The sequence below is a fragment of the Suricata suricatta genome, chromosome 17, assembly GCF_006229205.1.
Source record: "Suricata suricatta isolate VVHF042 chromosome 17, meerkat_22Aug2017_6uvM2_HiC, whole genome shotgun sequence".
Lineage (NCBI taxonomy): Eukaryota > Metazoa > Chordata > Mammalia > Carnivora > Herpestidae > Suricata > Suricata suricatta.
Genome location: NC_043716.1, coordinates 44,480,157 through 44,621,985, shown reverse-complemented (window position 1 = coordinate 44,621,985; position 141,829 = coordinate 44,480,157). Strand labels below are relative to the sequence as shown.

Genomic DNA, 141,829 nt, shown 5'->3' with positions numbered 1-141,829 from the left:
AAGTGTTAAGTGTGTGAGTGAGCTTGCTTATATGGAGACCACTTCTTTTTTTAATCTCTAGGATTTTTCAAGTGTTACGTAAATGGTAGTGATTTGATTTAGACCCCATCACTTACAGAACTCAGAGACATTTTTTTAACTTGTTAATTGTGTTTCACTACATTTTCTAAAAACATACTTAGTCTGTTTAATCCACAATATCAGACTCTACTTAAATACCCTTCCTAGTGGAAGAGTGACACGAATTGAGACTGGAACTACATCTCTTAAGTCCTAGACTCGTGGTTTTCTTTCCCCAAGATGAGTAACAAGTTACCCTTCATACCTTGAAAAAGTAAAGGATTTAATAAGTTTAAGGTGATAGTACTGTTTATGATGTGGCTTTTAAAACACCGCTGTGCACTTGAAACCACTGAGTGGTGTGGAGCCCCTCCCAGGGGCAGGCCTGCCCGGGGTTCCACCTGTACCAAATGCCCTGCGGTCTCTGACCGCTCATACTTTTATTGTGGTATATTTTTAAGTTTACACAGAAAAGATGATGAAATGGGATAATTTCTTTACTAAATAATACCAGTGACAAAACATCCCCTTGTCCAAAAGTGAGAGTAAATTTAGTGCCTTGTCGTGTATCAGAATAAACCAGTATAAATCTGCCCATGACAGGAATGGACCAGGATAGTATAGATCACACAGATGTTTTGAAACAAAACCGTATTCTCTTCGTTTTATATTTATCCTGGATTAGAAACTTATTTAGTAACTAAAAGTAACAGAGCTCTAGGCCACAGCATCTAACGAGCAGTTTGTACTTCCGAAGAACACTTTTATCCTTTCTGATACGGAAATATCCTAAAATTACCCCAAATTGAGTGAAAAGTGACTTCAATTTAACAAAACAGGAGTTTTCATTTGCTTTTTGGGGCACGATAGATTTTTCCAGTGTCATTCTATATAACTAGTTAGTGCTTTGTTCTTTTAATTAAAAAATTCCTTGCTAAAATGATTAATTAGTAGCATATCTTAGTAAAAATATTCATTAACAAAAAATTTCCTCCGTCCCATCTTGCTTTCTAGGGAGTGGTTATATCTGTTGTCACATGAAATGTTGAATCCTTACTATGGCCTCTTCCAGTATTCAAGAGATGATATCTATACATTGCAGATCAATCCTGATTCTGCGGTCAATCCGGTAAGATTGGTGGTGTGAATTAACCTGTAACATGCAGTGCTTTTGGTTTTGAAATGTCAGTGTAGTTTAGGATGAAGGATTCCTGTGCTGGTCACAACAGCAAGTTCTCTTGGAGAAGATTTTCTCAAGTAACTGATGGGGGAGATGTGCAGTAGTCTGTGCTCCAGCATGTTTGCTGCACCGGCGTGCCTATAGTCCTAACTGGAAGCCACGTCGTTGTCCGCAAGGAGGGACTAGAGATTGTGACACGATGCAGAATGACAGCAATGGTTTAAGAGGATATGTTCTGGAATTAGAAAGCTGTAAGATCATATCCTGGTCCTATACCAGCTTGGTGATTAAGCCTCAATTTTATCATTGCTAATAATAATAAACATAGCTTGAAGCTGAGAGAACCGTTGTGACAATTAAATGGGACCTCGCACATTAGGTATTTAGCACAGCGCTGTACATTGTTAACCCTTTTATGTATTATTAAGCACTCAACAAAAGTTAGTGCTCTTACTGTTTTTATGTTATGTCTGTTACCTTTTCATAGAACAGCATATTATATAGCCACTAAAACGGTACATCGGGACAATAGTTAATGACATAAAGATAAGTGAAAAGGTTATGCAACAGTATGATACAATTTTGCTAAATATGTGGGTGTACAAACATTGAAAAGCTTTATACTATAATATTGATGGTGGTTATTTCTGGATATTAGATTATGGGTGATTTTTTTCTTGCTTGTCAATGTTTTCTAAATGTTTTCTTTTAAAAAGAAACAAGAGCTATTTTTAAAATACGAGAGAGGTTTAAAGAGGAGCTTAAGGGGCCCCTGGGTGGCCTATTTGGTTAAACATCTGACCCTTGATTTCAGCTCAGGTTGTGATCTCACAGTCATGAGATTAAAGCCGTGTCAGGCTCCGTGGTGGGAGTGGAGGCTGCTTAAGATTCTTTCCCTCCCTCTCCTCTGCCCCTCCCCTGCTCCTGCGTGTGCGCGCGCTCTCTCTCTTGCTGTCTGTCAGAAAAATTTTAAAGAGCTTAAAGATTATGGAGGAGTAAAAAGAGTTTAAAATGCAAGTATCCAACTAACAGTTTCTCATGATAGACAAATACATCCAAACATGGTGGAATTGTTAGATTCATTGCAGGGAACCCTTTATAACATTGGAAAGATACCAAGTGACGATTGCCCAGGGCCCATGCCGTGGCTGTTAGAGCTGTGTTTGTGGCGTGTTCATCACGTGCTAGTCCAGTGCCAGGAGCGCTTTCCTCTCATTTTATTCCATATAGAGACCTGTTTGAGATGCTGTTCTTTTTTGTTTTTAATGTTTGTTTATTTTGAGAGAGAGAGAGAAAACATGATCAGGGGAGGGTCAGAGAAAGAGAGAGATTGAGAGAGAATCTCAAGCAGGCTCCATGCTGTGAATGCAGAGCCTGCCACGGGGCTTGATCTCATAAACTAATGAGATCATGACCTGAGTCAAAACCAAGACTTGGATGCTTAACCAACTGAGCCATCCAGGTACCCTGAGATACTGTTTTGATACTCATTTTTCCAGATGTGGAAAATGAGCCCTGTAGGGATTAAGGAATTTGCCCAAATATGCATAGGTAGTAGCTTGGCAGAATTAGGACTCTGTGCTCTTAAATCTGTGATGTTTTGAAGTTCAGTTTCTGCTTAGTTCAAGGAGATAGGGAGGGTTAGGATTGAAAGCTTTTTTTTTTCCACAGCAGAGCCAGGATTGTAAAGGGCTCAGTAGGTGAGAGGAGAGGAAGAGGACAGATCTGTGAGTTGTTTCGTGAAGCTATAATGGGGGTCTAATTTGCACTTCATTTCTAAAGATAATAAAGATAAGTTCTACAAAGTGACTACTCTCTGGGAGAAGCATTGTCCCTGGTGTAATATTTTAGCAATGGAGAGACTCTTGAACGTGCACTATAGAAACTCTCCCTGAGGATTATTAGCCTTTGATATGATAGCCTACTCAGTATTAATAAATTGTAGACTGTAGAAATTGTTACTTATAGAAAAGATGAATGTTGCTTATTTAATTTTTATTAAAAATTTCCTGCTTAGTGTCTAACTTGAGTATTTATATGTAAACTCTTCTCAATTTCAGGAACATTTATCATATTTCCACTTTGTTGGACGAATAATGGGAATGGCTGTGTTTCATGGACATTATATTGATGGTGGCTTCACGTTGCCTTTTTATAAACAGCTGCTTGGGAAGCCCATTACTTTGGATGACATGGAATTAGTTGATCCAGATCTTCACAACAGCTTGGTGTGGATACTGTATGTATTGAGTCTTGTATCTGTTCATTGTAGTCAGACTGTGTGCCTTAAAAAGAGATACATGTTTCAAAAGTGATGTACTTTAAAAAAAAATTTTTTTTATGTTTATTTTAGAGAGAGAGAGAGCACATGCGCATGCACTCCTGCAAGTTGGGGAGGGGCAGAGAGAGAGGGAGACGCAGAATCCAAATCAGGCTTCAGCCTCTTAGCTGTCAGCACAGAGCCCAATGTGGGCCTCGAAACATAAGCTGTGAGATCATGACCTGAGCCAAAGTCAGATGCTTAATCTACTGAGCCACCCAGGCGCCCCATCAAAATGGATGTACTTTAAAACCATTTTTAAAATGATGCACAGAAAACATTGAGAGAGATTATTGGAGTGTTAGGACCACATAAGACTGTCTTTCTTTCTGTTGCTTTCCTGTATATTTCAAATTCCTAAAAGTTAGTGTTACTACTTTAAAAGGGGGAAAAAAGTATATTTTTAAAATTACCATATATAATGACTTCCTAGACATGACACAAATTCTGCTCCAGTCCCACACATGTGAGAACAGTAAGTTCCTGCTGAAGTCGTGATTGTTGAAGCCATACTTTAAAAGGGGAATCTGTAAAAACCAATTCTATTGTCAGAATATTTATTATGAGTACACACTGGCCAAACTTATTTTTACCAAATACATGAGTAGCTTTCTATTGGGATATTCAGGCATTTGGTTGCTCGGGGGTACCCGGATTCTTACCTAAAAGCTAAACATAGCTGAAGTTTCCCCTGTAGAGCCCAGCTGTGGCCAGGGCTCTTGGCCCTCACTCCGGAAGTGAAATGTTTCCTGTGTTGATGAAGGTTAAAACTCTTTCGCTCTTCTGCACAAGAACTGGGAGCTATGGTAACATAAGTACTAGCAAAAGCATAAGTCATGTTACAAAACTGCCTTGATTTATGTCTTACCAATTCAGAGATCTGTAGGATCTGTATTTTAGATTTTCTAGTTAAATATCTTTTCTATTTTTCCTTTCTAGTGAGAATGATATTACAGGTGTTTTGGACCATACCTTTTGTGTTGAACATAATGCATATGGTGAAATTATTCAGCATGAACTTAAACCAAATGGCAAGAGTATCCCTGTTACTGAAGAAAATAAAAAAGAATATGTCAGGTAAACACTTCTATGTCTTCACGCCTGAGAATTGTTTTAATGCTCGTGAATGGCCATACTGAGAAACACTGAAGGATTTAGGTAGTGTTACTTACTGCTCCAAAATAGGCCTCTGCAGAATTTAGTGGCTTAAAAACAACCACCATTTCTTTTTTCTCACAGTTCCGTGGGTCAGTAATAAGGATAGAGAACAGCAGGGCCGGCCTTCTGCTGCTCCCTGTGGCATCAGCTTGGGCTCCCATCAAGATGGCCTCTTTATTCGCATATCTAATGCCTCCGCTAGGATGGCTCAGATGGCTGGGGACTGGCTGAAATGGCGACTGGGCCACCATCTGGGGTCTAGTTCTCACTATGTAGGCTGGACCTCCCTGGTCATCCCCAAGTGGTACCTGAGGACCCCTCCCTCTTTTTAAAAAGTTTATTTTTTTAAGAGTGAGAGTGTGAGCAGGGAAGGGGCAATGAGAGAGAATCCCAAGCAGGCTCCATGCTCAGTATGGACCCCGATGTAAGGCTCTATCTCATGACCATGAGATCATGACCTGAGTCGAAATCAAGAGTCAGATGCTCAACTGACCGAGCCACCCAAGTTCACCTACCTGGGGCTTTTTAGTTGTCCCCGTGGTGTCTCTCTTCCCAGCAAGGTAGCCAGACTTCTTACGGGGCTGCTGGTTTCCAGAGCACAAGAGCAGAAGTTGTCAGATCTCTTTAAGGCCTAAACCTAGAACTGGCCAGATCACCTCTGCTGTGTTCTTTCTGTTAAAGCTGGTTTCGAACCAGTGCAGGCTGGTGTGGAAGCGGGGCTGTGCCGAGGCAGGAACGCCAGGGGGCGCAGTGCCTGCAGCTGGTTGTCCTCCAGCTGCCTCGGCCGGCCAACAGCTCTGCTGTGCCGGGACAGTAGCATTCGTCCTGTTTAGAAGTAAGTGTTTTGTGAGTTTAAGGCATAAGTATGAGAAAATAGCCCTCAAATTTTAAATAATCACCTGATGTTTGAGGAATTTAGAAGTATTGGGTTAGATCATTTGGCCTATGGTAACTAAAGTTCTAAACATAAAACCATGGTAATCAAATATGGGAGTTTGTACTTTATTTCACCATATGTACACAGAAATGTCTCTAAGTCTCATTGGCTTAAATTTTCCTGGTTGACACATGAGGCCCAACAGTCTGCTGGAGCAGCTTTTTGGGAAAGCACTTTGATAACAGCTACTAAAATGAAAATACATCCTTTTTAGTGTAGTGGTGAGTACCCCCACCTGTCACAATGAAACTGCGTCCGCCTTCCCACCAGCAGTCCTGTTTTTAGGTATCTAGTCTGTGGAAACACATTAAAGAAATATAAATAAGGATGTTCAATTAAATATTATTTGTGAAAACAGCTGAAAACTGATGAAATGTTTTTAGAGGAGAGTGATTAAATACATTCAACAGAATATTATATGGATATTTAGAAGAAAGAGACTATGGGGCACCTGGGTGGTTCAGTCAATTAAAGTGTCCAACTCTTGATTTCAGCTCAGGTATGGTCTCGTGGTTCATGAGTTTGAGCAGGGCATTTGGCTCAGTGCTGACAGCACGGAGCCTGCTTGGGTTTCCATCTCCCTCTCTCTCTGCCCCTCTCCCACGTGCTCTCATGTCACTCTCTCAAAATAAAAAATAAATAATAAATAGACTGTAGAAGATGTCAGATTTAAAAAGCAAGTTTTAGGGGCACCTGGCTGGCTCATTTGGAAGAGCAGGTGATTCTTGATCTCAGGGTCGTGAATTCAAGCCCCACAGTGGGTGTAGAGATTCCTGAAAACAGCAGCAGCAACAACAACAAAAAACCCACAACTTTTTTTTAAAGCAAGTTTTATAAGAATTTCATGAGAAAAAAGTCTGTGTGGTTATAATTATTTGGAAGGTGTGCAGGAAGATTTCATACCAGGTCAGACGTCTGCTGTGGGAAAGGTGGACGCAGAGAGGGAGGAGCAGGTAATAGGTGGGCTTCCGGTGTTGACCATGTCTCCACATTCCATGTGCCTTTTTTTCCTTACAAAGAAAATAAGCATGCATTACGTTTCTAATTTGGAAAAGAATGGATGGGAATTTCGTGAATTTCAGTGATGTGTCACTTGAGGGTCCTAGACCCCATTTGCCCAGACTCAGTCATGCTTTCAGCACACTGTCCTACACAGATACAGCTCTGAGAGAAAAAGAAGTTACAGAGAGAAACTTTTCATGGATGTATGTATGGATGGATGTTTTATGGACGTTCCTCTTAAACAGACAAAAAGGAGGTCTGCCAAAGGATCTGATGCGAAGCAACTTACTAGAGAATTGTTTCTCCAAGTTAAGAGGAGATGTTGACGTATTTGGCAGGTGGATGAATAGTTCTGAGATTTTCAGATGGAGAAGTTTTCCCGGTAGACAGATTTTTTTTTTAAGGCAATTGAATTGTAAGTCCTAGTAAAAAATACAACTGAAGCTACACATTAGATATAGTTTGGTATACTTTTAAATTTTTATTTATTGTACTTATTTTTTTATGTACTTCTTACATCTTCCAGTTTTTATAAAGCCACCAGGGAACAGAATATTTAATCAGAAAGTGCACACTATTGGCCTTTATTCTCATTTTGGATATGGGAAGTCTCTTTACCTCCTCTTCCCTATCCATCACCCCCCAAAATAGAAGCAAAACACCCGATACCCTCAGATGACTTTTTCAAGTGAAACTAGAAAAATTACCAGTTTTGCTTGCATGAGCTGGTTTTTCTGGTTGGTGGCATGCATGCTAGAATTCAGAAAGAGGTTTCATTCAGATTTGAACTCCAGACCCATTGAATCTCTAGCTGCCTTGCCGCCCCCCCGCCCGTTCTGCAGGGTTGCTTTGTTAGTGGAAGGTCTCCACCTTTTAACGGACGGTCTCACAGCTCGGGCTCCAGCACCCTTGGGACTCTGAGATAACGTTAGACTCTGGACGAAACTCTTAACACTAGGCGCTTGTGATGTGCAGCGTTGCTAATGTAGAGGTTCGTGATCATTACCAAACCTGAATATATTGGATCCCTTGAAACCCTTGCCCAATGTTTACAGGCTCTATGTGAACTGGAGATTTTTACGAGGCATTGAGGCGCAGTTCCTGGCTCTGCAGAAAGGATTTAATGAAGTAATTCCGCAGCATCTGCTGAAGACGTTTGATGAGAAGGAGTTAGAGGTCAGTGTACTAATGTCATGACATCGTTTAGTACACCAAGGAAAGGCTGGGGGTTTTCTGTTAACTTAGAGGAAAGGCCTATTGCTGGTGCTTTTGAAGCTCCATGGTGCGCTGCTGTGAGAACTGGTCTCACGGGGAGGTCTTCCGAGCTTTGGAACTGCTGCAAGGAGGCCAGCCCTCTTCTCCTGTGCGCATTTTAACTCATCTGTCCGGGTTGTCCTTTCTTATTTTCAACTGATTTCATGTCTTAGGTGTGCATTCTTCTAATGTTGTTTTCTTTTCCCTAATTAAGTGGCTGTTGATTTAACTAAATAAAACTTCATTACTTTGTCTCTACCATATTGCAATTTATTTGAATCAGAAGTCAAGTCTCAATTGGATTTACACCAACTTTTGCAAGAAAACATTTGATAGTTGAGCCCATAGAGCCAGTAATGAAAACACTGAGGATAAACTGCATTTAAACATCTTTTCTCTCCTTGGAAATAGCCATTACTAACAGTAGCAGTAATAAACAGTTAACTGTTTTGCTTTTGTTTTGTTTTCTTTAAAGCTGGTCCTTAATGCACCTTTGGCCTGGTTTTATAAGTAAGACCTTTAACCAAATACATCTGAGTTTCCCCTGAACTACTTTGAGAAAACAGGTTTTATTCTTCCAGGGGTTGATTTCAGTTAGTGGCTAGGCATAGCATAAATATTTGAAGTCTACAAATAAATGTAAAACATGATTTTCTTCATTAGCTTCAGTGTCCTTTCTAAACTAAATCTGTTAACAGACCTGTTAGCAAATCTCAAAAGATTGGCTGACTCCATGTCATCCCATTCCTTTCGTGATTCAGCTATTCATTTGTGAAATGGCCGGAAGGAAGTGGTCAGGAAGAGGAAGAAAGCATAGCAAGAATGGTAGCACAGTTGAAATACAGTGTATTTTTATCTGTTCGTACAACGAATGAGGAATTTGGCCTTAATAATTACCACTTCTCTGAAGAAAAGAATTTAGGAGATATTTTTTGTGTTATAAATACTTCTGTAATCCTATTTGGATCACCATCTCCCTATTTAGTGTGGCTGTGATTCAGTAATCCTTCTAGAACCCTGTGAAAGCTTTGGTGAAGATTTTATTCAGTAGACTTAGGGTTTATTACATACTTTCTACTGCTAATGAAATTAATTTTTTTTTATTAAACGAGTGTGTGTATGTATATGTTTATATATGTACATGTGTGTTACATGGGGTTAGTAGAACTAATTATAAAATACAGGATTTGCAGGTCACATTATGCTTTACATTATACATTATCATCATTCACTTTTCTAAGTACCTTATGGAGGTGAGTTAGTCTTGGGCCCTAAGGAGGGGTGAGTATCGATAGGATCAGAGGGATTTGGACACGGCTCATCTCCGCTGACGCTGCGTCCTGGTGTCGAGCAGAGCTCTCTGTCCATGTATTTCGTACTTTGATACAACTTGATTATCGGAACTGCTAATTCAACACGCACGTCTTGAGTTCCTGAGCAGTGTGGCTCTTTCACAGGGTGTAGTGGGCGGCTGTGACTGCAGCCCGTCAGCAGAGGAGACTGCTGGCCAACGGAGGCGAACTGAATTGCCCAAGTCCCAAAGCGAATATATGTTACAAACCAGAGTAATGCGATGCAGGTATTAAGGAAGGCACATATAAACTGTATTTACTCTCTGAGTCTAGTTTCTATCCATTAAACAGAATTTAGAATTGTACTTTGGGAATTCAGAACTTTCATCTCGTCGTGTTGAAGAGAGAGGTGGTTCTGAGACCCTGGGGAGGGACCTGCAGTAAGCAGTGGCCATGGAGCTTTGTGCAGCCAGGTCCCTCATGTCGCCCCACACTCAGAATCCGAATCTCTGAGCATGGAGCCTGATGGTGTGTATGTTTTGAAAAGCTTTCTAGAGGATTATGGTGTGTGCCTGTAATGCCCAAGTGGCAGTATCCTCAACGGCCAGAGACCACCAGGGAGACCGAGGCACGCATGCAAAGGCAAAGGGCTTTATTGCAGGCTTATAAGCTCAGGCTCGCAAACTTCACCAGTGCAGTGGATCCGTGCTGAGAGCCCCGAACAAGGGCTGAGTAGGGTTTATATGGGGTTTGGGAAGGGGGAGTTACAGGAAATTGTAACATAGGTACAGTGATCCAATCATAATGGTACAACAGTATTGGCAGCAATTTTAACCATACACATTGTTCAGAGCGTTCGTTACTTTTGGCAGGACCCAATCACAATATTTAGAGTAGTTTTGAAATTAACCAATTATAGAGCGAGCCCAGGGTCTTGTTTGGCAACTAACGGGTTAACTTTAACATTAGATAACAGGGTCCTATCTAAAGTTCCTATCTGCAGGCCTCACCTTAAGGAATGTGGGGAGAGGTAGCTGGCCTTTCCTGATTGGATACCGCGAAGTGGTCTCTTCTGCTCTAGACAATGTGTAACTGCCTGATAGTTTTGGGGAAACTGAAACTTAGGCCTTCTAGTTCAGAGGGGAAACTTAAAGCCTGTCCTGGTATCTGTTTGGTTCAGACTAGTGTTCTTACACGCCCTTGATGATTAAGACCCCCACACGAGAGCCAGCACTACAAATCGAAAGTTCTCGTTTGAGGAATTTTTGGCTTGACTTGGATTTCCGTTGGCTCATTATTTGTGCAATATTTTAACAGCTCATTATTTGTGGACTTGGAAAGATAGATGTTAATGACTGGAAGGTAAACACCCGGTTAAAACACTGCACACCAGACAGCAACGTTGTCAAGTGGTTCTGGAAAGCCGTGGAGTTTTTTGATGAAGAGCGAAGAGCGCGGTTACTTCAGTTTGTGACAGGATCGTCTCGAGTGCCTCTGCAGGGCTTCAAGGCCTTACAAGGTAGAGGAGCCGGAAGGGCCGGGCTGGGGCGCCCGGGCTGGGGGAGGGCGGCGCTGTTTGGTTTCCATAGTTTACGAGCCACACGGGCTTATAAACAGGTGCTCTTCATTCTGTTTTGGATCGGTAACTCTCAGGTCTTGATGCCTTCTCCTGCTTGGTTCCCTCCCAGGAGCCTCTTCTGCCGAGTGCCACATGCTAGAGACCGGGTGTGGTGATGCTGGCCTTTTCTTTTCTGGTCACCTTGCTCTTAACTCAAATCTCACCTCCCTGTAAGCCCCTCCGTGTCCACCTTCATACCTCAACCCTGCAAAACCTGCACCCACTCGGGATGCCTCTACCTTCTACTTTTTTGTTCTTTGAATAGAAAAGGGTAGCATGAATTGTGGAAGCTATTTGTTTGGCCAGAGCACTTTCATTATTGCCTGGCATCGGACCATTTATTTAAAAACCTAGTCCATCTGTAAGAATTGTTTTCCGTGGAATAGTGGTTCCAATGGGGGGGTGGGGGGAGCGTTGGTGATACTGCTTGCTCATGACGGCGGAGCTTCACGCGGGGGCGGCCGCGTCCTGCGCCTCTGAAGCTGCTGGCGGTGACTGAGTGCACACAAAGCAAGACTGGTACACGGTTCAGGAGTGCTGGCCACAGCACGCCTGTCAGAAGCCCGTGGGGCAAGTGCACTTGGAGTTGTGCTCACGGTCCCTGTTCGGAGAGCTCCATTAGCAGACAGCCCGATGTGTAAAGTGGGTCTGTATTTCTGCATGCCCTCTTATGGGGCATCTTACGTTAACTGAGATTTATTCCACAGGCTGCTCATCTTTTGTTCTCGGCCAAGTTTGAGGCATGAAACCCGAGTTTGTTGTTAGGTGATCATATATATACAATGTGTGTGTGTGTGTATATATATATTTGATCTTGGATTTGTCCATTTACTTTTCTTCTCATACTTTCGGCACATTGATTTTTTTTTTATAGAAGATAAATGTTGGCAAAGGATTTCCAGCCTGGATTTTTTTCTCAAACTGAAATGCTAGCATATTAAGGAATCCAGTGTTCTCCAAGGTCATTTCCAGCTTTCAAAACCCAGGTTCTTTTCTGCCGCCCTTGGCAGCTTGTGCAGAGTCACCAGTATCCCCTCCCTAGGCCCCGTGGGTTATGTGCCAGTTTCATTCCGAGATCTCGGAGGCCAGCGCAGGTGCCGGCGGTGGTGTGACTCACGTGTGCTTGTTTGCAGGCGCCGCGGGCCCCCGGCTCTTCACCATACACCAGATCGACGCCTGCACCAACAACCTGCCAAAGGCCCACACGTGGTAAGCTGTTTTGAAGCTGTCCTGTCATTCCATGTGTGTGCGTGTTAGTTTTAAACCAATTTGAGTGTTTCATTTACTGTTCTCATTACTAAAAGAACCTCTAGAAAGAATGATAAGCAGCTTTTAAGTAGTTTAAGATTATTCCGAAACTGGTAGGAAAACCTACTTTAGAAAAATATAGCCTTTTCTTGTAATTTTCTGTGTGTCATAAAGAGCGACGTGACTGTATTAGTACACGCTCGTGAGGCCAGTTTGCGGACTTTGAATAAACCGCGTCCGATCTGATCTGCTTATTTCCAGCTTCAATCGAATAGACATTCCGCCCTACGAAAGCTATGAAAAGTTATACGAAAAGCTGCTAACGGCCATTGAAGAGACATGTGGGTTTGCTGTGGAATGAGCTTCACGGATTTGCCCCGGACTCTATGTACACCCCGACTGACAGCCTCCTTTCAGCAAAGTTGCCGGAACGCTGAAATACAGGAAATACCCGACCACCACCACCCCCAGAAAACTTGAGGACACTGAGGGGAGGACAGGTCTGAAATTCCTTTTCAAGGAAGAAAAAAAGGTCTTTATGCTTTGCCATGAGGCCACACTCAGCTGCTATTTAAAATTAGTATCTTGAACCTAAAGAATGCTGACTTTTCCTCCATTTCCAGAGTTAGGCAGTATTCTACACTTACAGACTACTACTATTTTTATAAAAAGGTAAAATCTATTCAGAGTGCTCCACAGATTTCAAGTCTCTCAAATATCAGGACAACTCCAGCAGTCGGTACACGTCACATTTCATTTGGATCAAACACATGATTTTGAACAGTTCCTGTACTCGCTCTTTGTAAAAAGAAATAAAATTATTTTGAATGATTCTACCTTTGTAAACAATTGGCTAAAGGAATCATTATCTTAAAAAAAAGCCATTTACACGTTTAATTACATTTTTCTATAGCAAAGCATTATATTTTAAAAGCATTATATGTTTCAACCTAGCCTAAGTGAGTCTTTTGTATATTTTTCAAGCACGAATTTCCTGGAACACAGCTACAGGATTTGGGTTGTCAGACGCCTAATGCAACCGTTTAGTCTAAACCTAGTAGCTTCTTTGTCAGAGTAAGATGCATTCAGGGGCTCCTTGTTTTTAAGAAACTTTTAAAAAAATCCTAATTTTTTATCTTGAATCAATATGATCAGGTATTTTGGATTTACTTTTTATCTTCAATGGAAATACTGCGTTTTTATAGCTCCTCAGATTTTGTGGATGGGATGGGATTTTCATTCTTTTGCTAGGTCAGCGTATCTCTAATATAGATGCTGTTTCTGTAAACCAAAGTCTCCAATGACAAGTGCACCTAATTTATATTTCAATTATGGTCTGAGTTTCTATCAAGTAAACCATCCAGAATCTTCGTTTAGCTGCTCATGTTTTAATCAGCTAAAATTATGAAAAAGGAAAAATTTTATTTAGCAAGTGTAGAAAATCCTGTTTTTACCTAATAAAGTGGGTGCGGGATGGGGCAGGGGGTAGGATTACTGAAGAAATAGTGATTCTAAATCTATGGTGTAAGTTACTTTAGAACCGAAGAGTTGATTTTGGAGGTGAGGGGATCTCAGTTCCCTGGGTGTTGATCAGCATCTGATTTTGAAATATCCAGATTCAGCTGTCAAGGTGTGTGGCATGTTGCATGATCTAGAGGGCAGCCAAAATTCTGGAGTGAGAGGATTGAGAAAATCTGAAGTCATGGATGAATTTTTAAATTCAGTTCTCAGAAATCTGCACTATATATGTGTATTTTTTTCTTACATTGATGCGAATCAAGGGCAAATGTTAATGAGATAGCCTGTTTAAATGTTGCAGCTTAATTATCAAGGGAATAGGTCCTTTGCGTTCTTTCATTTGATGGATTGGTTTTCAGTCTGTGTCCAAGAGCCAAGGGGTTCCTTCGAGGCGCCTCGGAAGTCGTGGTTTACGGGAGAGAGAGGAGGGACCGACTGGGCGAGGAAGGCCTAGAGGGTATTTTAGCCGGAGCCTCGAACTCCCCACCCCTCCCCCCTTCCCCCAGAGCAGCTCCCAGTTGGTCTCTTTCGTGTATTGTAATTCCAAGTAAGTCCTCGGGGTGGGAGGCTGGTAGGGGATAAAGGAAGTGGAAATTTTGCTGGTTTTTTTTTTTTTTTTTTTTTTTTTTTTTTTTTTTTAACGCTGAGACCTACTTGTGTTGTTTCGAAGTATCTGAATTCATTTCATTCAGCCAGATTGGATTGCAACGCGGGTAGTCATGGTCACGACTGTGCGGTGGGCACATGCTTGTGCTGACCTTTTCCTTCCCAGACACTTTGTGTTTTCCTGCTGCATTCTTAGCAGTACCTGAGACCATCTTGAAATGTACAGAAAAGGTTTCTGAGCTGTTTGATGATCAGTTTTCAGCTTTCACAATAGTACCTTACCGGTTGCAGGCCCCTCTCTTTCCTGTTAAAGCACTAGTGCAGTGTAATTGTGCCTACTCTTACAATCTTCCTGAAAGTAAGTACGTGGTGAACACTTAGAGAAATCTTAAGTGATGGAAGCATTAATAAATGCTACTATCATAATGTACAATAAAGCAGGCTAATACCATCGCTTTTGAGTGCCTTTTTAACTTTATAATAATGACTCAATAGAGCTTTAAATGAATTCTACCCTAACAATCTGTAGTATCACCAACATAATTTATCAAGACACGGCTTAGATTTCATTTTCAAAATTATGTTACCTGATTTCTTCCCAATAGGTGCTAAGCAAACCAAACCCCCAGTGTGTCATCGAATCTTGGACTTGCACCTCGTGTTTAATGTGAATATTTATTTCCACATCTCCCTCTTAGCTGGGTTTTTTCCTGATCTCTTCCTCTAGTTGTGCTATTTCCGATACACGAGGTCACCTTTCCAAACCCTGCCTTTCCATCATGAACGCTTAGTTATGAACTTGTGAGCGCTCATGTGCAGTGCCGAGGTGAGTTTTGTTTCAGAGGGTCTTATTTCTTGATGTAAAGAGTTTTTAAATAGTGCTGTGTATAGTGTACATTTTGTTTTGCACATAGTTTGTTGCCCTGATTGGGTTTTATTTTTATCATCTTTTTTTTTTTTAATACAGTTCAGAGCACAAATTTCCTTTCATTTTAAATACAAGGTGATTTGCTTTCTTTTACAACACTAAGTCCGCTTTGACATTGAACTGGTTGCGCCATTGGGAGGTGGGATCGTTCGGTCACAGTTTGGTCGCCAGCTGCAGCACACGGCCGACAGGTGCCGTTCGTGGTAATGCACGTTCTTAGGCGAGGGTGACGATTGTACCAAGGGCTGAGTTGTTTCGTTTCTAGATGTAATTCGTTCACTTAATGTAATATTCTTCCTTCTCTCAGACTGACTTTAAAAACAAAGTTTTATCGTTTTCATTGTATTTGTATTTATTACAGAGTGTTTAGCTTTGATATTCTTTGTATTTTCACTCAGTTGTTACATGAGCTTTATCAATAACATCTGTATAAATGGTTTTTAAAAATTAACTATGTACGTGCCCACGCCGAAGTTGAGCAATAAAATGAATGCTGTTTGCACTGTCACAGCATCAAAGTTTTTAAGAATACAGAGTTTATAACGAATTGGTTTGGAAAAAACTTGGATTGGCTTTATAAAGAGTGACAGCATATGAGGCGTCAAGTGAGACGCGTAAGAAGACTCACGGCCTGCCTCAGTTGTTGCCCGTGTCACACTGCGGAGCCCGGGAGAGCGGGACGCCCGTGTCGCCAGGGGGAGCGGGGCAGGGGCTGGTCTCCTGCCACGGGCACATCGATGGGCTGGCGGTAGCCTTTGGGAGGCTGCTCTGGGCTCTGGGGGGGGGGGGGGGTATTCCAGGCCGGGGACAGTGCCTGTCAGGGCTCCTGCGGGGCCTCGTTTGCTACCGTGGCGTCGAGCAGTAAAATCCTCAAAATGAAAAGGAGAAACCAAGACTTTAAAGGATCATGGTTCACAGCTCTGTAAATGATAGTGGATGAAAGTCCAGCTAAATATATGGGTGGAAAAGGGAACAGATACGACGTTTTTTTATCCAGTTGTGTTGCCTGTGTGAGTCTTCACAGCGCCGGCCACACGGAGGGGAAGGTGGAGGAAATGCAGCGTGAGTGACAGTGGTTTATTACAGTTCGGAGAATGGCATGGTGTCCGTTTTTTAAAACGGTTTGAAATTTCTTTTTGCTTTGTCTCACAGTGCCATGTTTACTGGTTATTATCTAAAATTTGTAGTGTTCGTATAGTAAGGATTTTAGTATTTTTGTAATCTATAAATTACCCAGGAGTTTGATTTGGTATGTGTTGCATTTTCCTGCCGTGGGGCGACCTGGAAAGTTTGTCTCTTCATTATAATGAAGGTTACCTTCGGTACCCACCGCATTTGTTTGTATTTCATTTCCCACATGCTTAGTGAGGATACAAACAACAGAACAGGAGCCTTGTAACAGGATAGAGGTCATTCTACAGAAAAAGGCTACGTTCCTGTATTAACACTCTTGGCAAACTAGACAAGCCAGATTTTAAAATTATATTTTATTAGGAGGTGTTTGCACTGACTTACTGTTCATTCAGCAAACACCTACTGTGCTCCTGCTACGGGTCCGCCTGTGCTAGCTGCCAGGGAGACGGCCTCTTCCGTGTGTTTGTGTTCATGATACAGTTCGCGGTGTTTCCAAGGTAATGTGCTCACCTGTTGCCGATTAGCAGACTTTTGTGGTATTTGGGCTACGGTTTATCTGGGTTCACATTAGTCTATAAACCCCTTGGGGTGGGTGAGGGACCCTCCAGGGTATTTCTCCTGCGCCTCCCCGGCCCCCAAGCGTTCACGAAGTGTTCTGACTTTCTGCACAGGAGCCGGGAGTGAAGATGGAGACGCACATCAGACTCCACCTTTCAGACCACTCACTTCTCCCAGAGATGCTGCTGGCGAGGCAGGTGGAGGACCCAGACCAGAAAGGCAAAGTTATTTTTTTTTAATCGAGGTATAACGGACCTATAATGTTAAGGTTCGGTCGTACGGCTTTCTGATTTGGTATGTGTATAGATTGCAGAATGATTACCACAATAATGTCTAGTAGAACGTGTCACCAGGTATATTACAAATGTTTTTTGTGCTGAGAACTTTTAAGATCTAGTAGCAACTTTCCGATATGCAGTACAGTATTAACTATAGTCAGTGCTGTTATAGTCAATGCTGTACCTTAATCCTTGTGGCTTATTAGAAATAGTTCTCAGTGTTTATTTTTGAGAGAGGGACAGAGCATGAGTGTGGAGGGGCAGAGAGCGAGGGAGACACAGAATCCAACAGGCTCCAGGCTCTGAGCTGTCCGCACAGAGCCTGAGGAAGGGCTTGAACCTGTGAACCACAAGACCATGACCTGAGTTCAAGTTGGATGCTGAACCAGTTTGAGCCATTCCGGTGCCCCAGCTTAATTCATTTTATAACTGGAAATCTGTACTTTCTGATTCCTTTTACCCACTTTGCTCCCACCTCTGGCAACCACCGACCGTTTTTCTGGTTCTTTGAGCTCCATTTTGTTGGTTTTTAGGTTCCATGTATGTGATAACGGTGTTTGTATTTCTCTAACCTATTTCACTTAGCATAACACCCTTAAGGTCCATCATGTTGCAAATGGTAAGATTTCCTTCTTTTTTCTTTTAATGACTGAATAATACTCCATTGTATATAAATAGTGTGTTTTCTTATGGACACTTACGTTTCCGTGGTTTGGCTGTCGTTAACGCTGCAGTGCACATGGGGTGCGTGTGTATTTTCCAGTAAGTGCTTTCATTTTCTCCAGGTAAATGCCTAGAAGGATAATTGCTGGGTTATACAGCAATTCTATTTTTTAATTTTAGGGGCAACTTCCATATTGTTTTCCATGGTGACTGCGCCATCTCACATCGCCACCAGCGGTGCACCAGGGTTCCCTCTTATCCACATCCTCACCAACACTTCTTGTGATCACAGTCATCCTAACAGGTGTGAGGTGGTTTTGACTTTCATTTCCCTGATGAGTGATGTTGAGCACCTTTCCATGTACCTGTTGGCCCTTTGTGTGTTGTCTTTCGCAAAATGTCTATTCAGTTCCTCTGGCCATTTTTTAATTGGATTGTTTTTTGCTACGGAGTTGTATGAATGTGTATATTTTGGATATTAACCCCTTACCAGAGTGTCTCATTTGCAAATACTTTCTCCTCCAGTCAATAGGTGGCCTTTTTGTTGGTTTGTTGTTCAGAGCTTTTTAGTTTGATACAGTCCCACTTGTTGATTTTTGCTTTTGGTGTCAGATCCAAAAAAATCATCAAGACTAATAATGTCAAGGAGCTTACCACCTATGTTTTCCTCTAGGATTTTTATGGTTCCAGGTCTTACGTTCAGGTCTCTAATCCATTTGGTGTTAATTTTTGTATAAGTGAGTCACGGTCATTGTTTGCATGCAGCTGTCCAGTTTGCCAACACCATTTGTTGAAGAGACTGACCTTTCCCCACTGTATATTCTTGGCTCACTTGTCGTAAATTAATTGAACACAGATGTGTGGGTTTCTTCCTGGACTCTTCATTCTGTTCCATTGATCTGTGTGTGTGTGTTTATGCCAACACCATACTGTTTTGATTATTAACAGCTTTGTAATATAGTTTGAAATCAGGGAGCATGGGGTTTCCAGGTTTGTTCTTCAGGGAGCAAAGTTTTAAAGGCAGTCTGAGTTTCATGTTTTTTAAAGACCTGAAGAAATTGGTCATATCAATCAGATTAGCTGGGTAAGGGTTTGAATGGCTGAAAATGCCAGTTAAAACATACTTTCTGCAGGTCTGGATTTGTGATTTTAACAGGTCTCTCGTTAAGTTGCAGCTCTAGCTCCAATTTTGGGTTCTTCTAGTAATTTATGTCACTTCTCTGTCTGCTGGGCCCTTCTCATTCTCCCATTCTCCCCCTAACCATTTTTTATTGTGGTCCCTTTTCCCATGGCAAATATGTTACCCCTTTACCCTGAGCCCCCTCAGAACTAACGTTCTCTTCTCTTGGCTTATCTCAACACTGGTTCTTCCTTTTCCTCCCCATGTTTTTAAGAGGAGGCAGCTGTTCTCCCGTGCCCCACCATGCAGTAACACGTATGCGTACACGAAGCAAAAAAGCCAAGGTTTAAGTCATATACAATTAAGAATCTTTAAAAAAAAAAAAAAAAAAGCTTCATTGCCCCGCCCTCTGGCCCCGCCTTGCATTCCTCCCCAAGACCTGGCCAGCTCTCTGATGTTTACTTCCACATTTCTGAATGACCTGGTAATAATTACTCATTAATTTTAGACAGTCTGGTTCGTTTCCTTTTATGGTAGTTAAGGATTTGTAAAATTAAAAAAATTTTTTTTTAATGTTTTATTTGTTTTTGAGAGAGAGAGAGCGAGCGTGAGCAGGGGAGGGTCAGAGAGAGAGGGAAACACAGAATCCGAAACAGGCTCCAGGCTCTGAGCTGTCAGCACAGAGCCCGACGTGGGGCTCAAACCCATGAACTGTAGATCATGACCTGAGCCGAAGTTGGATGCTTAACTGACTGAGCCACCCAGGCGCTCCAAGGATTTATAAATTCTTATACCAATCCCCCTCTTTCCCTCGCTAATATATTATATCACAGTTCTAAGTAAATTTTCAAATGCATGCCTGACCAGGAGCCTTTCCTGCATTTTTCTGGGCAAATCTGCTTCATGTACAATTCCCTCTCCACAGGCACTGGGATGGAAACATCTACTCGCTGAGTTACCACTTCATTTGCTTTCTGTTGTTTGCAAATCAGTTGGCATGTTTGAATCTGTCTCCTCTCGTATTCTTTGACATTTGCTTAGCAGTCCTATCCTCTTCCTGATAAATTCCCTCACCCATTTTTTTGGGTTATTCTGTTTATTTCTTAGCTTGGTAAAGAGCTGGCAGAACTAGCAACTTGAGTCCTCCTAAAACATTTAATATTTAAAAATAAAAGTATCATTATACGTATTTTAACAAATTCTAATAGTATTAAAGCATATTAAGCACTGGGGTGCCTGGGTGGCTCAGTCGGTTGAGCGTCCGACTTTTGCTCCGATCACGATCTCACGGTTTGTGGGTTCGAGCCCCGCGTCGGGCTCTGTGCGGACAGCCAGCTCAGAGCCTGCAGCCTGCTTCAGAGTCTGGGTCTCCCTCCCTCTGCCCCTCCCCACTTGTGCATGCTCTTTCTCACTCTCTCAAAAACGGATATTTAAAAAAAAAATTATATATTAAGCACAGAATAAAAGGGCATATCCCTCAGTGACATCTACTATTCTGTCTGGGGCCTATTCTTCCAGACTTCTTCTCTGTGGATAACAGGTGACTCTTGAACTACCTGCGTCCATTTATATAGGGATTGTTTTTAAAAAACAGGATTGTATTTTCTCTTCCTTATGATTTTAATATTTTCTCTAGGTTTGTTGTAAGAATACAGTATCTAAGACAAAATGTCTTAATTTTTATAATATTGCAGGTCAGTAGTAGGCTATTAGGAGTAAAGTTTTTGGGGGAGTCAGAAGTTATACATGGATTTTTGATGGCACAGGAGGTTGGCATCTGTAATGTGCATGTTGTCCAAAGGTCAACTGCATCCTGCATTATTTAGGAGATCCACCCAGACCACAGCTTTTAAAGTAAAATAGTATCACAGCGTATAGTTTGATTTGCTCAGTTTACTCAAATATTTATGGATAGCAGATCTGTATCATTTTTCCTCTACATAACCGTCTGTGGACGTCACGTTGCAGCCCTGACAGAGCTAGCCTGGTCTTGTGCGCCCGCGCTCCCTCTCTTGTGGTAGAGCACGGCCGTCTGCAAGCCTCTCATCCTGCTCCAAACTTGGCCAGTCCTCCGGCTCTTTTCCCTGGGAAGTCCCCGCCTGCCTAGTGGCCCGGTCCTGTCAGCTGCCATTCAAGGAGGGGACTTGGGACTACAGCACAGCGTTAGATTCAGCTACCTCCTCTTTTCTGCAAGACCATCGGATCCTACCGATCATGCTCCCAGGGCCTGTCACTGTTCGTCGCCATTGCTACTCTACACTCCCTAAGCAGAGCTTCCGTCCCTCCTCCCCTTCAGTGCTTGCCTGCTGTCCTGTGCCATTCTCTCTCTCTGGCTCTGATCAGCAGCCCCCCTATCTTCAACTGCCAAGAAGCGTCCTCTCCGTGGAAGGCACCACACCCTGCCGGGTTCGGGGGTTTTCTCCTACTCCTCCACACCGCAAACAGGCGTGGTGTATACTTGCCTACGTCAAGTCCACTGTGCCGCCGACCATCTGCAGGCACTAGGGCTCCTTTGAGGCACACCCCTTCTGGCCTTCCCCCACTCGGCCTCTTCTCATGCTGCCCCCTGACAACTAACAGAAGCCACAGCCACAAATTCTTACCTTCCAGCCACAGGTGAAAAACCTACACACACAGGCTATTTTAAAGGTTTAACCCCAGCTCCCACTGCTGACAAGCCCCACTTACAAATCTCTAGTTCAGAAAAGCGCTGTATGGTTTTAACTGAACTACAGCAATAGGTTTCAGGAGCTTGCTGCTCAATCAAGGCTAGTCACTCCTTTAGTGAAAACCCCTTCAAATATGAGTAAGGAAGGGTATGTGCCTTTATCCCCCCTTTTTAACTTATAAATTCACAGCAGTCTACTTTAAGAAGTTTTTTATTTAAAAAATTATGTCATAAAAAGTAATGGAATGAATATATAAGTAAAGCATTTGGAACGGGGTCTCCTGGTTTAGACTGTTTACTGGCTCAGTTCTAGCTCTGTCCTAGCAGAGTTCTCCGGAACTTCACTTACAGAATCTGGCCTCACAGGAAGGGATTTTTACTGTACTGGAAAGAAGCCATATGAAGGCGAGATCTGAAGCGCTCCGCTTCCAGTTCCCGGAAGAAAGCATCGTCGTCACTCTGGGTGATCATGCACTGCAGTTGTTGAATCTCTTTCTCCATCTTTGACCTCAGCTCCCTCTTCACCTTATACAGTGTCTGCAAGAGAACGCACGTCACCTGTGTCTGTCTCGGTTAGACCCTCCGCTTTCTAGCTCCTCCAGCCCCTGCAATTTCAGTAATTCGGCAGTAGCTCTTACAGAGACTTCACAGGTAAAATTAACTCACGATAAATCCTATTTATCGGATTAACCACAGGATAAATGTTTTGGATCATAGATGAATCTTCTCCATTTCCCTTAAAACCTGTACTACAGTTGTTTCCTAGTTCTGGAAACTGTAAATCAGTGATTTCTATTATTACCTGTGCCTGGGATCTCTCTCTGGCTTTGAGTTCCTGGCGTTGTTGTGATATGGCTTCTGCCAACAATGAAAACTGTTGATAGAGAGGACAAAAACCAAATGTTTTATCTGTAGCCCAAATATAAGTTCTTATATTTAGTAAGTTCATAGTCCTAAAGTCTTTATTTCTGAGAGCCAGGGGGAGAGTGAGTGAAAGCTGGAGAAGGGCAGAAAGAGAGGGAGATGGAAGATCCACGTGGTCTCCAAGCTGTCAGTGCAGAGAACCTAATGTGGGGCTTGAACCCACGAAGCGGGAGATCATGACCTGAGCCAAAGTCGGATGCTTAACCAACTGAGCCGCCCAGGCGCCCCTTAGAAATCTTTAACAGAACCAGGGCAAGGACTAGCTTACTGTGCATCACCAGTGTAACCTGTACAGTGACAAGTTCTGAGATAATTCATGGAGGCTTCTTATTAAACACACGAAACCGATCTTTGACACAAGGGGGTCAGGAGCAGGCAGGTCAGGCTGTGAACAAGCCACAGTGAGCCCACCTGGTCTTTGTAGTAGTTCTCCATGGAGTCCAGCTCGTTCTGATGCTGTCTCTTCTGTTCAGCTCGCTTTTCTTTGGCATACTTTCTTAGGTCTCGTAATCTTTGCTTTTGAATTTGTAAACCTTCTTCAAATAATTTCTTAAATATCTATTGTTAGAAAAATAAAATTATGCTGAATTTTGGGGGAATAGAAACATTTTGTCCAACTGCTCCAACTAGACTGACTGTATTGCACAAAGTCAAGTAACAGCTTTATTGAGATACAATCCATATACCATAAAATTCACCCTTTGAATATACAAAAAGTTACTGAATTGTACCTCTTCAGAGTCGTGCGACCATCACCACTAACTTAAGGACATTTTCACGATTCTAAAAAGAAACCATACACCCACTAGCAGCCACCCCTCCATCCCCCCGACTCCTTGCAACCACTAATGAACCTTCCAGGTCTATAGATTTGCCTCTTTTGTAGATTTCATACAAGTGGAATCCTAAAATATGTGGCCTTTTGCATCTAGCTTTCACTTATTAGCAGGTTTTCAAGGTTCGTGTATATTACAGCAGGTATCAATACCTCATTCCTTTTTATTGCCACGTAATATCCTAGTCTATGGATAGATCACATTTGGTTTATCCATTCATCAGCTGATGGGCCTCTGGAGTTTTTTCTTCTTGTTGGGTATTATAAACAAGGCTGCTGTAGGTTATTTGTGTGGACACGTATCTAGGAGAGAAACTGCAGAGTCCTATGGTAGCTCTTTTTTGCCAGGCCTGCACGAGGGTTGTAACTTCTCCATAATCTGCCAACCCTTTTTATTTTAGCCATTTTAGTTAGAGACTTCCCACTGGGGTTTTGATTTGTACCTCCTTAAATGACCAGTGTTGTTCAGCATCCTTTCCTGTATCCCCAAATTCTTTACTGCTTTCAGAAAACATTCTTAAGGAGTCCTGTATATAGGGGAAGAACCCATGTGCACAACTGAGGGGGAGGTGGTTATCCAACTGCACCAGAGGAAAACAAAGTGCCCAAAGGATTGAGATCTGCCCCCTTTCCTTATGGCCATGCATTCGTTATTCAGCGGTATAGTCTTAGTCAAGTTACTGAACCTCTCAAAGCCACAGTAGCATCATCTAGAAATGCTAATGGTAGTAGCCCAGACAACTATAATTCCTTAATGTCTTACTCTAGAGACAAAATTTACTACCAGTTTGTAATCCCAAAAGATTAAGCATTTCAGCTTAAGATGATTCCTGTTCCTTCTAACACGTTCCCAAACCCCTTACAGCAACTGCTCTGGAGGACAAGTGCAGGAGAACAGAGGGGATGAGGGCAGTGGAGACTGAGAACAGCCGGGGACGTACCAAGCAGGTACTAAAATGCATGGACAAGTGAAAGCTTTTGGAGCCAGCACTTGAAGACTTGCATTTGGGTTTTGGATTCAAATTGGGACAGGAGTAACAACGGTCATCCTGAAAGGTAATAGAAAATTCATTCTCTTGACAGGGATCACATAAAAAGCCATTATTTACCATTTCTTCCCGGGTCCTCATTCTCATCATTTTTGCACGCAACTGAACTCTATAATCATCATAGTATTTTCGGGCACGTACGATCTGCTGCCGATTTTCATTTATCTTTGACTGTGTCAACTTCTGCCTATGGATGCGGTCCTTGAAGTCTTGCTGGGAAAGGGGAAAAGACATAAGGAAAAGAGGAAGACAGAGACTGGCATTCTTAGCTAGCCTGCTGTGCCCCAGGAGTTCCTCTAATAGGCCACTGGCCCTGCAGGCCTGTCTTACTATCACCTGGGCATAGATTCTGAAAAACTGTTGGCCCCCAAAAGCCTTCCAGCCTTTGGTCTGTTCATCACCAGTCTGAAGGGCCGCCCCCAAAGAGCCCCGGCTGCCACAGGTGATGGTGGTGGAACTGGGGATCGCATCTCCCCACGTCCACCAGGGGGTCGTCTAAGCCCCACGGAGAAGCCAGCTTACAAGGAGTGGAGAAAAGGCATTCTGACTTTCAAGCAAAAGGTGTTACCAAGATTATTTACATCAAAACTAAGGAAATTAGACAATATCTTGCAAAGCAGAGAGGACGCAATGAGGTCATCTATATAAAGTCGTCAACTCGGTGTTCAGACTCCTACTTGACTTCACATGGCTTCCCTTTCCTTCTCTGGAACGGTTTAGGATTACAGTTCTCAGTGCTTATCTCAACCAAGAGTTTAAAACCTCTTCCTCTGGCACATGGTCTTTGACCTCTGTCGACCCCACGATACTCAACAGAGGATATGTGCTAGGTCCAGTTCTTCATCCACATTACAAGGAAGGGGGGTAAAGATCAGAGGAGACAAAAAGCACTAAGTTACAACCACTGGGTCCCTTGAAGGGGCTGTGGAAGTAGAGGCAGACCTGAATTATCATCACAGTCTCGCCCCTTGCTGATCACAGTGGGACCAACTGGAGTTTGCATCTTGAAGAAAACATCTCCATTGTGTTACTATAAAAACCCAATGAAACTGTATGTAAAGTACCTAGCACCTTCCCGCCTCATCAGTTTTGGTTACAACCTTAGATACTTCCACAGGCAAGTGTTAAAGGTAAGTCTGTGGGACTATCACCCAGCTGTACAAATACAAGTAATTAATATGTTATACATTCAAAATTATAATATTTAACTTGCTCTTAACATACCAGTCTCTTGTTATGTTCATATTCTTTCTTGACAAGTGCAGTAAGGAGGTCATGCCTTTTTAAGGCTTCTTCTATCTTCAGTGGGGAAGGAAGGAAGATTAATAATGCTATTCACCAGATTCTGAAAGATGAGCTCGTTCCCCTTCCGCTTTAGCCTATGCCTGAAATTGACAGGTAACTTACTTCATCCTGGAGTTTCTTCTTTGAACGATTTTCTCTACATGCATCTTTTCTGAGCTGTTCAACCTGTGTAATTTGCTGTTTCCACATTTTGCTTAGTGTTTCACCAGAAACATAGAGAAATGGAAACTCCTCGAGCAAGAGAGGCAGGAGGCTGTTTTCATTCACTTTCACTGCAAGGGTAAGAACAAAAAAAACAAACCCTCTTCATCTGAGAGATTTGCTGACAGCTTTTAATAAGAAGTATCATTCCACCTTCCTGGTAGAGCAAAGCGTATCTAAGTGATGCAGTTCAGATCCTGAAAAGAATAATTCTAAAAATACATCATTAACTTTGCACTCCTTCCTTGATCCTAGTACACTAACTCCCTGTTCTCATGAAGTCCGTCCTAACTGCTCAGCTGACGGAGTGACTGGGAGGACGCTGTGTGCGTGGTCACACACTTCCCACGCTCCTGGGAGGCGAAGTCTCTGCTGGCCTTCTGACGACATCCCATCAGACAGTGTTTGAAACTGAACCCTGGCATTTCACATGACCTCGTTTTCCTTTTAACAGGACTCTAACACTCACTGGCACCAAATGTCAATATCAGGAGCTGGATGGACCATATGCTTACTTTGGGCCTTCCCTTTGGTTCTACCAACTTCCCAGAAACAAAGAAAAGGCCACTAAAGTGTGAGTGAAGCTGCAGGTGGTAGCCTTATCATGTCTCCGGTACCAGTATGTAGGCCTCCCTGAGGTATTAAGAGTTCTCTCTCTCTCTATAGAAATGGAGCACAGGGCAGGGATAGAAGAGGACGCGCTCTCCAGCTAACTGGCAGCCTGAAGTGCTCAGTGCTGTGTCCCTTGGAATGGAGCACACGCTTTCAAAGGATGCCAGTTTTCCGTAAAGCACAATTTTGTGGTTCTTACTTGGAACGGCTTTATTTGGCTTTAGCAAGCCTCCTCTTGGACTTGGAGTTGTGGTTTTTCTAGAATAAGTCTTCCAGGGTTGACTACGTTTTGGAGTTCCTTTATGAACAGCTTCTCTGTATATTTTTTCCTTAGAAGTGGACATAAAACAATAGAAATAAGAAAGAAGTCTAATAACTCTTTCATACATTATCTTAAGTATTGACAAAAAGAGCTAACCAATCCCCAACCAAACTGTCATACTTTACATTTCTAAAATCTGGTTAATGTTTATCTAACTCTAAGTTAAAAGCATCTTTTGGCTTCTGGTGCCTCTTAGAATTTGAAAAAGCACTGAATCTTTTGAGTTTCATAGTCACCAGAGTCCCACCCCTAAATACAACCACTAATAAATGCTTCAGTGTCCTTGCTTGATAATTTTTTCCATGTAGATTAAAAAAGTGCCTAAATAATGTCTAGCTGCAATCATAATGTATTTTATATCCTGGTTTGTCCATGAACATTTCAGCATGAGTATTTTTCCTGTTTCTGTAACCTCCTTTAAAAGGCAGTGAGAATGTATGCCCATCAGGCAGAGAACAGCAGATCCCCTGACTTCCTGAGGAGGCGATGGCAGTGTGGGCAGGAAGGAGAAAGGCTAGTGTTCTCAAGTACCATGTCTTGCCACATTTTAGCAAGCTGACTACCCTACAAATAAGAGAAAATCCCACTTTATAAAATGAAATCATTTTTCTAAGGAGCTAATGAGTAAGGTCCTGTTGATTCTTTTTTCCTTTTAAAAAGATCATCTCTGTACTTTCCACTGATCTGATCAAATTGCATTTATTACAGTAGAGACTTTTACCCACTGTTTCCTCATCATTATTTAGTCCTAGAGATCCAATATTCTCTTGAACTTCATTTCTTCTCAGCTCCCTTTCAAATGCTTCCGTTATTGCCTAGAGGAGAAAAAGCCATATATTGTAATTATTAAAAACGTATACAAATGAAAATGTAAGGAACAAAATTCACCTAAGTTCCTTGCAGACGCCACTATCCTAAATATACATTATTTAACAGACATGTGATTGGGACACAGTTTTACAAATTACATTTTTTTTGTTCTCAGGTTTTGTAATTATTTTGATAGCACATGTTATATGACATCTGAATGCATTTTAGTTTTTCACTAAATATAAAATATACTATAACAAGCAACGTAAGTGTTCTAAATTGATGCTGCATTTCAGAATTCCTGTTCCACAGCGGAAAGTCTGCCTTGGTAATCATGCGTTCTCCATGTTGAATCCTAACCCGCTCCTCTCATTCCTGTCGTAAGCACTTAAATCCTATCTGTAACTCAACTGCCCTGTCACTTTTAATCCACCTCGAATTCTCGTCTTCTCTGAAGCACTCTCTGAAAACGTCAACCCACACTGATCTACTCTTCCTGAACCCCCTGGAGTGCTGCTGGGTTATATCTGACAAGGTTAGTTTTCTTAGTGTATCACAAGCACAAGTTTTAGGTTCCCTAATGGGAGACATAAAAGTTGTGTCAGATAACTGCCTACCATCCACTTAGTTCAAGAATATTAAATGCATTTTAAGCATGTTCACTGTAGCATCTGGTTGAGGGTAAATGGCATTGTCTGCTACTCAATGGTAGTCAAGGGATGGGATGTACCTTTGCTTGGAATTGGCGGATATCTGCTGCTTTTGGCGTTCGCTGCCGTCTTCTCTCCATACGGGACTGTCTCTTTTTGTTCACTGGAGATGGAGAGAGCGAACGAGATCTGTGCCTGGACGTTCCTGTAACACAGAAGAGCCGTGCTCCAGGCGTGTCAAGTTGGAAATCTAACAGTTGATTTTGCCCAAATCCACAAAAGAATGATTGTGAATGTGCTGAACATACTCTGTCCTGTAACTAATTTGTATTTGTTTCTATGTTCAGTCATACCAAGTAAAGAGATAAGTGAACATAAACGTATGCAGTCTAAAAGAAGTACTTAGATGCCATATTCAACTTTGGGTCGAAAATGGAGCAACAAGAGGAACGCCTGCTGTGCACAGAGGCCTACGTCCAGTGGGAGGAGGTGGGGGGAGAAGGTGTTACACGGTCCAAGCTGCAGGTCTGCTATCCTTTCAGAATCTAGCTCCTGAGGAGGCCAGACACAGTACATACACATCTCACCCTCATGAAGCAGCATATTAGAAGACAGAGTTAATGTAGTTCAGCATTTTGTAAGTAGTCCCAATTTTTCCCTCCTAATAATTCCTTACTGCCTAAGAGCCCTAACAAATAACTTTTCTTCACAAATGCTTTTAATGTTCCACTGTGTATAGTTGTACTAGGGCATCTGATAGGTATCTTGCTAAATAAACTTTCCGAGAGAACTAAAACTTCCCTTTTTTTTTTTTCAGGCTTTTAATTCAAACCTTTCGAATTTTTTAATTTTTTTTACTGTTTTATATTGAGAGGCAGGGGAGGGTCAGAGAGAGAAGGAGATACAGAATCTGAAGCAGGCTCTGAGCTAGTTGTCAGAGCCTGATGCGGGGCTTGAACCCATGAACTGTGAGATCATGACCTGAGCCACCCAGGCACCCCTCAAATTAATTTTAAATGTAAGACATTAAAGGGGCATGTAGCTGACTCAGTGGAACATGTGACCCTTGATATCCAGGTCATGACTTCAAGCCCCATGTCAGGCACTGAGATACATAAGAAAAAATATTACGAAAAACTGACTTGCACAATTTAATTTTCTTAATGTTTATATTTAGAGACTGTGAGTGAGCAGGGGAGGTGCAGAGAGAGACAGAATCCGAATCAGGCTCTGAGCTGTCAGCACAGAGCTCAAACTCACAAGCTGAGCCATGAGATCACAACCTGAGCTGAAGTTGGATGCTCAATAGACTGAGCCACCCAGACGCCCCCACTATTTACTTTAAATGATGCCTTTATGACATCTTATTATGTCTACAATATATTCTTTAAACTAAAGCTCCAATTAAAATGGCATTATAACTTTATTATGAGTTTTCAAAATGGGATAGATGTGTATGCATATAGTACGGGAAACATGTAGATCACTAGGTGAGACTTACCTAGAGATTACTTGAGAACATTTAAGGGGGGAAAGATAAAATAAGAGGAAAAAGTAATTTTGGAGTAAAAAGAAATTCTACTAGATGTAGATCCCAGAGAAACTTTTTTTAAAAAAGTAAACTCTACCCTTTATGTGAGGCTTGAACTCATGACATTGAGCTCAAGAGTTCCAGGCTTTACAACCTGGCCCAGAGAAACTCTGCACATGTTACAGGTTGTTCCCTGCAAAACTGTAGTTAGGAAATTAGAAACAATCTACATGTGCTGAAATAGAGGAAAAGGTGACCTATATCTCTTCATACAGATGGACTAAGTTCATATATAACAATGTTAAGAGAAAAAAGTTACAGAATAATATGTATCTATGTAAATTTAAAAACAATAATGTTTATAAATAACTATGAGCTGTTACAAGTATAAAAAAAAGGACGAGAAGGTCCAGTTTAGGATGGCAACTTAGAGGCTCCCGAGTTCACCACCTACCAGGGATCCACTGAATCTACAGCTACATATGGGACAATTCCCGCTGAAAGAAATCCAGAAACTAGCTGAATGACTTCTACACCTCAGGTGAATGAGAAAAAAATCCCACCCTCATCTATTGTGAGCCATTAAGAACAAAGAAGGCAGTCTGACAATCACAGAGGTTTGGTACAACCAAGAGCTAGGGACTGGCTCTCCTGCCCAAGACCACCGGAGAGGTGGGTGTTACCTAGTGCACAGAGACTGCAGGAGAATGAAGATGTTCTAAACAAAAGAATAAGATAAAACTTAAACAGAAATAGGGATTTACCTGATGAAGTCTTAAAAATAATTTGCATAAAGAGGCTCCACAAGGTTAGGAGAACAATGCACGCACAAAGTGAGAATTTCAACAGAGACAGATAATATAATGAAGCACCAAACCGAAGTCATGTTATTGAAAAATACAGGAACTAAAACTGAAAAATTCAACACAGGACTTCAACAGCCAACTAAAGGAAGCAGAAAAAAGAATTACCAATCTCAAAGAGAGGCCTGTGGAACTTACCCAAACAGATGAGAAAAAAGAATGAGTAAGAGTGAAGACAGCCTAAGGGATTTGTGGACACCAGCAATACGCACACTGTAGAGGTCCCAGAAGGAGAAGACAGAGAACAAGACAGAAATTAATTCAAAGAAATAATGGCTAGGGGTCCCTGGGTGGCTCAGTCAGTTAAGTGTCTGGCTTCGGCTCAGGTCATGATCTCACGGTTCGTGGGTTTGAGCCCCGCATCTGGCTCTGTGCTGACGGCTAGCTCAGAGCCTGGAGCCTGCTTCAGATTCTGTGTCTCCTCTCTCTGTCTCTCAAAAATAAATAAAAAACATTAATAACAACAAAAACAAAGAAATAATGGCTAAAAACTCCTCTAACCTGGGTGAAGGAAACAGACACCCAGATTCAGGGAGCACAGAAATTTTCAAATAAGATGAATCCAAAGACCCCAAACTAAAACAAATTTGGATTTGAGAGAAACTTACTCAGCAAAACTATCCTTTGGAACTAGAGCAATAGTTTTCCAAAAGCTGAAGCTATTCAACACCAGAACAGCCTTACAAGAAATTTTAAAGGAGCTTCTTCAAAATGAAATAAAACAGTGCTATTTAGTAACAGGAAAGCATATAAAAGTAAAATCTCACTGGTAAAAGTAAATATATAGTTAAGTTCAGGAAAGTCCAATATTGTGACAGTGGTGGGTAAAGCACATATAAGTCTAGCATAAAGGTTAAAAGACAGAAGTAGCAAAAATAAAATTTGTTAATGGATACACAAGACAAAAAAGGATGTAATTATGATATCAAAAAGTATGGGAGCAGGAAGAGAAGCCTAGAAAAAAATCATCAAATCACAAAGCAAGAGAGGAACAGAGAAATTAGAAAACAGCCAGAAAACTAACAAAATGGCAATACCAAGTTGACATTTACGAATAATTACTTCAAATGTAAATGGACTAAATTTTCCAATCAAAAGACACAGAGTGGCTGAATGGATTAAAAAGAAAAACACAACTACACACTGACTATAAACAGAGACGCACTTTAGCTTTAGGGACACTGTCCACACAGAATGAAAGTGAAGGGATAGAAAAAGGTGTTTCACACAAATGGAAACCATCAAAGAAAGCTGTGGTAGTTATACTTTTATCAGACAAAACAAATTTTAAAGACAAGCAAAGACAGTAACAAGAGACAAGATCATTATATAGTGATAGAAGTGTTCATAAACAGTACTTAACATTTTCAAGTATTTATGCATCCAACATAAGAGCATATAAGTACGTAAAAAGTGAATATTAATGAACCTAAAATAGAAAGGGGAAATAAGTGATACAGTAATAGGGAACTTCAATACCCCACTGTCACCAATGGACAGATCATCCAGACAGAAAATAAGGAAATAATGGACTTAAGTTATCTGTCAAAAGTGTGGAGCTTAACACACATTTACAGAATATCTGATCCCATGGCAACAGAATATATAACATTGTTCTTAAGCATACAGGAACATACTCCAGGCCCAATCATATGTTAGGGCACCAAACAAGTCTTAATAAAGTTAAGAAAACAATCATATCAAGCATCTTTTCTGACCATAATGATATGAAATTTAGAAAGCAATTATAAGAAAACTGAAAAATTCATAAATATACGGAGATTAAACAACATGCTACTGAAAAGGTCAAAGAAGAAATCAAAGGAGAAATTTTTTAAATCTTCAGATGGAAAAGGAAATATAACATATCAAAATTACAAAAAGTAGTTCTAAGATGGAAGTTCATAGCAATAAATGCATACATTAGAAAATAGGAAGGATATACTTTAGGTGTCATATAAGCAACAAAATGAAAAACAAGTGGAACTACATCAAACTAAAAAGCTTCTGGATTGGAAGAAATATTTACTTGCAAATTAGAGAGCTGATGAGGGGTAATATCCAAAATATATAAAGAACTCCTACAACTTGGGATGTCTGAGTGGCTCAGTTGGTTAAGCCTCCAGCTCTTGATTTTGGCTCAGGTCATGATCTCACTGTGAGACTGAGCCCTGCATCTGAGGAGCCTGCTTGGGATTCTCCTTCTCCCTCTCTCTTTCTCTCCCTCCCTCCCGTTAGCGTGTGTGCTGTCTCTCTCTCTCTCAAACTTAAAAACAAACAAAAAGCTCATACAACTCAATAGCAAAAAACCAAATAATCTAATTTAGAAATGAGCAAAGAAGAGAAATAATGAACAGAAAACCAGAACAAACTAATTACAAGTAAGATTACATCAGTGCTCAAAAACCATCTAACAAACAAAAGTCCAAAATCAGACAGCTTCACTGGTAAAATTCTACCAAACATTCAAGGAAGAATTAATACCAATCCTTCTCAAACTCTTCCAAAAAACAGAAGAGGAAGGAACACTTCCAAACTTATTTTAGAAGGCCAGCATTACCCTGATACCAAATCTAAATAAGACATCACAACAAAGTTACCAGCAATAATGATGATCAATGCAAAATGAGTATGGATGAACGGCGATGCAAAAATCCTAAACAAAATATTAGCAAATTAATCAATAGTATATTAAAAGGATCACACACCATAATGAAGTGGGATTTAGTCCAGGAATGCAAAGATGGTTCAATATCCACCAATCAATGTGATTTACATTAACAAAATGTAGGATAAAAATATCTCAACAGATGCAGAGAAAGCACTTAATAAAATTCAACATCCATTCATAATAAAAACTCTCAACGAACTGGGTATAAAGGGAACATACTCAATGTAATAAAGACCATATTTGACAAGCCCACAGCTAACATAGTTAAGGGTGAAAAGCTGAAAGTGTTTCTTCTCATTTCAGTAACAATGCCTAATTTTATACATACACATATATTGTATATATGCACATAAACAATAGAGTAGTAGAAGTCCTAGCCAGACCAATTAGATAAGAAAAAGAAATAAAAAGCATTCAGGGGCACTTGGGTGGCTTAGTGGAGTATGTGACTCTTGATCTCAGGGTCGTGAGTTCAGATTGAGTGCAGAGATTACTTTAAAAATAGAATCTTTAGGGGCACCTGGGTGGCTCAGTTGGTTAAGTGTCGGACTTCAGCTCAGGTCATTTATCTCATGGTTTGTGAGTCTGAGCCCCACATTGGGCCCTGCACTGACAGCTTGGAGTCTGCTTCAGATCCTCTGTCTCCCTTTCTCTCTGCCCCTCCCCCACTCACACTCTGTCTCTCAAAAATAAACATTAAAAAAATAAAGCTGCAGGATACAAAATCAATCTACAAAAATCAGTTGCCTTTTATATGCTAATAATTATAAGAAAGAGAAATTAAGAAAACAGTCCCATTTACAATGCTTCAAAAAGACAGCCATAAAAAAAGAATGAAATCTTGCAATTTGCAACATGGATGATCTAGAGAGTAATGCTAAATTCAATCATAGAAAGACAAATACCATCTGATTTCACCTGTATGTGGAAATTTTTATAAAGAATAAGAGACAAAAAGACTCTTAGTGGGATGGGGATGGGTGAAATAAAGCAGATTAAGAATACAATTATCATGATAAGTACTAAAAAATTTATAGAATTACTGAATCATTATACACCTGAAAGAAATATAACACTGTATGTTATTTATACTTGAATAATTCAGAAAAGAATAAAATACCTATGAATAAATTTAACCAAGGAAGTGAAAAACCTGTACACTGAAAGCTGTAAGACACTGATGAAAGACAGACACAAATAAATGGGAAGATAGTCCATGCTCAAGAACTGAAAGCATTAATACTGTTACCACCCAAGTGATCTACAGATTCAGTGTAATCCCTATCAAATGGCATTTTCACAGAAATAGAACAGTCACAAAATCTGTATGGAACCACAAAACACCCAACAGCCAAAGTGATCCTGAAAAAGAAGAACAAAGCTGGAGGCCTCACCCTTCCTGATTTCAAACTCTTTCACACAGCCATCGTATCAAAATAATGTGATGTAACAGACACAGAGATCAATGGAACAGAATAGAGCACCCAGACATAAACCCCCATATATATGGTCAATTAATTTACAACAAATGAGCCAAGAATATTCAATGGGGAAAGGAGAGTCTCTTCAATAAATGGTGCTGGGAAAACTGGACAGCCACATTTCTCAGGGATGAAACTATAACCTATCTTACACCATACGCAAACATCAACTCAAAATGAACTAAAGATTTGAATGTAAGACCTGAAATCATAAACTCCTACAAGAAAACGGGGTAAGCTCCTTGACATTGGTCTTGGCAATCATTTTTTTTTTTGACTTGACACCAAAAGCAACAAAAGCAATAATCAGCAAGTGGGACTATACCAAGCTTCTGCACAAAGAAACTATCAACAAAATGAAAAGGCAATCTACCAAGTAAGAGAAAACATCTGCAAATCAGGTATCTTATATAGGATTAATATCCAAAATATTAAGGAACTCATACAATAGTAAAAAAATAAAAACATCCAATTAAAAAATGGACAGAGAAACTGAATAGACATTTTGCTAAAGACAACACACAGAGGGCCAACAGGTACACAAAAAGGTGCTCATCATCACTAATCATCAGGGAAATGCAAATTAAAATCACCATGAGATGTCATCTTACATTGATTAGAATAATGGCTGTTGTCTTTCTTTTTTTTATTTTGAGAGCACAAATGAGCCTGTGTGAGAGCGGGGGAGGGGTAGAGAGAAAGGGGGAGAGAGAATCCCAAGCAGGTCTGAAGTGGGGCTTGATCTCATTAACTGTGAGATGGTGAGCTGAGCTGGAATCAAGAGTTGGACGCTTAACCATCTGGGTCACCTAGGCACCCCAGAATAATGGCTATTATATGAAAAAAATAAGATATCAAGTGTTGGAGAGAATGGAGAGGAAAGGGAATCCTTGGTGCAATGTTAGGGGGAATGTAAACTGGTAGAGCCACTAAGTAAAACAGTATGAAAAATAAAACGGTATGGAAGTTCCTCAAAAAATAAAAAACACCAAATGACCCAGAAGTGAAAAGAAATCACTATCTCAAAAAGATACATGCACCCTCAAGTTCACTGCAGCATTATTTAAAATAGCCAAGAAACAACCTAAGTGCCCATCAACAGATAAATGGATAAAGAAAATAACATATATAAACAAATATTATTCAGCCATAGGATAAAAAGGAAATCCTGCCATCTGTGACAACATGCATAGGCTTGGAGAGCACTGTGCTACGTGAAGTCAGTCAAAGAAAGACAAATAATGTATGACCTCACTTATAGGTCGAATCTAAAAAAAACAGACTCATAGATACAGAGAATGGACTGGTGACTGCCAAAGGTGGGTATGAAGGTGGTCAAAAGGCACAAACTTCCAATTATAAGATAAATAAGTTCTGGGGATTGAATGTCCAGCCTGGTGACTATAGTTAACAATACTGTATGTATATTTGATGGGGCACCTGGGTGGCTCAGTCGGTTAACAATACTGTATGTATATTTGAAAGATGCAAAAAAAAAATCTTAAAAATTAACAAAAAATTTGTAAGTATGTGAAATGATGTTAACTAAACTTAATCATTTTGCAATATATTAATTTATCAAGGGGTGCCTAGGTGGTTCAGTTAGTTAAGTGTCCAACTCTGATTTTGGCTCAGGTCATGATGTCATGGTTCATGAGTTCGAGCCCTGCATCAGGCCCTATGCTGCCAGTACAGAGCCTGCTTGGGATTCTCGCTCTCCCACTCTTGCTTACTCACTCTCAAAATAAACTTAAACATATCAAATCATTACACTGTATACCTTAAATGATTTTAGTATATGTGTGCTGCTGAAACAAGCACTATACACCTGAAACGAATACAATATTATATGTCAATTTTATCTCAATAAAACAAACAAAAAAAATCAAAAAGTAAAAACAGGGATAAGAAGACACCAACTTTGAAAGAGTTGTTTCTTCAAAGAAAAAAAATGGACAGCAGGTAGGACAGAGGGGATTTCAACTCTAATTTTTAAACACAAAAGGTGTAAAGCACATATAATTCTTAGCATCTACTTTTAGATGGTGAAGATATAGCTATTAGTATTTCTGATCCTTCTACATATTTCTAAAATATTTAAAAAGCCAGTCATTACAGACCAGCGAAGTGCCTACATGGTTCCCTAGAACCTCACCCTGGCTTCCCTGGGAGACGTACCTGGCCTCTGCTTCTTCGGCCCGCACTCCATGATGCTGTCACTGTGCTGAGACAGGGTGTCCTCATTTCCACTCTCCATCTCTTCATCCCCAATATTATCTTCTTCATAGCCAGTCTTTTCTTTAATTCGATCACCCAGGGCACTCTTTAACATCTATTGAGAAAATACTTTTTAAACATCTTTCACTCATTTCAGCAGAATGCAAGTTGGAAAGAGTAAACAGTTATCTGTAAAAAGCTTCTTCACATAATTAGGTACTAATAATTTTTAGATGCTTATGCAAATTTAGTTTGTGAAGAATATGTATTAATCAGTGCTATGGACTATTCAGTTTCAATCAACTTCAGAGTAAGTCACATAAGGATTTGATGCATTTACTCAATGATACCCCTAAACTGTAATATTGGATTTTGTGAGAAGCAGAAATCTAATTTTATACCAAATCTGTCTTAGATGGTCCAAAATAAAGGTTGTAATGTAGTTTTCGGGGCACCTGGCTGGCTCAGTTGGTAGAGCATGTGGCACTTGATCTTGGGGTTATAAGTCTGAGCCCCATATTGGGTACAGAGATGACTTAAAAATAAAATCTTTAAAAAAGTAAATAATTAAATGATAAGCTTTCAGAATTCAACAAAAATCTGGTTAAATCCATACCAAATTTGGTTATATTGTGAAAGGCTAGGAGATGACTTCTCATCCTCTGTCCTATCTGCTTGATTCATGGAACATTTTCACAATAACTAAGACAACTAATTTTAGTACCTTAGCTTAGCTTCCATCTTCAATTGGAAGATCACTTAAATACTCACCAACTATGGCAATCTCAATATAGATAAAAAACAAGACTTGCCCAATCTAGTTCAGAGAGCCGTTGAGAGAGTTTCTTGGAAACTGCGTGTAATTCTTGTTCTGTTAACCTCTTTCCTACGCTCTGGGAGAAGGATGAATCCCAGGATGAGACTGTAGGTCTACTTTCATATCTGTAATAAAATTACCATGGGACACTTAAGTAGCCAAGTGACATTACTTAGTTCAAAATAATTGTAATCCACGCCTTAACAAATTCATACTGGTCCTCACAGCTCAGGTTGGAGAGTATACTCCTTTCTTCAAATCCCTTTGAAAACACACTGAAAACAGACTGCAGTAATATTACCTACCTTTTTGCTTTGGGAAGCTTCCTTGTCCTAGGGCTTTGGATCTGAGCTGAACCCATTTCCTGTTTGCTATCTTTAGGCAACGTAGAAGTTAAGAGAACTCTATTATCTGATTCCTATTAACAAAAAAGAGTTGATTTAAAAAAGCTATAGAGATGGCACATAAAACATTTTGGGTGGGAGGGAAAGGGAGGACCTATGGCACAAAGCTAGGTCCCTTTATTCTTCATGTTTTACTTTTTTAAAAACATATTCGTCACAATACTCTTGATCCTCAATACCAAAGGAACAAATGTCTATAAACTTGAACTCAGATAAAAAGTGTGGGTCAGGATGCCATTCAAATAGAAAGGCAAACATGAAAATTCAGGGGTTATGACTTAATCTGGACAATGAAAAGATGATCAGATCACAAATGGTTAAGTATTAAAATAATTCTCTTTGGTATCAAAAAGTCAAGAGACACTGTCCAAAACTGAAGCAGTTAAAAATAAAACCTTATTAATATAAATGCTTAACATTTTTAACAGTTTCTTTCTTAACTTCAGAGGAAATCTTATGAAGAGACATTTGATGTTTAACAATCTCTTCAAGTTAGGGTGCCTGGCTGGTTCAGTCAGTTAAGTGTCCAACTTTGGCTCAGGTCAAGATCTCATGGTTTGTGGGTTCGAGCCCCATGTCAGGCTGTGTGCTAACAGCTCAGAGCCTGGAGTCTGCTTTGGAATCTGTGTCTCCCTCTCTCTCTCTGCCCCTCCATTGCTTGCACTCTGCCTTTCTCAAAAATAAGACATTAAAAATAATTTGTTAAAAACTCCCTTCAATTTCACTTGTTTTTCTTGTATACGTAAAATTAAACTTTTTAGTAAATAACAACTATAAAACAATCACATTTTAAAAAACTTTTTAGTGAAGTTTAAGTGTCCTGCTCAAGAATTATTTCAGGAGGCGCCTGGGTGGCTCAGTCAGTTAAGTGTCCGACTTCAGTCCAGGTCATGATCTCACAGATCATGAGTTTGAATCCTGCGTCAGGCTCTTCAGATTCTGTGTCTCCCTCTCTCTCTCCCTCTTTGTCAAAATAAATAAAAATTTAAAAACAATTATTTCAAAAGGAGTATTCCCACTGAAATGCTACTCAGGTCAGGAAACAGAATATTACCAGCAACTCAGAAGCCCCTCTACCAGCTCTCTCTACAAGTCCCCAAATGTAACCATTATCCTATGACCCCTTTTTTCTCTCTAACCTATACACCTTCCTACCTGAATAGATGCACCGAATGCTTAGAATGATGGCCACCCAATGCTAATGATACTCATTTTATCTTTGTACTTTTTATGCACTCTCTAAATTTTTAATGAGAATGTTTCATTGTTTATACATTCATCATCTGCATATCCTTACATGTTCATTTCTAGGAGGATAGGATCAGGATAACTATAAAAAGGGATTCCCCCCCCACCAAAGTAGAGTAGAAGCAAACAGACCAAGATATTAATAGCAGTTCACACTGGATAAGAGGAATAGGGGTGAAAAGTTGCTTTTCAAACTTTCTTATTAAATTTTAAGTGATTGGGGCGCCTGGGTGGCTCAGTTGGTTGAGCGGCCGGCTTCGGCTCAGGTCAGATCTCATGTTTGTGGGTTCGAGCCCCGCGTCGGGCTCTGTGCAGACAGCAAGCTCAGAGCCTGGAGCCTGCTTCGGATTCTGTGTCTCCCTCTCTCTGCCCCTCCCCCTACCATGCTCTGTCTCTCTCTGTACCCAAAATAGATAAAACATTAAAAAAATTAAAAAAAAAATTTTTAAGTGATTTAACTAGAGACATAGAATATGGGTTCTGAAACTAGAATACTGAATTAAAACAATTTTTTAAAATTTTTATATTTGAGAGAGAGAGAACACATGAGTTGGGGTAGGGCAGAGAGACAGAATCTGAGGCAGACTCCAGGCTCTGTGCTGACAGCTCAGAGCCTGACATGGGGTTCAAAATCACGAGCTGTGAGATCATGACCTGAGCCCAAGTTGGATGCTCAACCGACTAAGCCACCCAGGCATTCCCTAGAATACTGAATTCAAATCCTGACTCCACAGTTGCTGTGATCTCAGACTAGATACTTAACCTTTTTATAGCAGCTTCCCCCTAGGAAATTAAAAAAAACCTCCACAGCTGTTGTAAGGATTAAATTATTCAATACCTGTAAAGTACCTAGAACTGTGCATGACACAAAATGAACAATGTGTTGTTAGGTGCCTGACACAAAATGAACAATTTGTTAGCTCTTACTATTTTCCTTTCTATACATTCATCCCTACTGTCCTAGAGTACGAACATTAGGTATACCCAGAGGCAACATTTACGAAGTACAGTGCTCAGATCAGTATAGTATACATGACTACCATTCTACCAGAGACCTCTTTAAATTGATAGATGTCCATCTGATTGAAAGTAAGCTTTTCCACTTACCACAGAAAGCGTAGTGCCCTCTCCAGTAGAATTCACAGCAGAGGAGATATGACTTGAACGCAAGTACTCTTTTCCTATAGGACAGGGCGCTCGGGGCTCTGAAGGGTGGTAGGGCGGATGTAAAGGAATAGCTGACTGGATAGGCTCCCCCAGCTTCCTAGCACTTGGAATCACATCTGCAGAAGGAATTTCCACTAATGGGCAAAAGGAAAGTGGACATCAAGATGAAACTGTAAGAAACACATCATTTTATATATGCAGATACCTACAGATACTAAAAACCTAAATGGCTTGAAGAACAGCTACAGAAATTATGTTTCACTCACAGGTTTTAAAACTAGTTCGCCATTAACAATGACTTTACATAATACTAAATAAAAGCCCAGAGATAACAGTAAGAAATAGTATTTTTCAAATTACTACGTTTTGTCATTCCTTAGTAATTTGAAGACCATCAACTGATATGCTAACATATTAGATACTTGTAATGTCCTCAAGTCTTTGAGAGAAGAGTTAGATAATAAAATAGTGGATGCAAAACACGAGACCAAAAACCATCTTAAGAAATCAAAGCTTATTACAGGAAACGTTTACAAATATAATCATGTAAAACCAAAAAGAATCACATAAAGTGTAAAGCAACAAAAGTGAAAAAACTAATAGCACCAGAAATTGTGCCAGGAAATAACCTTTGGCTCTAACTCACAGCAGCAGTCTCACTAATGACACATTACTACTCACTGTCTTCAACATAGGATGTCCTACTCCTGGACAAAAAACTAGAGGAGGGAGGGTGGAGCACTTCTTCATGGGATACAGTTGAGGCTTTTTTGGACCGCATTTCGTTAGGGCCTTCAGCACCTAGAAAACAAAACATTAAAGATAGAATTTTTTTATTGCTGAATGTTATACTAAAAACCAAGAGTTTTATACTCCAAGGATAGAAGTCTCAGGCATGACATAATCCTAGAACTATGCTGGTCTGCCTGTTCAAACTACCCACTACTTTTAATAACTACCAGAGAGATCTAGTTCTATAGTCCAGAACCATTTATACAAATTAAAAAGCAAAGTTTTATATTATATTACTTTGCTTTAGAAAAACAGGTGCCACAAAACAGACACATAGATCAAAAGAAGAGAATAGAGAGCCCAGAAATAAACCCCATGCTTATATGGTTAATTAATCTACAACAAAGGAGGTAAGAAGATACAATGGGGTAAGAATGGTCTCTTCAATAAATGATGGTAGGAAAACTGGCCAGCTAGCTAGATGCAAAAGAATGAAATGCCATACACAAAAATTACCTCAAAATGGATTAAGCAACTAAATGTGAGACATGAAATCATAAAATTCCCGGAAGAAAACTTACACAGTAATCTTTTTGACATCAGCCTTAGCAACAGTTTTCTTTTAGGTCTCCTCAGGCAAGGGAAACAAAAGCAAAACATAAACTACTGGGACTACACTAAAATAAAAAGCTTCTGCACAGCAAAGGAAACCATCAACAAAACAAAAAGACAAACTACGGAACAGAAGATACGTGCAAACGACCTGTCTGATAAAGGAGTAATGTCTGCAGTATATAAAGAACTTTGTAACAACATCAGAATCCCCAAATAATCCAATTAAAAAATGGGCACAGGACCTGAATAGACGCTTTTCCAAAGAAAACATACAGTTGGCCAAAAGACTCAAGAAAAGGTGCTCAACATCACTAATCATCAAGGGAAATGCAAATCAAAATTACGAGCTATCACTTTATACCTGTCAGAATGGCTAGAATCAAACAGGCAAATAACAAGTGTTGGCAAAGATGTGGAGAAAAAGGACCTCTTATGTACTACTGGTGGAAATGTAAACTGGTACAGCCACTATGGAAAGCAGCATGAAGGCTCCTCAAAAAAAATAAAATAGAAATACCTTATGATCCATTAATTCCATGACTGCATATTAACCCAAAGAAAAAAGAACACTAATTTGAAAAGACCTCTATTTATTGCAGTATTTACAATAGCCAAGATATGGAAACAGCCCGTGTCCATTGATAAATGAAGGGATAAAGAAGATGTGGTACACACACACACACACAACACACACACACACACACACACACACACACACACACACACAAGAATATTACTTGGTCATAAAAAAATGAGACCTTGCCGATAGACTTAGAGAATATTACACTAAGTGAAATAAGTAAGAGAAAGACAAATACCATACAATTTCACCTATATATGGAATTCAAAAAACAAAACAAATGAACAAACAAAACAAGAAGAAAAAGACCCATAAATACCGAGAACTGATGGTTTCTATACAGGACAAAGTAGGTAGATGGGCAAAATGGGTAAAGAGGAGTGGAAGACACCCAGGCTTCCAATTATGGAATGAAAAGTCACAGGGATGAAAGGAACCTCATAGGGCATATAGTCAACAGCATTATAATAATGTACGGTGACAGATGGCAACTATGTGGTGAGCAAAGCATAACACAGAGTTGTCAACTCACTGTATTGTACACCTGAAACTAATGCAACATTTTGTCAACTATACTTTAATTGTAAAAAAAAAGCAAAAGAAAATTACTAATATGCCTGTGTGATTGTATTTTTTTATTAAAAAATTTCTTAATGTTTATTTTTGAGAAAGAGACACAGAGAGACAGAGACACTGAATAGGGGAGGGGTAGAGAAAGAGGGAAAGACAGAATCCAAAGCAGGTTCCAGGCTCTGTGCTGTCAGCACAGAGATCAAAGCAGGGCTCGAACCCACAAATAGTGAGATCATGACTTGAGCCGAAGTTGGAAGCTTAACTGACTGAGCCACCCAGGTGCCCCGTTGTTTGATTATATTTTAAAAGAACATATGTAATGCATATTTGCATATCCATAAGTAAAGAAATCAAAATGTTAACAATGATTTTCTCTAGGTTAGAGGTTGGCAAACTAAGGCCCAAGATCCAAATCTGACTCACCAACTGTTTTTGTAAATAAAATGTGTTGTTGTTGTTTTCAGATTTTATTTTTAAGTAATCTCTCCGTCAAACGTGGGGCTCAAACTCACAACTCTGAGATACAGAGCTGCACGCTCCACTGACTAAGCCAGCCAGGTGTGCCTGGCGTGGTTTCCTGAACGCACTCATACAAACAGGTGCCAGAATTGTAGAAATGCTGTTCTGTGGGTATATCTCTGAGCTAGGAATCCCGGCTGATACCATAATAAAAAATTTATAGGTCAAATTGTTTTGTCTAATTTTCAAATGCTTAATATTTAATCAGCTTTAAATGTTATTACAGAGAGAGCTCTATTAAAATAGTTCTCAAATTGAGGAAACGCCCACTTTGCTCCCTTTGAAATCTACAATACACAAACTTCACACAAACAAAACAGACTTATGACTCTCCCTCTCCAAATAACTATTTATCCCTTCTTCAATTTAATGAAAGACTTCACCATAAACTTACTCCTCACTTCAAAGGTATGAAAAACGCACTCTGAAAACTCACTGTTACCAAAACGGTTAACTGACATAACCACTAAAAATGGAAAATTCACCTTGCACAAACTCCATGAAATGTATTTCATAACACTGCATATTTTAAAATTTCTGACGCTCATTTGACGTCTCTTAAAAACCAGCAAACACATCGTATGCTCTCCTTTTCCACAATCCAGTGAAACAGGGCCATTTTCACATCAAAATGTTTAAAATATGTGAATCTCCCTCCGTAACTTCCTATTTTACATAAAGAGCATCTAAGATCTAATGTTCAAAATTCTTAACATGGTTTACAATTTCTCTACTACCATCAGCTTGACTCCAGGCTAGTTCATTTTTACCAGGGTCCATTCTTTCTTCAGTTTCTTGGATGACCAAGAAACTCATATGCTGTTTCCTTTTTATAAAATTTCTCAGATTTTTACATTGTTTTAGGATTTACTATTTTATTGCTGAAAAGAATCTGAACTTGTCTACTGTAGGTATTAATATAATTTAATTATGTATCTATATAATAAATGCATTTAACATTTCATAAGTAAGGGGTAGCCCTGGGTAGGAAAAAAATGGGTGAAGACAGTCAAAAGGCAGAAATTTCCAGTTAAATGCCATGGAAATATAATGTACAGCATGACTATAGTTAATACTGTACTGTAGGTTACTAAGAGAATAGATCTTAAAAGTTGTCATCACTATCTATGGTGACAAATATTAACTAGATCTTTATTGAGACACTCATTTCACAATATATGTAAACATAAAATCCCGAGATTGTGTATCTGAAACTAACATAATGTTACATGTTCATTATATCCCCCGCCAAAAAAGCTTCATAGCCCAGGAATTGAAGCCCAAGTTGGATGCCTATGGATGTGTATGACGACAGTTATCTGATGACTTAAATCCAAATATAAAAGGAAGTGACCTAGCCCTTAATTACATCAAGCCAGAACACCTTAGCCTGGCTTTTCTCTCAATCTTTTCTCTTTTGCCTTAATTGCATTACAACCTGAATAGTAAAAATCTGAAAACAATTCACTCTTTACAAATGCAACCTTTCTACATGGTAGTTGCTGTCACAGAATGCCATTTCTAAAATCACAGTCCCCTCCGTCTTCTATCAATCTGACTCTTCCTTCAAGTAGTAATCTTTTATTACCTTCAGCTGACTCTAGTCATTCTGTTACTTTGCTCATCCCAGGGGCAAGTACATGTCTTTAGTCTACTATCTAACCAGATTGAGGTTCTTTAAACATTAATTCCTTAAATTTCAGTGTCTATTCTTGGGAATCAAAGTACTAATGCTTAAAGGGGTTTCACAGATGGTTTTGCTGAACTCTTCAATTTCACACGTTAAGAAACTGGGGCTCAAGAAAATAAGGGCCTTGTCCAAAGTCTCACAGTCAGTACCCAAGTCTGGATGAGAATTTGGCCACTGGATTCCCAATTTAATATACTTAATACTTCTTCAGGATTCTTGTTCTTCCATTAAAAAAAAAAAACAACCCACCACAACTTACTTTGGGCCTGGTGTTTGAGAAGTTTTGAAATACTAAGGTGAAAATGAAAAATTTTACTATATATTTCACACTTATTTGTCTTACTTATTGGCTGCTCCAGTGAGGAAAGTAGAATGCAAGCTCCATGAGGAAAGGGATTCGTGTCTATTTTGTTAAGCATTGTAACACCGCTGCCTGGTACAGGGAAGGCACTATTTGCTGAATTGAGTCTGATGTGGCTACTGTCCCTGCAACTCAGTTTACAAAATAGACATACTCAGATTCACTATACAATGTGAGAATGGTATTACTAAAATAAGATGAGAAGGCCACGGTGTAGAAACAGAGCCTCAGAACCTGAGGCATATGCAGGGAGGCTGGGCTTTGAAGGGTGAATCTGCCAGGAATCCAAAGGAAGAAAAAGCACCCCAGCCGAAGAAACAACAACATGAAGGTAGAAAAGAGCACGACAACTAAGGAAGGCAGGACAGGAAGTGGGATGGAGGACGGCAAGGTGGGAGGCTCAAAATGGGCCTCAAAGACATTCACACTCACTGGGTATAAGCAGCAGACTCCTGGAAATGTGGCCTGATGCCTGGGAGAAAAATTGCCACTGGATACACAGACTTATTGGTTGAAACCATAAAAAGAGTGAGTCATCCAGTTTACAAAACTATACTTAGCGGGTAATCTGAATGTGAGTAGACTATTAAGTTGCATTGAGAATTCTCTTCCCAGGGTATCAAGTCCCACATATTACATGACAAACTTGCCCATGTGCCTGTAACTCCTACTTGTTTGATTTCAGGTAACTGTTCATATTTAGGTTAATCGTGGTTTACTCCAGAAATTCAATTCCAATGTTGAGTTACAGCTCTATTCTTCTCAACTATTAACATTCCTAAGTATAACTATTTTTACTTTGATAGCTGTATGCCGAGAACATATATTTTTTTTTAATGTTTTATTTTTTATTTTTGATACAGAGAGAGACAGAGCATGACAGGGGGAGGGGCAGAGAGAGAAGGAGACACAGAACTAGAAGCAGGCTCCAGGCTTTGAGCTGTCAGCACAGACCCTGATGCGGGGCTCGCACCCATGAACGTGAGATCTGACCTGAGCCGAAGTCGGAGGCTTAACCGACTGAGCCACCCAGGCGCCCCCCGAGTAACATATCTAAAGTTTAACTACTTACCATTACTTCTTAGAGAAAAGGTGTGTGCTGTGTCTCCAAGTCTAATTACTTCACCAGTGGATTCTGTTTCATCTCCATCCCAAGAGGGGCCCAAAGCCTCAGATGATAAGGAGCGCCTGAAAGAATTCCCGTACTTACTTAGGGCCTGGCCTAACCACAGAGGGCTCTTCCTGGCAAGGGTCCTGACAAGAGCTGCTTTAAACAGCCCGTCTGTGGTACTCAGACTGCTCACTGCTATGTGCAGAGGAAGGGCAAGACACTCCCTTCTGCTGTTTATCACTTCTTGGTGCCTAACCTGTTTTGTTTTGACTCATACATGTATGGTGGAAATAACTGTGCAGAAAGTGTCAAGGATTAAATGCATAGGAGAATACACACAGAGAACAAAAAACATTGGATACTCTACAGGTGTTAAGAGTGGAATCTGGGTAGGGTGTGAACTGTGCATTAAATATCCTTGCACTGTTTCACTTTTACACTGTAAAAAAAAAATCTAGTAATATTAGGAAATTAATCTCACGGTGGTCTCCTTTAAGACATGTTTTCCACAATGTACTATACCTAAACAGGAAAGTATTGCCCGTGTCTTCCAAATCATGACAAACTCCATAAAAAAAAAAGGAGCGTCATATTAAAAGTCATAGGATCATGTTCAACCTGTGGTTAGAACTACCATCAAATCTGTAATGACATTATATTTTCTCTATAAAAGTCCCAAGTATTTTAAAACTCTGGTATTTGTTTATGAGTTAATGTTACTGATTCATGAGGGTGCAGTAACAAGGAATTTTATACGGTCGGTGAGTGTATAAACTGTCATGGTCTTTTTGAAAAGCAGTCTGGCAACTTTTAATAGGCTTATAACATTCATACTCTTTGGATAAACAAAAGTATGTATCACATTTTCAAAAACTGTAAGAAACCCCAGGAACAGCCACTTCCACTTTAGAGAAGCAGTTTAGCCAATTGTGAAGCACTCATAAGGTCTGTTATACAGTGATTAAAAATTATTACAAAGAATTTAGCCACTTGGAAAAAACACTGGATATGTAAAATTTTTAAATGTGGAGAAACAAAACTATATAAATAATAAGATTAAAGCCAAAAAAAAAAAAAAAACCCAAAACACTGTAAAAGACTCAAGTATAATAAAACATTAACAAGCCTTTGGGGCGCCTGGGTGGCTCAGTCAGTTGAGCGTCTGACTTCAGCTCAGGTCATGATCTCAAGGCTTGTGAGTTCGAGCCCTGCGGGCCCTGTGCTGACAGCTCAGAGCCTAGACCCTGCTTCAGATTCTGTGTCTCCTCTCTTGCTCTGCCCCCTCACCCACTCATGCTCTCTCTCTTAAGAATAAATGAAACATTAAAAAGAAAAAAAACATTAACAAGCCTTTGTTTAGTCCTGTATGGCAAGTTCATCTTTTTTTCTGCTTGTTTATTTCATTTTTCTGTACTTTCCGAGACTTCTACAGGTAACAAACTATTTTGATGAAAAACTTAAAAATATGCTGGTGCTTAATACTAAGAATTAAGTACTACATGTAGCTGAAGGTTCTTAAAATTCCATCAGGGAGATTTAAAATATGAGAAGGCAGTAAAATTTTCCCATCAATTTGGTTTTTTTTTTTTTGTTGCCATTCTGGTATATTGTGTGCCATTTCAATTCTTAGTAGAAAGAAAATGCATAACTTGTTTTGATTAAATTCACAGACATTGAGTGCTACCTCCCAAAAGAAACCTTTTTCCATGATGATTTGGATTCCTTAGTACTTTCTGGCTCTTCTAAAGGTTCTCCTCGGTGGAATTCTTTAAAACTCTGTCCAGATTCACCTGTTTAGAATAGATAAAAACAACACCAAAAAACCTCTGAGTTAATAATGCTATTTTTATATGGGGGTGGGTAGAGGCAAGAACAGTTAAGGTACCTTCATCTTCTCCTGGTAAACTGGGCTTCTGTGAACATGAAATTAGAAAGAACCAAATCATCACCTGTGAAGACCATGTATTACTTGGGTAACTGAAGCAACATAAATGTTGCTTTAAAAGCAGTGTCTACAGTTTTAGCAGCAATGTTAAGATAGGTGGTAGGTTCATTTAACCTCCCTATTAGGAAAGGGATGTCTGAAACAAGAGGACTAGGTGTGGCTTCAGACCACGACTGTGTGAGCCTACCTCAAGTTCCAAGACTATCCCTCTCTAGCCTAAGAGTCAGAGTACATCAAAGCTTGGCTGAAGTTTTCCTTCAGATTATCACTTTTTTTTCCAACTCAACATTTCTGAGGAATACACTTTCACCAGCAGTAACATAGTAACTAGGGAAGTGATTTCAACAGGTACATGGGTGAAACTTCCTACGATTCAGATTTACGCCTCTGGATAGTCCCATCCCCATTTCTAGAGATTCTCTGTTTGAACATCTACCTTTTCTCCTATTTCTATATTCAACAACCAACATTTTAATAACAGTAGTTAACGTTCACTGTGCAGAGACCCTGAGCTAGGCTTGGAACTAAACTATTTATTCAAATCTACTTAATCATCACTAGAGACATGAAAGAATTTCACATGAGAAAACTGAGGCTCAGAGAGCTTCAAACAATGAGGGGCAGAACTGAGCACTGACGCAAAGTCTGCTTTCAAACCCCTTGTTCGTCAGTGGTAAGTTAATGATACTGCTAGCTCAGGCACCCGGCAAAACCTGCTCTGTACTCTGATGTGACTCACGATAATAAAGATTTACTTCCTATTATTAACTGTTTGAAGAATCTGATCAGCTCTAGGTAATACTGCCATATTGGGGCGCCTGGATGGCTCAGTCGGTTAAGCCTTCGGCTCAGGTCAGATCTCACGTCCGTCCGTGGGTTTGAGCCCCGCGCCAGGCTCTGTGCTGACAGCTAGCTCAGAGCCTGGAGCCTGCTTCTGGTTCTGTGTCTCCTTCTCTCTCTGCCCCTCCCCCTCTCATGCTCTGTCTCTCTCTGTATCAAAAATAAATAAAACATTAAAAAAAAACTGCCATATCAATTTTGACCTGCAAAGATGAGAATCATACTTCAGAAAACACAATCCACCCAAGGTACTACTGCACAGGGAGGCCCCATCTCTGCAACCCCCTCCGAGCAGCACTAAGCTCACTCAGCATTCTAATGACCTCCTCTGGAGAGCTCCCTCCTCACCCCCGCCTCCACAGTTCACATTTAGGTATCTCTCAGTTCTGCCCTCCTCTCTCCATCCCCACTGCCCCATCCCCGGTAAAGCCACCACCATCCCTCCTCTACCTACAGTCAAGCACTACATGGCAAAAACTGCTGCTGTCAGTGTACAACTTCATGTTAATCAATTTCCACCAAAGGTAGTTTTCAGCCTCTTAATCTTGCTGCTAAAATGACTAAACTGCCACTGAGCCTCAAAATACTTACTAGGTAGCCTTGAATTAGGAAAGTTTCACATGTCTTTCACTGTCTCCTAATTCTCCTGTTTTTTATTGTTTAACAGTCCCCCCTCATCCATAGGGGATATGTTCCAAGACCTCCAGAGGATGCCTAAAACCACAGATAAGACTGAACCGTATGTATACTATGTTTTTTCCTATACATACATACCTATGATAAAGGTTAACTTCCAAATTAGGCACATTAAGATAAGCAACAGCTAATAATAAAATAGAGCAATTATAATATACTATAGCAAAACTTATAGAAATGTGTTCTGTCAAAATATTTTATTGTATTGTACTCACCTGCTTCTTGCAATGACATGGGATGATAAGATGCTCACATGATGAGAGGAAGTGAGCTGAATGACACAGGCATTGTGACGTAGCATTAGTCTACTAATGACCTTTTAAAAAAAATTTTTTTAATGTTTTATTTATTTTTGATAGAAAGAGGGACAGAGCATGAGAGGGGGAGGGGCAGAGAGAGAAGGAGACACAGAACCAGAAGCAGGCTCCAGGCTCTGAGCTAGCTGTCAGCACAGAGCCTGACGCAGGGCTCAAACCCACAGACGTGAGATCTGATCTGAGCTGAAGTCAGAGGCTTAGCCGACTGAGCCACCCAGGCACCCCTATTAATGACCTTCTGACGGTACATCAGGAGGATCATCTGGCTCCTAGACCAAGGGTGACTGCAAGTAACTGAAACTGTGGAAAGCATAACTGCACGTCTAGGGGGACTACTGTATGCGTTTATGGCTGTCTTCCTGACTTCAGTCAGAAATAGGTTTCTTTGAGAGCAATAAACATGGCATGCAATTTTGAATCCTCCCAGAGTACCCAGGCTGGTACATATTTAACATATATTAAGCACTCAAAACACTCCACACTCAGCACACTTAAGTGTTTGAAATAAGAAATATCCCCTGTGGCAGTTTTTCCTTCCAGGCCATACCTACGTTTGCCTTTAAATCTTTTCAGCAACAATAATAAAATGTAGAAAACTATCATGAAAGAGTTTAAGGTTAAGTTCAGATGTTATAATCACGTGAGAAGAAATGATGAGCCTACCCACATTTTTTTTGGTCTTCATTCATATTAGAATTTATGTCGCTTGTTACTGCTGCTGAAAACTTGTTGGATAACTTCACAAGAGTAAATCCATTTTCACATGGGTCATATATTACTCCAACCATGACATACAGCATCATTTACTCAACCAATCTCAAATCGTTAGGACACATAGGTCCTTTTTTTTTTTTTTTTTTTTGCAATAATAACATTGCAATGAAGACCTTCAGGCACCTAACTTTCTTTTGTTCTACTCTACTTTCTTAGGATAAATGCCTAGAAATGAGATATATTGGGTCAAAGATTATAAATAGCTCTTATATACTGCTGATCCACTTTAACCATAAACCTTTTGGAAAATAATATGACAATATTAATCTTTATAATTATCATTAAAAGCCATAAAATCAAGATTTCACACAATAAATTGTCACAATTTGGGGAACTGGGTTACTCAAAGACAAAATGTTCAGGCTGTCACAACCTAAACATACGTTAAAGACAAAAACACACACGGGAAGATTCTGGAGCCTTTTTCAATTCTGTGTCTCCTTCTCCCTGCACCCACTCCCCCACCACTTGCATTTTGTTTGTCTCTCTCTCAAAAATACATAAACATTGTCCACCGGCGGAAACACTGCCTAACTGTGGCACTACTGTGGCGAGACAGGTTGGCTTAAGCGAAAAGTCGAGTGAGAGGTGAAGCCTCTGTGAGCCGTGTAGCGTGGATAATGAAGAAGATTTTTGGCTTCCGGGCTAAGAAGGGCCTGCCGCCCTGTGATTCCGCCTGTAGCTCCTGGAAGAATGGCAAGGGCATCTGGAGAGAGAGTAACAGAAACCACCACTCCCAGGGCGGTTACCAAATCTGGAAGGAAGATCTTGGGGAGATTCATAAGGCCACCAACGAGGGCAACATTGACGCAGTACGAAACATTCTGTTTTGGAATAAACGGAGTAAACAACAGAGACAGACAGCGCAGGTAATGGGGACTTGGAGGCTGGCCGGGAGGAGGCGGGACGGACCTGGGAGAAAGGTGCACCTGTCCTGGCTTTTCCTGTGGTGCTGAGTAATTTGAAATTGTGCAAAGTACTTCTTTGGATATCTACAGGAGACTAATGGACATAGGAAAATATAGTGTCCCTGGTAAAAAAGAAATTTAAGTGAAAAAGGGAATGAAATTGTCCATCTAGTTTGCCATCTACAATCTTTGTGAAAATAAGGAGTGATGGTACGTATACTGCCACTTAAAGTTTAAGTTGTTCTCCAACTCTCCAATAGACAGTTGGGTGTCAGAACACATTTAAAAGATATCTATTACTTTTACCCATCAATTTTATTTATACTGAAATATCTTTAGGAAATAACTAGTGCTAAATAACATACAATTTGCTTTTTTCAGCACTATTACAATAGCAGTGTATGAAGAACTCCTCTAGTGGCTTGTTTAAGTAAATGGCAGTGTATCCTTAAGATGAAATAATATGTGATCACTGAAGGTGGCATAGATAAAAGATAAACACAGAGATGCAGAGGTGTGCTTTAGTTGTTCATAAGTGAGGGGAAACATCAGTTTGATTGTATGTATACCCAAGCAGACTATGGTTTTATGTAAGCCTAAAAAATGTAAAAATGCACATGATTAAATTGTTTCTGAGCATTTGTGTTTATGTCCATTTTTTAAAAAAATTCTGTGATTTCTACAGGAAAAGGTGAATAAAAGCCCTATTAAAAGTATGTTATCAATAAGAAAGGTTTGTTATCATTGAAGCAATCCTGGAGAAAAGCTAGAATATGAGTCTTCTACACATAAAAATAATTTCTCTTCTGTTAACAATATTTTTTGGATGTAAATTAAGAAAAATAAATTACAAATTTATTTGAAGATTATTATATTATGACAGCTCTCCACCTCTTCAGAAGGGAGTATTTTTATTTGTACTTGTAGATTTTATTATGTGTATATTAACGATATACATAGATTTTCTATTATATGTAGCTTTATTGCCTATAATAGAGAAATTATTTATATAAATCATGAAAATAAAAATGGGTTGTATGCTTACGAAAAAAATAAATAGCAAATATAAATTAAAAAAAAAAACCATAAACATTAAAAAAAAGTTTTTAGGGGAGCCTGGATGGTTCAGTCGGTTAAGTGTCCAGCTTCGGCTCAGGTCACGATCTCACGGTTCATGGGTTCGAGCCCCACGTCAGGCTCTGTGTGGACAGCTAGCTCAGAGCCTGGAGCCTGTCTTCAGATTCTGTGTCTCCCTCTCTCTCTGACCCTCCCCTGTTTGCACGGTCTCTGTCTCTCAAAAATAAATAAAAACCATTAAAAAAAAATTTTTTTTTTAATTTTAAAAACGGGGCGCCTGAGTGACTCAGTCAGTTATGCATCTTGACTTCGGCTCAGGTCATGATCTCACGGTCGGGGAGTTTAGGCCCTGTGTGGGCTCTGTGCTGACAGCTCAAGGCTTGGAGACTACTTCAATTCTGTGTCTCCTTCTCTCTGCCCCTCCCCCACTCTCACTGTCACGCGCACTCTCTCTCACAAAAATAAACATTTAAAAAAATTTTTTAAAGACAAAAACACTCCAATTCTTCTGGTTAATGCTTTAGCAATATCCAAATTTATATAAAAAATGACAGTTCTGACAGGAAATTTTGGAATAAATCATTACATGCAATAATAGGACAAATAAGAAACTTTAATCAGAATTTAACCTTTATATTAGCATTAAAGTAATTTATAAGCAACATCCAAACTGACAAAAGACAGTCTAGGATAGTTTTTTCCACCCACTTAAGAATTGAGATTCAGTTTACCAGGTATATGCATTAGTCATTCTAATTCTTTTGAAGAAAAACAGGCAAAAAGAAAAAAGGCAAAAAAGGACATGATGTAGAAGATGAATCAAATTTCTATTTTTAAACTTACTTTTTTCATGAGATGTCTCACTGATGTGTTCTGTAAGATACTCCAGCAACCCATCAAAGATTTCTAGCAGATTCCTAATAGATTCTTTATCTCCTTTCACTATATTTTCTCCTAAACACAGGATAAAAAGCTATTAAAAATATTAACCAGGAAACTGAAAGCCTCACAATTTCAAAATGGATATACCACTGTGTAACTATTGTTCAGATAAAAGAATTGTAAACTAATTTAGGAAAATGAATAATATAATATTAAAAACATAAAGGTCCTGATATCTGATTATATTCAAAGAAACAAAGGGAGCAGTCTTGAATATAATGTTTGATAATTAGCATATTTTTTCCTTTACCAAGAAACAAAATAAGTAGACTTAACAAAACATCCTCTAGTAACACTGATACCAAAATATAAAGCATCTAAGCAGAACTTTATTGGGCTGGTGAAAAAAACAGCAGGAGGCAACACAGTTTCAGATTTGGGGATCCTACTTCTAGCTGGTGGTTTGTTCTGAAGATGACAGCAGTAGAGTAATATAAAAACAAAAAATTGTTGGGATACTTTCATCAGGAATTCCTCATTTTTTCTATTTGTTAACTCTGATTCATTTTGTATAGATCATGCCATTTTTTAAATTTAAAAATTGTCTCTGTGGGATGTCTGGGTGGCTCAGTTAGTTAAGTTTCTGACTCTTGACTTCGGCTCAGGTCATGACCCCAGGGTTGTGGGATCAAGCCCGGTGTCAGGCTCTGTACTGGGCATGGAACCTGCTTGAGATTCTCTCTCCCTTTTCTTCTGCCCCTCCCCTGCTCGCTCTGTCTCAAAAAATAATAATAGTAATAATAATTTTAAAAACCTGTCCATTCATACAAACTTCCAATTTATGTAACTTTGTATACAGTTTGTATAACTCCCAGTAATAAAATAAATAAGTCACAGAGATGAAAACTACAGCATAGGGGCGCCTGGGTGGCTCAGTCGGTTAAGCCTCCGGCTTCTGCTCAGGTCAGATCTCACGTTCGTGGGTTCTAGCCCCACATCAGGCTCTGTGCAGACAGCTAGCTCAGAGCCTGGAGCCTGCTTCAGATTCTGTATCTCCGTCTCTCTCTCTGACCTTCCCCTGCTCGCGATGTCTCTGTCTCTCAAAAAAAAAAAAATAAAATAAAAAAATAAAAAAAAAAAACTACAGCAGAGGGAATAACACCAGTAATATTGTAATAGCGTTGTATGGTGGCAGTTGCTAACTATACTTATAGTGAGCGCTGTTGTAATATATAGAACTGTCCAATCACTATGTTGTACACCTGAAACTAATATAATTTTGTATGTCAACTACACTTCAATAAGTTTTTTAAAAACAATGGCTACGCATGTAACACCCTTTTTAATCTCACCTCAGCCCCCACTTCTCCAGCCTCATCACCTACTACATTCACTTTACACCCAGAAGTTAATCTTCAAACAATTCCTAGCACAACACTTGCCCCATAATAAACTTTTAATAAATGGTAAAGTGAGATGTTGACAAGAAATGACAAAAACATGGAAACTTAGCATGCTTAACGGACTCTAATCAACATCAGGTTGTTACAAGAATGTAACTCTTGAGACAGCCGGTTCGTCCTTTGGGAGGTCATGCCTGCATTCTTCAAGTTCAAACCAGTAAGGGAAAAGCAGAATGGAAATTTGGTATTTGAGAGAATCTAGCCATTCATAACTTAATTCATGATGCAAAACAAACCTAAACCAGAAATGTGATGTTTTACAAAAATACCAGTACAGATAGATAGTATTTGACAACTTTCTTTGGCTTAAAGCAAACAGAAATCTGGCTTTTTTTCTGGCTTAATGAGATACACAAGTATACCCCAAGAGCATACTCAGAACCTCTCAGTTGCCAGGATGGGGAGCATCCTCTGCCAACCCAGCAACTAAGACCAAAATGCAGTGCTTCATGGTACAGAAAAAGTACCTTAAACAGAGCAAGAATACAAGGAGTAAGGAGCTGCTTTGTGGTGTACTGGAGGAGGTAAGCAGTTCTGCAACTTTTCATGGGGTGGATGAGAGTTGTTAGGAACAGCTCTGCATTAAAAAGTTACATAAGCAGGTACAACTATGCTATAGGAGGTTTAAAAAGCACAAGTACCGGAAATTAGCCTATTCAAGAACTGCAACCCTGGTTATCCCTCAAAATGAATTATCTCCAAACTAATTTACCACATTCACTCACCTGGAACTGCACTCAAAAACTTAAGACAGAGTATTTTTGCAAAATTTGTTGTCAATATCACATTGAGAGATTTAAGTGACCAATCCTGATTGACATTTATCTCCCTTAACTGTCAGAGAACAAACCAATAGTGTAAGCCTTCTCTTAGTGATTCAAATGTAGTTTCAAAACCACAGATTCCCTCTCTTCCTTAGCTTGAAATAATATACTGGAAAAATCCTCATTTTTTATCTAGAATACAGGATTTATAAATATATTTGGTATATTTGGCTTTAGAATACAAGCATGATATATTTTATTTTGGAAAAAGGTTCAAAAACAATTTAGTTTTATTTACTTTGAATAGAAAAAAATATTTACGGGGTTTAAAATTCAGGGGTGCCTGGGTGGCTCAGTTGGTTGTGCATCCTACTCTTTTTTTTTTTTTTTAATTTTTATGTCTTTTATTTATTTTTGAGAGACAGAGAGAGACAGTGCGAGCAGGGGAGGGTCAGAGAGGGAGACACAGAATCTGAAGCAGGCTCCAGGCTCTGAGCTAGCTGTTAGCACAGAGCCCGACACGGGGCTCAAACCCACGAACTGTGAGATCATGACCTGAGCTGAAGCCGGCCGCTTAACCGACTGAGCCACCCAGGCGCCCCTGTGCATCCTACTCTTGATTTCAGCTCAGGTCATGATCTCACGGTTTCTGGGATCGAGCACTGTGTTGGGCTCTACATCGACAATGCCTCCTTGGGATTCTCAAGCTCTCTGCTTGTCCCCTATTCTCACAAACACACACACACACACACTCTCTCTCTCTCTCTCTCTCTGTCTTAAAATAAACTCTAAAAAATAAAATTCAAGAAGAGCAAAAGTTATATAATGAAACCTCATCCCACCCTCATCTTACAGCCCTGAAGTTCCTCTTATTGGTGGCAACCAGCATTACAGGTTTCTTGCACATGCTTTCAAAGAGTCCTTCTGCAAGCAATCAACTGCATATTTCCTCTCCTTACCCTTGTTTTTACAAGCAGCACCCTACTCTGCACATTATAAGTGCACATTTTTCTGACATGATATATAATGGAGACTGTTCCACTAATATGCAGCATGGTATATAATGAGCATCATCAATCATCTTTTATACTAGCAGAGAAATTCCCTGCATGGAGCTATCATAACTTATTTAATCTGTCCCTGTTTAATGGGCATTTAGATGTTGCTAATTTTTAGCTACTACAAACAAGTAGCATGTTAGCTTTAAAATAACAAAACAACAACAAACATATCTTAAACTACCAGCCAGAATACTTACATCTCAGACTCAGGTTCATCACAAACCCAACGTTTGACTTTCTGAAAAAAGCTCTCAAGGACGGCTCCCTTACCTCTACCCGTCTATTTGTCTTGGCTCAATCTTGCCCTTTGGTCTATTTCATAAACTTACTCATTTGGTTAACTAAACAATGTCTATGACTCTACCCAACAAATTATTTTAGTCAAATGCAAAATCATCTGATGGTTAAGTATATACCAACCTGTGATGTGAGACAAGCTGACTTGCAGGTAATCCAAGGCCAGCGAATCAATTACTGCTTGTACATTGTGAGCGTCATCCTCTTGACTCCTGGGAATAGCTATGAGGTCTGTGGAAAAAAAGCTACATAATTTTTCATCTGATGGTCCAAGTTTTCATCCGTTTCTGAGCAGGCTGAGTCAGGCTAAGTGCTACAAAAATAAGCTCTATTTACTATAAAATAGTTAACAGGCTATAAAATACAGATAAAGCTAACAGAGTCTGAATTCCACACAACACCTTTATTGGTTGGATACTTAGTCAATCAACATATATATGAATATATTCCATAATAAGCACCATGCTACAGAAAGAGGTCCCTAAATTCAAGAAGTTGCTAATACTCTGAGGGAAACAAAAATAAAGCTAGACTTTAATCCAAAACCATGGGCTGCTTTCCATGAGAGAAAAAAAAAACAACAACAGGTATAAAAGGAGAGTTCTCGTAAGTCTTGTGAAGGTACCCTAGTAGGAATTAATGGCATAACAATTTAAAAGGTCAGTATAGGGGCTCCTGGGTGGCTCAGTCGGTTAAGTATCCGACTTTGGCACAGGTCATAATCTCACAGTTTGTGGGTTCGAGTCTCGTATCGGGTCCTGTGCTGACAGCTCAGAGCCTGGAGCCTGCTTCAGATTCTGTGGCTTCCTCTTTCTCTGCCCCTCCCCTAATCATGCTCTGTTTCTTGGTCTCAATAATAAATATTTAAAGAAAAATTTTTTTTAAAAAAAGGGTCCGTATATAACGGCACCCAGGTGGCTTAGTTAGTTAAGTGTCTGACTCCTAATTCTGGCTCAGATCATGATCTCAGGGACCCTGAGATGGCATGGAGCCTGCCTGGGATGCCCTCTCCCTCTTTCGCTCTCTGCCCCTCCCCCACTCATGCATGCACACTCTCTGTCTCAAAACAAATAAAGAAAGGCACCTGGGTGGCTAAGGTGGTTAAGTGTCCAACTCTTAATTTTGGTTCAGGTCATGATCTTATACTTCCTGGGATTGAGTCCTGAATCTTTGGATTCTCTCTTTTCCTCTCTCTGCCCCTCCCCAGTACATATGTGCACTCTCTTTCAAATTAAAGAAATAAACTTGCACCAAAAACTGTAAAATACCTAAGAATAATTCTAACCAAAGAGGTGAAAAACCTATACGCTGAAAACTATAGAAAGCTTATGAAAGAAATTGAAGACACAACAAAATGGAAAAATTTTCCATGCTCCTGGATAAGAAGAATATTGTTAAAATGTCAATACCCAAAGCAATCTACATACTCAATGCAATGCCTACCAAAATAACACTAGCATTCTTCACAGAGCTACGACAATCTTAAAATGTGTATGGAACCAGAAAAGACCCCGAATAGCCAAAGCAGTCATGAAAAAGAAAACCAAAGCTGGAGGCATCACAATCCCAGACTTCAAGCTGTATTACAAAGCTGTAATCATCAAGACAGTATGGTACTGGCACAAAAAGATGGAACAGAATAGAGAACCCAGAAATGGACCTTCTCAAACATGGCTAACTAATCTTGAACAAAGAAGAATATCCAATGGAATAAGAACAGTCTCTTTAACAAATGGTGCTGGCAAAACTGGACCACTTTGTTACGCCATACACACAAATAAACTCAAAATGGATGAAATTAAATGTAAGATAGGAAACCATCAAAATCCTTGAAGAGAAAGCAAGCAAAAACTTCTTTGACCTTGGCCACAGGAACTTCTTACTCAACGCGTCCCCAGAGGCAAGGGAAACAAAAGCAAAAATGAACTACTGGGACCTCACCAAAATAAAAAGCTTCTTTCTACACATCGAAGGAAACAAATCAGCCAAACTTAAAAGCAACCAATGGAATGGGAGAAGGTATTTGCAAGTGACATTATTAGATAAAGGGTTAGTATCCAAAATCTATAAAGAACTTCTCAAACTCAACACCCAAAAACCAAATAATCCAGTGAAGAAATGGGCAAAAGACATGAATAGACACTTCTCCAAAGAAGACATCCGGATGGCAAACAGACACATGAAAAAATGTTTAACACCACTCATCATCAGGGAAATACAAATCAAACCATAATGAGTTACTACCTCACACCTGTCAGAGTGGCTAACATTGACAACTCAGGCAACCACAGATGTTGACAAGGATGCAGAGAAAGAGGATCTCTTTTGCACTGCTGGTGGGAAGGCAAACTGGTACAGCCACTCCAGAAAACAGTATGGAGGCTCCTCAAAAATTAAAAATAGAACTACTCTATGACCAAGCAATTGCACTACTAGGTGTTTCTCCAAGGGATACAGACGTGCTATTTTGAAGGAGCACATGCACCTCAATGTTTATAGCAGTGCCATCAACAATAACCAAAGTATGGAAAGAGCCCAAATGTCCACCAATGGATGAATGGATAAAGAAGATAAGATGTAGCATGCATGCATACACATACACACACACACCACACACACACACACACACACACACACACACACACACAATGGAGTATTACTCAGCAATCAAAAAGAATGAAATCTTGTCATTTGCAACTACATGAATGGAACTGAAGGGTATTATGCTAAGCAAAATTAGAGAAAGACAAATATCATATGATTTCACTCATATGTGGAGTTTAAGATACAAAACAGATGAACATAAGGGGAGGGAAGCAAAAATAATACAAAAACAAGGAGGGGGGACAAAACTTAAGAGATTCTTAAATACAGAGAACAAACAAGAGGGTTGCTGGAGGGATTGTGGGGGGTGATGGGCTAAATGGGTAAGGGGCATTAAGGAAACTACTGCTGAAATCATTGTTACACTATATGCTAATTAACTTGGATGTAAGTTAAAAAATAAAATAAATAAAATAGAACTTACTTAGAAATGCAAATAAACTTTGAGGAAAGTAAAAGGTCAGTATAGACCAGAGTGAGTAAAGATCTTAACATTGACTTATATTTGGAGTTTCTCCTCGGGCACTAAGGAAGATGAATATTTTGGGGAAGGAAGAAAAAAATATTTTAGTTTTTAAGTTTTTAAGTTTATTTTGGGAGAGAGAAAGAGAGAGGGAGCGAGCAGGGAGGGGACAGAGAGAGAGAGGCAGAGAGAGAATCCTAAGAAGGCTCTGTACTGTCAGCACAGAGCCTGATGTGGGGCTCGAACTCACAAACCCTGAGATCTTGACTGGAGCCAAAATCAAGAGTCAAATGCTCAACCAACTAAGCAATGCAGGTGCCCTGAAAAAAGTATTTTAAAAGACTCGTCTAAGAACTATAGGCCTCTGTGCTCAAAAGAAGGTTAAGACTAGCATCAAAGATACCAGCTAGAGGCCATCCGCGTTATTCCAAGTGCTGAGGGCACTAACTCATGGTAACATTGGGAAAGGAAGAGACTCACAGACCTTTAATACCAAAGGTTATAAACTACAGAAGCAGACACAGTAGAGAGCTATGGATAAGGACTCTGAGACACTTAACCGGGGATGCAGTACAAACATCAGTTCATATCCATAACATTGGCTAAGTAACAGGGCCCAACAAGTTTCCAAGTTCTACTCAATTTTAGAACTTTTGAAGGTATATATACAGAAAAGGTGTGACTTTCACACCTAAGGCATGATTTACATAATAATGACCAAGATCACTCAAACTGATTTGAACAAGCCTGTTGCAACTTAGGGGTCTTTATTATGGTAATGAATGCAATACTTACATAAAAATAAAATGTAAACAAAAAGAAAAATGCAAGATTTTATAAATGCCATAGAATCTAACTGAAGGCACTCAAAACTCCTAGCCTAGGATATAGTCACTATTACTCCCACTTTTTAGGACCCTTACCTGGTACCTTTTCTCCCAAAATGGATTGATAAAGAGCAATAAAAACATTAGCGTCACAATCTTCCAGTTCTCGGATCCTCAGGTGTATGTGACATTTCAAAAGAAGGTTATTGGCAACGGTTATCCACTCTGTTAGGAAAGGAAAAAGATCAGCCTTAAACAGCAAAAGTCAATCCCCACAAAGAGAGGCATCAAATAAAATAGAAGATATGAAATTTGATTGTTATAGAAGCTCAAAGGCCCTCCAAGGCAGGATTTTTGAAAATACATATTTAATTTCTTGGGATGACTTCCAGAGTGCTAGAGTTTCAATGTAGTCAAAACTATGATGCGAATCCAATTTCTACTACTGTAAACTAAAATCCTAAGTTATTTATCCTTTTCTTATTTTACAAGCCACAGAAAGCTGTTTTTTATTTAAAACATACTTAAAAGTAAACGGAATATGTCATAAACAAGACACTTTGTTAATGATATTCCGAGGCTACCAAAAACTAATTAATGAGTGCGGCTTCAAATTCCCAATAGTGTTTAGTCATGTTTTTACCCAATTATCCTGCACCAGTCAGAATTTCTCTGGTGCCCAAATAGGCTGATTAACGTAGGCTGTTAACAATGAATTAATGACACTAACACTACGACATTTATTAGCTTTTATTTAACGAATAAGAAAGAAAACATAGGAAATACATTGAAATGTCCCTAAATTCAGAGCTAGCACATTGCCAACACGGCTGAAGTTTCCCGTATGCCACCGCAACCCACCCCCAGACCTCGTAGGAACTACAGTAAGGTTTTTTCCGAGGGTTTCTCGAACAATTTAGAAAGCTTGAGATATTGGCGCTCTGATAGAATTAGTAACTAAGCAGAAAGTTCTTGTTACTCTGTATCTGACATGCTCAGCAGGTTCTAGAAATGTGTCTGTGTGTTCAAGGCACATTACGTCCTTCGTCCTAGAAACAAATTGAGAGCGAGCGTCTTCCAAGCGTCACGTTACCTCCCTCTCCCCGCGCCCAGTTCTCGCAGCTGCCCAAACTCCTAGGGGTTTGAAGTTTGAACGCGGTCGGGAGGACAAGGATAAAGGCGTCCCAGGCAACCCAATCAACTCGCTTTTCAAAAGCGGTTGCTAGAGAAAGCTGTACCTTCAGAGGGCACCGAAGAGAAAAATCCACCATTCTACTTTAGCAAGAACCTCAACATCTTAAGAGTGCCGTTCCCCAAAAGTTCAGTGCACATGCAGGTACGGCCTCGGTCCCCCAATTCAAGCAGCAGAGAGCACGCTGACAGTGGCTGGATTCCCGAGAATACAAGTGCCGGGAGGACACGTTCTGCTTTCTGACCGCCCTTTTTGCAGCCAGGTTGCAGGCGTGCTGCGGCCCTCGCCACAGGGTCCTTCTCTTCACACCCCCAAATCGCGCTCCATGGCCACTAAGCGGACCGAAAGTGGGGCTAAGAGACTCACAGAACCCGCCGACCACGACGGGGTGTCTGTGACGAGCCCCGTCGGCAGGCCAGACCAGTGGGTCCAGCCGGAGGACGCAAGAGAAAAGGAATAGGGGCGTTCGGGGACTTAAACGGTTTCAGTCCACACACACCGGGGCTCCGGGCCGGGACTCACCAGCCTCTGAGCCGGCCATGTCACGGAGGTAGGTCGCCACTAGACTCCCAACTGGGCGCGCGGTGGACGGCGTCCTGGAAGGGCCGAAGAGCGCAGACGCAGCGCCGTGCGGGGGGGGCGGGGGGGGAATGAAACGAGAGGGCAGGGGGTGAAAGGGGGTGGGACGTTAAAACGGCTTCTCGATGCTGATTGGTCACCAAAGAAAGGCTTCCTTTAGCAGCACGCTCAGAGGCGGCGGTTTGTGGGCTCTAGATACCATTCTCCGTGGGCAAGATCCCGCTGAGAGATTCTCAGGTGGGTGGGTTTAACAGGCCGGGTCACCCAGCGGCCCAGGCCTGTCTCCCGGGGGCAGTAGTACGGAACTTCCGGTGAGCTATTTCGTTTCGTATTCCTCCGCCGACGCCAACTGGTGAAGTAGTGCGGCCCTCGTACCCGACGGGCGGGCGCGGCCACGTGACAACGTCTGGCTCCGCCTTCCCTCTCATTTGGTTAGGGGCGTGAGGGCTCTTTGGAGACGTAAACATCTCCAAGTGGGCTGAGTGGGTTGGCTTGTGCGGGCCATTTTGTTGGGTAGGCTGAACCTGGAAAAGGGCGGGGTGGCTTCCTTGAGGTGTTGAAAGACGAGAAAAAGGTAAAGAAGAGAGTGTAGGCTGAAGCGTCTCAGTGTGGGTGGGTCCAGCCCAGAAAGGGGCCCGAAACCGGAGATTCCGAGGAAGGGGCGGCGGGGGGTGGGGCGAGAACATGGCGGATCGCGGAACGCCGGCGGGCGTTGCGGCCTGTGCGCAGGGGCGGGGTGATTAGGTCATAGAGCGGCTCCCAGCATTCTTTGCGGCGGAGGAGGCGGTCCAGGCTATAAAACCGGCTGCCGGGACGGGGCCGGCACCTCATTCATTTCCACCGGTCTCTCGTAGAGCAGCTCCGGCTTCTGTCATCGCCGCTCCTCCGCCGCTGCCGCCCCCGCAAGGCTTTGCTATCGACAAAGCCATCTGCCGCGACTCGTCGCACCCGATTCTCTCCACTTCGTTCCCCGCCAACCGCAACCATTGACGCCATGTCGGGTTATTCGAGTGACCGAGACCGCGGCCGGGATCGAGGGTGAGTGTGGGAATGGACTTGTCAGGCCCGACGGTGGGGGATGGGATGCCGATGAAGGTGGTGGGCGGGGGCGACGGGAACTTGGCTTTCTCAGCCTATTCTTAAGCTTTTCCAACAAAAGGTTTGCGCCATCTTGATATTTGTTAAAAACGGATCGAAAGCTGTTTTTCTGTTAACGGTCCTTAAACTCGCTTTTTGTTGGGGGGGGGGGCGTCGAGGTTTCCCCGGCGATTGAGCAGCCGTTGGGAGAATTCGGGGGAGCGTATTTCGAGGGGAGGAAAGCGTGACGTTTCCAGGAGAATGAAATCGTCGCTGTTAGGTGCAACTCTTCGAGAGGTGGTTTAGGGCCCCTGGGAATTCTATGGGAGCCGAGGGGCTCGCCTCCGAGCCCATTTATGTGACAGGGGCAGGAGGGTGGCCGGCGCCGCGGGAATCCGCCATGTGGTTGGGTCGCGGGTACAAAATGCCGGCGTCGGACATGGCGGCGGCGCCTTTGTTACCCCGCCCGGCGGAGGAGCTCAAAATGGCAGCGTCGAGAAAATGTGGCGCAGAGAGAAATGCGAGACAAAGGGGGAAGCGCCGCCCCAGCGGGAACGCCGCCCGGTCCGGGACTCCTCCCCCGGTAGTTGCCAGCCCCTCCTTCTCTTTTTCTTTGCGTTATATAATTTTGCTATCGGAATGGGGAGCCCTCCCGCGGGATACCCCCAATTCGATTGGCTTGCGTAAGTGTCCCGGAGACCACCGTCCTTGTTCTGCTCTCATTGCTGGTGTTGTGCCGTTATTCCTTAAAATCAAAGCTGCTTTGCTTGAGAACAGCTGATAAATAACATCGCTGTTAAGCTCCTCCCTTGTATTGTCTCTTTCCCAGCCATTTAAATCCTAAGCTCACGGGAAAGGCTAGTAACCATAAGCTGTTGTCTATCCTTGTAATCTGAACTTCGGGTGTTTGGGCAGAGTTTCCGACCTGCCACCTCCCGGGCTGTTGACTTGGCCTCGGTAGTGTGTACTTGAGACAACGGGAAGTGAGAGAGATGGTGCTAATTGTGGCTTTTGGGAGTATGACCATAATCAAGGGCAGTGCTAAGTCTTAAAACCGTAAAAATCATTTGCCTTTAGCGTTTTCTAAGATGAGAAGTCTGTGTGTAAATCACTATGTAGACGTTTGAAAATGTGAGAAATTTCTTTTTCTTGCAGGTTTGGTGCACCTCGATTTGGGGGAAGTAGGGCAGGGCCCCTATCTGGAAAGAAGTTTGGAAACCCTGGGGAAAAACTCGTCAAAAAGAAGTGGAATCTTGATGAGCTGCCCAAATTTGAGAAAAATTTTTATCAAGAGCACCCTGATTTGGCTAGGCGCACAGCAGTGAGTAATTTCATATGGTTTCATTAGGCTATGTGTAATTCAGTAATGATTTAAATCAGAATCTGAATAGAGAGGTCTTAGAAATGACCAAATTAAGGAAATTCACTTTTCTGGTAGTTAGAAAGAGGTGGTATTTTTTAAAAAGGCTTTGAATTTTTCTGCTTAGAATGGTTGAGTATAACCACAATAGGTGAATTTTGTGTTATGTAGAGTTTCTATATGTGGACACAGGTTTCAAATCGTCCTATTAAGGTTTGTTGATCATTTAAGAAGTTAGGGACTTGTTGACTTGCTTATTAATGAACGTTGTCATGGTACTTAGTAGATCATTAAAATTTGTTTTATAGCAAGAGGTGGAGACATACAGAAGGAGTAAGGAAATTACGGTTAGAGGTCACAACTGCCCAAAGCCAGTTCTGAATTTTTATGAAGCAAACTTCCCTGGTAAGTGCTAGTTTTGAGGTCCCCCCCCCCCACTTTAATTATTCCCCTTTTTTTCTGGTTTCTCTAATTTTTACTGAATTATTGTTGCTAATTATAGCTAATGTAATGGATGTCATCGCAAGACAGAATTTTACTGAACCCACTGCTATTCAAGCTCAGGGGTGGCCCGTTGCTCTAAGTGGATTGGATATGGTTGGAGTAGCGCAGACTGGATCTGGGAAAACATTATCTGTAAGTTTTGTATAACCTCTTGTGTTTTTACTCGATTATATTGCGCTAGAGAAAATGACTTGGGAATATAAAGGAATTAGAAGCATTAACTTAATTCCTGTTTGCCTCCCCTCCTTCCCCCCCAATAGTATTTGCTGCCTGCTATCGTCCACATCAATCATCAGCCATTCCTAGAGAGAGGTGATGGGCCTATTGTAAGTATACATAGTTTCATTAGTTTTTGCCTAGGAGTATAATGCAGAAATTTGTAGCAAATATTTTTATGTAGCAAAAAACTCAGGGATTTACATGAAGACATTAGTTGTCGTATTTAATTTGATGGGAGACAAAGCTGCCTTTACAGCACATATCCGTTACCTGCAAGCCTAATGCCAGTAAGTTTAAAACTAGGATCTCAGATTGTGTTAAAATCTGCTGTGCTCTGTGTTTCTCTTAGTGCTTGGTGCTGGCACCAACTCGGGAACTGGCCCAACAAGTACAGCAAGTAGCTGCTGAGTACTGTAGAGCATGTCGCTTGAAGTCCACTTGTATCTATGGTGGTGCTCCCAAGGGACCACAAATTCGTGATTTGGAGAGAGGCATGTAACAAAAACTTTATTTGTCATTGTTGGGTCTAGAGCTTCTACACTACATGTTGTAGTTACTCATGTGTTTAATTGAAGGTGTGGAAATCTGTATTGCAACACCTGGAAGACTGATTGACTTTTTGGAGTGCGGGAAAACCAATCTGAGAAGAACCACCTACCTTGTCCTTGATGAAGCAGATAGAATGCTTGATATGGGCTTTGAACCCCAAATAAGGAAGATTGTGGATCAGATAAGAGTAAGTTAGCCTTTAAAGATGGTTCCTTTTCAAACTTGGATCAAAATTTATTCTTAGAGTACAATGCTTTTTTTTAATTCAAAATTCTTTAGCCTGATAGGCAAACTCTAATGTGGAGTGCAACTTGGCCGAAAGAAGTAAGACAGCTTGCTGAAGATTTCCTAAAAGACTACATTCATATAAACATTGGAGCACTAGAACTGAGTGCAAACCACAATATTCTTCAGATTGTGGATGTATGTCATGATGTAGAAAAGGATGAAAAGTAAGTTTTCTGTAGCAGTATTCTAAAAACGTTGCTGTACAAATTCAGGAGTTAACCATTTCCTAGGTTATCTTAAAAGTGACTTTCAGTTGGATGGCATGTGGATGTGTTCATTTAAAATTAGTCTGTCAATCTTTGTGAAAAATATTTTCTTTAATTCACAGTTTGTTATCACTATATAGCAAAGAAGGAATAAGAATTCTTGCTTTGTGGTTAAAGGCCCAAGGATAGAATAGCTTGATAAGCATTCAGGCAGGCATTTTTATTTGTGTAGCTATGTAAATTGAAGTTAGTGATTTACTGACCATAAATACGCACCCATAACCATGGACTTCCTTTATTAAAACGTGCAATCTGTTTTTCCCAGACTTATTCGTCTAATGGAAGAGATCATGAGTGAGAAGGAGAATAAAACCATTGTTTTTGTCGAAACCAAAAGAAGATGTGATGAGCTTACTAGAAAAATGAGGAGAGACGGGTATGTGGGCTTCTTTCATTGAACAGGCGTATGAGAGCTGAGTTTAGAGGGAGAGGCTAACAGATTTGAGAGTCGTGGATGCCAGTTATATCTGTTGTAAATAAAACTATGTAAATCAGGTAAAATTAAAGGAAATTTGTGGCTAGATACTTAAGCAGTACTCTAAAATTTATCAGGTTTTACATGTGAGCCTACTGATAGTTTTTCTTTGATTTAGGTGGCCCGCCATGGGTATCCATGGTGACAAGAGTCAACAGGAACGTGACTGGGTTCTAAATGGTAAGTCAAATGAAAAGGGTATTTATTTCTCAAAACCTGTAATTCTCAGATTATTGATGATAGTTTCTCTTTCACAGAATTCAAACATGGAAAAGCTCCTATTCTGATTGCTACAGATGTGGCCTCCAGAGGGCTAGGTTAGTAAAAACTCGAATTCATGGCTTGGTTTCCCAGAAGATCTCCATATAATTTTTAAAGAAAGTTTATTGCTTTCTTTAACCTCTGCATTTTTTCTAAGTTTTTTTCATATAAAGGTGCAGTCTTTGTGGCAAGGCCTAGGCATGACAATCGGAGGACTCGAGGGGGATGGAGGACTAGTGATCGGCTGGCTGCTTCCAGTCGATTAGAGAGGTGAAAAGCTGAAAGTGTGCCAGTAATCTTCAAAAGGCAGAACATACCACCTCTGCCCCGTAAACTGTTCTCTCCGGGGGGAAAAAATGGAAGTTATCCTCACAGTTCACTGCCGTGGTACTTCTTCTGTCCCATGCTTTGCATGACTGCCATGGTACAGCATTGTTTCAAACTGTTGACTGTGATCTGTGGGTCTTTGAGTTTCAGTGAGTTTGCTGAAATGTTGAAGAACTATTACCAAACTTCAAAGTTCAATGAAATTTTTGTTCAAGTTTGAAATGGAGAGAGCAGCTTTAAAAGGTACTAAGCCTTTTACAAATTGGTGAGTACTGGCACATGAGATCTAGAGCAGGAGCAACTTCTCACACTTAGTCAGTGGGAAAAGCAGTGCTTTGAAAGTTCCTCCCTCACCTACACAGTAGTCGTCATGTCGAGACCTGCCAGAGAGAGACACATTCTCAAGTGAATCCTGGCTTCTTGGAAGCGCTTGCCTAGACGAGACACAGTGCATAAAAACAACTTTTGGGGGACAGGTATGTTTTTCTTGCAGCTGCGGTTGTAAGGTCTTGGCAAGACAAGCAGTGTGGCCAGAATTTTGAACTTCTGATGAGTGTGTAATGCAAAGGACCGTGTACATTTTTGTTTAAAGGTCCTCAAAATGAGCACATGAAGAGGTTGCTGTGAACCTTTAAGTGGCCCTACTGCGCAGAAGCATTCAGATGTCACTTGATGATCTGTAAGGGGACTTTCTGGTTTGGGAATGTGTTAGAGAATACACGTCCTACTGACAGGCTCTCTCATGGGGTGGGTAATGAGACATCCAGGTAGATGGTGTGTGCTTTTTTTTTTCTCCAACTTCAATGGTATTCCTACAGGGAATGGATAACCATTTTAACTGTATTTTTTGCAGCCAGTACCTTCTTGGGAATACAATTGTCTAACTTTTTATTTTTGGTCTGGCTGTTGTGGTGTGCAAAACTCCGTACATTGCTATTTTGCCACACTGCAACACCTTACAGATGTGGAAGATGTGAAATTTGTCATCAATTATGACTACCCTAACTCCTCAGAGGATTATATTCATCGAATTGGAAGAACTGCTCGCAGTACCAAAACAGGCACAGCATACACTTTCTTTACACCTAATAACATAAAGCAAGTGAGCGACCTTATCTCTGTGCTTCGTGAAGCTAATCAAGCAATTAATCCCAAGTTGCTTCAGTTGGTCGAAGACAGAGGTTCAGGTAAGACCAGCCTTCATTAAGAAATGTTGGTGACTTGGGGTCACATGATCTACAAATCCATTTAAATGGGATTGGCGGGTGAGTAAAATCTTGACTATGAAACTGAGAAGCCCTTCACATGTAGAGTGAATAGAGCCACCTCATCTCTTTTGTGTTAGTAATGATTTGTGTTGTGAAAATAATCAGCTTGCGATTATTTTTTTTCTTGACAGGTCGTTCCAGGGGTAGAGGAGGCATGAAGGATGACCGTCGGGACAGATATTCTGCAGGCAAAAGGGGTGGATTTAATACCTTTAGAGACAGGGAAAATTATGACAGAGGTTACTCCAGTCTGCTTAAGAGAGATTTTGGGGCAAAAACTCAGAATGGTGTTTACAGTGCTGCAAATTACACCAATGGGAGCTTTGGAAGTAATTTTGTGTCTGCTGGTATACAGACCAGTTTTAGGACTGGTAATCCAACAGGGACTTACCAGAACGGTTATGATAGCACTCAGCAATACGGAAGTAACGTTCCCAATATGCACAATGGTATGAACCAACAGGCATATGCATATCCTGCTACTGCAGCTGCACCTATGATTGGTTATCCAATGCCAACAGGATATTCTCAATAAGACTTTAGAAGTATATGTAAATGTCTGTTTTTCATAATTGCTCTTTATATTGTGTGTTATCAAACAAAATAGTTATTTAAGAAACATGGGAAATGCAGAAATGACTGCAGTGCAGCAGTAATTATGGTGCACTTTTTCGCTATTTAAGTTGGATATTTCTCTACATTCCTGAAACAATTTTTAGGTTTTTTTTGTACTAGAAAATGCAGGCAGTGTTTTCACAAAAGTAAATGTACAGTGATTTGAAATACAATAAATGAAGGCAACGCATGGCCTTCCAATAAAAAATATTTGAAGACTGAATTAAGTGGAAATTGTACTTTATTTTACATATCTAATGTCATGTAAAACTTAGATGGTCTGTTTTTTTAACCATAACTAAATTGACTGCTCCTTTCTGATTTAAGTTTGGGAAGTGGGGAGATCAGATCAGAAGGCCCTCCTTAAAATAATCTATTTATATTGCAAGAATTGAAAAGGAGTTTAAATTCATAATTCTAGGCAAAATTGCATAAAGGCTTTCTGTAAGTACCTCAAGAGGTGAGTCATTTAATAGCATGTTAGCAGATGGTAAATAGGGAGATTAAAATACTAAATAACCAACCGTGTAGCCCCTCCCCCCAAAAGTGCTTCATGTGAGAGCAACATGGAGTTTATTCCTTTGCAAAACTTTATCATTTGAAAAAGCTCCAAGTAACTTGCTTTTTCAGAATTATATTTTGTTGCTCTTGGCTCTACTGTGAGTAAACTGAAATGGTGAATAAGGCCAAGAAGATTTTTACATTTTTTAAGACATTTGGCTAAACGTGAGGTTTCAGTTTATATAGATTGTAGTCTTTAGGCTTTCTGGGGCTCTTAACTAGTTACATGGGGAATCAACTATCTTTCTAATAATTCAGGGAATTCTAAAGGACTTCAAACTGAAGGGTCTATTCATTCCAAACAAAAATCCTGTTGAAGTTAATAGTTAACCAAGAGGAGGCAACATAACCAAAAGCACAGTGACTATATTGTACAAGTCATTTTGTTAGGGTTAACATGGGCTTTTATTGCTAGAAAGGTTAGGGGAAGGGCGGTGGTTTTAGATTTAATTTTGGCTCACCAACTTTCTAATAGTTTGTCATGACTAGAAAATAGGTCTGAATGTCTTCCCAGACAGTCCTGGTATTTGTTCCTTTTTGTCAGGAGAGGAGAGGTCTTAATGAGACTTCATTTAAATTTTGATTATTAAACAGGCTTTAATTGGTGTCAATGCCTTATCTCTAAAATGTAAAACTTAACTAGACTTTGCTTGGGGTGGGGGATGGGGAGTGGTATTTTTAGGACTAATACATTGAAAACTGATTCAGCCCCTCTAGTAACTGAACAGTTTTCAATAGCATGGTTAGTCAAATTCATTATGACTTTTAACTTAAGAAGCTCTTGGGGTAGGTTGGAGTATTTATTACATATTTTACTGTTTAATGTCTAACGGCCTTTTAATTTGTAAACATTTATTGAAATGATTGTGGGGCTGTGGTAAACATTTACCTATTTACCTTTGAAGTAAGTTTTAAGACAGTCCACTTTTTAGCATGTGTGTTGTGTCCAGCCTGTGGTTGTCTGAACTAATAAATGTGATTTTTCTCCCCATTCTCGCTTTTATTTATTTGTGAATAGGCCTCTTCCCTGGTGTGTTTCCTGATTGGAAAACACGTTGATAGAGCCCAGCTTTGCAGTTCTTGTAATAGATTTACAAGCAATACAGTCTTGAGTTTGTTTTTTTTTTTAAACAAACTAACGCACCTGTGCTTGTATGGAATGATTTCCTGAGCCTGATAAGTCTTAATTATTGTTAGGTTAATTCAACTGCTAAGTCCTTACATATCTCCTTTCACAAACTGCCCTTTGGTGTAGTATAGTGGAATCTAGGAGCTTGATTCTCTTAACCCAGATTAATCTTTAGAAGTTACCCTAACTGCTCTAAGGGAAACTAGAAAGTTGTGGGCTTTTGGAAGCAACAATTTTCCTCGGGGCAGTGGCATTCTCCACTATCTAGGCAATGTGGAAGTGAGAATTGTGAAGTCACAAGTGCCTGCCAAGTAATCCTGAATGGGTCTTAAAACAGGTAATCACATATTACACTTTGATGGACCCGTGTAAGAATTCTCTAGTAGGAAAACTACTTGCCTCTATACCAGTGGTCAATCAGTGTGCTTTCACGTTCACCTAGAGGATTTGTTTAAAAGGTCACAGGGCTCTTTTTCCAAAAATGTTCCCAGGGGGTGCAGGTTCTGCTGGCCGGGGACTCCCCTTTTGAAAACCACTCGCAATATATGAAGGGGCAATACCCCTTCTGTTACACAACCCCAAACCCAGAGAGCAGAGAATCTCTGGGTAGATCAGTACCATGGCGGCAGCATTTACAAGGAGTTGCAACGAAGGCCTGGGTTTCTCAGCCACCATAACGGGCCATGACTAGTAGAGTGAACGGGTTTGTCTATGCGAACACCTAAGTGCTCGCCAAATCGTCATTTAAATACACCTGTTCCATCAAGTATTTTGATGTGATTCGCAAAACTTGACCAAAGCTGACTTGCCACAGCACGATAGTGCAAAGTAAACGAGAATGACCCTTACGGGGTCAATGACGGATAAAAACAAGAGGGGTCGAGCTTGGTCGAGACGAGAAACCGTACCAGATTTGCGCCGGCCATAGCTACGAGGCTAGGCCTGGGGCGGCTGCAGCCAGTGACGGGCTTCCGTGGGTGTGGTCAGCCGCGCGCCCGCGCGCTTCCGTCGCGCATGCGCAGTTGGCTCCGGGGCTCACGTTAGTGGCGGTTTACCAGGAGACTGCTGTTTAACACCCGTGGGCTATGCGTTCTAGTGCAGCAGTCAGGGCCTGCCAGAAAGTCAGCAGGTGCCTATTGTCTGGGTTTGGAGGTCGAGTAGATGGCGGGCAGCCTGAGCCTTTGACGGAAGGGAGTAACTCTTTCGGAATGCCCGTGAGGTCGCACGCGGAGCTGCCCGGGGGAAGCGAGCCACCCGAAGTCCCCGAGTCCGGTGAGGGGAGCGAGGAGCTGTTAGAGATCTGTCAGAGAAGGCATTTCTTCAGTGGCAGCAGGCGGCAGCTTAGCCGACATTCTCTTCTGAGCGGGTGCCACCGCGGCTTCGGCCCCTTGGGCATAGAGTTGCGGAAGAACCTGGCGGCAGAGTGGTGGTCCTCGGTGGTGGTGTTAAGGGAGCAGGTCTTCCCGGTGGACGCTCTCCACCACGAGCCAGGCCCTTCGCTGCCCGGGGACAGTGCCTTCAGGTTAGTTTCAGCAGAAACTCTACGCGAAATCTTGCAAGACAAAGAGCTGAGTAAGGAACAGCTAGTAGCATTTCTTGAGAACTTACTAAAAACTTCTGGGAAACTACGGGAGAACCTTCTTCACGGTATGCTTCACGATTTCATGCTTCACGATAGATGGGGTCGAAAGGCAGTTTTACTAGATTTCGCGAATTGCAGCTGGCCCTTTTTTCATGTGGGAAGGAAATTACCTGGGTCTCATCATTCGGAAGTAGTTGGGTATATTGATGGTTTCTACCATGGAGAAAGCTGGTCCATTTGACTGGACAACCCTAGAGTTCAGTTGAGCAGCCCCAGAATTCGGGCCTAAATTAAATCATGTGAATCATTTGTTCGATGTTACTACAATGTTTGTAAATACTTACACAGTTACTCTTTAATTTTACACACAATAATCAAAAGCTCATATTTCTAGAGCAAAATGAAAATCTCCTCCCCCATTTTTCTTACTGAAAACTGATCTACACTGTTGTTTGAAGAGCCTCTAAGTGATTTTTGAGTAGGCTAAAACAAACAATAGGATTAATCAATAAGTAATTCTTGAGGGAATACACAGAAATCTGTAGGTCACAATTTGCCCTTAAAGTCAAATAGAACATGATTGCAGAGATTCTGAAAGAAAAAAAGACAAAACAAAACGGTTCTTTAAGGGACAGGCTTGCAGCCACAGCTTCTCATCTTTGCAAAATGCTATCTTTGCTGTTTTAATTAAGTGGCACTATAAAGTAATTTAAAATAACCATGTCCATGGTTCTCTGAAAATTAGTACCCATATTATAACCTTTTAAAGATTTCCTTAATGAAATAAACTAAAACAAACTGGTGAATATTTGTGACCGTTCTGATTTGTGCTCCTTTAATTATCCTGCGATGTCTTTATTCTGGGGAAGTTAAATCACTACTTGTTACTATCTCCAAAACAAGTCACTCTTTTCTTCCCTATTAGAAAATGAAATTTAGCTTGTTTAGATGTGCATTCGTCAAAACATCTATTGATATATCAGACCTTTTCTTTAGGAAATTTAAAACCACTTACTTGCAGGATCCTTTAATTGACTAGTGGTTTCAGTTTAGGCTTACCCAGTTTGTTACTTTGGTGGTGCTGTGGCAAGTCAGCTTTCTTGCCCTCTCTTTCATGTGACTACTTTGGGTAGCCTCTACATAAGAATAATTTTTTAAAATTCTCAGCCATTCTGTTTCCAGATATTGTTACTGTCTTTTATGTCTTATATTTCCAGATATTGTTATTGTCTCTTTCTTCTGTCCTTCTTTGACAAATTACACGTGTTAGACCTTTCCCCCATCCTGTCATCAGCTTTCTTGAACACAATCACATTTTAAAGCCTGTGTCTAATGACTCAGATGTGTCTGTTTCTAGTGTCTGTTTTCTCCGGGCTCTTGGTCGTTAGACTTTCCTCCTGATATTCTCTGTAATTTGTGTATGAATCGGAGAGATAAATCGAGGTACTGGGGAGTGTTTTCTTCCTGGGAGGATTTACTTTTGGTTTTGGGAGGCAGCTAGCGTTAATACAGTTAAAGGTTAAGTTTATTGAGGCTGGTCTTCAGTGTTTTCATCTTTCTTCTGACACTAGAGCTCTTTGAATGTCGCTCATGAAAGGCTGGAGTGTTTACCTGGTCCCCTCCTCCTTCAGGAGCCAGGAACTATAATTTTTGTACTTTCCAGTTCCAGAACTTCTCAGTAAGTTCTGCTCAGCATTTCAGCTTCTCAGCTCTGCTACTTGAGCTTTAGAAAAGCAACAGTAAATGTTGGGTTCACCTCTCTGCTCTTCCCTTCTCTCCATGTTTTGGACTCACAAATCCTTACTGCCTTGACAATCTTTAAACAGGTTTTTTGTTTATTTTTATTTTAAGTTTCTTGACCAGCTTTTCTTATCAGCAGGCTAGTGTACTGTTATCAGAAGTGGAACTCTCAAGTTACTTGAACACAGTGCTGGTATTTAATGGTATCATCTCAGTGCATAAAGAGCCATAAAGAACTCTTGAATTTAGATTTATTCCAAACCAAAATGTTGGAATGCTAATTCTGAAGCTATTTCATATAGATTCGATGAAAAGCAAATAGATGGATAGATTAAGGTTATTAGGAACCAAGATTTTCACTAAGAAAAAAGAGATACAAGATAAACTTTGAATGTTAAATTTGACTCAGATATATTAATATATAAGTATGACCTCGTAATTTTGAAAAACATTTATTAACTTTCTTCATTGAAAGGGCCTAGACGTAATGACGATAGCAAAGAACACAACTCGAACCCAAACTTTGGTTTTTAAAATGAACCAGTGCTTGGAGAAATGGCTAATCCCAGGTCTGGACAGGAAAAGTACAAAGTGAGTTTAGGACATTTTGTGGTGCTAGAAAGCAAAGAATTACTTGAAGACTAGTAGGGTCATGTCAGAAGGACACAGATAATGGTTTGAAGGAGAATCCCACTGGCTCAATTTGAGACAAACTGAATATTAAATATTGATGGTAATGGATTATAACACATTATAATTAAAAATTTATACTGTTGAACAAAAAAAATAGTTGAGGCAGCCAGTAGGGGAAATGAGTAGAGAAAGTTTATGTTTTTACGGAACCTATGCAATGTAGAAGGAAAGACGGAAAAATCACCATTTTATGATTTTGCAATCCCCCGTATAATGATTCAAGCCGGATCATCAATGGTTTCTAAAATGTTGGGTGGAAGTTTGTTGAGCAGGATATTGTTGGGTAATGGATATTTACTACCTAACTAGGTGATCAAATTTGGTTTCATTAATATGAGGTAATTTGAGGTTATGTTCCTCCTGTTAAAATGCAAGAAGACCTACACATCAACTATGTAGTATTTGTTTGTTAAAAATGATTTACCGAAATTAATGAAACAATTAGCCAGATCTTGAGTATGACTGTCCTGGACTCCAATCAAAAGTCAATGTCATTAAAAGCAAAATTAGAGAAGGAGGGAGAAGTAAGGGGAAATGTTCTGTATTAAAAGAGATTAAAGAGAACTAGTTAAAATGCAGAGCAGGAGCCACAGCAATAAATGACATCTTGGGTGACAATCAGAGAAAATAAAATATTGATCATATGTTAGATGAAATTATGGTATTATTAATTTATGATAATGATAGAGAATAATTTCAAGAGACACATGCTGAAATGTTTTGGGGTGAACAAGAAGAAACCGTAGCAGAATGTTGACAGTAGGTGATTCTACATGAAGAGGTCAGAGATATTTATCGTACTATACTTTCAACTTTCATATTGATTTGAAAAACAAAAGGTTGTGGGGAAACTACCTAAAACTAAGTGGTAGTCAATTACGATCTGCCTTAATAGTTCCATGCTACTTGTACCGCTGTGTTGGCATTATTATATTATTGATTTGTTTCTAACTGACCCTTATGATTTGGGTGTATAGAATAGATGTATACAATGACAAATTTATCTTTCGACAGGTGCTTTGGAGCACTATGTTAATTGCCTGGATCTGGTAAACAGGAGGCTACCTTATGGCCTTGCTCAGATTGGAGTGTGTTTTCATCCTGTTTCTGATGCTAAGCAGACACCTGGTGGTGTTAAAAGGTACCAAAAAAATGACAAATAACTTGGCCTTGTACTTAAGTACCAGTATCCCTTTGGGATAGATTATGTAATTTCCAAGTAAGTAACTCTGCTATTTCTGATATCCAAAGAATCGGTGAGAAGACTGAGGCTTCACTGGTTTGGTTTACTTCAGCAAGAACTGCAGGCCAGTGGCTTGATTTCTGGTTACGCCATCGGCTCCTGTGGTGGAGAAAGGTACCGTTAATTTAACAGTTAATAGGGAAAGTGTCTTAGTACGTTAGAGATAATACTTCTCTACAATAAAAAATTTTATTTGATGTAGCTATGTTATAATAAGTCGATAAATGCAAATAAAAACTTTTTTGTAAGAATTTTCAAAGTTCCATATAAAAAGTTACTTCCGTAAAGATACCTATTGATGTCTCTCCTGCTCAGAAGCTTTTGTTGATAAGCATTTGCACTGGAGATAGAGTTCAAATCCCTCACCTCGCATCCCGGGCTGCTGTAGAGTTTGACCCTTGCACACCCTTACAGCTTCAACTTTTGTACCCTGCCTCCATGAATGCTGTATTTGTCAAAATGGTTCTGTAATTTATAATTAAGTTTTAGTACATGCCGAAGGGAAAAGACTTGAAGTAAGCATTTATGGCTCACCATTGTCTTATCTTTCTCCAATTCTTAAAATCCTCAAACACCCACTAAACTAAGTGGAATAATTACAAATAATCGCACTCTTCACAGAGGATAAGAATGGTGAGTATGTACTTTCTTCTTTATCCCACTCAGTTTATGGTCACCTTCCCCTCTTACAAAGTGACCACAGAAAGGTTGGATAGCACCAACAGTTTTTCTTTGTAGTTCTTTCAAACTAAAAACAGTATTTTTAGCAATATATTCATTCATATTAAACCTCATTATTTTTATTTGGAATCTGGTCACTCTCATTTACTTGCTATATAAAAAGTCTCAAGCAGCTTTACTTTTTTTTTTAATGTTTATTTTCATTTATTTTGAGAGAGCGAGAACACAGGGAAGGAACAGAGAGAGGGGGTAAGAGAATCCCAAGCAGGCTCTGCTCTGTCAATGCAGAGCCCAATACAGGGCTCAAAACCACACAGACCATGAGATCATGACCTGAGCAGAAATCAAAAGTCGAACACTTAACTGAGTCACCCAGGTGCCCCACAACTTTACTTACTTTTTTGAGAGACAGAAAGAGACAGAACACAAGTGGGGGAGGGGCAGGGAGAGAAGGAGACACAATCTGAAGCAGGCTCCAGGCTCTGAGCTGTAAGCACAGAGCTCAAGGCAGGGCTAGAACTCATGAACTGCGGGATGATGACCTGAGCTGAAGTCCGATACTTAACCAAGTGAGCCACCAGGAGCCCCTCAACTTTACTTTTTAACATTTATTTTAACAACTTAATAAAACAAGTTTCTTTTCTAGTTTGCCGTGAGTCCATCTAACTTCAGCAGCAGTGATTGTCAGGACAAAGAGGGACGCAAAGGAAATAAACTTTACTACAATTTTCCATGGGGAAAGGAGCCAATAGAGACCCTGTGGAATCTAGGAGATCATGAACTTTTACACATGTGTCCTGGAAATGAGTCTCAATTACACGTATGTTTTTTCTTAAGCTCCTATATATCCTTTACCCAAATTCTCTAACTGATCTTTTTTTCTTTTAAGTTTATTTATTTATTTTGAGACAGAACGCAAGCAGGGAAGGGGCAAAGAGAGGGAATCCCAAGCAGGCTCTGCACTGTCAGCACAGAGACCGATACAGGGCTCGAACTCACAAACCATGAGATCATGACCTGAACCAAAATCAAGAGTCAGCTACTTAACCAACAAGCCACCCAGGCGCCCCTAACTGATCGCTTTTGAAACCATTTGAGAATAAGTTGTAGATATGGGGCCCCATGACCTCTGAATGCTACAGTATATATTTCTGAAGTGCAAGGACACTCACCTACATAACCACAACAGAGCTGTCAAAATCTGGAATGTGACAATAATCTAATTATTACCATCCGATCCACTTAATCCTTCAAATGTTATCCTAAGAATGTCCTTCATAGGTCCAGTATCCAATCTAGGATCTCAGGTAGTTGTCATGTCTCTTTAGTCTCCTTCAAATGAGCAGTTCCTTTTATCTTTCATGACCTTGACACTTTTTTTAAGATTTTATTTTTAAGTATTCGCTACACCCAATGTGGGGCTCAAAATTACAGATTTTGAGATTAAGAGTTGCATGCTCTACTGACCAAGCCAGTCAGGTGCCCCGTGACCTTGACATTTTTGAAGAGTATAAGCCTTTGTAGTTACTTTGTAGAATGTCCCTCAATTTGAATTTCTCTCATGTCTCCTCACAATTTATGTATTTTTGCTAGGAATACCACAGAAATGGTGCCGCCCTCTTATCAGTGCATCATATTGCAAGGCAAATGATAATCGGATTTGTTACTGGGGATGTTAGCTTTTATCTCTTGGTAGAGATGGTGCTACCCGGTTTCTCCAATGTGAAGTTGACAGATACTTTGTCCTTAGTAATTAATGAGTAATTAACACACATCTTTTGTGGGCAGTTTGAGACTACGTAAATCACCTGTTTCCCACCACATTTCGACCTCCAGTTGCAGCACGCATTGATGTTTCTTGTGCAAATCACTGGTTATTATGAGGGTTGCCAAATGGTGTCATTTATTATTATTATTAAATGTATTATTGCTTTATTATTTTAGGTTTGTCTTTTCAACAGTATACTTGGGGTAGAGCTTTGCCCCCTTACTTACTTTCTGTAAATATGGGCTTACCCATTCCGGTTTCTCTCAGAGGGTTATAATCTACTACTAGCATTATTTATTTTGATGTGGAAATTATCCTAGACTTGGCAGTATCCTTTTGACATACCTCTATCATTCTCTGAGCACTTCCTTTTTGTAGCAATAAATTGTTCCAGGATTTTCTGGTTTCTTGGCCTAGCTGTGGAGTCAGCCATTTCTCCAAGTTCTTATTAGAGGAAATGTATTTAAAAACCGAAATTTTGCTACAAGGTGTACTCCTTGCCGCTGGGCATCATAGCTTCTGGGCCCGCTCTGTGGACCCAGCTAAGAAGTATTTGTAGGCTATTCCATCTCTGAATTTGTGTCTGTATTTACCTATCTGTTAAAAACTAGTAGTGGGGTTCAAGCCTCACGTTAGACTCTGCTCACAGCCCAGAGCCTGGAGCCTGCTTTCGATTCTGTGTTTCCCTCTCTCTCTGCTCCTCCCCTGCTTTCTCTCTCTCGCGCGCCCTCTCTTTCTCTCTCTCTCAAAAATAAATAAACATTAAAAAAATAGAGTCTTTATTTAAAAAAGCCATGAAAGCCTTCCTAATACTTAAATACAATTTAGTCTTTCCACATGGCACCACAGAAGCTTGCAGTGCCTCAGAGTTCTTTTCAATATCAGATCGATAAAGGTGTACAAGATGTCAACTAGTAGAAGTATAATAGAACCTCAGATTGCAGGACGTTTACTGCCTTTTGAGGACAACTTTACATTAATCTTTACAGTACTTCAGATGGGTTTAAAATGTCAGTACATATATGTATTAATGAAGACTACCTTGATCCATCATAAATAATAGAAGCTGAGAATGGACAAGTTTCTTTTTTAAGTATTAGAGAATTACATGAATGTTCAGATGACAGTGATAATAGTAAATAAAAAAGAAGGAAGGTAGAATCGTTTATATGCAGAACCTTTCAAATTTTTAGAATTGACATTTAAAAATTTTGAGATGGATGTTCATCAGTTTAAAAGGAAGGAAATACTGGTCTCTTTATCAATATCTGATTTATATCATGCATTATGGTATATTTTATATTCTTAATTATAACCTTAAAGTAATAACCCCAAGGCAGGTTTTTAAAAGATGTTTGCTTCTTGTAAAAAATTTACATTTCCATAGATTTTACTCCAAACCCCTATCCCTAAGCGTACCACTTGTTTTTTTCTCTACAGGCCCTTCTGAATGTTATTGTAATATTACAACTTTATTATAATGCTCACCTTGGGAGCACCAGAAACGTAGTGCCGTTGGGGTCCCACTCCTGTCCAGGTAGTTGAGACTCTCTGGGGATGGGGCCCAAACACAAAACCTTTACATTTTATTTAGTTAGTTTTAACGTTTCATTTATTTTTGAGAGAGGGAGAGCATGAGCAGGGGAAGGGCAGAGAGGGAGTGGGACCGAGGAGCTGAAGCAGGCTCTGTGCTGCCTGGAGTGAGCCTCTGTGGGGCTAGAACTCACAAACTGAGATCATGACCTCAGCTGAAGTTGGATGCTCAGCCGACTGAGCCACCCAGGTGCCCCAAAACCTTTACATTTAAAAATTCAGGACAGTTCTATGGGGTCCCTGGGTGCTCAGTCTTGAGCACTGACTGCATCGGACTCTGTGCTGACAGCTCAGGGCTTGGAGCCTGTTTTAGACTCTGTGTCCCCCTCTCTCTCTGCCCCTCCCCTGCTCGTGCTCTGTTTCTCTCTCAAAAATAAATAAACATGAAAAAAAATTTTTTTAATTAAAGAGATTTACCGATCTAAACCCTAATCTCCCTGAAAGCAGGAAATGTGTCATGACCATCTTTGTGTGCCCGGGGACTAGCATAGGCCTGGCCCAGCATTGATGCTCTGTTAAATGAATTTGTAAGTTTGTGTTATGATTCTATAAGTCTGTAGTTTTGAGAGATAGCTCTGCTAAATGATACTTTATTTTTGTTCTACATTTCTGTGAAGGGCCGAGATGGACGAAAAAATGTGGTTCCGTATGTTTTATCTATTAGTGGAAATCTAGACCGAGGCATGCTGGCTTATCTCTACGATTCTTTCCAGCTAACAGAGAGCTCCTTTACAAGAAAGAAGAATCTTCATAGAAAGGTGCTTCTGATATTTCAGAGATAAACTTGGGAAACTAGAAATATATATATTTTTTTCATGTATCTTAGTATGCTTGGTTTCTAACACAAATTGTGAATAATAAATTTCAGTGCAAGTTATTTTACTATTTTTCAGTTTTTTAGAATCTGGCCACAGGAATCATAAGCAAATTCTCATAGAATAGATCAAGGCATTCCTTTTGGGTAATCCCAGAGGCATTTCCGTTTGATCCTGACAAACAAGTAGACAGAAATCTCTGATTCTCGGACCCTGAGCCTTTCCCATGGCTTCCATTTGTATCCGAGCGTTAAGTAGGACTGGGTCACACTAGCGAGACTTGTGGTATTGACTCCTCTGCTTCTAGTCTGACCCTTAGTGGCTCTTGAGTAGATCATAGGAACCAGCTATGGGTCTGGATAAAGGACATTTTTAATGGCTCAAATTAAGAGAGGAGGAAAGAAAATAAATGACTAATGGAGCAAGATTTTAGAAGAAACCTGAGGGGCCAAGACAGGATCAAGAACACAAGTGGAGGGATCAGTCTTGGTTAGGAATTTTTTGAAAAAGCAGGGAGGAGGGAAACGATATAGATAGAAATAGGCTGCCAGGGCTGGTTAGCCTTTGAAGGAAGTTTTCCTCATGCCCTCTATTTTCGTAGGGGATTAGAAGGCAGGACTATTAGCTTAAAATGTGGAGGAGCAAGGGCTTTAAGTGGCAAGAATTTAGAGTATTCATATCCCCCTCGAATGCAAAAGGGAACTACCCCAAATCAAATTTCAACATGTTGGGTACTCAACTGGGATGGGAAGCTCTGAGTTTGTAGTCCCCTCCTGCAGAGCTAAGGGATTCATTGTGCAGCGTTCCCTCAGCCTGATCGGCCCCTCAAGCTGGGTTATAGAATGGTTCGGGGGCTGGGATTTATAGGATGTATAGCAAACGAGATATCCACGCTTTCTCTTATACCCCACATCCAAGCCATCAGCAAAAACCACTGGACTCTGTCTTCAACGTATATCCTGTGTCTGACGATTTGTTACCACCAGCTGCTGCCACTCTGCTCTCAGCCACCACCGTCCCCGCCCTCTGGCACTGAATGGCCCGGCGGCTCAGAATAGTCCACTAAACTCCTCGGCTCACTCAGGGGAAAAGGCAAAGCCTCCCGAGTGTTTTACAAACCCCTTCCCTTTTGACCTCCTCCTCTGCTCTCTGCCGCACTCACTCTGCTCCAGCAGCACAGACCTTGCTCTTTCTAGAACATGCAAGTCATGCTTCCATTTGCCTGGAACGCTCCTCCTTCAGGATCCACTACCACCTTTCAAGTCTTTGCTCTAATGTCACCTCAGAGAGGAGAAATTCTCTTACCACCTTATTTAAAACTGCAGGGGCGCCTGAGTGGCTCAGCACTGACCTTCGATTTCAGTTCAGGTCATGATCTCACGATTTGTGAGTTTGAGCCCCACCTTGGGGTCTGTGTTGATGGCATAGAGCCTGCTGGGGGTTCTCTCTCCCTGTCTCTCTGCCCCTCCTCCATTCATGTGCGTGTGTGCGTGCTCTCTCTCTCTCAAAAAAACTAAAAGAAAATAAATTTGCAAACAGCTTTCTCCAACCTACCAGTCACCAGCACTTCCTATCTTCTCCCATACCGCCTTCAAATATATTATTTACTTTTTTATTATCTGTTTATCCCCCTCCATGAGGGGCAGGGAGTTTTGTTCCCAGTTCCTAGAACTGTTTCTGGCACTACGTAGCCATTCAAATATTTGTTGAGTGGATGGATGAATAAGAAAAGTGGTAAGTTTTGGCAAAAGAAAGTCCAAATGGTAAGCCACATGCCTCTGGCTGGGTAGGAAAGGCAGTGGTGCCAGGAAGGGGCATGTTGATTGAGGGAAAATGGAGTTGTCAGAAAATGGGAGAGGATCAGGTGAACTTATTTAGGCAGAACGTTTAAGTGGAGAAGTCAGCGAGCACCTGGGTATGGCCAGCTCAGTGCATCGTTACATGACTTTTTCTGACCTCAGCTAGCTTCCGTTTTCATGCAAGATTTTACTGTTTAGAAACTCTGTTAGTGCTTGTGTTCTGTTTAAACAAGGTGTGCTGTCTCACCCCCCCCCCATCTCTCTCTAAATTGTTTTAGGTACTTAAACTTCACCCTTGTCTAGCCCCTATTAAGGTTGCTTTGGATGTGGGAAGAGGCCCGACAGTGGAATTAAGACAGGTGGGTTAAATGAGTTTTAATGACATAATTTTAATCATTACCATTACTTCAAATAAATGATTCGTTTGTCATTTAAATTTTGATTTTGATTTGTTTGATTTTTTTAAATATTATATTTTTATTTGAGGTCGGGAGGAAGTGGGGTAGAAGGCCAGTGGGAAAGAGAGAGAATTCCAAGCCCTGGGATCATGAGCTAAACTGAAATCAAGAGTTGGACGCTCAACTGACTGAGCCACCCAGGCACCCCTCATTGGCTTCCTAAAAAATTTAATTAAATGGCTATGGATAAATCCTCCGGCTAATTGTAGATAAACAGTTTATAAAAGAAGCTGCATACAGTTCAGTGGATTTTACTGTTAAAGTCATGCTCAGTCATAGTTGCATTTTTTAAATGAGCATGCAGTTTTGTAATCCAAATATTTGTACAGATGCCTAGTGAGTTATTTCTTGCCTACTTAGAATTTTGACGTAATACTTTTGATACCTGTCAATATAAGCACAAGTGCTAGATCTGTAAGCTTAGTTTGGGTTTTCTAATCTATCTGGCCTAATGAAATACTCTTGAGCAAAGCCGGGAGGGTGGTTTTAGTTTCTTTCATGATCCCCTTCAGCCGTTAGGCTGGGTCCTGGGTCACTCAGACCCATCCAGCACCTGAGTGAAGGCCCTGGCAAGATTCATCCAGCTGTCTTCTTTGGGCTCCTGTGCAGAGGTCTGGGGCGGTGGGTGGGAGGTGGGCGGTGCACACAGGGGAGGGGAAGGGAATGGCTTAACTTCCACTTCCGCCTGGGGTCGTGGCAGACTCCCCGGCACCCTTGCAGGTAGAAGTTCCTTGGGGTTTTTTGCTTGAAAGACAAAAAAGAACTCTGCTCCTTAAATATTTATCCTTGTAATTGCAGGCCTGGTTTTGTTTATGTATAAGAATATGGCAGTTTTGTGTCCCATGGCTGTTTTTAATTTACCAAAAGGGAGTATGTTGTATATGTTACTCTGTTTCTAACTTTTTTTCCCTCAGCAGTAGGACAGAACTTTCTGGCCTGTGCGAGGGTTTTGCTGGTTTTATATATGGAGATGGGATGACTGGATAAAATGGATCTAAATCCTTAATTTCACTATGTCAGTTTCCAGACTGGCTGTGTGGTGTATTTGTATTCTTACTCCTGGTGTGGTGTTGCCATTACCCATGTCTTCACGTAATCCTGCTTAGAACTTTTTTTCTTTTACCTTCCAATAAAAAGAGCAAAATTTTTTTGAAGTTTATATATTTGGGGGGGGAGGTAGGTGGGTGAGGGGCAGGGAGAGAGGGAGAGAGAGAATCCCAAGCAGGCTCTGCACTGTCAGCACAGAGTCCCATATGGGGATTGACGCCATGAACCCACGAGATCATGACCTGAGTGAAACCAAGAGTCAGACATCCAACCGACTGAGCCAGCCACGTGCCCCAAAGGAACAAATTGTTTGATGTCAACCACTAACTTGTTAAAATCCACAATTGTGTTTCTTTTTCTCTGTTAACTTCTTACTTAGATTTATTAATATTATATTCTCACCTATCCCCAAAATATCAAGTACCTTAAAACCCACTTACTTATGGGTCTTTACCTCGTAACTTGTTAGAAATGCAGATTCTTGGTCCTCACCCCAGAGCTGCTGAATCAGAAAGTGTGGTGACAACATGTGTTTGACAAACCCTGCAGGGGACTCTAATGCTAGCTGAAGTTGGAGAAACACCCAGGCACACCCTCCATGCTCACCGCCCACCATGGCCACCCCCCAGCCCCCGCCAGGGACATTCTGTGCTGTCTGGAGACAGTTTTGGTTGTCACAGGTGGGGAGGGGAGAGCCGGGGGTCTCGTGGAGGCCAGGGATGCTGCTAAATATCCTGTATCAGCAGCACGCAGAAGGGGAGAGACCCTGCCTCAGATCGTTAAGGATGTTTAAAGTTTTTGCTCTGTTTTACTTCACCATCGCTTGTTAAGAAAACTACCTTTATTATCAATGATGTAATATTACTCCTTACTACTTGTGCATTTCTAGTCAGGCTTTTGTGTCCAGCATTCCACCAAAATCAGTCCTTTTCTGCTGGAAACGTTTTCTTCGGTCGGCGTCAGGACCCCCACTCTCCCATTTTCCTCCTACTTGTCTGCCTCCTTCTCCCTTGTGTCCTCTCGGCTCGAGGTGGTAGCGTCACCCTGGGGCTCAGCGCCCTGCTCTCGGATGAGTTCACGGTCACCGCAGCCCTCTGGACTGTTTTTCTCCAACACAATCTGTTTGGCTTTGTTAGTGTTTTGAATGATAACGATGATGACAAAAGTTTTTGTGTTTCATGTAAAATTTTCTCTCAGAGAAGATTTGCATTTAGTATTCAGCTTTTCAGTGCTTAGTTTCTTCATTTCCAGAGGAAATGTGCAGCTTATAAGTAATAGTGTATGAATTGTGAACAATATCATCACAAAACTAAGAGAATTTATGCCCGTTTAAGCACTGGAAAAGGTGATTAGTGTTTTCATGAAAACAGGGTAATCATTCCAGCTACTTTTACTCCCTTTGTATTTGAATTTTATGTATTTCTTCTCAGGTTTGTCAAGGGCTATTTAGTGAATTACTAGAAAGTGGAATTTCTGTGTGGCCTGGCTATTTGGAAACTGTGCACTCCTCACTGGAACAACTTTATTCAAAGTAAGAATTGTTTTTCTTTTTCAACGTTTATTTTTGAGAGAGAGAGAGAGAGAGAGGGTGAAAGTGTGTGCTGGTGCGTGAGCAGGTGAGGGGCAGAGAGAGAGGGGGAGACACAGAATCTGAACCAGGCTCCAGGTTCTAGGCTGTCACCACAGAGCCTGACATGGGATTTGAACTCATGAGCCGCCCATGCGCTCAGTAGATTAGAGGCAATAAGAATTGTCTTTCTTATTACTAACATATGTGTTTAGAGTTTTTGATCATATGATGTTTCTTTACGAGTAACAGAAATCTCTTCTAAATATTATTCTAAATATATATATATTATGTTATATATATCTAAGTTAAAATTATTCCTAACTTTCTCATTTATAGAACCACATGCCTCTAGTTATTGTTACAGCAGAGACCGTATTCATCAGGTGTATCTGAGCACATACTCCATGCAGCTTTAAGACTTAATGTCATGTAGTATGTGTACCCGAGTTTATCTTTTTATCAAGAATGGATTCACGTGTAATGGATGTGTTTATTGAATTAGGACTGAGGGAACATGAGTGGATTGCCTTTTCCTTGCTGTGTTGTGGTTCATTCTGAGGCCGAGTGGAAGATAATTCTGTCCCAAAGGACAGAGAACTAATTTCATTGATCAGCACCTATGTTCACCCAGTTGCTCCAGACTGATACCTGGATTTAGCATCCTTAACCCCTTCGTCTTCTTTCCTGTCCACCTCCGGTCCATCACTGCCTGTCAGCCTGCCTCCTAAATAGTATCTCGGATCCGTCTCTCTCTATCCTTATTACTCTACCCAAGTCAACAGTGTCTTAACTGGATTCTTGCAGTAATCTCCTGGCTGATCTTTTTTTTTTTTTAATGTTTATTTATCTTTTGGGGGCGGGGAGAGACAGAGCACATGAGTTGGGGAGGAGCAAAAAGAGAGGGAGACAGAATCGGAAGCAGACCCTAGGCTCTGACCAGTCAGCACAGAGCCCAACGCAGGGCTTGAACTCACAAACCACAAGCTCATGCCCTCAGCCAAAGTTGGACCCTTAGCCCAGGCGCCCTTCCTGGTTGATCTTCTGTTTCTAGTCTTACCCCCAGCTATTTCATTAACTTTTGTTTTTTAAATAATCCATTCTTCCCTCCTTTGGGTTTATTTTGTTATCTTAATAGCTTTTTGTGTTGCCTTCTTTTGGGTGAAAAGTTGGGAAGCTTTACGTTTTTCTCTTCAGTTATCTAGCAACTTGTTAAAACACACCTTTCAGATGATGTCAGACAAAAAACAGATTTTCTATATATAAAGCAAGTAACAGTTTCATTATATATAAAACTGAAAGGTGGTGCTTGAACTTGCCAGTCCTCTGAGTTCTAAAATCTTCTCCTTTGTTGTCATTAAAGGGTAATTGAACATTATCAAGTTACAGTTATTTTTTTGAATGGTAAAGCCTTTATTGTCCCAAGATATTTTTAATGGAATATTTATTAAGCACACTTATTATGTTTTATACACTTTGATAACAGCAGTAAACAAGACAGAAAAGGTTCTTGTTCTTATGAAATTTATATTCTGTGGGACACCTGGGTGGCTCAGTCGGTTGAGCGTCTGGCTTCAGCTCAGGTCATGATCTCACAGTCTGTGGGTTCGAGCCCTGCATTGGGCTTTGTGCTTACAGCTCAGAGCCTGGAGCCTGTTTCAGATTCTGTGTCTCCCTCTCTCTCTATCCCTTTCCCACTCACACTCTCTCTCTCTCTCTCAAATAAAATAAAGACATAAAAAAAAAAGAAACATATTCTAGTGGGACAAAGCAGACAATAAGCAAGTAAATAGATAAATAAGATAATTTCTGATGGAGTTCTATAAAGCAAACAAACAATGAGGTTGTGTAACTAGGTAAGCAGAAAGGCCAGTGTGAATATATTCAGTTATTGCTTAACTGGAAACTATAAGTTAGCATACTGAGTTCTATATTAAGCAAGCATGATTTGGGTATAGTGTACAGGAGATCTTTGTTACAGTGGTATTATAAGAGACTTTAGTCTAAAGTAATTTTCCTTGAATTGTATCCAAGTACTAGAAGGCTGCAGTTATTCTGAGGTTCATCCACAATTTCACCCCCAAATGATGTGTTGAGGTACCAGTGTTTATTTCTCAGATTTTATTTTCTTTTATGACTTTCCATCTATTCCAATAAGTCAGAGAAACTTTATGAAAAGCTTACTTTGAATACAATTCGCCAACTTTGAAAAAGTTTTTTGGTTTACCTCTCAAGCCCTGCCTTTGAGTTTTGTGACTCTGGAAAGTGGCTGGATTCTAAAGTAATTAAAGCTGGTAGTGAATTTACAATTTATATTTATGCTTATGTATTTTGTTTGACTACTTTGGCCCTTAGGTATGATGAAATGAGTATACTCTTCACAGTTTTGATTACTGAAGCTACTTTGGAGAACGGGTTAATCCATCTGAGAAGCAGAGACACCACGATGAAGGAAATGATGCACATATCCAAAGTAAAAGATTTTTTAATCAAGTATATATCATCAGCTAAGAATGTATAGGTTTTAATATTTATACAATAAACATTCTTTCCTAACTTGATTGTCTTCTATTAGATTTGGTTTTTTAGCCCCTTTACATGTATGAAGTGGACATTTTTGGTGCTTTTTTAAAATTCAGTTTTTATTACTTATATTTCTTGATGTATTCCATTCTATCAGAAATATGTTCAGCTACAAGAAACAAAAATCCCACTATATTGGGTGCCCCTGGTTGACTTAGCTGAAAGAGCATGTGGCTCTTGATCTCAGGATTGTGAGTTCAAGGCCTACTTTGGGTGTAGAGATAATTGAAAATAAAATCTTAAAAAACAAAAAACAATATAATAGATTAAGCATATTGTAGTTTGTTTTTCTCATAACAAGAAGTCCAGGGGGTGGACTCGCCAGAGCTGGTATAATGATTTCAGTTATAGTTAGGGACCCAGGCTCTTGATATCTTTCTATTCTACCATCTCTAGTAGTTTGGTTTTGATTTTTATACTTACTGTTTCATGGTCATAAGGTGATTGCTGTATTTCTAGCCTTCTAGTCCATACTCTAGTTAGGAAAAGAGTCAAAGAAACAAGAGCTAACCAGCCAAAACTCTTTCCTTTTTAATTGGGAAAGTAAAAGCTTTTCCAAGCATCCCAAACAGAAGACTTGTTTACATTTCATTGGTCAGAACTGGGTCACCCGGTCACTTGCAGGCTAGTCACTAGCTGAGGCGATGAGAATATCATGATTAATTTGGACCAAACACAGTTTATTCTTTGGGGTTTTAGTAGTGTCTTCTCTCTGAAATGGGTTTTACTATCAAGAAAGAAGGAGTCTTTCTAGACTCTGCCACAGGTGTATTGTCAAATACTGAAGATTAGCCTAAAACTAAACTTTCAAAAATTAGAACATTTACTTTTAAAAAAAGGCAAGATAAAATAAATGTTAGATGGCATAATCTAGTATTACAGTGTATTTCGTGTCTGATTCTAATAGATAAAAGAAATCTTTAAACTTTTATTTGCTGATTATGTTTGTGTTAATTACACTGTCATTACTCACTTGACAAAAATTCCAAATATATGCAGAATAGTGTAATTAACTCCAAATACTATCACCCAGCACCAGTAACCATCAACCTGTGAACATCTTGCCTTAGCCCCCAGCACCACCCTTCTGTCTCAGTTCAAAGCAGATTACAGGCATCATTTCATCCGTAAGTATTTCAGTTAAGTATCATTTGTTAACCTTTATGCCACCTAAAGAAATTAACACTAGATGATAATGCAGGAGTTATTTACAAATTTCCTTGGGAGTCTGATGGCTTTTTTTTTTTAACATCCTTATCTGATAGAGACACTTAAGTATTTTCAAGTGAAATGATATGAAATCTGAAACATGCCTTAAAATTCTCCAGTTTAGATAGAAAACCGTATCTCTGAGTTGTTGAAGATGGTGATGGGTACATGGAGGTTCATTGTAATGCTTTTCTATTTTTGCATGTGTTTGAGAAGTTTCATAATAAAAAGTTTTTAAAAATGAATTTTTTTTAATGTTTATTTCTTTTTGAGAGAGACAGAGTGGGAGAGGAGCAGAGAGCGAGGGAGACAGGAGCCAAAGCAGGCTCTGGGCTGTCAGTACAAAGTCCGGTGCAGGGCTTGAACTTACAAAGTATGAGACCAGGGACCTGAGCCCAAGTTGGACACTTAACCAACTGAGCCACCCAGGCATCCCCAAACCAATTCTTTAATACCAAATAGCCCCTTACAGTGTTCAGAACTAGTGTGTGTGTGTGTGTGTGTGTGTGTGTGTATGTTTATATGTGTATGTGTATATTTTAATCAGCTTTATTGAGATATAATTTATCTTCAATAAATTTACCTATCTTAAATGTACAAATTATGCGTTTTGACAGATGGGTAACTACTACCAGAGTCACAATGTAGAACATTTCCATCACCCCAAAAATGTCCCCACATGCCCTTTAGGACGGCAGGGGTTTTACTAGATCTCCTTTATCAGACCTTTGTATTTCGTCCCATTTGAAAATCCCCGTTCTCAGGAATACTGAAGGTGATGATAAAATTAGAAAGCCACCCCCCACAACTGTTCATTTGCTTTATTTTACCTTAATTACAGCAGTCTCAGAATTGCAATACCAATATGACCCCCTGTGCATCTCCTTAAAAGTTTAAATTTCATTTTTGCATTTTGGGGTTCAATACTTAGTTTCAATATAAGTGTAAGAATTTTTTTAAGTTATAAAACAGTATTTTTCTAAGGAAAAATCTCAATCCTGCCGACAGGTTCTTTTATTTAGGTACCTCATCCTTTTAGGGGCCCCAGCCTTCACAGGAGGATCGTATTCCTGGTGTGACTGCCAAGGCATCTGCACTAATTGGCAACAGAGAGTGTTCACACTGCAGGTGAGGTAAGTAATACGGAGGTTTATCCCGATCAGAGATGTCCAACTATAGCTCTACATCAGAATCCCCTGTGGAGCTCTGTAAAATCTGAATATATTTGAGCCCTATTCTTTCCTGATAACAGTCTCTGACAGCGGGGCCCACGCAAGTATATTTTTAAAACGTACAGTTGATTTCTGATGCTCACCCCAGTGGCAGTTATCATTAAATCTGTCAGAGAGCTGCATACCTCATACCTGCATGGTAGTGTTCTGATGTATTTTTCCCTCCAATCCCATTATTTCTAATACTTTTTTTTTTTTTTTTACCAAATACCCTTCCTGTGTATTCCACTACACCAAAATCTATTGAAAGATGTTGCTAGAAATAGTTCTATGAACTCATTATTGATTTAGCCATAAGAGTGGCTTTGGAGGCATTTGTTTGCTGTTACACCAAGTCTTCCTCTAAGGAAGCATGGGAGAAGTTTCTCTCAGATAGTTGTGCTTCTCCTTAAGACCGCCTGTTATTGTATGTGTTCTCTGTTTGTTCATCTTGTTCATTCATTCAGAAAGGCTTTCTGAGCACCTAAGCCCCAGGGACCGTAAGTGCTAAGGCTGTAGTGGTGAACAACACAGACAGGTCCCTTCTGGGGGTGGGCAGGTGGGGACAGATGCTAAGCAGGAGGCACATGGACAATTTCAGGTCATTTCAGATGGTGATAGTGTTGTAGGTAATAGAACAGGATGATGTGCTAGATCATGGCTGGGAAGTGTGTTTTGCATAGATTGTCAGGGAAGCTCTGAGGATGTGACCTTCAAATTGAGGCTGAATGATGCAAAGGGGCCAGGTGTGTGAGGATCTGGGGCAGTGCATTCTGGGCAGCGGGACTAGCGAGAGCCAAGGCCCTTAGGAGGGAAACGGTGTGGAATGATCAAGGAGCAGAAAGAAGGAACAGGGGAGCCGGAGATGAGCGGAGGGGAGATGGGTAGAAGATGAGGTCAGAGAGGTGGTCAAGACCCTGGGTAGTTTAGTCAGCTGAGCGTCCAACTCTTGATTTAGGCTCAGGTCATGATCTCACGGTTCTTGAGTTCGAGCCCCCCGTCAGGTGGTTTTATAATGTTTCCAAACCTTATGCACACCTCTCTCTCCCTGTCCCCCTGACATCTGTCATTTATGGTTAGTTTATGCTACTTGAATCTTACATTCTTCATCTGTGTTCAGGTTTATTCTTCAAGTATTTAGTGTACCCTTCTTGGGCTCTGTCTTAAAATGCCTTCATTTTACCCTCAGTCGTGATTGATATTTTGGCTAATGTGGTAGATACTTTGAGTGGCTCTCCTAAGCATCATCGGGACCCTCCTTCTATTTAGTGGCATCAGAAACCTAAAAAGTTACAATTCCCTTTCTGCCAGGATGTATATGGTTGTGAATATCTTCCAGTTAGACCCACGTGCTGGGGGGGGGGGGGGTGGAGTCCGGAAGGTAGAAAGGAAGGTGGTGATTGTCGCTGAGAAGCAGATGCCTGCAGTGGCAGAGCTCACCCCCCATGTGTAGCCCCCAGTGTCCGGGCCTGAGGCTCTTGTGGCGGGAGGCGACCAGGGTAAAGGTGGCAGAAGCTCTCTGGCGTCCAGATTGTAAGACCATCTGTAGATAAGTTATTTAAGTTGAAGAGAGTTTAGCAGGGTTGCTAAAGGATACAAAATCAAACAAACAAACAAACAAAAAAAAAACATTGGTTGTATTCCTATATATCAACAGCATGAAATAAAAACACAACTTATCCTAGCGTCAACATATCAAGTACCTAGGAGTAAACCTAACAAAAGTTGTAGAAGAGGTGTATGCGCGAAATGATGAAACATTCTTAAGAGAATTGAAGAAAACACAAACAATGAGATGTTTGCGGTGTGGAAGACCCGACTATTATAAAACTGTTAATGTTCCCCAAATGGATCTATAAATTCATTGCAATATCAATCAAAATCCCTATAATGTTCAGGGTTTGTTGGGGTTTTTTCTTCTTTAAGAAAATAACAAGCTGACTCTAAGATTTAATTGGAATTGCAAAAGGTCGAGAATAGTTAAGACATCCTTAAAAAGAACAGGATGGGAAAATTTTGCTTTTCCTGCTCTCAAAACTTATTTGAAAGAGTGTGGTAGCAAGGTGCCCAAGTGGCTCAGTCAGTTAAGCATCTGACTTTCGGTTTTAGCTCAGGTCATGATTCCACAGTTTGTTAGTTCAAACCCCACATTGGGCTCTGCACTGACAGCACAGAGCCTGCTTGGGATTCCCTCTCTATCCCTCTCTCTCTGCCCCTCCCCTGATCACTCTGTATGTCTCTCACACAATAAAATAAACTTAAAAAAAAAAAAGAGTATGGTACTAACACAGGAGAGATAAGTAGAACAATGATACAGAATCTAAAGCCTAGGAGGAAACCACAAGTGTATGGACGTTTGACTGTGTGACAGAGATGACACAGCAGTTTAGTGGGAGAGGGCGGGGGGCAAGAGATGGTGCCCGTTGCGCACCACACTCACCTGGGTGGGTGTAAACCAAAGGATGGAAGTAAACTAGAAAAGCCTTTAGTACCTTTTTTTAGTGTTTGTTTTTGGGAGAGAGGGACAAAGAGCGGGGGAGGGGGCAAAGCCTTTAGCAGATAGTAATCTAGGATAATACCTGTATGACCTCAAGTTGAGAAAATATTTCTTCACCTGGACACACAAAAAACACTTAATCATAAAAGAAAAGGTAGACAAATTAAGTTCTTAAAATTAAAACTTTTTCATCAAAAGGCAACATTAAGAGAGAAATTAAAGGTACAGAGTAGGAGAACAATTATTAAGAAATACGAAAAAGTTGGGGCACCTGGGTGGCTCAGTTGAGCATCTGCCTTTGGCTCAGGTCCTGATCTCACGTTTGTGAGTTTGAGCCCCACATCAGTCTCTCTGCTGTCAGCACAGAGCCTGCTTGAGATCCTCTGCCCTCCTCTCTCTCTCTCTGCCCTGCCCCACTCACATTCTCTCTCCTATAAATAAATAAATAAATAAATAAATAAATAAATAAATAAATAATAAATAAATAAATAAATAAATAAAAATATTTTAAAATAATAAAGAAGAAAAAGTCAAAATGCCTCAGAAAAACAGGCCATAGGCCTCAAACAGGTATGACTTACAGATATGGGAAACCGTTCAACCTTATTAGTCTCAGGGAAATGCAAATCAAAAATCACAATGAGATACTACTAGATGCCCACAAGAATGGTTAAAGTAAGATGACAGTGCGGGCCGCCGGGGCGGCGCCGTCGAGTGTCCAGCTCTTGGTTTTTGTGCATGCCATGATCCCAGGGTCTTGGGATCGACCCACATCAGGCTCCTGCTGAGCATGGTGCCTGCTTGCGGCTCGCTCGCTCTCTCTCTCTCTCTCTCTCTCCCCACTCACGCTTTCTCTAAAAATTAATTAGTTAATTAAGATGACAATGCCAGTGTTGGGAAAGACACAGGGGGATGGGAACGCGCCTACTGTTCAACAGAACAGAAAGGTGATAGAACCGCTCGGAAAAGGTAGTGGCATCATCTTAGGTTGGGGACCAACATGGGGATGAACCGCACGACCCAGTCCTCGTATTCCTGTACATGCAACATAATTTCCAGCACATGGAAGCAGCGGACGTGTCGCCTAAGCGCGGTCACAGCTTCTTTATTTGTACTAGCCCCAAACTGACAGCCGCCCAAATGTCTGTCGCTGCAGAGTAGGTAAATTACAGTATATTCCAACAATGGAGTGCTACTTAGTACTTAGTAGTACAACGTACTACATGTGCTGCAACCTGGATAAGTCTCACAAATACAACGTTGGGCCAAAAAACAAAAAACGGAAACCAGACACAAGGATAACCGCTATATGATTCCATTTGTATGACTTGTATGATTCCATTCAAACCCCCGCAAAACGACCGACAGTGCTGAAAAAGAATCAAAGTGAAACTTAAATAGACATGAAAAAAAGTAGCTATGGAAATGAAAACTCAGTAGATCTTTTCCTTTTCCTCTTCTTCCCTTCCTGAGCAATTCGGTCAGGAAGCCTGAACGTCTGTGCAGGGAGTGCGGGGTGTGGACTGGGAAGCCACAGGGAGTCGCAGCTGGAGGGGAGGGAACCGTGAGATGTGAGGGCTACGTAAGCATTTAAGTACACAAAGCACTTAATAGCAGCTGGACACTGCTCAACACATGGCAGCTGTTGTCACAAGGAAATTTTGCAACATGGCGTGCCCACCGCCTCTGTCACAGGCTCTGGGCCTCGCTCTAACTCCCGCTGCATCTGAGTCTTGGCTCACTTTGTGTTGACAGCTTCTCGCTTCACGCGTACAACACGTGTCACTCATTTTCTGCCCCGGTGCTTTGCAGTGCCCTGCGTGCGATGCCAGTGATGCCCACTTGGAATGTCCACATGTATAGCCTAGACTTCGGGGAGACATCTCCTCCTGGGTCAACAACGCTCAGCCAATCAGGGACAGGAGCCAGTGGGTGACTGATGCTTACCATCAGTCCTTAGGCAGCCGGTTCTGAGAAACCTCTTCTCACTGCTCAGAAGGCTCCAGTGAGATCAAGCCCCAGTTTCCCAGCTCAGCAGCACGCCCTGGTGCTGGCTTTTCCTTCAGTACCTTATGCCTGTTCCCTCAAACCACCTCCCAGATAAATTATTTGCACAGAAGGTCTTCTCTCAGGCTCTGCTTTCAGGGCTAGCCCAGGAAAAGACAGGGTATCGGGAGGCCCTCGAAAACAGTGCTGGGAAACGGAATTACCCCTGGATGGATGGCAGCCTGCGATGCTGCAGAGGGGGTGGTGATAACACACGCCGTAGCCTCCCAAGTACTTTACAGCTACGAGGACCTTCCCCTGCAGTGGGAAAGGAGACGGGGGTACAAGGGAGGCACTAGGCTCTGCCATGGTTTTAGCACTTGAAAGACACAGGGCAGTGGTAATTATATGGATTGTGGAGTTGGTTGGCTTCTACTAACTGCTTTAAAAAGCTTTGCAAGGAGAAAATGAGAGGCTATCGATTCAGGGCATGCTGTGAAACCCAGAGGCATTCCTGACTTCAAAACTTCAGAAGGTCTTAACTGGATCAAATCCAGTTACCAGTATGGTTTCCAGCTTGCCAGCCCCTCCCAGCCCTGAACTGACTTTCCCTCTGAAATGCTTCGTTGCACCTGCCTCCTCGCTCCCGGTGTCTGAGTCACCTGCCATATAGGCTATCTGTACCCAAGTCCTTGTCTCAGGCTCTGCTTTAGGAGGGAGCCCAAGATGGAAAAGGCCAAGTTACCAAGTTTATGACCTCAAAGACTTAAAGATTTCTGAGGGGAGCAGCCAACTGATATGACTCAGAGTAAGCATCACACCACAAAGAGGTAGCCTTTTAAAAATTCTTATTATAAGCCTGGCCCTGTTCCAAGACCTTTACATTCATTACCTGGGTTAATTCTCACAGTGGCGCCACGATGCAGGTATTATTTGCTCCCCCCACTTTGCTCTCCCCTCCAGTTAAAAAAAACTGAAGCCCATAACTTACCCAGAGTCACACAGTTAAGACATGACTGAGCCTGAATTCAGCTCAGTCCATCTGACTCTGGAATTCCTTACTCTCTTAGCCTCTCTGACATACTGATTTCCCCCAAATAAAAATATCAACAGAGAAAGGGCAGAAACTATGCTCATGAATGCTGCTTTATGGCAACAAAATCCTGGACCTGTGTGTACAGTATCCTTTCCCACCCTGAAGAGGCGTTCCTGCTGATCTTTGCTAGGCTTCAACCACCACTAAGCTGTGGGTGACCTTGCAAAATTAACTTACTGCACCTGAGTCTTAAGTTTCCTTATTTATAAAAGCAAGTTAATATCGGCCTTACCGATTGTTATACAGTTAGTGTCTAATAATTGTTAGCTGTGATTTTTCTAGTCAGAGGTCCACTGTTGGGAGCAATTAAGACCGAGGTTCAGGGAACACCCAGAAGAGCAGAGCAGAAAAACTTCGACCAAGTTGTTTTGTTTGTCTAGAATCCTACAAAGGCCTTTTTACTTTTATTGGACTTTACTAATAACTCCTAGGATGAGAGGTTTAAACTAGAAATCATTTTGTCCCCTGTGGAGGGTCTGAATGGGTGACTCCCCCAAAGGGTAAGTCCAGACCTAACTCCTGGAAGCTGGGAACGTCACCTTATTTGAAAAAAAGGATCTATGCAGATATAATTGAGGATCTTGAGATGGGGCCATCCCAGGTTGTCCAGGGCGATCCTAAATCCAGTGACCAGCGTCCTTATAAAAGACAGGCAGAGGAAGAGAAGGCCACGTGAAGACCGAGGCAGAGACTGGTCCTCCTGTTCCTTCCACAGGGCAAGGAACATCAGGAACCACAAGAAACTGAAGCAGACAAGCAAGGATTCTCCCCCAGGGACTTCAGAGGGGCCCAGCCCCACTGACATATTGACTTTGGATTTCTAGTCTCCAGAACTATCAGAAACAAATCCCTGTTGTTTCAAGCCTCCAGTTTGTGGTAATTGTGAAAACAGTCAAAGTAATCCATTCTCCTCGCTCCCACAGAGCACTGTTCTCTCCACAGAATGCTGATGCAAAATGCAGCCCATAAAGGCACGCCTTTGACATTAGCTAAGTCTTGAGGACCGAGGAAGTCCATGAAAATCAATATAAATATTTTCGCAGCCTTCCAAAATCTGAGAGCAAACCGAAACAGCAATGGAAAATAAATGTGTACTTGGCATGTAACTACAGGGACTGTTTTCTTCAGACACATTTTCTTTTTTGTTGTTGTTGTTGTTTTAATTTATAATAGTTTATTGTCAAATTGGTTTCCATATAACACCCAGTGCTTCTCCCCACAAGTGCCCCCTCCATGACCATCACTCCCTTCCCCCCTCCCCCTCCCTCTCCAGCCCTCGGTTCGTTTTCAGTATTCACTAGTCTCTCATGATTTGTGTCCCTCTCTCTCCCCAACTCTCTTTCCCCCTTCCCCTCCCTATGGTCCTCTGTTAGGTTTCTCCTGTTCTCCTGTTAGACCTATGAGCGCAAACATATGGTATCTGTCCTTCTCTGCCTGACTTAGTTCGCTTAGCATGACACCCTCGAGGTCCATCCACTTTGCTACAAATGGCCAGATGTCATTCTTTCTTATTGCCATGTAGTACTCCATTCAGACACATTTTCAGAGTCACCAGTTTTTGTTTTAGAATTTAGACATGAAGAGCACAGCGGCCTAACAATTACTCTTTTTTTTTTTAGAGTTGAGAAAGGGAGAGAGAGAGAAAGCGCATGTGTGTGCATGAGAGGGGGGGAGGGGCAGAGAGAGAGACTCTTAACGAGGCTCCATGCCCAGAGTGGAGCCCCTGGGGGGACTCGATCTCACGACTCTGAGATCATGTCCTACGCTGAAATCAAGAGTCTGATCCTTAATCAACTGAGCTACCCAGGCACCCCACCATTACCCTTTTTTAAATGATGTAGCAATGGGGGGGAATGGTCTGTGCCTAAAAATAGCAAAAACATTTAAAACCTGTCACCAGTCAGGATCCCACCTGACAGAACTATTATCTCATGACAGGATTGGATGTACCTACATAGGCCACAGGAATAGTGTTTAATCATGAAAGATAGTAATTAATTCTAGATAACCAGTGAGATATTTTTAAGTAACAATCAAATTTGCTTTTTCTTCATGTAAATCAGCTTCATAAAAAGCATCTTACTCTGAGATGTAGCTTGTATCTTTAAATGTCATCTTCTGACGAGTTCAGAATAGATAGATCCAGTTTTACCATCATTACAGGCTTCTGAAATATAAGAGAAAATAATTCAGTAAAATTAATGTATATATCCAAAGAGTCTCTAAAAACCAACCACCTCCATCCCTCAGAAAAATCTCATTTTAGTAGCTGGGTAGATTGGCAGAACCAAAAATTAACTGGCTTTCCCCCCTGGACTATATAAAAATAATGTATTCTTTAAAATGGTTTGGTAGTCCCCCTGTATCCTCCTGAGTTTTTTACATGCCACTATGTCACATGCTCCCCTCTTCCCCACCCCCCCTTCTCCCGATGGCATTTGTTAGGAGCTGTGGCACTGGCTGCCACTGGCTGCCTGGGTGTGCACATTGCCCCCATGTACCCCATCCTTGGGCTCCTAAAGCCCCAGACTATGGTGGCCTCACAGGGTCCGCGGTCTCATTTTGTTAGCATCTCTTATCCCAAACCGTGGCTCACCATGATGTCCTGGTGCCACCTCCTGGAACATGGGGGTAGCATAATGTATCTCCCAAGAGTGTTCAGCTCCTGGGCAAAAGACAAGGAACAGAGTTATGAGGCCTGTAATCCGAAGCTCCGATCCCTTGAGGGCGGCGGGTTAGCTGGCTGCCCTCGAAATGGGGCGGAGCTCCTGGACTTTCCGCAGAGAGCACTCACCGTCTCGGGCTGCGGGAACACACTGCCGGGGTTCCAAGCCAGGCACGGATTCCTCGCCTGGAGAATGGGAACGAGGAGAAGCGGGAGTTGGTGTTTGCACAGGACAGAGCAGGTGATTTGCTTAGGGCCGTTGCCTGGCGCGGGGCTGGCCCTCAGTCAGTGTTGGCTAGGTTTATTCTCATCGTCACCAAAGCCCTGCCCTCGGTCTGTTCACTAAGAAGCAGCGTATGATGCCTGCATTAAGAGGGGGTCTTAAGAGGCTCTGGAACACCCTGTGGATCATTTCGAATTGACATTAAGAAAGCTCCATGGTACGTTGTGAAGTGGAAAAGAAACCAGGGCGGAGAAGGCATCCCTGGGACACGCTACCGCACGCATAGCGTATCTGAGGCAGGATTTTAAAAACTGGTGGTTAACACTGCAGAATGGAACTGGAGGTCATGGGGTGGAGAGGGCCCTTGTATTCTATAACTTTTCTTCCTTTTTTTTTTTTTAACCCATCTGTCTGTACAACCTTAAAAAGTTTAAAAAGACAAAAATGTGAAGCCAACCAACCAAACCAATCAAAACACGCAACAAAATTCTCTTACCTGCTTGAGTTTCACAGATATTCGCATATATTCCAGTTTCCATGGGTGTATTTCCACAGTTGCTGCGTGCCTGATCTCTCATAGCTTTCCCTACATCAGTTGGTACAGAATCATTAAACCAAGTCAGCCACATTTTTCTCATTTCCTCTGCCAAGGAGCTGAACCCCCCAGAGTTCAGAAGCTAAAAATGACTGTTCCTGTGGCCTACACCATTGTCTATTGAAGGAAAACCATGGACTCAGCAAGGAATCCATAGCACCGGCTTCTCCAAGCCAGAAGCCCTTCTGATTTATTTCCTGGGGTCTGCAAGGAACATCCTTTGCCTATTAGATTACACAGATTACATTTGAGGTGGCCAGAGACATGTTTTCTTTCCTTTGCTGAAAAGAACAGTCTGTAAGAAGCTTTGTAATATCTGCAAGAGACCATAAATCACCCAGCCGCGTTCTATTTAGTCCTGGCCGGTAATCAAGAGTGCTAATTCCACTTTTGCAAGACCCTGGGCTTTTTGTGAGAAGGGAAGACAGGTTGCAAAAAGGCAGAAGATGTATACACTTTGAAACTTTCCAGTTTCAAGTTTTGTACCAACTGAGTCCCTAACTTCTCTGAATTAAAACTCTCTAGAGAAGGCACAGGAGGCTAACATGCATCACTTAGGTCTCTCCCTAGCTGTGACAGTATCTCCCCATTCTCCAGGTCAGAACACTGAGGCTCAGGCAAGTGAAGGAGCCTGCCCAGTGCCCCTCGGCTCACTGGGGCTGAGACATACTGTTTTTTTTTGTGCAAATCTTGATATTCCTCCATAGTTGTGTGCCAAGTGAAAGGGCCAAATTTTGAAATCTTAAGTAGAGGTAGTTCTAATAAGAGGTGAATAGAGAAAAGCAATGCCTGGGGCTTGATGCAATGAGGTGAGGCAAAGGAATGACACTCAAGTTCACCTTCGTTTACTGACCTTCCTCGGAGGGGCAGAGCCAGCAAGGAGGCTGACAATTACAGGGCAAGGCTTCTGTCTTTGCAGAGCTGGAGGTCAGGACCCAATACCTCGTTTGCAGGGCCCAGTGCAAAGCAAAAAAATCCGGGGCCTCTCGTTAAAAAATTATTAAGATTGTGCGCCCGTGTTTATAGCAGCATTACTCACAATAGCCAAATGGCAGAAGCAACCCAAAGGCCCATTGACAGACGAATGGATAAGTTTAGTGGATACATGTATTTGTATCTATGTACATATCTGCAATGGGATATTCTTCAGCTTTAGAAATGAAGGAAATTCCATGCACAACATGGATGAATCTTGAGGACATTATGCTGAGTGAAATAAACTCATTACTAAAGAAGAGACACCCTAGGATTCTATTAGATGAGATCCCCAGAGGAGTCAAATGAGAAAGGAGAATGGTGGTTGTCAGGGGCTGGGGTTGGGGGGAGCTGAATGGGGAGGCTTTAATGGGAACAGGGTTGCAGTTTTGCAAGAGAGACGGGGACAAGGGGATCAGAAGTGGGCTCTGAGCTGACAGCAGCGACCCCGATGCGGGGCCTGAGCTCACCAGCCATGAGCCTTTCCCTTCCTCTTCACCTCTCCTGCTCTCTGTATCCAACACCCATGGAGAACAGTGCAAAAGCTGCTGAAAGAACTTACTTGCTTTGTACTTCGGTAGTATCCAAAATGTCAGAATTGAGATTATTACTATCAGCCCCAGCAGTGATCCCGGAAGCAGCAGCTGCAGGCAGAGAGGACAGCTGCCTCCATCTGGAAGAAGACAGTGGTTCGTTGGTTACTGAACAGCTTTCTTTTCCAATGACATTGAACTGGGGAGTGTTCTGGAAGGCAGTTCACAACTGTCTCCCAAGTTAATGTACTGTGCGCGCCTGGTGCTCAGACCGCTATGCACACCTACAGCTCTTGAGAGTTAACTTGTTAGTCAGTGAAGTTCTTAAAGTCACGACTAGATACATCCTCCACAAGGGGTCGTACAAAGGAAGAGAAAAGCACCACAGCATTTAACCATGTTTAATGGCAACATTGTTAGGGTCGTAAGGCTCAGAACAGCCTGGCCATTTATTGGGCAGAGCCCTTAGTCATGTTGGCATGATTTATGCCCCCTAAACAGCTACCATTCATTATTAGCTACATGCCAGACGCTGTGTTAAGCACGTTGCATGCATTGCCTTATTTATCTCATTGATAATCGCTCCCATTTTACAAATGAGTAAAGTAAGGCTCAGAGAGGTTAAAGGACTTTCTGACAGTCACATAACTAGTAAATGGAAGCACTGTGATTTGAAGGCAAAAGCCAGACTCTGGGGCCTGAGTCCAACAGTCTGCCTCATCTGTTAGAACTTACTGAGGAGAAGGGTATGGGCTCTGTTCTTCTGAGGATGAGGCTGGGTGAAGGGTTCAATGTCCAAGTGTGCCTACCGCCTTAGCTAACCTCATTTTTGTTCTATCCTTCTCCTACCTCGACAAGTGTCCCTTCATAAGGACCGGGAAAGCCAGGTTTGAATCTAGAATCCTCAGACTCCTCAGAGTTCTGCGCCAGAATATGGTAGCATGGAGAGAGCCAGCCCTAGCCTGCCTTTCCACTTGGGCTCTGACGTGCATCCCAAGGGGCCTCATGTGCACATGGGTCCTCTCGCCTGCATGTCCAAATGCTGCCCACACCCCCCGCCAGCAGCCCCCTACACTCGAGTCCAAGGACGCTCCTATCCTTACCCTGGTACAGTCCTGGGAGGATGAGCTGGGAACAAGACTGTGTAGCCCTGGAAGGAGTTCCGATCTGATCGGGTAGGGAATTCAGGTGCAGGTACCCAGAATGTGGTTTAGGAAGGTGGGGATACAGGGTCCAGGTGGGCACGTTCTCATGTTCCCCCGGACCCCTCAGCCTATGGGAAGATGCATGGCCAAGAAGCACCAGAGCGGTGCCCTCCAAAACACAGGACCGGGGCAGGGGCCCTTCTCCCCCCAAGGGTGGTCCCAGAAGTCTAGACTCACCAACCATCAGCAGTGGGCAAGAAACAGCCAAGTGGGAGGGCACAGGGATTAGAAGTCAGTGAAAAAGCAGAAGACAATCAAGACCGGGCTCCCAGCCCAGGAGAGATGCAAATTCTAATGTGCTAGCTTAGAACCTGGGCAGTGCGAGATCAAAGCAGGAAGCAGGGTCGAGTCAGGAAATCTCACTGCAGGGTTCCTTCCTGACCTAGCTTCTAGGCGTTTCTTCTTTTGAATGGCAGAAAGAAACCCCATCAGAGTTTGTGTGGAACCTTCAAAGGAAAGGCCTTTGGATGCAGACAGCCAAAGTGGGAAGTGCGTGGGCAGGGGAGAGGCTGGCTGCAGCTTCTGGAAGCAGATCCAGACCCTGTCGAAAGAGCTCAGGTAGCCCTTACCTGTCGAGGGATTGATGAAGACCGGCTGACTGTATTTTGCGTGGTCAGGCAATTTGTTTTTAGCTTTGCATCTATACTCTTCTCTTCCTCCCGCGTTTCTCTTGGTTAAGTTGAATTCAGCAGGCTCCCTTACGTACTTGGAAATGGCTGGTGATATGGCAGTATCTTTCTCAAAGAAGGTATAATTGATGGGCAGAGAGCCGTTGAATGAGATGCAACGCAGTATTATATGTCGGTCTGTTTCTATTTTGATGACGTTAACATCCAGCACTGGTGTAATCACTGGGTCTAGGAAAATGAAAGGATGCATTAACGGGATAAGCAGGATGGATTCACCCACTCAGTCTGTAAGCAGGGACTGAACCTCTCCTCTGCGCCCGACTGTGGACACAAAGATGATGACACCCTTCTGGGGAAGACAAGGGGCTCACAGCCCAGTGGGAAAGACCGGTGGTTACGGTTAGCTCCACTCAGCGTGGCACAGCCAGGCGCTGAGAACGCCACCCGGTGGAGGAATCAAAGCACAAACTTGTCTTCATCAGAATTCTCAATCTGTTTATTGTTGATAATGAGTATAATTCTGTCAAAGATCTAGTTCCAAGTAAGAAGTTGAGAGGTGCGTTTAGTCACAGTCTTTATAAGGCTACCTTGGTTTCTTTTTTTGTTTTAAATCAAATAGATCTAAAAATATCATCTTTTCTAACTGAATTTTTTATAGAATTCAGCTGTACAATTAGCTTCTACTTTCTCCCACAAACAGGAAGTAACCCTGATAAATAGATTCAAGAGAACTTTTCAACAGGAAGTATGCGGGTCTGTTAGACTCTGTCAGGGCAAACCCTGTGGTATGGGTATTTTGTGGGAGAATCCAGCTATATTATTTATTTAACAATTCATTAATAAATCAGCATTATAGGAAAGAAAGGATAATTGTTGAGTATCCATTGTGTAGGAGGTTTGCTATTTACATTACCTCATTTCACTTTTCACTCATTTCACAACAGTACTACAAGGAAGATTTTATCATGCCCATTCCACAGATGAACAAACTGTGATTCAAAGAGGTAAGGAACTTGCCTGAGGTCACACAGCTAGTAAGTAAGCCAGCAGATCCAGGGGCAACTCTCAAACAGATTTTTGAAAAAACAATATCAGTTTGGCACAAAAACAATGAAATACAAAGACCAAAGTATACGTAAAATCAAGGAAAATAATTTAGAGTCTCCTCGCTCCACCCCTCCCTTGGGGCGGAATCCATGCGGCAGCACCTGGTCTTGGTGGCCTCAGATAGCAACTCTGGGAATAGCACCAACAGGACATTCTTCCTGCGGAAGGAAATTTATCTCCTGTAATGTCAGGAAGGAGCAGTTGAAACAACTCATGAGAAAGCAGGGAGTATGGACTCCTAGCCGAGATGGGATGATCCAAACTGGACCAAGGGCTGATACCTAACGTGACTGTAAAGATGTAAACTTTCCTGAGAGTTTGTAACAGGACTGGTGGAAGGACATCCTGGCACACGGTGATCAGAATAAGGGAGTTGCTACTCTTCACTAACCCAGTTACATTATTAAAAACTTCCAGGAGTCCTTTAAGACTCATTCAGCTGCCATGTTTCCTGTAAGACATTCCTCAATCCTCCAGGCAGAAGGATTCTTCTGCCTCCTCTCATCTTTGGTCCCATTCTCTTCTCTGATCCCCATGGATGTCTCAGGGTCCCCTCAAATATAATCTGTTTGAAATTGAACTCTAGCTCATTGCTAGTTAATGAATAATCAGTATATAAACATATACAAAATCCATTCTTTAAGAAATGTTTTTATTTAGATATTCATTCATTCATTCATTCGTCCATCCATCCATCCATCCATTCATTCATTCACTTATTTTACCCTGGAAAGAAGAGTTAACAGGAGATCTACTTTCTTAAATCTTTAAGTGCTCAGTGCAGTATTATTAACTACAGACACAGTGTTGTACGGCAAGATCTGCAGAACTTACTCATCTTGCATGAGTAAAAAACTTTATACCCATTGAACAACTCTCCATTTTCCCCGCCTCCCATTCTTCCAGTTCTCCCCATCTCAGTAAATGTACCACTCCTCATCAGCTGTTCACATCAGATACCTGGAAGTCATTTTGATTCCTTTCTCACCTTCACGACCTGTGAATCCAAATCCAATCATCAAACAAGTCCTGCTGTTTCTTCCTCCAAAATATACCTTGAATCCATCCATTTCTGTCCATCCCTGCCATTGTTTGTCTCCTGGATGACTTCAAGAGCCTCCCAGTCAGTCCCCAATTTCTCTTGCCCCGCCTCACCTAGAATGGATTAACTTTGAAGATGGTAAATTGGGTCATAGGCCCTGCCTGACTTGGGCTCTTCCCGCCCCAGTCTCACGTGGGGTTACGCTCCCCTCATTTGGCCTTTGGCCATCCCGGCCTCCTATTAGGTCCTTCCCAACCAGCCAAGTTCTTTCCCAGGTTAGAGCCCCTGCACAGGACAGTGTCCTTTGATGAGAGCCCTCTTTCTCTGTCTCTTCACACAGCTAACTCCTCATTCTTCAGGGCTCTACTTCAATGCCATCCCCTTCAAGAGGCCTTCCCTAACTACCCTACCTAAGTAGATCACTCCACCATCCCCTGCCTCACTCCATCACTGTGCCAGTCTCTTTTTTTCTTCATAACAAGCAAAAACATTTGTGGTTATGAATCTCTTTGGGTACTTGGGTTTTGTATCTCCCCAACTAGATTGTAACCTCCACAGTGCACAAAGTAATGTATATCCAGGGTTTGGCACATTTGGGGTATCATTAAATATTTGATGAGTGAGTCAATAATTAATGAATTTGTGTTCATGGCTCAGATCCCTACTGGGCTGGGGACAAGAACATGTCTTAGGCATCACTGAAACCCCACGAACACCCAATACCCAACACAATTACTTGCACAGGGTAAGCCCTCAACAGATAGCTATTAATTGGATCAAATTAGGACAAAAGAGTTTTATAATCTATCAAAATAGTTCGACAGGACAGCGTAATTACCATAACAAACTGCAGGAAACTTGTGCATTTACTTGGAAGGCAGAATGTGGAAAGGTTGTATACATGCCTGTAAGACAGAAGCTCAGGAAATGAAGACTTGGGGTTTCCTAACCAGCTACTTAAGGCTTCATAAACCATCTAAAACTGGGCTTCTTCCTTACAGGAGCGTAGACCCCTGTTGTTCAAATAGAGGAAACCCACACTAATAGTAGGTCTTGCCATCTTTTCTCCCACTGAATCTCAGTGATTTGAAGGGCAACCAGATGCTTTCTCTCCTGAGTAAGTGCCTACTCTCCTCACCACATTCTGCCCACAATAGACTGAGATTCTCACCCAGAGTTGAAACCAATGTTAGGATGGTACTGCCTGTCTTCTCAATTCATACGTTAAGGATTGAGGACTGGAGGTATGCCAAAGGCATAGATAAGTTGCACAGGAAGCCAGTGGTACACAGGCTCCCCAGTGCTCATTCCATCGCTCTTTCTACAATACCAGGCTCCCCAGTCTACCCTGGTAGCCTAGACGGACCCCCAGAGACTATCATCACCTAAGGGACTGCCCTCACGTTACGTACCACCTCCTAAGACCGTGTTGGTAGGGGCTTGCCCCCTTCTTCACTCTTCTTTTCCAATATGGCTTCTATTACGTTTGTGTTCAAAACTGTCCTCAAATGGTTGGTTTTAACCTGGATCTCCAAAAAGCCCTGTGCAGAGATTTGCATCTGTAATCTCATGAATATTTCTCAAGAAAAGTACCCATCACTATCATTCGATTGTTAAGACAGCTATAACCTAAAATGCTAAGAACCATTGCACTGGAGCAGCGGTGCCCAGGAGAACTCTGTAATGCTGGAAGCGTTCTATGTCTGCACTAATACGGCTGCCCGTGGCTATTGAATACACTAAGGAATTGAGCTTTTTACTTCATTTAGTTTTAATTAATTTGGATGTAAATGTAAATAACCACACGTGGCTAGTGGCTACTATGCTAGAGAGCACAGACCTAGAGAATCAATCAAAGGTTTAATCAGTGAGTCAGAGCTCCTGTTTAGAAGCCTGTGGGTACAATACCCACATGTTACCTGGAAACCCTCTCTCCCTCTCTCAGAAGTCCTTTATCAAGGTCACCTTTATAAATGAGACCATTAATGCTAGGTTGTGAGAGGCTTGGGGCGGGAAGATGGCAGAGAAAAATATGGCAGTAATACGACGTAATTGGGCAGGAAGAGTGCTGGCTAGTGGGGTGCCTGCTGGGTGGTCACTGCAAAGGGACCCTTGCCACAGGGTCCAATACTGATTCTAAGTCTTCTCGAGTCTTCAGAAAAAAAGTAATTTTTGCCTACGTGATGGGAATCCTAGAATAAAGCATCTAGAAAAAAGATCTCAACAATTTCCCAAATTGTTCACATAAGGCTTTTTGTCTAAGGCAATCAGGCTATTATTCTTTGAAAGAGCGAAGAGTCTTTGAAAGAGGCATGCTGGATGGCCACCATGTTGGTCCCCAAGTCCCAGCCATGGCAATCGGCCCTTGCTACCTGCCATCTTCCACCCAGCTGAACATGACAGACATACCTGCCGAAGCCCAAAAGGTGCAAACTGAGCGGTTAGTCATAGGCCCCAACCTGGGACGCCTGGGTGGCTCAGTCACTCAGCTCCTGACTATTGATTTCACCTCAGGTCACTATCTCACCGTTTGAGAGACTGAACCCTGCATAGGGCTCAGCACGGACATTGCAGAGCCTGCTTGGGATTCTCTCTCTTTCTCTCTCTCTGCCCCTCCCCAACTCTCACACTTGCATGCTCTCTTAAAATAAACAAACATTTTTTAAAAAGATCCCAACCTAAATGGGAGTACTTGCTTTGGTACAACGACCCCAGCCTCAGAGGGCTCACCAAAGATCCTGCCTCAATTCATTGGGCCCCATGCAAGATCAGCAAATATCTATCCCAATTTCAGATCCACGCCCAAGACCTGACTCTTAAGAGGTCTGTTCAGAATTGGGTCCCTCTTCCTCTGGTATTACATTTTCCAAACTGACGGAGATAAGAAAGAAAAACTTATCTAGGAAGGAAAACTGGATCGAACATTTAACATTTCATATTGTCTGACAATGATGACCCTCTGCATTAGAATAGTTTAAATAAGTCTATTAATCATTTTTAAAAAGTCTTCAGAAGAGAAAGTAAAATGGAATTATTAAGACTAAAGACATGAGTATTCGCAGGGGAGCAGAGAGATCATTCTAGGACAGCAAAGAACCCCACAAATCACAGGGCTGCCCAGGGACGCATGCTCTACTTACCAACAAAGATGAAGTTGATCTCATGACTGTATTTGATCACTGAACAGTTAGAAACTTGGACTTTGCATTTGTAGGGTCCCAAATCATGGGCTTCTGAGATGCTTAGGTTAAAAATCACAGGTTCACCTTTTCCGTTCTGGGTTCTCAGGTGCTTATTGTGCCGAAACAAAAAATAGGTGATCTGTAGTGATTGGTTCTGGATGGAACAAATTAAAGATACATTTTGACCCCTCATGACTGCATTTGTTTTTGAGTTCAGACTTGGAGAAGGGAGTTCTGGAAAACAGAATAACACAAGAAAAAAAGGTCTTTGTTAATGTCCCTTAAAAACTAAATGGTGATCTGGTCACAGTTTGTGGGACAACGTGGTAAAGAGGCTCATTCCTGGAGAACCTTCTTGTCTGCACAGCCAGGCTGACCCGTGGGTGAGGAAAGCCTCAGCACCTACAGAGGCTCCTTCCAGTGACGGGTGGGTGGCCTTGACCCAGCTCTCTGTGCTTACTATCTCTTCTGTTGGTGAGAGCTTGAAGTGGACACTCTTATTTTTCTTTCTTTTTTTTTTTTAATTTAAATTCCAGTTAGTTAACACACAGTATAGTATTAGTTTCAGGTACAATTTGATCAAGGGTACTCTCTTAAGACTGCTTGTGCTGACTTAGAGATATTAAAATTCTGCGGTGCCTAGGTGGCTCAGTTGGTTAAGAGTCTGTACTCTTGATTTCAGCTCAGGTCATGATCTTATAGTTTATGAGCCAGAGCTCCATGTAGGGTTCTGTGCTAACGGCATGGAGCCTGCTTGGGATTCTCTGTTTCCCACTCCCTCTCTCTCAAAATAAATAAACATATCAAAAAATAAATATTAGAGTGCCTCGGTGGCTCAGTCCATTAAGCATCCAACTTTGGCCCAGGTCATAATCTCACCTGTTCGTGGGCTCAACAGGTTCGTGCTGACAACTCAGAGCCTGAGCCTGAATCAGATTGTCTGTCTCCCTCTCTCTGACTCTCCTCCATTCGCAGTCTATTTCTCTCTCTCTCTCAAAAATAAACAAGCATTTAAAAAAATTTTAAGAAACATTAAAATTCTAACATCTCTGACCAAAACATTATGTCTGGTGACCTTTTTGGTTTTAAGTTTCTTATTTTGAAAAAAAATTCTTATTTTGGAAAATTTTTAACATAACAGTAGAGAAGACCCATCATCAACAAGTATCAACTCATAGTCACTCCTGCTTCATCTGTCTCTCATCTTCTTCTATTATTTTTATTTTTTTATTTTTCTTTTTGAGAGAGAGAGAGAGAGAGAGAGAGCAGCACATGAGTGGGAGATAAGCAGAGAGAGAATCTTAAGCATGTTCCACGCTCAGCACAGAGCCCAATGCAGGGCTTGATCTCACAACCATGGGATCATGACTTGAGCCAAAATCAAGAGTCAGACACTTAACCGACTGAGCCACCCAGGCACCACCCTCTCCCCCATTATTTTAAAACAAGTCCCAGACCACATATTATTTCCTCCATAAATTTCAGTATCGAGAAGGGGGAAAGCAGCCCTTGACAAGTGAGAACTGGCATGGCTAGGAAGTGACTCAGCATCCACCGCTAGAACACCAATACAAAGCTGCTGTGACCATGTGGGATTGAGACAAACACAAGATAATTTCACAACCATTTCTGAACACAGATATTATCCAAATCACAAAAATGCCCAAACATCCCCCTGAACTGACTAATATGAGTGACTGTTGCTTCTTCATCATCGGCCATGGCTCTGACCTTGCTCTTTTCTTCCTGTCTTTTAGATCAGAATTATTAAGATACCCAACCATATCATTATTCTCACTCCCTAGAAGCATCCAGCCCAGAGTAAAGCCTGCTGCTTTGAATCTCCCTCCAAAATGACCTAACATAAGTCCAAATCTTGGTCATGAGTTTGAGCCCCATGTTGAGCTCCATGTTGTGCCCCACTATGAGTGTAGAGCTTACTTAAAAACAAACAAACCAAATAAAAAAAGACTTGGGAGCTGGTTTAGAGATGCTTCCCATGGCCAAAAAATGGGACAATAAAAATAATAATTGCAATGGATTGAAATACATCTAATATGTAAATTATGAGTTCATAATGATTCTTAAACAGAAAAATAACAACAGTGAAAGAAAAATATCCTTGATTACAAGATGCTCGGAAACCAACTCATTATTTTCAGAACCGGTCAATAAAGGGAGAGAGAACCAAGCATTTATCCTGCTTTTTCTATGCAAACCATGCCTCTGCATAACCAAAGAGTTGATGGAGACAAGTTTCTCTTTATAGAATTATTTCAGATAATAAATAGAAAAGGAATGATAGAATTAGTATATCGCCATGTTGCAACCTCTAATAAAATAATGCTTCCAAGTGATTATTGTCAAAGCCGACTAAGAAACAAAAACAGATGACCAGACATTATGTTCCTCCTAATGGAAGTACACATTACCCCCAGGCATTCTTGGTAAATAAAAGCTAACTTGGGGGCCCCCTGGCTGGCTCAGTAGGAAAAGCATGAGACTTGTGATCTTGAGGTCGTGAGTTCAAGCCCACATTAAGTGTAAAGATTACTTGAATAAATAAAACTTAAAGGGAAAAAAAAGCTAATCTGCATTGCATTAAATTCAGGGGACAGAGGACAGGGCAGCAAGGTAAAGGATACCATGGGAATGTGATCAACAAAATCCAGACCATGGAAAACTCTACAGAACAAAGAGCTTGCATCAAGACTCTTGATTGTGGCTCATGTTGTGATCTTGATGTTCATGAGTTTGAGTTCTGTGCTGACAGTGCAGAACCTGCTTGGGATTTTCTCTCCCCTTCTTTCTCCGCCCCTTCCCTGCTTGCTCTCTCCAAAATAAAGAAATAAACTTAAAAAAAAAATGTTTAAAAGGACACATCACAGGAGAGTTTGAGTCCTAGGATTCCAAATAGAGAGTGGCTGTTGATATGGTAGCTTCTGGAAATGGAGAATTGCAGGGCACGACAGCGTTTTCATATTTCTTCTAGTCACGGCAACGTGGGCTAGCGTTTACGGACAGCTCATCATACACCAGGCGCTGTGCTAAGGGACGTGATTTGTCTCATTCAGTCCTTACAAGAACCACCCCCATAACCACTCCCAGTAAGTGATTCTATTATTCCCACATCACAGAGGAAAGATGATTGCATCAGGCGCCCAGGCTGCCTGTTGGAAAACGGTGGAACCAGGGTCAGGACCACAACCCTGGCTGGTCTAGCTCCGTGATGATAAACCGCCTCCCAAAATATTTTTATTTTGTTGCTTGAATTATTTTACAATGATTATGTGTTGATTTTCTAGATTAAAAAGAAAACAATAACAACAGAGAAAGAAAGGATCATTTCAGCGTAAAAATGATCTCCACATTTTATCTCTGAACCTCAGGAAAGAGGCTTCAGCTCCCTCCCCCCCATCATTTCCTTTTAAACTGTAGGTAAGAGAAAAGACTTGACTCTGGTTGTTCACCTAAAAGCACAGAAAGACTTATTCATGAAGGGTTGCATTGAAAGCAGAGCGTTTCCACATGTCGGTGAAAAGCGTTTTGGTAAAAGAGAGAAGGAAGTAAATGAAACTTACGGCTTATTCTTCTCCCCTCACAATCCAGGGCAGCTCTTTGAACTGAAAGAGAGAAAAGGAACATGAGAAAACTCTTTTTCCACATCGTGTTTTGGTTTGGAGACACAAGCTTCAAAACGGCAAATGGAGCCATCCGTGTGAGAGATGAAAAAATGCCCTAAAAGAACAGTTTGTTCAAACAGCTCCACATTGTCTCAGAAGAAATTAGAGAAAAGGACACAGAAGGCGTGATGACCATATACTGGTGAGTCATTTAGGGAACTTCCTCTTTTTTGACCAAGTAAAAGAAATTGGAGGTGCCTAGAGAAGTTTGAAACAACATGATTGGTTGATTTGACCAACTTGTGTTCCCCAATGAATTCTTGTAGGAAGAGAGAGGAATGGTAGGTTGCATGAAAACCTACCTGATCGTCTCCCTGGATTCGGCCTATATCAAAAGGAATTTAACAGAAGTCTTGGGAAGCAAATGACCAGAGTAGTACACACATGGCATCGGAAATGCCTTGTGTTAGGGATGCCTGAGTGGCTCAGTCACTTAAGCATCTGACTTCAGCTCAGGTCAGGATCTCGTGGTTTGTGGGTTCGAGCCCCTGTCCACTTGGTGCCTGGACCCTGCTTCGATTCTGTGTCTCCCGTTCTCTCTGTCCTTCCCCCACTCACACTCTGTCTCTCTCTCTCTCAAAAATAAGCACTAAAAAAAAAATTTTTTTTTAAAGGAATGCCTTGTAGGAAATATTGTATGAAATGCTGATTCCTAGGCCCCACTCCAGACTGGGACTCTGAATTGTAAACAGGTCCCCTGTAAACAGGGTCTCTACATTACAACCCAGAGAGGCTTGTGTTTCCCTTCTACTCCATCCTCAATTCTCCTGGCTCTGTGAACAGTCTGCAGAAGTAAAGTCACATAGGGGCGCCTGGGTGGCTCAGTCAGTTAGGCGTCCAGCTCTTCATTTCAGCTCAGTTCATGATCTCACGGTTCCTGAGTTCAAGCCCCACATCAGGCTCTGCACTCTCTCTCTGTCTCTCTGTCCCTCCTCTCCCCATCTCTCTCAAAATTAATAAGCTTTTTTAAAAAGTTGCTTTTGGGGGACCTGGGTGGCTCAGTCAGTTAAGTTTCCAACTTTGGCTCAGGTCATGATCTTGTGGTTGGTGAGTCTGAGGCCCATATCAACTCTCTGCTATCAGCACTGAGCCTGCTTCGTTCCGGATCTCTGTCCCCACCCCCTCTGTCTGCCCCTCACCCGCTGGCAATTTCTCTCTCTTAAAAGTAAATAAACATTAAAAAAATTTTTTTAAGTTGCTTTTTGGGCACCTCTTGTAAAAAACATGACAGTGATTTTCTTTTTCTTTTTTTTAATGTTTATTTTTGAGAGAGAGACAGAGACAGAGACAGAGACAGAGACAGAGCATGAGAAGGGGAGAGTCTGGGAGAGAGGGAGACACAGAATCCAAATCAGGCTCCAGGCTCGGAGCTGTCAGCACAGAGCGAACCCACCAACCATGGGGCTTGGATGCAGAGGTCCAACCGCCTCAGCTCACAGAAGTTGGGTGCTTAACCAACCGAGCCACCCAGATGCCCCGACAGTGATTTTCATCCTGTGATACGGGTGGTAATTTCTCTTGCTAAAGAGAGGGAGGGAAAGCACCTTACAAGTTTCATCTCGGTGGGATGATCGTCCATGTCAGAATTGTTGCCAAAGGAAACTGGAGGTTGTGCAGGCACGGCGGGTTCGCCGTGGCGGGCTGGGCTGTCCCTGAGAATTCTCATGCCCAGGAGGACTGGGGGGCAGGGGCCGGGGAACCTTTAGAAAAGCTGACGTGTCTGGGACATTTTCCCTATATGAAACTCAGCTGCGTCAGGAAACTTACAGACCGCAGCTCGGACACGAAGAGAGCAGAGGAAGTGCTCCTAACCGCTGTTGGTAAATACTGATTGTAGGGGTGCTTATCGAGGCCTCATAAAATTGGTGTAACTCAGAGGTTACACAGATAAGTCAAGAGAGATGTCTCAAATGGGAAGAGAAAAATTCATCCATGGACTTGTCATGCTTACAGTAAAGTTAGAATAATCCTGTTATCTGAGAGTTTTACACTAATAATCTCATTTAATCCTTACAAAATCTCTATGAGGTGTGCAGGGGTATTACAAATATTTAACAACCAAAAAAAAAAAAAGGAAACCCACAACCCCCCCAAAAATATTTAACAACCAGAGTAATGTAAATAATTATTAACTCAATGCACAGATCAAAACATTTTAAATATACTCCACCACCGCCCCTGCTTTATTTCTAAGTAAACTAAGCCAAGTTATACAAAGCTACTTAAGAAGTGAAATACATTTTTATGCAAATTGTTAATCAAATCATTCTCATAATGTCCAAAATTGTGTTGATGTTTAGAAACGGTTGATGCGGTCTTTTGATACAGGGCTCACTGTCTGTGAGATTAGGGGTGATTTGATATAGAGAAGTGCCTTGAACTCTTCCAGTGAATTCCTTGAAACAGATAGCCAGGGAATAATGTGTAGTCTCAATAGAGAATTCCTCTTCCCATCGGGGATATTGCTCATGATGTTAAATCTTCAACCCCTGATGAGCAATAATAATGACAACATTTTATTTATTTATTTAACATGTTTATTTATTTTTGGGAGAGAAAGAGAAAGAAACAGTGGAGAAATGGGTAAAAGACATGAAGAGACACTTTTCCAAAGAAGACATCCAGATGGCGAACAGACATGAAAGGATGCTCAACATCACTCATCATCAGGGAAACAGAAATCAAATCCACAATGAGATACCACCTAACACCTGTCAGAATGGCTAAAATTAACAACTCAGGAAGCAACAGATGTTGGTGAGGATGCAGAGGAAGGGGACCACTTTTGCACTGTTGGTGGGAATGCAAACTGGTGAAGCCCTCTGGAGAACAGGGTGGAGGTTCCTCAAAAAGTTAAAAATAGGGGTCCTGAGTGGCTCAGTGGTTAAGCATCTGACTTCAGCTCGGGTCATGCTCTCACAAGAGTTCAAGCCCTGTATCAAGCTCTGTGCTGACAGCTCAGAGTCGGGAGCCTGCTTTGGATTCCGTCCCATCCCACTCTGCCTCTCCCCAACTTGTGCTCTGTCTCTGTCTGTGTATCTCTCTCTCAAAAAGAAGTTAATATTTAAAAATTTTTTAATTAAAAATAGAACTACCCTATGACCCAGCAATTGCACTATTAGGTGTTTATCCAAATGATACAAAAATGCTGATTCGAAGGGGCACATCCATGCCCCCTGTTTATAGCAGAGCTATCAACAATAGTCAAATTATGGAAAGAGCCCAGATGTCCATCGATTGACAAATGGATAAAGAAGATGTATATAGGGGCGCCTGGGTGGCTCAGTTGGTTAAGCCTCCGACTTTGGCTCAGGTCAGATCTCACGTTTGTGGGTTCGAGCCCCGCGTCAGGCTCTGTGCTGACAGCTAGCTCAGAGCCTGGAGCCTGCTTCCGGTTCTGTGTCTCCTTCTCTCTCTGCCCCCCCCTCATGCTCTGTCTCTCTTTGTATCAAAAATAAATAAAACATTAAAAAAAGTTTATAAAGAAGATGTATATATATACAATGGAATATTAGTCTGTGATAAAAAAGAATGAAATCCTGCCGTTTGCAACAACATGGATGGAACCAGAAGGAATGATGCTAAGTGAAATAAGTCAGTCAGAGAAAGACAGATATCATATGACTTCACTCATGTGGAATTTGAGGAACACAGCAGATGAACATAGGGGAAGGGAAGGATAAATAAGATAAAAACAGAGAGGGAGGAGGCAAATCATAAGAGAGTCTTATATACAGAGAACAAACAGGGTTCCTGGAGGGGTATTGGGTGGAGGGATGGGCCAAATGGGTGCTGGGAATTAAGGAGGGCACTTCTTGGGAAGAGCACTGTGTGTTATACGTAAGTGATGAATCACTAAATTCTATTCCTGAAATCATTATTACACCATGTGTTAACTAACTTGGACTTAAATGATGATGATGATAATAACAATAATAATAAGATAACTCTAGAATATTGTCAGGTAGAGATAAAGTGCCATGGAGAGAAAAAGGTCTCATGGAATCTCATGTCTAAGAGGATTGTAAGGTTGGTGTAACTATTCTCTAAGAAACTGTAATGATGGATACATGTCATACAGCTTTTGTCCAAAACCCACAGAAGTGCCCAACACCAACAGTGACCTTTGCCATAAATAAAAGACTATAGATGATGATAATGTATCGGTATTGGTTCATCAATTGTAACAAACGTCCTACACTGATGCAAGATGTTAATAATGAGGGAGACTATGGACTTGGAGGCAGGGTGCATATATTGAACTCTATGTACTATCTGCTCAGTTATTCTGTAAATTTAACATTGGCCTAAATAAACCAAGTCTTTAAAAAAAAAGGAAGCATGCTATTTATATACCGTATGTAAATTAAAGCACTTTAAAAATGCAAAAAATAATAAAACTACATATTAAATTGTGTTAAAAATTCTCATAGCATTTTGTGAATATCCTCACTTGATTTATAGACAGAATTTTGATTTGAAAATTTCCAGAATTTTTATTATTTCAAATATCTGTGTGAAACAGACTTCAGGTATTCTCTTTTTCTTTAATTTTAAATTCAAGTTAGTTAGCATACAGTGTAGTCTTGGCTGCGGAAGTAGAACTCAGTGATTCATCTCATACATATAACACCCAGTGCTCATCCCCAAAAGTTCCTTCCTTAATGCCCATCACCCATTTAACCCATCCCCCAACCAACATCCCTCCAGGAACCCTCAGTTTGTTCTCTGTATTTAAGAGTCTCTTGGGGCGCCTGGGTGGCTCAGTCGGTTAAGCCTCCGACTTCGGCTCAGGTCATGATCTCACAGTTCATGAGTTCAAGCCCCGCATTGGGCTCTGTGCTGACCGTTGGCTCGTAGCCTGGAGCCTGCTTCAGATTCTGTGTCTCCTTCTCTCTCTGCCCCTCCCCTGCTCATACTCTGTCTCTCGCTGTCTCTCAAAAATAAGTAAACATTTAAAAAAAAAGAGTCTCTTATGGTTTGCCTCCTCCCTCTCTGTTTTTATCTTATTTTTTCTTCTCTTCCCCTATGTTCATCTGTCATGTTCTTCAAATTCCACATATGAGTGAAGTCATTTGATATCTGTCTTTCACTGACTGACTTATTTCACTTAGCATCATACCCTCCAGTTCCATCCATGTTGTTGCAAATGGCAAGATTTCATTCTTTTTCATCTCTGAGTTGTATTCCATTGTGTATATATATATATATATATATATATATATATATATATATATATATACCACATCTTTATCCCTTCATCCATGATGGACATTTGGGCTCTTTCCATAATTTGACTATTGTTGATAGCTCTGCTATAAACATGGGGCATGGATGTGCCCCTTCGAATCTGCATTTTTGTATCATTTGGATAAATACCTAATAGTGCAATTGCTGGGTCATAGGGACCTCCATACCATTTTCCAGAGCGTCTGCACCAGTTTGCATTCCCACAATGAGATACCAGCTCACACCTGTCAGATTTAAGGTATTCTTTTCATTATTTTGCTCACTGACATTGTAGAATTTATTAGAGCCATGAGCTTTGCCAGCATATGATTTCCATTATGATGAAATATATTTGGTATTTTCAACTTTTCACACTACAGCTTCCGAACCCCACTTACTCACAACCTCTGAGTGCTAGTCATATTTCTTGTTATGATAATCAAATTATTTTTCGTTGCAGAAACAGGAATCACTTGCTTTATGTTGGACTTTTCTTGCACAGTGCAAAAAGACATTCGGGGCTGTTCTGAGTTGGGCCCTATAGCAGATTTTCTGGCGGCAATTCATGATTTGTTTCATTTTTTATTTGTTCCCACAAATTCTGTATTTGATCGACTGGTGCTCCCCAGACTTCATATCCTTCCAGAACCTAGGAAGATGGGCTTACTTGGAAGTGAGGTCTTTGCAGATGTAGTTAGTTAAGATGTAGGCAGTTACGCTGGTGTCCTTACAGGAAGGAGCCTTTGTGACTCCTCGAAGGTGCAGGGACTGGCAGGGGCTCTGGTCATTTTGTCTGGTTCCCCGTTCTCCTGTATCCAGCATGGCCTGGGATGCTGCTGGGGATGCAGCCCCATCCCCAGGTCCCAGAGTGACTTCACCTGACCCCCAAGCCCCTCCCAGGGAAGGAGCTGCTGAGGATTCCGGGGTGGGTAGGGGCAGTTCACAAGGCCAGATGCAGGCCTTGCGCTGCTTCTCCTGATTCTTCTTGGGACTCGCTCCGTCTGTCCACCGCTGTGATTAAGTGAGCTCTGATGTCCATGCCTGGACCTCCCAATTGTGGGGGTCACTACTCAGGAACTGCGTCGTGTGACTGAATTCACCAGGGCCTGGCCTGCCTCTCTGAATTTGCTGCACACTCATCTAGAGTCTCTGGAGAACCCAGGGGAAGGACCTAGCCTGTACTGAGCTCTCCCTAGCCAGGCGTCAGTGAAGCAGGTGGGCCAGCTCCCCGCATCCGCGTAATCACACTGTGAGCTGTCTGTTTCGAAAAGGGAAACACCATTCAGGAACAGATGGACCTAGATCTCCAGCTGGTAGAAGCAGATCTCGGATACCAACCAAGACGCCTGGCCATACCTGGCTATGGTAGACCGTGGCAAGAAGGCTAAACCACATCTCCCTCCCCCTACCTGCCATCACTGGGGAACAGAGGCCCACCCCCAACAGAAAACCTACTTCAGCAAATGTTAAAACATTTCTCTTCTTGGAAGAAACCTGAAGAGGCTTCTACCACACCAGCTAACATCAGAACCCTCGCATCCAGAGCTGTGTTGTATAGACCCAGAAATTTCCCTCTGGATCTACAAGGGTGCAAAGGTAGGCACAGGGCGTCTCTGCTGTTTGGCTTATAATCATGGGAAAACTGCCAACACTTAAGTGTCCATCGATCGGGAACTAGTTATTTACATTATAGGCGTTCCTTACAATGGTATGTTTTTGACATCCTGTTCTTTTGTTAAACAGTTTTATTTAGATATACAAACCATAAAACGTAAAGTGTACAGTTTGATGGTTTTTAGGACAATCACAAAGCTGTGCAACCATCACCACAATCTAATTTCAGAACATTTTTGGGGCACCTGGGTGGCTCAGTAGGTTTAGCATCAGACTCTTGATTCTGGCTCAGGTTATGTTCCCAGGGTTGTGGGATCGAGCCCCGCATGGGGCTCAGTGTGGAGCCTGCTTCAGATTCTCTCTCTCTCTCTCTCTCTCTCTCTCTCTGTCTCCCTTGCCTTGTCCCCATTCGCACACTCTCTCTAAGTAAATAATAAAATAAAATGAGAATAATTATAGTTTAAAAGAAGAATATTTTTATTACCCCAAAAAAAGATTCTCATACATACTGAGATCTTTTGGAGACATTTTTTTTAAATGAGGTAGTTTTCTATGTATATAAAGGAAAATATACTCATAATGGGTAAAAGGTGAAAAAAAAAGCACATTGCAGAAATATATAACATATTATCCAGGGGTGCCTGGGTGGCTCAGTCAGTTAGATGTCCCACTCTTGGTTTTGGCTCAGGTCATGATCTCACGGTTCATGAGTTCGAGCTCCACGTTGGGCTCTGCACTGACGGCAGAGAGCCTGCTTGGGGTTCTGTCTCCCTATCTCACTCTCTACTCCACTTGTGCACAAATACTCTCTCCCTCTCGTTCTCTCTCAAAATAAATAAATAAATGTTTTAATGTACTTAACTTTTTAAAGTTATTTATTTATTTTGAGAGAGAGAGAGCGTGAGACCAGGGGAAAGGCAGAGAGACATACATATTTTTAAAAGTTTATTTATTTATTTTGAGAGAGGGAGAGAACACAAGCTTGCAGAGGGGCAGAGAGAGAGGGAGAGAGAGAATCCCACGTAGGGATTCTGTCAGTGCAGAGCCCAGGGCAGGGCCTGAACTCATGAACAGAGAAATCATGACCTAAGCTGAAACCGAGAGTTGGACACCTAACCTGTTGAGCCACCCAGGCATCCCTGTGCTATCTACATATTTTTTAGACATACTTAAAATGTTTTAATGTTTATTTATTTTTGAGAGAGCAAACAAGTGAGCATGAGTGGGGGAGGGGCAGAGAGAGAGGGAGACACAGAATCTGAAGCAGGCTCCAAGGCTCTGAGCTGTCAGCACAGAGCCCCACGCGGGTCTTGAACCCACAAACCCAACCATGAAACCATGACCTGAGCTGCAGTTGGACGCTCAACCGACTGAGCCACCCAGGGGCCCCGGTGCTATATTTTTAGATAATTGTTTACGTTAATGATATGTTTAGAAAGAAATAATAACCAAGAGTGACATAAACACTGGAGATATCCATTGATAAAGAAGCACTTAGGAGGGGCGCCTGAGTGGCTCAGTCGGTTAAGCCTCCGACTTTGGCTCAGGTCAGATCTCACATTTGTGGGTTTGAGCCCCACGTCGGGTTCTGTGCTGGCAGTTAGCTCAGAGCCTGGAGCCTGCTTCTGGTTCTGTGTCTCCTTCTCTCTCTGCCCCTTCCCCTCTCAGGCTCTGTCTCTCTCTGTATCAAAAATAAATAAAACATTAAAAAAAAAGCACTTAGGAGAAGCTACTGCTTATAAATGTGAAGGTAAAAGAAACATCTTTTGTGTCTAACCTAATATTCCATTAGATGGCGCCATTGTCAAATGTCTGTAGTTTGAAAGGGGGGAGGACAGGTGACATCCATTAACTGTTTCTGCCTGTAGCCACTTGTTTTTGTTGTTGCCTGCTTTTCATTTAAGCCACGGGGTGGGGGTGGGGGAACAAGTTAAAGCCGCCTTCAGATACGCCCTACTATTTCAAGCCAGTGGGGTCAATGAAGTGAATGCTTTTTAAAGGAATTCAATCATTAGAAGAAAAATACAATCAGACGCATATAAAGACTGACAGTTGGGAGCGAGCTACTTTCCTTCAGTCCTGTAAAAATTCACCACCGATAATCCTGATTATCAGAAGTGCAAAGTGCTGTTTGCTACTTTGGAATTTTCCGTAAATCTGAGCAGACTGGAGATTCCTGCTCTGTCACCATCAACAACCCCTCTATTATTTTTATTCCACAAATCTCATTATCGGATAATTTTATCCCAAATGGCATTAGCTACATGTTAATGACTTTTCTGTTTTGTATGGTTGTGTGTATAGATTTGACTGATTAAAGTTTCTAATGGACAAGGGACAACCTTGCTATGCTGATACAACTCCAGCTAAAAACAGGAAGAACTTGAATGGGTGGTAAGAACAAAGGCCCTGGGGCCAGTCCCTGACCAGCCACGGCACTATGGGCGAGTTCCTGTTAGCTGCATTGACACAGGACCTGGCCACAGTGCATGTACAATCACTCAGTGCACTGTGACAAAGGTCAGTTACTGTTACTGGGTTTTTATTCAACGTGTGTCACCTCCTCCACAGGCAGCCCTTTGGAATCTCTTCTCTGACCCACTGCTGCTCACCCTGAGCGCACCCATGGTGGGAACCATGGGTCTAGGTTTACCCTTAGGCTAACAATGAGGCTGCCCGTGAGGTCTTCTCCCCCCTACGCAAAACGCTCGAATCGCCCATTTATAGTTGGTAAGCTAAGCAACAGGACTTTTAGGCTTAGAGGTTTACAAAGTATCACTGAAGCACCCAGGGTTTGGGGGTGGTTTTTGTGAAATCCTCTGGGACGGAAATGGGGCCACGGAAGTAAAGAGCACAGAGTAGAATGTCGATGAGTCCTTTTCGTTCAGGAAAAGAACCGATGTCAGACAGGGTGAATTAAAAGAACAGATTATCATAATTTTGACTGTTGGTCGGAATTTGGTACTTGGATGGCTGGAAGCCAGACCTACCCCAGCAGGTGGTTTTGTGTTTACCATGAGGAGAGCCACAGCGCTAGGTTTAGAAAGGTATGTTCTCTCATTGATTACAAAATGCAATTCTATAGGCAAACTGCACAGATACCAGAAAGTTAATTTTATTGGAGGAAGTGAAAAAGTTTCTCTCCCGTAGAAGGAACAGAAGAGGAATTTTTCTGTCTCTTTGTTCTTGCTGCTGCTGGTGGTGTGTGTGTGTGTGTGTGTGTGTGTGTGTGGTGGCAAGTGGGTGTGGACTTCGTTTCCAGTTCTTAAGATGGTACCTCTTCAAGAATAGAGAAATGCAAGGGTGCCTGGGTGACGCAGTCGGTTAGGTGTCCAACTTCGGCTCAGGTCATGATCTCACAGTACGTGGTTCAAGCCCCATGTCGGGCTCTGACAGCTCAGAGACTAGAGCCTGCTTCAGACTCTGTGTCTCCCTCTCTCTCTGACCCTCCCCTGGGCATGCTTTCTCCCTCTCTCTCTCTCTCTCTTTCTCTCAAAAACAAATAAAAACATTTAAAAAAAAAAAAAAAAAGAATAGAGAAATGCATTTCTCATTTTCGCAGCCCTGGCCTGGCCTGTGCAGGGCATTCAGTGCCCACCAGCCCATGAGAACTGAAGTGCTGGGCAGCAGTTAGCAAGGCGTGGGGTGGGGGTGATTTTAGTGTTTGGAGCACCCCACAAGCAGAGACTTGCTCCAAACCTACAGCTTTGCCTTGTAGAGTTTCCGACAGTGAGGGCTTGCCTTCCACAGGCCCTAAGCCCCAGGAAAACAAAGCTATGACAACGGTTTAAATTTCCTAACCTGGTGGCGTCTATGGTTGCTGGGCTGCTGGTGGTTTTTATAGTTGTATTTTGCCAGGAGTGAGTGTGGGGAAGGAGTTAGTTAAGATTGACAGATAAAATATGGGATGCCCAGGTAAATTTGAATCTCAGGTAAACAACAAATTTTTTTAGTGTAAATATATCACATGCAATATTTGAGACATACTTAAACTAGAAATATTATTTATTACTTATATGAAATTAAAATCAAAGGTCTTTAGGGCTGTCATCTGAGGCTCTTTACCTTGCCAAAATTGGACTGTTTTTCCCCAAGGAAAATTCCAGTTTTTTTTGAAATGTCATTTGTCCCAAGCCTCATTAGTCACTCCTCATCATGCCATGTTCTCTTGCCAGTTACCTTTGCATGTGCTGTTCCTTCTGCTTGGAATGCTGTTCCCTGATTCTTTGGCCAGCGAATTCCTCAGTAAAGATGCCTCACCCCTCCTTCCCAGGGGTTCAGACACCTTGCTTTCTGGGCTCCCACAGAACTTGCCACACCATAATGTGGCGGGGGGCAGCCTAGCACTAGCTGTGTGGTCAACCTTGGGGGACTTACTTAAGCTCTCTGAGCTTCTACTTCCTCATTGGCAAATTAGGGAGAATAATAGTATTTGCCTTATAGTATTTGTGATGATTAGATGTGCCCACGAATAAAGCACTTAGAAAATGCTGGCACACAATTAGTGCTCGGTCAAGGTTAGCTGCTAAAGAATTAACTTTGTTTAAAATTTTTTTAAATGTTTATTTATTTTTTGAGAGAGAGAGACAGAGCATGAACAGGGAAGGGGCAGAGAGAAAGGGAGACACAGAATATGAAGCAGGCTCCAGGCTATCAGCACAGAGCCCGACCCAGGGCTTGAACCCACAAACCGCGAGATCATGACCTAAGCTGAAGTCAGACGCTTAACCTACTGACCCACCCAGGCGCCCTAAGAGTTAATGTTCTTAAAGCAAGGTCATCTTTCTTGCATATCCTCAGATCAAGATGCTTCAGCTATATGTGTCAGATGAATTCTGAATTCATGGAAGGCTGTTTTTCAGCTGCTACTTATGCACCAGGCAGACTGTTAGGTACCTTGACATGTAAGTCTGACATGGAGTCTAAGACTGGGCCCAGGTAGCCAAGGACCAGCATTTTGCCAGTATAGCACGCAGTGTCATTGAATGCCCCCTTCTGATTGCTTGAGAGCCCTTCCTATCCTCCTGCCCGGCCCTCGCTGGGCCTCAAAGTGTCTCCACTCTCAGTGCTGGGCTAGAAGGCTCTCCGCCTTACCAGAGCCGCATGAACCACGTGACCTGTCAACACTGAGAGATTCAAGTAACACACCACACCTGCAACTCAGGCTGCTCGGATGAAAAAACACACCAAGCCCCATGTTGGGTGGCCAGTCTCTCTCCTGCTTCACTTCAAGAATGGTTTCACTTCAAAAATGAAACCTGGGGCCACCTGGGTGGCTCCGTCGGTTAAGCGTCCGACTTCAGCTCAGTTCCTGATCTCACAGTTCATGGATTTGAGCCCCACGTCAGGCTCTGTGCTGACAGCTAGCTCAGAGCCTGGAGCCTGCTTCGGATTCTGTGTCTCCGCCTCTCTCTGCCCCTCCTCTGCTCACGCTCTCTCTCTCAAAAATAAATAAACATTAAAAAAAAAAAATGAAATGGAACTCTTCATGCAAATACTTAGATTTTAGACTAAGGTGCCCGGGACCTGGGGAGGGATCAGAGATTGACTGAGAATGGGCAAGAGCAAGCTTTTGGGGTGATGGAAATGTTCTAAGACCAGATTGTGGTGATGGTTGCACAGCCCTACGTATTGACAAAATATAGCAAACATTGACATAAAAACAAATATTGCTGAAATTCGGCAAAAAACAAAACAAACCAGGACAGTCAGTTAAATTTGAATTTCAGCCAGTGTTTTAACTGGCTGAGCTGTCTCTGGCCCATCTCTCTCCCTCACCAGGTCTGTTCTTCTGTCATAAAAGGGCTAATAATAATCCCTGAGCTGTGGGGCTTACATAACAGAGCACGGTGTCGTGTGAGGCATGATTTAAGATAACAAAACCAAATAACGGATGTGGCATACATTGAAGAGATCTAAAGGTGGCATGTGACCACCCAGGTGTGACACAATGCGGGGTCTGCTGGGTCGTCCAGGCACCTGTGCCCCGTGCATGCCTTTACGGGGAGCTGGCTCCCCTTCCCCGGTGGCCTCAGGAGCAGAGGATTTTCGGTGTGGATTTCCATCTGGCAGACACCTCTTCTTTCTCCCTCTCCCTGTGGTTCTGCAGCCTCAGCTTGGAGAGGCACCAGGCAACAGACCAACTCTGGCGCTGGGAATGTGTTTGCAGAGAGCCAGGGGAAGGGAAAAGTCCTCCTGCCCACGACCATCCCTCGCTGGCTTCCTGGTGATTTATCGCTATGGAAACTGAGCTCTTTTCCTCTTCGCTGCTGCTGGTGGGGGGCGCACATTGTTGATGCCATTGCTCAGAGCTCAGAAGTTCCTTCCTCTTTCCTGTTGCAGAAATGCCACAGCAACTGTTGTCCAAGAACTGCGGCTCACACCTGAAGGGCTGGATCTTGGGAAAAACAATCTCATTTGATTCCCCAGGGGGTTGTGGGGGCCTTCTGGGTAAGCGGAGGCCCGAGAACAATGTAGCCTCCCAGGCTGAACTGGGGCCCTGGCTTTCAAGCTTCCTCCAGCTTTCCTAGCTGCATTTTAAAAATGGACTTTCAGGCCATCGCAGGTAGTATTGTGTTAGCAGCAGAGAACTTGAACTCAAAGTCCCTTTGTGTGGGCAGAGCCTGTCTACAAGGGCCAGGCAGATGGGATCATGGGCAGGGTAGGGTCTCTTCCACTGCATGTGCCTACCCACTCACGGAGACGACCCCTTCCAACAGAAATCTGTTCTTGGAGGATAAGGCTTTGCAGATGGAGGGCAGTTGCGGAGGGGGGGAGATGCAAATGCCTGGGTGATTGGTATTCAGAGAGCAGGCACACAGTGTCATCACTTCCACATTCACGTGAGTTTCAGGGGGTGTCACCTGGGGCTCCGTGAGGGCTGACTCTGCTGGGGTGGGCCCAGCGCTCAGGCCATTGGCTCAGGGCACCCTGGGCTTGGAATCACACACGCTGTGCCAGGTCCTTGATGTGAGGACACAGGGCAAGCAATGAGTGGGGACCCCAGAGACAGTGAAGGAGGCTCCCTGGCCAGGAAGGAGTTTCTGAGACACTGCCAGGCTCATCAAGCCCTTCTCTGACTGCCCAGGTAAGTCATGGCCAATCCCAGGGACCGTCTCTGGAAGGCAGCCTAAGGGATGGCTTTTGGCCTCATCCATGGGGGAAGAAGGGACTAAGGACCCCTTACATTTTTCCTTTCACTGATCCAGAGGTCCACGTGAGGAAATTTTCTGGTGCAAGTAATCATGACATTTTCTGGGAGGGAGACATTCCACTTAGGACCCGGGGCATTTCAGTGCATCTCTAGAATGAAGTTCAAAACCCCTTCTTTACCTCCTCAACCTCACGATCTTCCCTAGGTTTCAAAATGTTTCTGTTCACTTTCCAACTAGAATGTCCCATTATTTGGAACATGTTTGTTCCTTGTCACCCTGGGGAAAGATTTCCAAGTTTTTTCCAGGTTCTAAGTAGCAGTGTGAATATTCGTGTTTTGTTTTTGTTCAGTGGAATGGCCTGAACCCCTAGACCCCAGGAGGGCCCCAGCGTGAGGGAGAAGCAGATGGTGACAGACGTGGTCTTGCCAAATGCTTTCAAAGCAGCTCAGATCACCTCTTCCTTTTAGTACAAGAAAGTGAGCCGCTTGGAGGAGAGCGTTCGTGTTCTCCCTGATTTGCCCTGTGCCCATGAGACCAGCAGGAATGGAGGACTCTCGGGGCACCGGGGTGGCTCAGTCAGTTAAACGTCCAACTCTTGGTTTCAGCTTAGGTCATGATCTCGAGGTTTTGTGGGCTTAAACCCTGAGCGGAGCCTGCTTGTGATTCTCCTTTCTCTGCTCCTCCCCCACTCACACTGCTTCTGTCTCTCTGAAAAGAAATAGTTAAACTTAAAAAAAGAAGAAGAAGAAGAAGAAATGGCAGGCTTTCACGTAATGCTCAGCTTCCCTGTCACCACCCCTAAGGGAGTCACTCCACAGAAGACCTCAGGACGCCTGGGGGGTTAGAGGGCAAAGGGGCCTCTGACTCCAGGCCAGAGAGCGGCCAACCAGAGGTTGAATCCTTCAGTGACAGGGAACTGGTCTGTTTTTTTAAAAACAGAGATTATGTTTGAGATAATAGTAGATTCACATGCATTTGTAACGAAACATGAAGAGAAAACCCTGTACTCTGCCTTGTTTCTCCTAAAGGTAACATTTTGCAAAACTGTAATATACGAGCAGGGCTTTGACATTGATGCCACCCATGATCTTCTTTAATCTCTCCATTTTCACCTGTACTTTGTGTCTGTGTGTGTCAGATTCTGTGCAGCTTCGTCACCCCTGTGCCCTCGTGGATCTGCCACCACAGTCCAGATAGAGACACACTTCCTGCCCCGTCCCCGCCCCCAACCTCTGGAAGCCTCTCATCTGCCCTCCATTCACAACATTTTGTTACTGTATTTATTTACTTCAAAATTTTTGTTACTTTGAAAATGTCGTGGATGTAGAATCACGTTTTGGGGGATTGGCTTTTCTCGCTCAGCACATTTTCCTGGAGATTCGCTCGGTTTGTTGTTAATAGTTTGGTCCTTTTTATTGCTGAAGGATGTTCCATAGTGTGGATATACCGCTGTTTAACCATTCACCCACTGAAGACCTCTGGGCTGATTGCAGCTTTTTTGGAAAAGCTGGAATTATAAATAAAGCTGCTGTGAACATTCACGTACAGATATTTGTGTGAACACATGCTTTTTTTTTTTTTTGAGTGAGTGAGTGAGAGAGAGAGAGAGAGAGAGCACCAGCAGGGGAGACGCAGAGAGAGGATTCCATGCCCAGGCTCCATGCCCACTTTGGAGCCTGATGCAGGGCTTGATCTCACAACTATGAGATCATGACCTGAGCTGAAATCAAGAGTCAGACACTAATTGACTGAACTTCCCAGGTGTCCAACATGCTTTTTCTTTCTCTAGGCAAATGGTGTCTTTTTAAACTGCTCTCATTAGATCTCATGGTTCATGAGATCTAGCTTGGGATTCTCTCTCCCCCTCTCACTGCTCTCAGGCTCATGCGTTTTCTCTCTCTCTCTCAAAATAAATAAACATTTAAAAAAAGTAAACAGCTCTAATTAAAGCAGATCACTGAGGTTTGTGACGGACCCATTTAGAAAGCCCCCTGTGTCCTCACATTCTCAATATTAGAAATGTCTACACAGACTCCCAGCTTGGTCCTAAATCACATGAATCTCATGTCTGTCTTTTAGCACTGTTTCCTGTGCATATTCTCATGCCCCAGCTTGGCTGCCTTTTTTATTTGTATGCATCTATTTATTTTAATTTTGTTTAATCAGGTAATGAAGCTCTAAAGAAACAGGAAACATGAAGACAGTTGTATAGAACAAACTGAAGGATTACATCCTAGAATAACCTTGGTAAATAAATATTTCAGACTCTGTGTTCTTTTGCCTTTTTCACATTCTAACCCCTTTGGTCTTTGTTCAAAGCCAAAGATTTTCCTATTGTGGGACATTTCAAGAAGCCCTGAAATGTTTTTCTTCTTCTTCTTTTTTTAATTAAAAAAATTTTTAACATGTATTTTTGAGAGAGGAAGAGAGAGAGAGAGAGCGAGCGCTCATGAGCAGAGGAGGGACAGGTACAAAGAAGGAGACACAGAATCTTAAGCAGGCTCCAGGTTCTGAGCTGTCAGCACAGAGCCCGATGTGGTGCTCGAACTCATAAACCGTGAGATTATGACCTGAGCCAAAATTGGACACTTAACTGACTGAACCACCCAGGCGCCCCTGAAATGTTTTTTTTTTTTTTCCCTAGAGGCATTTGTGCAAGGAGTTAAGGCCTTGGAGTCGGGCATCCAACACTCCAACAGACTTTACCACTTAAACTGGCTGTGAGACCTGGGGCAAGTGTACTAACCTCTCTGAGAGTCTTGTTTTTCTCCTGAAAAACCCCTCTCCAAGTCAATTAGCAGAAACCCCTCTCCAAGTCAATTTAAGATAATGCAAAGCTTCACTGAAGGTTGTTTGAAGGGGGACTAAGAGGGGAGAATCCCACTCCCCAGAGAAAGTCTCCCTCAAAGTCAAGTCCAGGCCAGCCCTCCCAACGTCAGCCAATCAGACTTGCCCTGCCACTCTCACTCCCAGATGGGCTCCTCTCTTCTTGAGTTCTGTGTATCACATCTGGGTCTCCTGTCATTCTGCCACCCTCCCTGGCACCACGTGAGACTGTGAGCTCTTAGGCTACATTTTGGTTTGCCTTTTGTTTTGGTTCTTGTCAGGCTTGCTGTTCCAGTGGTCAGACAGATCTGCTCACGTTCTGCAGCGGGACACAGATGCATGTTCATGGCTCCGTGAACAACTTCACGGCCCTTCCTGGCATCGAGCCAGAACTGTGATCCGAGCGCACAAGCAACAGGGGCCACTTACTCACCTTCGCGATGACAACAGCTCTCTTCTTTCCTTTCTCTTTGTCTTTAACCCTGGCCATCAGCAGGAACACTGCTCTGACCCACTGGGCGTTGGTTTCGACAAATATTTGCCTTCTTAGTAGCTTGTTTGTCAGTAAGATGAAGAGATGTTTGACGCGCACTTTCCCCCTAGAGAGAGGAGTGGATTACGTGGCTGCTGGATTCCCCGGGCCACTGGTCTGCACACTTGCCCTCTTGCCGGAGGCTGTTTGCCCAACATCACCCCACAGGAGGCTCCACAGCCCTCTAGAAACATCTCCCTCCCTCCCCCAGCTGTCTTTACAAACCTTCACTGGAGCGCCTGGCTGGCTCAGTATGTTGAGCGTCCGACTCATGATCTCATGGGTGGTGGGTTCGAGCCCCGCATCAAGCTGCTTTAGTGGTCTCTGGGAACTAAGATCAGAGGTGTAACATGTTTGTATTCAATGTTTATTTATTCCTGAGGGAGAGTGACAGAGTGTGAACGACGGAGGGGCAGAGAGAGAGGGAGACACAGCCTCTGAATCAGGCTCCAAGCTCTGAGCTGCCAGCACAGAGCACAGAGCCCGGCACAGAGCTCGAACTCATGAACTGTGAGATCATGACCTGAGCCAAAGTCGGCCGCTTAACCGACTGAGCCACCCGCGCGTTCCTAATTAAAAACTCTTCTGATTTAATTGTCCCACAAGTGAGAGACTGCACATACTTCTCCACAAGGACTCCAGGATGGACCTGGTTAGATGTCTCCCTGAAATCCAGGAACCCTGCACCTAACAGATTTTTATGGTTTTGACAATCTAGTAACCCTGACAACAAAAGAAACCAGGTGTGACTGTCATGACTTTATTTATTTTTTAATGTTTATTTTTGAGAGAGAGAGAGAGAGAGAGAGACAGAATTCAAAGCAGGCTCCAGGCTTGGAGCTGTCAGCACAGAGCCCGACGCAGGGCTTGAACTCATGAACCGTGAGATGGTGACTTGAGCCGAAGTCAGTCGCTTAACCTACCAAGCCACCCAGGCGCCCTGTCATGACTTTGAGAAGAGCCTTGCCGGTTTCTGGGCATTTCCAGCTCTTGCCTGGAGGCTGCGTGAGTGCCCACTGCTGATGCCTGTAAGAGTTCTGATGTGCTCTGCACCCATCTCTTCTCAGTCCTTGCACTGGGCGCTCCTCCTGGACTGCCTGCTTTATGACCCAGGCCGGGTCTAGCCCTTAACACCTGCCCTGACCCTTCCTGGGTGTGACCCTCACAGGTGGCTCTCTTAGGCCTGGCCCAGCCTCCACCCTTCCCTAAACTCTCAACAGCTGAGATCTGGGCCCTCTCCATAATTTCATTTGTTTGTTTCAATGAAGACTTTGTTGAAGCTGTAGACACTTCTTTACTGAGCTATGAGCCATCTTAACTTGCTAGGAAAAGATCGTAGGGGATGCATAGACACACGTGAAGTTTTTACATACCTAATAAATATTCTGCCGGAGTTTTACAGAGGGTGGATGGCAAGACCCCTGTGACCTCTGGTTTGAGGATACCCTATCTCCCTTGCTTTTAAACTCGGGACAGTTTGGGGGTTTCTGGTTACATACTAGGAGAGAACAAGGTTGCCCTCGCACTTCCAACACCCGGAGGCCTAGCCCGGGAATAGCACAAACCTGTCTGGCCAAAACAGTGGAAAGGAGAAGCCTCTAAGAGGCACTATATTAGCAGGAGCTCCTAGTTCCTCTCACGGCAGCGACGGACGATTGGTTGAGAATAGAGAACACCCGTGTGGCCCAGGCTCACGGGGTTCCCGGCCTCTGCCTTCTCCGCAGCTCCACCAACCAGATTTCCTGTTCAAACCGAGGTGATGGGTGGTCATGAGCAGTTGGACCGAGAGCTACACACACGTTGGACCAAGAGCCGCCCTGGTGGGTAATGTTTTAAATATTTTCAAGTCTTTTTCTCTCTTAATTCCCCAACCACCTGTGTCTGCAAGAGGACAGACTCTAAGGGGCTGGTGTCCAACATTCCCGTCTCTTACCTCTCTTACCTTCTGTGTTTTCTGCTACTGCTCTTCGGTCTCCAATAGTAAAATATGAGGAGAAGGATGGATTTCTAGAGCCAAAGGCTTTAGGCTTAAGAAGACAGTTTGGAGAAATGGCTGCCACCTTTTCCCAGGGGGAAACGAGGGTCTGGCACTCATAGAGGTGGAACTCTCCAGGCCCTGATGGGGACACCGTGCCTGCTGGAAAGTCCCCCAAAAGAGGGGACTACACTCCATTAAACATGCCTTTAAGCTATAGACAGTGGGCTTAAAAATAATGCCTGCACACAGGGACTTCCTCCTGGCTCCCTGGGCAGGGAAGGGAAACTGCCCCAGACTCACCCCGATAGTGACGGGCTCAAAGCTGGGAGCTTGAAGAAACGTGGGCTCATTTATAATCTCAGCCTCATTGCCAATAAAGGGCTTGTCGGGCTTGAGCAGAGAACCTAATCAGTGTTTGTCAGCCTGCTTTTTGAGTACATTTAGTATTTGCTCAACAGCCAACTTACAAACAAACTTCTGGGTCAAAACCTGATGATAAGCTGGAAACGGCCTGTACTTTAAACCAAAGTCACTCTTTGTATCTAAAATTCGTTCTCCTGATTTCCAGATAGATCATGACCATTCCCCACCCCCCTGCACACATTCCCCAAGGAGTTGTTCCTGGCAGGGTAATTTTTTCCTTGAACTTACGATAAACCAATTAGGGTTTCCTCTTATTTTAGCAAAGTTTATTTCGTCTTGGATAGAAAGGTCAGCAAAAGGAGAGTGAAGACAAAAATGTATTCCCTTATTTATTATTGTTACTGTTACAACTGCTGCCTGAATGGTATTGACAGTGGTCACCCTCTAATGGATGTATCGGTTGCAGTACTTTTGGGTATGATGAAGGCACCTATGACATCATCACCAGGAAGGCTCATGTCCTCATGGAGATGTGTGGGATGCATGATAGCAGAGGGAGGGGACTTGCGGCTTGCTGAACATTTATATCAAAAGAATTTTCATTAAGATCAGCCTGGGGCAAATCTCCTGTTGTGTGCCATAGGGCCCTGTCTTCATTCACCTACTGAATATTTTTGTTAATTACTTGGATGAGAACACTGCTGACCTGAGAAAATCCGTGGATGATTCAGGAGCGCCTGGGTGGCTCGGTCGGTTGAGCATCTGACTCTTGATTTTGGCTCAGGTCACAATTGGGATCAAGCCCCTGCACTGTTAGTGCAGAGCCTGCTTGGGATGCTCTCTGTGGATGATTCAAAACTGGGAAGAAGTCAGAGGATAAATCAATCAATAATCAATAACAGTGGTACCATTCCCAATTGTCAAGAAGATGGATAAAGGCACTGGTCATGGAAGTAGATATCGTTTTTCCACCTTAGACTGATGGGGAGAACTGGAGAGTAATACCCAGGAAGGCCACCTCTCTTTTTCTGTCTTCTGGGGGGAGCTTCTCCTAGCATGCCTGAGTCTTTGTTGAACAATCTATTGATAAATCAGCCTTCAAACCTCTGGAGGGCAGGGCCAGGGGTCCCTGAAAGGATGGACGGTGTCGGCACGAGAGAGATGAGAGAGCCACGAGTTTCCTCCTTGGTCACCAGGCGGGCATCTCTGTTCAGTCTGCTTTGGTGTCCTTCTTTATTGGGTAAGCAATAACCTGACATCAGAAAATAAAAATTGTTTACAGCTTCTAACTCTTAGTGATAAGGTGCTTTAATCATCAAAAGTGGACAGAGACAAGTTTCACAGAAGTATTTTTGTAGAACCATCCCAATTTATTCTTGGCATCAGTCCCCAAGATTAAGAAAGTAACAAACCTATCTTATTTTGTACGGGTTGGTTTTTGGCTAATAATTATGACTTTGTTTTTAATTAACAAGTTATAACCAAGTCATGTAATGCACTTACAGTAAGGTTAAGTAAATTTTACAACCAAGAGAATAACAAGATGTTTTTAGTAAAAACCAGGATAATATACATATTATTTAAGTTAGTAATGCTAAAATTAAAACATAGATTAAATTATATATAGATAGGCTGGGAGTTATTTTATCTAGCTCATTAACCACAAGAAAAAGAATGCTTGTTAACAAGTTGCAAGAGAAAGCCCTTTCTTTGATGTAAGCATAATGGGGGCCCTGTGTGTGTTGGCCTTGCACCTGGGTTTCTAATTTTTTATCCATCCTCATAACTGAAGTCAGTACAAGGGAGGGTATTTGTGACTCCAATTAGCAAAGGTATATGTAGCAACTTATGTCCATCCTAGTCTGTTTCTTATTTCTGAGTTAGGCTCTTCTTCTCCGGGCCAGAGTTAATCATAACTCTTGTGTTCTTAGCCCCCCTTTGGTCTTAGGTCTGCAAGGCTCATTAGAAGAGCCTTTTGGCAAACATCTGCAGCGTTTTGATCTAAAATCCCTTATGCAGGGGCAGGAATATGCTTTTTCCTATGGGGTAACTGTGTGGGGAATATCGGTCTGATTTGGAACCTTGTGAGGCCTAATCAATAACAGTGGTCCCATTCCCAATACGAGTCAATAATAGGACATATCAGTTTTGCTTCATGGCAGGAGCCGTGCAAACGTCTGCCATTTCCTCGCCGTGACCGTGTCATCCAGCGAGGCCGATGTGGCTCCCGGCACCTGGTGTGTAGCCGGGTGCCTGCTAAGAAGAAGCTGTCCCTCTGCAGGTGCATCTTTGCTGTTTGATTAGATGGGGACTCCTAACGAGTCCCCTCCTGCCCTCCTGGTTCTTAGTGCCTGTTTTCCCTCATGTCCCCTCAATAACCTGAAGAAGAAATACATGGGGGACTGCACTGCTTCCGCCCCCAGAACATTCTAGTGTTTCTGCACCTGACTCCACTTTGGCATAAGCGTGCCTGAAACAGAGGGGGTCCTGAGTGACAGTTGTCAGATAAAATCCAGGATACAGATAAAGTAGGTCTGAACTGCACGTAGACCAAATCATGTTCTGGTCTGACCTATGCAATATGTGGGGTGTACTTCTATTACAAAATGACTTGTTGCTCTTGTGAAATTCAGCTGTAAGTGGGGGTCAGGCATTTTTATTTGCTAAATCGGATCAGCCCCACCAAGGCGGCTCAGAGGTCATTGCCAGGGGCCTCTCAGGACGCCTCGCCCAGCCCACTTCCAACCCAAACCACCGCTCCCACAAGAGCCTGCAGACCACGCTTCCTCACTCCTGTGGGCCTCCTCCACTGGGGCCTTGGGCCTGCCCTCCCCTCAGGGCTGTATCTTGCCTCATCCGGCTAGGGCCCCCTCCCCCCCCACGGCCTTTCTATCAGCCTGAGGCCAGCCATGGAGAGCAAATCCGCTGCCATGACCCATGCGTCGCCATTGTACATGATGACTCTTTACAACCCAGCTGTGCTCCAGCACATTCACTCATTGAGCAAATATTTACGCAGGGCCTACTACGTCACAGGCATTGTGTTGACTACAGGGACACTGCAGTGAGCCCAACAGTCCCATGTCTGCCCTCACAGAGCTGATAGCCTAATAGGGGTGACAGCTCTTAAGGCTCACACAGGGGCCCCTCGGTGGCTCAGTCAGTCAAGCGTCTGACTTCGACTCAGGTCATGATCTCACAGTCTTTGAGTTGAGCCCCATGTCAGGCTCTGTGCTGACAGCCCGGAGCCTCGAGCCTACTTCAGATTCTGTGTCTCCCTCTCTCTCTGCTGCTCCGCTGCTCACACACACACACACACACACACACACACACACACACTCTCTCTCTCTCAAATAAGTAAACATTAAATAAAACTTTGTAAAAAAATAACAGTTTATGCAGGTGTATTTCACACACCATAACGTTTAACTGTTTATAGTGTACAATTCAATAGTCTTTAGTCTATTGATAGAATTGTGCAACTATCATCACACTCAACTTTTAGAACTTACTCTTTTAGGTAGGCTTCATGCCCAGCCCAGAGCCCAATGTGAGGCTTGAACTCACAACCCTGAGCTCAAGACCTAAGTTGAGATCAAGAGTCGGATGCTTAACTGACTGAGCCATCTAGGTACCCCATCTTTCAGAACTTTTGAATCACCCCGACAAAGAACCCTCCTACCCATTCATAGTCACTCTTATTTCCCCCTAACTCCCCCGGCCTTAGGAAACTACTAAGCTACTCCTCTCCATATACAGATTTGCCTACTTTGGGCATTTCATATAAATAAGAATCATATACATGCGGCCTTTCATGTTTGGCTGATTTCACTTAGCATGATGTTTTCAAGGCTCATCCATACTGTAGCAGGTATCAATCCTTTATTCTTTTTTTCTGCCAAACAATATTCTATTGTACAGATACACCACATTTTATTTATCCATTCATCAGTTGATAGACATTTGAGTTCCTTCTGCTTTTTGGGTATTATTCATAATGCTGCTATAAACCTTTGTGTACAAGTATTTTTGTAAACGTGTTTTCATTTCCTTTGGGTATTTACCTAAGAATGAAATGAATTACTGCTGGGCCATCTGGCAACTCTAGTTTTTAAGCTTCCCAGCGTGGCTGCATCATTTTACAATCCCACCAGGAATAGTCCAGCTTCTCCGTCCTCACCAACATTTATTATTGTCTGTCTTTCTTTTTTTAATTTTGGTTTTGTTTTATTTTATTATTTTTTTATTAAATGTTTGTTGGGGCGCCTGGGTGGCTCAGTCGGGTAAGCATCCGACTCTTGACTCTTGATTTTTGGCTCAGGTCATGACCTCTCGGTTCACGAGATCCAGCCCCGCCTCCGGTTCTGCTTTCACAGTGCCGAGTCTTGCTTGGGATTCCCTATCTCTCTCTGCTCCTCCCCCCATCTCTTTCCACACCCACTCTTCCTTCCCTACCCCACGCCTCGCTTCTCGGAAAAAGCCCTTCCTGAGGATTATTACAGCAGGCAGTTTTTATTTCTTGTGGTTGATGAATTGCTGTGTTACAGATTTGTGAGATCGCCCTGGTATTCAAAGGCAGAACATAGATGTAGAAACCACTCTGTTCTTCAGTTTCATTTCACCAAGAAGGGGGAAGAAGGGACCAGTGCTGTAAGGAGAAATGTAGTTTCTTAATTACTTACCAAACAGCTAAAATAATTTGGGGAACTTTTTTTTTATGGAGTCCACAAAGGGCTGGAAGGGGAAAGATATTTGAGGGCCATACACATATAAAAAGCCACTCAATTGATGATTTTTTTTAACATTTATTTTTGAGAGAGAAGGAGCTTGCAAGCAGGAGAGGGGCAGAGGAACAGGGAGACAGAGGATTTGAGAAAGGCTCCGTGCTGACAGCAGAGAGCCGGTTGTGGGGCTCGAACTCATGAACCCTGAGATCATGACTGGAGCCGAAGTCTGAGGCTTAACGGACTGAGCCACCCAGGCAAGCGCCCCTAACTTGATGATTTTTAAAAAGCTGAACTAGGAAATTTTCATTTATATATTTTTAATTTTTAATAAGACATTCCGACTTCACAAATAAAGAATAAAGGACATGATCATCTTCTCGATGGATAAAATAAATGAGGGCGAATATGCACTCCAGTTCTTACATCACAGCCCCGGCGGGGTGGGGAGGAGGAAGAGATTGCCAGGAGAACTAGAAAGAGTAGTTCCCACAGAAGAAGGAGAGGGAGACAGACCCAGAGAGAGTGGGGGAGGGGATCCTCTCCTGCGAAGGATCCGCTTCATACTGACTTGGCTTCTGGGGCCTCAGCACAAGTCACCCTGCGGTTTTGTCCAGGCAGGGGTGGGGTGGGCTGGGCAGGACAGTCATTCCAAATTATTTCCAGCACCTGCGGCACAGCTTTTCATTTTAGACTTTAATTTCTTACTTTGATTTTTTAATAGGTCATTTACATGACTTCAAACCTAAAAAAGACACAGGTTTATAAAGAAAAGCACACTGGAAGCTACAAAAACGTTGCCGTTTGTGATGAGGGGTGCCGTGTCCGTGGGCCAGGATACCCGGTAAGGCTAAGATGTCACTTCTCCCCAAGCTGGTTTACAGACTCAATGTCATTCCAGTCAAAAGCTCCAAAGGCTTTTTTTTTTAAGAAAGAAATTGAGAAGTAGATTTTTTTTTAAGTTTATTTACTTAGAGAGAGCGCAGCGCGCTTCGCGCACAAGTCGGGGCGGGGCAGAGAGTGAGGCGGAATGGTGAGCAGGCTCTGCACCCGGAAAGCCTGATGCAGGGCTTGAACTCAAGAACTGTGAGATCCTGACCTGAGCCCAAGTCAGAGGCTTGATGATTGAGCCACAAAGGTGCCCAGAGAAATTGATTTTAAAATGCACAGGGAAGGAAGAAGGGCCTAGAATAGCCCAAATGGAGACAGAGCAGGGATTGGACTCCAGGGCCCTCAATTCAGACTCAAAACGCAGCGTCCCTTGATAGCTGAGAGCCAGTGCCTCTGACAAGCACATCTTGCAGGAATGCAGAAGGAGGCTGCTTACCAGAGGGACTCCACCCCTCAGACTGGTGAAGACTGAACCAAAGCAGTCCGCACTAGGGTGGGCCCCAGCACTGAACTTTCACAGACTTTGCCCCTCATTATAATACTGAAAATCAAGCCCCGTGGAGATTTAAGATGCCATGCATGGCAGAGCAGGTTCTGTCCATCGCACCTGCTTGCCCAACTTCCTGTATCCCTCTCCACCTGTACCTGCTGGCGGCACTCCTTACCCTCCTCAGCCTCTTTAAAAACTTTCCCCAGCCTTTGTTCAGAGAGCGAGCATGAAGACCTTTCCTCTGTGCTGTCTCCCTTGAGCTCCAGCATAAACCCCAATAAAGGTCTCGTCTGGAGCTTCCAGTTTGGCTGCTAGTAAATTTCTATTCCTTGGAGAGCCCACGGACCGAGTTGGTAACAAATGTGGAACAACTGGAACTCTCCTACCTTACTGGTGAGAACGTGAACTAGTATATAGCCAATTTTGGAAAGCAGTTTGGCAATTTCTTAAAATGTTAAAACATACTTCTACCATATAACTTGGGCATTCTACCCCTGGGTATTACCCAAGAGAAATCAAAGTGTATGTCTGTCTTCGGCTCAGGTCATGATCTCACGGTTCATGAGTTTGAGCCCCATGTTGGACTCCGTGCTGACAGCTCAGAGCCTGGAGCCTGCTTCCGATTCTGTGTCTCCCTCTCTCTCTGCCCCTCCCCTGTTCACACTGTCTCTCTCTCTCTGCAAAATAAATAAACATTAAAAGAAAAATTTTTAAGTGTATGTCCATACAAAAGGATATTTATAGCAGCTTTCTATTAACGCAAAATTGGAAACAACTCAAAATTCATTGATAAAGAATGATTTTTTTTTAAATGATATATTCATGTAGTGGAATACTACTCAACAATAAGAAGAAATTAACAATTGACTATGCTGATAGAAGACAGACACCCCCCCGACCTAGTACATACTGTATGATTCTGTTTTTATAAAATTCTAAGAATACAGACTAACCTATAGTGACAGAAAGCAGCTGTTTGCAATGAGAATGGTGCATGTTGGGTGGATATTAGAGAGATTATGTATTCATTTATGTATTGGAGATGTTAGATCTTTGTCTATGATGTGGATTGCAAATATTTTTTCCAGTTTGTATTGTTCCTCTTGACTGAACTTTTTTGGGGGGTGGGGAAGGGGCAACGTAGAACTTTTTTTCATGGAGTATAATTTGTCAGTCTTTTATTTTATAACTTCTGGACTTTAAGTCCTGTTTAAAGACCTTTTGCCATTTCAAGGTCATGAGGAATTCTTTCACATTTTCTTCTAAATCTCCTAAGGTTTTGTTCCTACCTTCAGAGGGCTGGTCCATTTGGAATTTATTCTGGTGTGAGTTAGGGAATACAGTTTTTTCTGCTTTTCTTTTAAAGTATTGGGGTACCTGGATGGCTCAGTTGGATAAGCATCTAACTCTCAGTTTTAGCTCAGGTCATGATCTCACGCGTTTGTGAGTTCAAGCCCCATGTCAGGCTCTGCGCTAACATGTGGAATCTACTTGAGATTCTCTCCTTCTCTCTACCCCACCCTTACTCATGCTGTCTCTCTCAAAATAAATAAATAAAACTTTAAAAAAATAAATTGATTAAAGTATTAACACTTATTTTGGGGGTACCTGGCTGGCTCAGTCGTTTAAGTGTCTGACTTCAGCTTGGGTCCTGATCTCATAGTACCTGGGTTTGAGTCCATCTTTGGGCTATATGTAGAGTCTGGTTCGGATCCTCTGTCTCCCTTTCTCTCTTCCCCCCCACCCCCACCCCCCGTTCACTCTTTCTCTCTCTCAAAAATAAACAAACATTAAATAAATAAAATATTAACATTTATTTTGAAATGAAGCTTTATTTTTCTCATGGTGTTCTAAAACTATTAGCATTGTATATGAAACAATGCCTAAGTTTTAGAAGTTTACTTTGGAACTGAGGGGCATTGGGTAGGACATTTATCACCATTGCTTGAAAGTCACCTGGAGAAACACAAGCTGGTTACAGTATCGAAAAGTTACCTTTTTATTTGTTGTTGTTGTTGTTGTTGTTTATTTTTGAGAGTGCCAGAGACAGAGCACAAGCTAGGGAGAGGCAGAGAGACAGAGGGAGACCCAGAATCTGAAGCAGGCTCCAGGCTCCGAGCTATCAGCACAGGGCCCAGACCCACAAACCATGAGATCATGATCTGAGCTAAAGTCGAATGCTTAATCGCCAGAGCCACCCAGG

General features: G+C 42.0%; 6 protein-coding genes and 1 long non-coding RNA gene across 21 annotated transcripts in view; 4 read left to right on the top strand and 3 right to left on the bottom strand.

Moving 5' to 3' along the window:
• Nucleotides 1–15,650, top strand: part of SMURF2 (SMAD specific E3 ubiquitin protein ligase 2) — a 67,008-nt gene extending 51,358 nt beyond the window's left edge. The window contains exons 13-19 of the mRNA XM_029927071.1: nucleotides 1,075–1,189; nucleotides 3,301–3,479; nucleotides 4,500–4,637; nucleotides 7,713–7,833; nucleotides 10,521–10,722; nucleotides 11,955–12,030; nucleotides 12,331–15,650. Coding sequence (XP_029782931.1) covers nucleotides 1,075–1,189; nucleotides 3,301–3,479; nucleotides 4,500–4,637; nucleotides 7,713–7,833; nucleotides 10,521–10,722; nucleotides 11,955–12,030; nucleotides 12,331–12,430 — 931 coding nt within the window. The 3' untranslated portion in view covers nucleotides 12,431–15,650. The remainder of the gene's footprint in view (nucleotides 1–1,074; nucleotides 1,190–3,300; nucleotides 3,480–4,499; nucleotides 4,638–7,712; nucleotides 7,834–10,520; nucleotides 10,723–11,954; nucleotides 12,031–12,330) is intronic.
• Nucleotides 15,651–21,735: 6,085 nt separating this feature from the next.
• Nucleotides 21,736–63,594, bottom strand: CEP95 (centrosomal protein 95). Of its 5 annotated transcripts, none has more exons than XM_029927468.1 (20): nucleotides 63,463–63,572; nucleotides 61,845–61,973; nucleotides 57,978–58,085; nucleotides 54,231–54,341; nucleotides 48,515–48,620; nucleotides 46,792–46,907; nucleotides 41,331–41,450; nucleotides 40,590–40,783; nucleotides 38,136–38,248; nucleotides 37,826–37,955; nucleotides 36,975–37,128; nucleotides 28,331–28,455; nucleotides 27,516–27,605; nucleotides 26,668–26,797; nucleotides 25,758–25,927; nucleotides 25,575–25,649; nucleotides 24,411–24,563; nucleotides 22,878–23,024; nucleotides 22,345–22,416; nucleotides 21,736–22,079 (listed from the first exon to the last, which is right to left on the bottom strand). In XM_029927468.1, the coding sequence occupies exons 1-20, from the start codon at nucleotides 63,479–63,481 to the stop codon at nucleotides 21,903–21,905; spliced, it is 2,439 nt and encodes an 812-aa protein (XP_029783328.1). In that variant the 5' UTR covers nucleotides 63,482–63,572; the 3' UTR covers nucleotides 21,736–21,902. The 5 variants fall into 5 exon arrangements, 3 of the variants coding, with proteins under 3 accessions (XP_029783328.1, XP_029783329.1, XP_029783330.1); XR_003904424.1 differs by lacking the exons at nucleotides 21,736–22,079; nucleotides 22,345–22,416 and adding exons at nucleotides 23,455–23,604; nucleotides 23,745–23,828 and having other exon boundaries at nucleotides 22,942–23,024; nucleotides 63,463–63,594; XR_003904425.1 differs by lacking the exons at nucleotides 21,736–22,079; nucleotides 22,345–22,416 and adding exons at nucleotides 23,455–23,616; nucleotides 23,745–23,828 and having other exon boundaries at nucleotides 22,942–23,024; nucleotides 63,463–63,593.
• Nucleotides 63,595–64,333: 739 nt separating this feature from the next.
• DDX5 (DEAD-box helicase 5) lies at nucleotides 64,334–70,951 on the top strand. The gene is made up of 13 exons (XM_029926728.1): nucleotides 64,334–64,557; nucleotides 65,752–65,917; nucleotides 66,265–66,361; nucleotides 66,459–66,592; nucleotides 66,721–66,786; nucleotides 67,029–67,170; nucleotides 67,255–67,415; nucleotides 67,508–67,680; nucleotides 68,048–68,158; nucleotides 68,376–68,437; nucleotides 68,515–68,574; nucleotides 69,808–70,032; nucleotides 70,245–70,951. Exons 1-13 carry the CDS (start codon nucleotides 64,514–64,516, stop codon nucleotides 70,646–70,648), a joined length of 1,845 nt encoding a protein of 614 aa, XP_029782588.1. The 5' UTR covers nucleotides 64,334–64,513; the 3' UTR covers nucleotides 70,649–70,951.
• Nucleotides 70,952–73,354: 2,403 nt separating this feature from the next.
• Nucleotides 73,355–89,965, top strand: POLG2 (DNA polymerase gamma 2, accessory subunit). Of its 4 annotated transcripts, XM_029926724.1 has the most exons (8): nucleotides 73,366–74,065; nucleotides 77,448–77,574; nucleotides 77,685–77,790; nucleotides 79,004–79,177; nucleotides 82,336–82,476; nucleotides 84,611–84,691; nucleotides 87,268–87,368; nucleotides 89,760–89,965. In XM_029926724.1, the coding sequence occupies exons 1-8, from the start codon at nucleotides 73,504–73,506 to the stop codon at nucleotides 89,923–89,925; spliced, it is 1,458 nt and encodes a 485-aa protein (XP_029782584.1). In that variant the 5' UTR covers nucleotides 73,366–73,503; the 3' UTR covers nucleotides 89,926–89,965. The 4 variants fall into 4 exon arrangements, with proteins under 4 accessions (XP_029782585.1, XP_029782586.1, XP_029782587.1 ...); XM_029926725.1 differs by lacking the exon at nucleotides 84,611–84,691 and having other exon boundaries at nucleotides 73,355–74,065; XM_029926726.1 differs by lacking the exon at nucleotides 82,336–82,476 and having other exon boundaries at nucleotides 73,363–74,065.
• Nucleotides 89,966–92,002: 2,037 nt separating this feature from the next.
• Nucleotides 92,003–113,962, bottom strand: MILR1 (mast cell immunoglobulin like receptor 1). Of its 4 annotated transcripts, XR_003904611.1 has the most exons (10): nucleotides 113,724–113,962; nucleotides 110,101–110,376; nucleotides 104,752–105,039; nucleotides 103,007–103,117; nucleotides 101,371–101,466; nucleotides 100,781–100,837; nucleotides 100,583–100,651; nucleotides 100,070–100,153; nucleotides 94,987–95,021; nucleotides 92,003–93,950 (listed from the first exon to the last, which is right to left on the bottom strand). XR_003904611.1 is itself a non-coding variant. In XM_029928344.1 (9 exons), the coding sequence occupies exons 1-8, from the start codon at nucleotides 113,854–113,856 to the stop codon at nucleotides 100,098–100,100; spliced, it is 1,086 nt and encodes a 361-aa protein (XP_029784204.1). In that variant the 5' UTR covers nucleotides 113,857–113,962; the 3' UTR covers nucleotides 92,003–93,950; nucleotides 100,070–100,097. The 4 variants fall into 4 exon arrangements, 3 of the variants coding, with proteins under 3 accessions (XP_029784204.1, XP_029784206.1, XP_029784205.1); XM_029928344.1 differs by lacking the exon at nucleotides 94,987–95,021; XM_029928346.1 differs by lacking the exon at nucleotides 94,987–95,021 and having other exon boundaries at nucleotides 101,371–101,460.
• A 13,538-nt stretch (nucleotides 113,963–127,500) lies between these two features.
• PECAM1 (platelet and endothelial cell adhesion molecule 1) overlaps nucleotides 127,501–141,829 on the top strand; it is a 72,921-nt gene continuing 58,592 nt past the window's right edge. The window contains exons 1-4 of one of the 5 annotated variants that reach the window (XM_029926950.1): nucleotides 127,501–127,755; nucleotides 129,989–130,069; nucleotides 132,905–133,000; nucleotides 138,970–139,089. In XM_029926950.1, the coding sequence (XP_029782810.1) occupies nucleotides 139,055–139,089 (35 nt within the window). In that variant the 5' untranslated portion in view covers nucleotides 127,501–127,755; nucleotides 129,989–130,069; nucleotides 132,905–133,000; nucleotides 138,970–139,054. The remainder of the gene's footprint in view (nucleotides 127,756–129,988; nucleotides 130,070–132,904; nucleotides 133,001–138,969; nucleotides 139,090–141,829) is intronic. The other 4 variants (XM_029926949.1, XM_029926951.1, XM_029926952.1 and 1 more) reach the window with 4 other exon arrangements.
• Nucleotides 129,080–131,580, bottom strand: LOC115281556. The gene is made up of 3 exons (XR_003904375.1): nucleotides 131,406–131,580; nucleotides 131,082–131,247; nucleotides 129,080–129,329 (listed from the first exon to the last, which is right to left on the bottom strand). It is a non-coding gene; the product is annotated as an uncharacterized LOC115281556 (long non-coding RNA).

What these genes read in the sequence shown, in the direction of transcription:
- CEP95 (XM_029927468.1), bottom strand. An exon ending in TAAATAATGATGAGGAAACA is followed by an intron (nt 26,798 to 27,515) that starts GTGGGTAAAAGT and finishes TCCACTTCTAAG; the next exon opens with GAAAAAATATACAGAGAAGC. An exon ending in AGAAGAAACTCCAGGATGAA is followed by an intron (nt 25,650 to 25,757) that starts GTAAGTTACCTG and finishes TCCCCACTGAAG; the next exon opens with ATAGAAGAAGCCTTAAAAAG.
- DDX5 (XM_029926728.1), top strand. Translation starts at nt 64,514, where the DNA reads ATGTCGGGTTATTCGAGTGACCGAGACCGCGGCCGGGATCGAGG. An exon ending in AGAGAGGTGATGGGCCTATT is followed by an intron (nt 66,787 to 67,028) that starts GTAAGTATACAT and finishes TGTTTCTCTTAG; the next exon opens with TGCTTGGTGCTGGCACCAAC. An exon ending in ACGTGACTGGGTTCTAAATG is followed by an intron (nt 68,438 to 68,514) that starts GTAAGTCAAATG and finishes TCTCTTTCACAG; the next exon opens with AATTCAAACATGGAAAAGCT.
- POLG2 (XM_029926724.1), top strand. Translation starts at nt 73,504, where the DNA reads ATGCGTTCTAGTGCAGCAGTCAGGGCCTGCCAGAAAGTCAGCAGGTGC. An exon ending in ACGGGAGAACCTTCTTCACG is followed by an intron (nt 74,066 to 77,447) that starts GTATGCTTCACG and finishes ATCTTTCGACAG; the next exon opens with GTGCTTTGGAGCACTATGTT. An exon ending in GAAATGAGTCTCAATTACAC is followed by an intron (nt 79,178 to 82,335) that starts GTATGTTTTTTC and finishes ATTTCTGTGAAG; the next exon opens with GGCCGAGATGGACGAAAAAA.
- MILR1 (XM_029928344.1), bottom strand. Translation starts at nt 113,856, where the DNA reads ATGGCTCCATTTGCCGTTTTGAAGCTTGTGTCTCCAAACCAAAACACG. An exon ending in ACTACCGAAGTACAAAGCAA is followed by an intron (nt 101,467 to 103,006) that starts GTAAGTTCTTTC and finishes CTGTACCAACTG; the next exon opens with ATGTAGGGAAAGCTATGAGA. An exon ending in GGTGGCACCAGGACATCATG is followed by an intron (nt 100,154 to 100,582) that starts GTGAGCCACGGT and finishes CTTATATTTCAG; the next exon opens with AAGCCTGTAATGATGGTAAA.